Here is a 127,117-nt window from a genome sequence, read left to right on the forward strand (position 1 = left end):
TCTCGCTAGGGAAAGATATTTTCTTCGAACTAGATGAATCATAAATAATAGTCAAACCCCATATATAAATAAGTCTGCTCATGATCCTTCATTTCAAACTATTTACTGAGATAGTGATTAAGCTAGAAAAATAGTCTAAAAAGTCATAAACCTATTGTATGACAGCCAATTTAAACATAAACATTTCAATTGTACTAATTTAATCTGAAACATTTCGACGATTTGCCAATATAGTCTTAAACCTTTTTACGATTTGCCAATTTAGTCCTTCAGGTCAATTTGATCGAAAATTGTTGACGTGGAGGTGTAACAAGTGCCGGCCGTCCTACGTGACATGGTCGAATAATTTTTACAATTTTCTCCAATTTTCTCCAATTTTTATTATTTTTTTTCTTTTTTTTCTTTTTTCTTTCTTTTTTTTCAACTTTGGGCAGCGCGAGGTCGTAGGCCAACCATAGCTGACCATAGGCGAGGGTCGCGGCCTTCGCCGGCCAACAGGCAACCTTGTCAGCCAATAGGCAAGAGTCGATCGGCAACCTTGTCGACCCATAGTCGGAAAAAAAAAAGGAATGAAAATAAAATAAAATAAAAAAACAAAAAAAATCAAAATTGTCCACGTCAGTGCCGGCCATGCCACATAAGACGGTTGACGCTGACTAGACTACCATGTCAGCAATTTCTAGCCAAAATTGGCCGGATGGCAAATCGTTAAAAATTTATGATTAAATTGACACAATTAAAAGGTTCAGGACCGAATTGGCCGCCGTATAATAAGTTTAGAACTTTTTACTCTTCATATCTAATATATTTGTAAGCAAGATCTCATATTTTAATGAGTAAATTAAAACTATTAGGGGACATGACAAAATCAAAAGAACTATGAAAAGATGGCATCAAGCACCAATTACGATAAAGATGGGAGGGCAGTCCATGATCTCTTCCTGTTCCATTTAAAAAAAGAAGAATTCGATGGAGCAAAATCAGATAAGAAAGAAATGGAAAGCATGCGCATACCCCTGTGCATAAAACTATGTGATTGAGAATTGCAAAGGGAAAGGAGAAGGAGAGAGGGAGATGAAAAGTTAAAAGCAGGGTTGGAATTTCGTAATTTTATGCACTGTTTTAGATTGATGAAGGATATGCTCCAGAAGCACTTTTAGACTTCTTTGGACTGTCCAAACATACAACGATGTTGTCAATTACTTTGGACTGTACTCGAGTTAATGAACTCATTAGGAGAAGTCTTCTGGACTTCCGTTCATGCAAGCGAGACTCCCCAAAGTCGAGAACAACCATGACCCAAACCAGAAGTATCCAGCGAAGGCACATATTATCAGTTTCGCCATCTACAACATCGGACGGCAAAAATGAGAGAGTCATCACAAATGGTCAGGAAAGTCACGAAAGGAACTACACCAGTCACTGCGTATCGAAAGACTCTGTTATCGATGAAAGAAGAGAAGAATATAGGATTGAAAGTAAACAGTCGCGACGAATTAATCAAGTTTGCCCTTCTCAGATCCCATTGCGCCTCATCACCCCATACAAATTTCAGGTGCTAAGCGCAATCGATCACTTTCACAAAACAGGTCTGTATATTCAACTAATGTCAGGCAAAAGTTTTCCCACTTCTGCTTCTAGGTCCAGCTTCTCCAAAGTTCGTATCTTTCCTCCCGCTCATATACACCCTCCCTATGCTTTCACTGCCATGACAAAAGAGCCGGACCAGGCAAGTCGTGACATATTGCCGATTTAAGACTGCAAGTTGCTCTGCTCGAACTGACTTTCTCACTTACGACGCCAAGCTAGTAGTTTAAGCCTCTCAAAAGTAAACTTGATACCATTCCAGTCATTTAGGGGAAAAACGAAAAAGCATGGCAAGTAAATTGTCTGACGCTGTAAAAACTCTTTTGGCAACTCGTCCTGGCATTCCTTTTGTCTGACATTCCATGACTGCCATTTTGCATTGCAATCCGAGGTTCTCTTTTTTTGCTGCCACAAGAATATTCTAAGTGGTGGAAGCATGGACAGTAGACAAGAGTCACAAAATCGACCCAGAATTGTCTGTCTGAAGCTTGATAGCTTAATGCAGCAACTTGTTTGGGATTCAACACTCAGCTTGTGCATTGTCTGTTTTGATACGGATCATCACTATGCTGAAAGAAGTGTTGTTGGATCTGTCCAAGCAGCAGCTGCGTTTCCAGCAGGCAAGCCTTATCATAAAACCTTCATCCCCACCAGAGAACAAACTTAGATACCAATACTTCGGGCAGCATGATATATGCTAGTGAGAAATTTGTCTGCCATATGCTCCAGTATCAGATTTCTGAAACAATGACACAAAAGTAAAATTACGTTATAAAAAAGGCAGGAAGCTCCACGTGAACTGCTAAACTACAGATGGATGGTGAAAAAGAGAAACCTGACACAATAGTCAGTAAAAACAAAAGTACCAGTTTCGCAAGTTCCAAACAGATTGTAATGCATTACTGGTCAGTACTTCAGAAATGTTATTCTTAGATGACATGCAATCACAATGAACGGAATTTTTTGCAAAGGAATTGGCAATAACCAATCATTATAGTCAACTAATTAATTTACGGAAACTTAAAAATTGTAATCATGGGAACCTCAAAAGGATGCTATGCCTACAAATCAAAGAGATATTTTAAATAAATAAAAACGCATTGCTAATGGTAATATCAGATCTTACTCTTGTATGAGAGAGAAAAAATGCCAACAGATTGAATTGCAAGCCAAAGTCCCTCAGTTTGGCTTCACCAAGTAGGAAGCCCATACTTCATCTGCCGGAGGTGGCGGTTGAACCCAGTGCCCAGGTATGCGGCTACAGTATATACAATAATTCTGTGAGGAAATGACAGAATTTCCGAAACCACTACCGACGCACTTAACTTCTCTTGAGCTCAGTGATTGAGAAGAAAAATCTATATATGGTGCTTGAACTTTGAAGCTGATGGAGAAATAACAATTGAGGTAGAGACTCTAGCGGTAATAAATGCATGCCACCAATGTACATTCCTATGGAAGCATCATGATGGAAGTAGCAAAGACGATGACCAAACTAGAGAGATCAGCAGGACACAGAAATTATTGACTAAACAAACAGGCAAACATCTCACTATCACACCATTGAAACCAGAGATTCTTGCCCCAGGCTCTCTAATCTCTTTACATACTAGTTGTGGATTTAGTTTACTGTTCTCATTTCCTTTTCTTCATAGAGGGGGAAGATAGAAATCAATCCCAAGGCCTCTTGGATCTTCCTAAGGGTGGCCCATCATTAGGCCAAACCTCCTGGATCTTGCTCTCACTTACCCTGATTATTCCTCTCATTTTAGTTGGTTGGTCTCACATGTACGCTGATAACAATATATAAAAAATGCACCTAGCCAATTAACAGGCAGGATACATAACCTTGTAAAATGAAGGTAGCAAAAATAATGTGTGTCCTCACCTTCCTCCCCTTCTTAGATATGCATCCCATGTTCTTCTGACCTGCGTGATATATAAGAACACATCAACTTTCCCTCGCTAATTCACATAAAGCAGATAATTATCACTTAATTATGCTGCTATACAAGGATGGCCTCAACAAATTATGATACGTGATGCAGAGGGGCTATTAAGGAAACTCGGAACACCAACAGTGGTTTGTTATTTAGATCTGCAGTGATGTAAGGCCAACCAGACTCTCATTGTTAGGTCAGAAAACTCAGCCCTGATACTGATCTAATTTAGGAGCAAGGAATAAACCAAAACCACATGCAATCTAACCTCTATAAGAGTCCCCATATCAGTGTTACTGCCATGATAGTAATGATAGAACTCAATCGGAAGATTTGCCAAGGCCTCATAAGATCCAATATGAGCTTTCCCTTCTGGTGCTTCTTTCTTGGATTCATTATGACCGCCCGTTAAAGAGCTAATGTTGCCTTCCTCATCAGTAATTTCATCTTTGTTTTCAAGCTTTTGATGTGTGACATCATTTTGATCTTTCGGGTCAGACTCAGCAGTATCAGCTGTTTTGCGAGATTCTTCGGCAGTCGCAATGGCATCTCTTGCAGCATCTGCATCAGCCGCAATGCGAGCCTGGATCTCCTCTTCCTCAACAGCAACTCGAACTCTCTCAAGAAACTCATTATCCTCCTCTGGGAGAAAATGTCCTGGCAAAACAGACCAACCATTCATACTTCCAGGTGAGCTAGCACTGAGAAAATTCACCATGAATGTAACAAACGGTTGCCCTTTTCAGCAACTGAACAACATAAAAATTGCAATCTTTGATAAAGCACGCAAATTAAAGGAAATGAGTTTCTAGTACATAGTTACAACACTCACACGATTGGTTCACCTATTCACAAGTAGACACACCAATTACAATCAAGGACATAAATGCCCAATACACGGGTGGGAAAATTCCAAAAGTTCACATGAACGACAGCTCAATCTGACTGACAAATGAAAAAGTAGATGCCTCCGTAGTTGATAACATGTGCAATTCATTTCCACCGAGATAGCAAAAAGCCAGTGGAAAGTTGCACATTACAGAAACACGACACGGAATGTCATAAAAGTCATAAAGCTGGTAGAAACTGCAACAGGTATCACAGGCATCACATGGGTAAGCACTAAGCACGAAAGTTTACCCTGCTTCTTCAGTTTTCTAACCCTCATTGACCGTAGCTCCTGCAATTTCTCCACAATCAAGACAAGCTCTAGCTGGAAAGCAAAAGAAAGAATAAGTTCATTAAACAAGTGCAACAGGAGCCAAAGAAAACACATAATAGGTAGCGGCAATACGATACAAAGAATCAATCTCCAAAAATGTCTTTAGAAGGAAATGTCTTTAAACATAAAAATCGGGTTCTCTGCTCTAAAATATTTGTAATATTCAAGGAAATCGAGTCAATATAAGTAAAATCAATCAATACTGTCAGGCAATTGGATAAACAGAGCATTCATTGGGAAAGAGGCATATTTACTTCATCCCACAAAGCAATTAACAAGAACACGAACGAAAATTTCGAACTGACAACAATTCTGAATTCTTCATGCTAGTTATTAGCACCATTTTCAAAACTTCTTTGAATTACCAGTAGTAAAACTAACGAATATGTACAACAAGAATTGAGCATATTCGTGATCAGTGAGACCTTGGTCATCCACAACAAAAAGTAATAACTGTAGCCCATTGAGCGACTTAGTTTAGAGTCAATGATGTAAAGACAGAGTAAGACAATGCTAAGACGTGTTACATATCCAAAACATCACCATGAAGAATCTAAAGTAGCACATTCAATAAAAGCAAATGAAAGAGCGAATTCAAGACATGACAGAGAATCTTTTCCTCCGAAAATAAAGTGCAAGTATCCAAACAAGTGGAGTGAACAGACTAGTAGCACTCACCTCGGATTCCAACCTCCTCCTTTCCTCCTTTGCTTTAAGCTTTGCTATTTCCTTCATCTTTTCTATCTGAACATCACCAGATGACATTTGTTTCGATTACAAACTCGGAACTACAACTCCAAAATGTGGACAGTAAAGTAACAATCATCACGAACATATTAGTCCAAGTTACACTCCCATTTGCAAGGTTAGTGAATCCAAGGAACTCCATAGAGACTGCACATCAATGTTTTAAAGAGCATCTATTTAAGCTTCTTCAACTTACGAGCATACTCAAAATACTTCCTCCCATTCCTCCAATTGTGCCATGCTGTATATACATATCTACGACTTTTAAGCAGTCAAAGCTTTTCCCCTATTGGGAACCGATATTTCTGCTTGGGACACAAATGAAGTTAATCAGGCCAATGCTCCCCTTCAAAGATCACGCGACAAGCAACGAGAAGACTCAGGACACGATCGATGCTGAGCAAACAAATGACAAATCCACGACCTTCCCGCATCTCATAACACATACGCCACAATACCTTGCGTCTCGCAATATCCTTGGCGATCTCCCTTGCTCTCCACTCATCAGCATCCTGATCAGCTTGGTCAAACCGTTCGCGCTCCTAAATTATTCACAGAACAGCAAGTATCAGACGAAACGAGCACTCCAGCCCAACACTAACCAATTACCGAAAGACAACTCAAGAGCCAAACGGCCATTTAAACAAACAGCTTGCCTTCATCTGCTGCTCCGCCACGCGCCGCCTCTTCCTCTTCCTCCAGAGCTTATTCCGCCTCGACTTGGACATCTTGCTCGACAATCTGAACACCGCCGATTTCTCCTCCCAGGGACCCGCCTCATCCGCGACGACTCTGAACGGCTCGAGCTGGGCTCTCAATTTCGAAATCACAGAGCTCGCAGCTTCCAGCGACCGCATCTCTTGCAACTCCAGACCAATGCCCTCGTCCTCGACGTGCTTCAAGAACTCGCGCGCCCGACCACCGCAAGCCCCGCTTCTCACGCCTTCACCGCACGCTTCGGATTCTTTGATCGTCCCCAGCAACTCGAGCTCCCTCCGCCTGTCGATGCGCTCATGTGCTTAACAACCCGGTGCTAAGAAACAACAATTCAAAATCGAAGCGAGATCGAAAGGGGTGGAGGATCAAGTGGCGACGACCATACATTGCTTTCGCTTGCGCGAGCGTCTCCTGCAACTCTCGAACTCGATCGCGGACGTTCGCGCCGCTCCAGAACGCGCTCGACGGCGGCGGGTGGGGCGGTAACATCGGGTACCAGGTCGGCGGCATCGCCGGCGGCGGCGGCGGCGCAAGATTCATGGTCGGCGAGAGTTAGCGAAACCAATCAAACTTGCGACGGTGCTGAGCACGCGGCTTCGGGTTTTACGGCGGTCGGACGTTCATGAGAATTGAAAAAGCTCTCTGGATGATTAAAATAAAAATCATAAATTAGGGATCGAAATGAAATTCTCCAAAAAACTTGGGCTAAATATAAATTCTTCCCGCTTTTTATACGTGGGAAAAAAACACAAATGGCACATGAACTTTGGCTCAATGTGTAAAGTCATCTCTAGATTTTTAATTTGTTCAATATGATCCTTTGATTTTAGTCCAATGTGTAATGTGGTCTTTAAACTTTTAATTTATTCAATATGATCCCTAATTTTTTTTTATATACATCAAATATTATCCTTCTATTATTCAAGTTAACTGAATTTACTGATTTGGCTTTTAATCTGATAAGTTTGAACGGTGAAAAAAAAAAATGATGCGTGCAGCCACGTAAGATGTTCGATCCAAATTAGAATCTAATAAATAATTCGTTTAATTTGTTTGTTTGTTTAATTTGGAAAATCAGCAAATTCCATGAACTTGAATGAATAAAATGATATTTTCATATAGTATAGGACATTTATTGAACATCTACCAAAAGTTCGAGGACAACATTAAATAAATTAAAATTTCAGGGATGACATTGTACATCGAGCCAAAATTCAGGCACCATATTGAGCAATATCAAAGTTCAGAGAGGACATTGTCTATCGGGCCAAAGTTTTAAAAAAATCATTTATATAATTATCCCTTTTTACATATTAATCAGTGATCTTAATTAACTTAGCTAAATTGAATTTGTTATGTCGGGTGACCTATGTTCGCGAACATCACCATAGCGACGGCCATGTAGGATGAGAAAATTGATTTTAATAAAATAAAAAAAAGTGAACTTTCTATCCAAAGAAAACTAACATAACTAGCATATGCTTGCAATTTTTGTGCAAATTTTAGAAATTGAACGAAAAAAATGAAAGTTTCATCACTCAAATGCAACATCGGCACGAGTTTTAAAACTTCTAAAAAAATGTGTTACTATTTCCAGCAATATATGTAAAGTACAATGACTACTAGTCTACTATTGCCCGACAAAAAAATATAGGTGGTAACTCCCAAAATACGAGAGGTGTTGACATAAGCATAGTTGCCTTGACGAATTCTATTTAGATGTGAATGCTAAGTTGTCGTCTCTGCGTGAACCTTGGCTCCACTTCCTCAAGGACGAAATAGGCAGCCGTACAAATGCATGATTATCACTTCCGATTTCACATTTTGTTTGTCCTCCTAGTCTTTTCCCCCTTTTTATTGCTAAATTGGATGGTTAATTTGGAAGCATCAATTACCCGATATAATACTTCATATTTTAAAAAAACATTGAACCGTCAAAACACTATCTTGTTCAACCAAATTCATGTCCAACGGCATGGGATTGCGTTCAAGTGGCAAGCATGTTCGTCCTTCTCACTCGGCACCACAGTTGGAATTACCATATTCTCTAAAGTCACTTTCAAAAAACATAGACCTCTATATTTACGATAATTTTCCGATATATATGAGACATGGGGATTGTTATATGGTTAGGGATTAGCTAGATACTTCAAGAGGTTAGGACACCCCACTGATACAAAAAAAAGTTCAGGTCCATGAGAATAAGAAATCACTATATTTTTTATGACAGAGAGGAATACCATCTTACCTATCTTATGGATTAGGTCAAACGCAAATAAAATAAGACGTTATGTCCCTTGCCTCACCTTCGAAACAAGAATACAAATTTAAAATTACCCAAAAGACAAACTACATCTCACTCGTAGTTATGGCAACGTCTTTAGCAAATGAATGGAACGATCCAACAATGCAAAACAACTTCCACATGCAGACAGATAGCAAGACATCAACGTAGGAGACAACAACATAAGGAAGAGGAAAACTAAACCAGAAAGGAGCTAGATGAGTGTAAGATGTTCATCTTTCTTTTCTTTCTTTTTATTAACCAAAGCACCTACGTGAGTCCGCAGCCATCGCAGTGAAATAGATTATGGGACTCCATTGCATTGCAAGGTACGTGACCTCATGTGAAAGCACAAAAAACGTCGGTCGTACTGGGATCTGTTCTTGATATAAAACCCTAATGTCCTCAATCCCTTGAGCAAACAAACTGGAAACAGCTCGAAAGATCGTTTCGAGTGAAGAAACTACACATTTTAGCATCTGGGTTTGCAGCAAGATGAAGCAGGAATCTGCAGTAGATTTAGCAATCCTCTGCTCATGCATTCTTACGTTGATTGTCGGCAGCAATGCCGGAGGAATTGCAGTGTACTGGGGCCAGAATGGAAATGAAGGTACCTTGCTAGAGACTTGCGCCACGGGCAGCTATGACTTCGTCAACATAGCTTTTCTCCCGACCTTCGGCGATGGCCAGCAGGCCATGATCAATCTCGCCGGTCACTGCGATCCGACCGTCAATGGTTGCATGGGTTTGAGCTCCGATATCCAGTCCTGCCAGGCCAGAGGCATAAAGGTGATGCTTTCTCTCCGAGGAGACAAAGGCAGTCCCCCGATGACCTCCAAACAGGACGCCGCGCAAGTCGCGGCTTATCTCTGGAACAGCTTCCTGGGTGGCCATTCGTCGTCCCGCCCTCTTGGCGATGCGGTCCTTGATGGCATCGACTTTGACATCGAAGGAGGGTCCAATGCGCACTTCGACGATCTCGCGACCTACTTATCTGAATACGGTAAAAGAGGTAACAAGGTCTATCTAACCGCAGCTCCTCAGTGCCCTTACCCCGATGCTTGGCTCGGAGGCGCGCTCGAGACCGGCCTGTTCGATTACGTCTGGGTCCAGTTTTACAACAACCCTCCCTGCCAATTCAATTCCTCCGCCATTGACAATCTTGAAGATGCTTGGAAGCAGTGGATCACCATTCCTGCAAAGCAAATCTTCCTGGGGCTGCCTGCGTCCCCCGATGCTGCCGGCAGTGGCTTCATCACCGTCAACGATCTTTTGTCGGAAGTTCTTCCGAGCATTGAACGATATCCTGAATACGGAGGCGTGATGCTGTGGTCGAGGTACTACGATGATCAATCTGGATACGGTCATGCTATCAGGAAATATGTTTGACTTTCAAACATCCCGCCCTTGACCTGTAATAAACGAATTTGTCTATTTTATGATATATGCTGGTATAATCATTATTATCTAGTCGCCTACTTCTTCTATCATTAGATTTTATTTCCTTCTTTGGTAACTCCAAGATTACACATCATGCGAACGCCACAACATATGTTCGTGCAAGTTCCGTCTTATAATTTGTCCGAGGTCAAAATTTGTACCGATGACTTTTCTTGATAGAAGCACTCAGATATCGAGTGAGACCCCGCCGTCAATACTTGAAAATCATGTTCGGGAGACGGGATACATCTCCAAAGGACTTTCGCCCGAAGGAGGTCCCCGGTTGCTTTGGAATGCTGCATTCTTGGAATGCAAATACAATTTTTACTCTTCCAATTTTGCCCTCACTCAATTTTCAAGATATCGGAAATGTCTCCACCTCACGCGATCTCACTGACGAGGGTTTAGGCTGCTGGCAAGGCTATATTTGGCTGCCAGCAAGCCACTCTGGTGCCGGCCAGCCACGCCTAAGATTGCGGGAACCCAGGTGATGTCGCCTTAGGTCGTGCGACAGCGGCTGAGTTTCGCCGGCAAATAATTTGAGAGTTTTTTTTAAAAATAAAACGAGCAAAAGTCTTTACAAAGTGTAGGTTTTTGCAAATGGCATTTAAATCAGAATTGCTTCCTAATGAATTTTTCAAATGCACTTTACCAAATAATATTTGCATTTCGAAAAAATCCTTTTAACCCAAAGGGTTTTGCATTTTCTCAAAAACTTTCCCCCAAAACAGAACCAAAAGCACTCACGGTGAATATTGATTGCTTTTAGTAGTTAGGATTTGAGTCTGGATAGGATAACAAGTTGTCATATCCAATATTTGGGAACGTCCTCCAGACCGGACAAATCCGGATACGTCCAGATAAAACGTCGGATAAAAAATCCGGAGTGGGATAAACCCAAATTGGATAAGAAATCTTTTAATAAAAAAAAAACTTAACAAAAGAGGAAGAAATTGTAGGCATGATGCAACTGGTCTTTGAAGTTGCTCACAGGCGTTTGCATCATCGGGTCTTTGAGATGCCCTCTGGTTGTTCCAAAGAAAGTTCTCTTGCTCTTGTTCTCTTGTTGAACTCATTGAAGCAGTGCTTGCACCACCTCAAACATTGGTGGCTGGAAATCGGGCTCCGCCTGCACCACCTCATTGATACGGTGATGAATATCGTAGTGGACAAAAATAGGACTCCGCCGCGACGCCAGAATTCTCACGGAGGACACTGAACGTCTCAAGGGAAGAGGGGGAAGATGCTGATGAAGAGACTGTAAATCTTCAGCATGGCCGACAAAGCGGACCTCAATCAATCCGGCGACGCAAAGACAATGCCGGTAGTCGCTTGAAATTCCCCTGCCCACTCTCTTTGCTGAAGTTTTTTTAAATTTTTGATTTGATTATTTTTATTTTTTTGAATAATCTAAACGCTAAGTGAGGATTTTGAAATTTTTATTTTTTATTTTTTCGGCGTAAAAATTTAAATTTATTTCAAGTGGGTGGCGTAGGTATTCTGCGAATTTTGTGAAATTTTGAAATTTTTGATTTTTTGCTTTTTAATTTTTTTATAAAATTTAAATTTGCTCAAATTAGGTGGCGCAGGTATTCTAAGACATTAATGAAGTTTTTAAATTTGATTTGATTATTTTTTTATTTTTTGTGGCATCTAAAAAATTAAATTTATTTGAGTGGGTGGCGTAGGTATTTAGCGTGGCAGTAACAAAAAAATTTAAATTTATTATTAAGATGGTAGCGGGTATTCGAGACATTATATGAAGTTTTAAATTTTTTGATTTTTGATTATTTTTATTTTTTGGCATCTAAAAGAAATTAAATTTCAACTCAAAGTGGGTGGCATAGGTATTCTAAAGAATTTTTGAAATTTTTGATTTTTATTGCTTCAAAAATTTAAATTTTTCTTTGAAAGTGGTGGCGGATTACAAGCCATGAAGTTTTGAAATTTTGATTTTTAACTTTTTCGATTTTCAGGATGAGCGTGTGTTTTGAAGAAGAGTTACTCCTCAGAAATGATTCTCATTTTTGTCTAGGAAATAGAAAACCTACTTTTTTTTTGTTGATTTTACGGATTGAATGGGATTCTGAAACAAGAGTTGTTCTAGAAAATAAAAAAATTTGCTTTTATCGGCGCCCTTTTTTATCGTGGCCACTGTGGGGGCGATGGCCACAGTTCCTAAATCTAAGGTCTTTTATTAACTTTGAATTAATCGAATTTTCTCATTTTTAATTTTAAAATTTAATAAAATGTTTAAAATTTTTAATCTTATCCTGAAATGTACTAAGCACTTGATGCGATTGTAAGTATTTAATATCTCATTTGATCCTATCATATTCCAACCATTATCTCAACGATCAAACACGATTATCTGATTTCAGATTAGTTTCCTTCTTAACCTCGCCCGCCCCCATCGAAAGCTCAAAAACAAGCATCTTCGCCGCGTGACGTGACGTGACGTGACGTGACGTGACCGATCAATCGCATCGCCCGTCGCGGGGGGTGCGGCTCACGTGCGATACAACTTAGCCGTCGCTAAACGATGGGAAAAGGCCGTCTTATTGATGGGCTTGATTGCACCAAAAAGCTTCGTCGTCCGTGCATCCCGCGACCTGACGTGTCGGGCGAGAGCAACGTCGGTTCCGATTTGTGGGGATCCACGTCGTACCAGCCGACACGACTGTGTACCTCGTTGTCTGTCCCAAAAGCAGTCACCTTTTTCAAATTTTCAAACCCGAAAAAAACCAAATGAACTAATAAATGCCGCAACGCCATGATCGATCGGTCGGTCGTCGTCGTCGCTGAAACTCCATACAAAAATCCTGCCGTCCCTCCACGCGCACAGCGACAACCTCTCTCTCTCTCTCTCTCTCTCTCTCTCTCTCTCTGTCGTCGTGCCGGCCTCAATCTCTCTGCGACCGGTTCAAATCGTTGAAGAGAGCTTCGACAGCACTGTCGCGCACTAACCCAGTCTTCGCCTCCGTCTCCGTCCTCGGCATTTCGCATTCCGCGAGATGAGCGTGTGCTGAAGGGAAGGCGTCCGGGCGATCACGGAAGCGATGGCCACGAGCTTCGGTTCGAGGGCGCCCCACAATCAGAGGGCGAGCAACGGCGCTCATGGCTCTTCTTCTTCGTCGGCGTCGGCGCCGGCGGCGAGAAGTAACGGCAATGCAAGCCAGGGACAGAGCAATCGCCCCAAGGCACCGGGCTCCAGGCGCTCCGTCACCCCTAACTCCCGAGCGCACACCAATGCCGGCGCCGACGGAGGTTAGTTTTCCTCCCTCTGAGATTTGAGCAAAATGCATTTTCGGCTCCTGGGTTGACTTGGGTGGGACGGGTCGGTTCTCTGACCTCGGTGGGAACTGAGTTTCGCTTGAGCTCGACTTGATCAAGCGTTTCGTGACTCGAGTTCGGCTTCGGGTCAACTCCGAAGAAATTTTTGATTTGAAGCTGGAGCTCGAAGTCGAAGCTGAAATGCCGTTTCCGCAGTAGAAAGAAAGAATGAAGCTGGTCCTATGCTACCATGTAACTGTAGTTGAGATATGGAAAAGAATAAAGCTGACAACTTGAGTGATTTCATGGCTATTTAGTACTGCTCTTTAAACTCAGCTTCAAAAAGAGTGCATACACATCGAGTCATGTTGTCTATTGACTTTACTTCTTTAGGTTGGCATCACATTCTTTTATCAGCCGTGAAGTTGTTTCCAAATGTTTTCAAATCTAAATTTGAAAGTAGGAATTGCGACCGCAAAATGATTTTGCTGATTAAAGCTCGCTTTTTTATCGTAATTTCCATGATTAAGTGATTATTCAGGTGCTCATGGCAATAATCCATTAATTAAATAACTTTGTGCAACAAATAGTTTGTGATGCTTGGAACATCAGTTTTTATGATTTGGGGCACCGATTCAAGCTGGAGATCCCTTAGCCACCACGTATTCTCTCCCGCTACATTTTTTGCCTTACTTGGACCATGAAGCTGCTGAAAATAATATCGAGGTCATCAAACATTTGCATTTCAATTAGTCCGTGCACATATTATCAATGAGTTTGATTTCGTTTCATTCGATTATGAAGTTTGACGAACAATATAATCTCCTGCAGTTGAGAGATTGATGCATTTTGTCTGTTGCCTTTATCTTCTCAAGTTCTCAAGTTAAAGCTTGTTGGAATTACAGATTCAGGCAGGGTTAGAGTCGCTGTCAGACTTAGACCAAGAAACTCAGAGGATCTACTCTTGGACGCTGACTATGCTGATTGCGTCGAATTGCAGCCTGAGGTTGGTTATCTCTATTTAAAACCCAGACATATGGCTTTTCTGAGTTGGCACTGAATATCTGTACTGCAGTCTTACCACATGAACATAATGTTTTGCAAGGAACATCGGTACAGCCTTTGAGCTAAGTTAAATTTTTGTGCTTTCATGTAGATGAAGCGGTTAAAGTTGAGAAAAAACAATTGGAATTCTGAATCATATAGATTTGATGAAGTCTTCACGGATACTGCCTCCCAAAGACGTGTTTATGAAGTGGTAGCAAAACCTGTTGTTGAGGTAAGTAACTTAAGTGTATGAGCATCTTCACTGTTATGTATATGCAAATTGAAAGTGTGTACCTGGCACTAGCCTTCTGTCACAGGAACTCTATTATGGGATAACTTTATTTGTTGTTTCATTTTATAACGTCGGTGTAGAGCAATTTTGGTGGAGGGGTTTGTCTCAGAATTTGTCAGTGACCAAGTTAATATGGCCCACTATTTGAGTCTCCAATAAATATTTCATCATATGCATATCCAACTTATATATATAAACTATGTAATCTATAGGTGAGGGGTTGATAATCTCTGTTTACATAGGAAAAAGAGTGATGGACGTATTAACTCATAATTAACTTGCCAATAACATGATCCCCCAATCCTTTGGAATCATCTTCAAGAAAGACTCACAGAAAACTCTAAATAGACTTGGACCCTATGCTTCATAAAAAGCATAGTTTTATCGCTAGAGCAGAGCAGAACCAGCACAAGTATATAACCGGGTGTCATTTACTAAGTTTGAATTAAATCTAAGATGTTCTTACACTTTCCATGCTGGATTACTATGCCATTCAAAAAATTGAGTATCAGATTTTGAAATTTTGGATGACAAGAGTGCGCTTGGAAGTTATAACTTTTTGGGACTATATAGTGGTCTAAGTGTGCTATCGGAATTTTTTCTCTCTCTTCTTTTCTTTTCTTTTTTTTTTTGTGTGGGGGGGGGGGGGGGATAATGGAAGGCTTAGATCTGTCAGTGATTTTTGCTTTTCCTGCAGAGTGTTTTGAGTGGCTACAACGGGACTATCATGGCTTATGGTCAAACTGGCACTGGCAAGACGTACACAGTTGGGCGACTAGGCAAAGATGATGCATCAGAGCGTGGTATAGTGGTTAGAGCTTTAGAGGACATCATTTCTAATATTTCTCATGCTTCCGGTAGCGTGGAAGTATCCTATCTGCAGGTAATTAAGTTGACATGTGATGCAGTAACTGTCATGTTTTTTTTGGCTAGAACAGAGCTTACTGCCTAGCAAGAAAAACTGATTTATCAGCAATGTGCCATCTTATTTAAGTTTATAAGCTAGATGGATTTTGGAAGTTTTTTTTTTTTGGTAAGGCGGATTTTGGAAGTTTTTAGTCTACTTAATCAAATAACTATTCTACTCTTGATTGACCAAGGTCAGCCTTATGAGGCTTAATGGCTTATGTCTTGGAACTCTATTTCTTGTGATTATTTAAAGCACAAACTTGTGATATGAACTGCTTTAAATGCCAGCCACATTAATATGCTTTGTACTGAAACTAAGGTCCTGTCACCCAGTATATCATACACGAATAGCTTCTGTCTGTTTCTTGTCTTTCTGCATGCGTCTCTGGTTGATTACGCAATACTTGGTCAGGGCTTATTCTTGATGAAATAGACACAGAGGTTTTAATTGTAAAGTACCTCCACTAATTTCTTTTTTTTTTACTATTGCTTCTCAGTTATATATGGAATCCATACAAGATTTGCTTTCCCCAGAAAAGATTAACATTCCCATTACCGAGGACCCCAAAACTGGGGAATTGGCACTGCCTGGAGCCACAGTAGTTAATGTTCATGGTGTCGATCATTTTCAAGAGTTGTTGCAAGTTGGTGAGGCAAATCGTCATGCAGCTAATACAAAGCTAAATACTGAATCTTCACGCAGTCATTCGATTCTCATGGTGGGCATTTTCTATCGGTTTTATAGAATCATTGTACCTTAATTTCTAGAGGACCTTTTTGGTTCTTTTAATTGACGTGATGTTAACACTGAAGGAATGATTTTTAATCCTAGGTCAATGTTCGAAGATATGTTGATGGTCAAGATAAAGATGAGACCAATCTCCAGGACAGGGATCAGACTAATTTACCTCGTAGCAAGCCCATTCCTATAGTTCGCAAAAGCAAATTGCTAATCGTGGATCTTGCTGGATCAGAAAGACTAGATAAATCTGGTTTGTGACTATCCTATAATATGTTCTTGGAAGCCACTATTTCCTGATCCTTTGGCGACACTCACATTTGATACTGAACATATCTTTTATTCATTGTTATAGAGTTGTTTCCTGAAGTTTCCATGGCAAATCCACTGTGTTGCAAGTTCTACACTTTTCCTACTTTTTATGTTTGTCCTTAGGAATTTGGGTGTCCTGAAAAAGTACTTTATGTATTTTATTGTTATTGATGCAGGCAGTGAGGGCCATTTGCTTGAAGAGGCTAAGTTTATTAATCTTTCTCTCACTTCTCTCGGCAAATGCATAAATGCCTTGGCTGAGAACAGTGCACATATACCTTTCAGGGACTCTAAGCTGACAAGATTGCTTCGTGATTCATTTGGAGGTGCATGAATACAACTTTCAGCTATCCATTCTTAACTTAATACTAGCTTCCTAGAGATTGAAAAGAACTTTGAAAACTTTGTTTGTGACACTGACCTTCTAGTTACTAAATCAATATTCAAATCATTTAATTTAGTGCATTGTCTTACTTCAATCTTCAAATATTAAATATGCATTTACTGCCAGACTTAGTTGCGAGACATACCATATCCTTCAATCTTCAAATATGTACGTACATATTTTTTACATTTATCTCTATACATCACTGGTTGTGAATGTAACAACAGCTTCTCGGTGCTTTTCTATGTGCAAAATAATAGCTTCATCCGATTACATGCTATCATTCTTTCATTACTGTTTTTTTTTTTATTTTTTTAAGATTCGAGTGTGCTATGAACATCCTAGATGAATGATTCAGTTAAGAATTGGTTATTCAAGAATATCTCTGCAAACCTTCTTTCTCAGCTTGTCGATAGTTTTTATGTGATAGGTTCAGCAAGGACCTCGCTTATCATAACAATTGGGCCATCTGCACGACATTATGCTGAGACCACTAGCACGATTATGTTTGGGCAGCGGGTGAGATAGATAAGAGTTCATTATGCAAAAATACTGCAAATCATTGTGCACACATTGGTAGTAGACAATCAATAGCTTCTGAAGTTGAATTCCGATATTTATTACGATAATGAGTTCATCGTCACACCTGTATCGCAATGAGTTCCTCTATTGGACGGAGAACAATCAGAACCGCATTACTTAAAGTTTAAGGTTTTCTTTTCCTATTTGTGAATCCTGGTTTCATTTCAGATGAGAAGATGTTCATTGTGTCAACTTTAAGTTTGGTTGAATTAATTAGAAGATACAAATATCACTCTGTATACGTCTAAGAAGATGATGATTATGGTCTAACTACTCTTATCCGCCAAACAGAGCTGATTTCTGAGAATATTTCTTTTGGTTTTTACCTTTGTTGAGAAGATCATGACAGCAGCTGTAAAACAACATAACTACAAGTGACTTATATAAAATGATAAGAATGGTCCACTGATGGTTGTCGAAGATGTGCTGAAGGAATGCTGCTCTAGAAAGTCAAGCTGAAACTGGAAAGTGCTGAAGAAAAGAGGGAAAGAAAAGAATCCACTAGAGAATAACATAAACACATGGATATCCTTTTTGTGTGTGTGTGAGTGCAGGTGGGCATATTCATGCACATGGTGTTGAGTATATGCATGCCGACTGCACGTATGTCTCTGTATTAATGCAAGTGGATTTGTGTATGTGTGTATACATACATCATCTGCCAATCTTTTTTATTATAATGCCATGGAAGCTTGATTATGAGTTGCTTTTGCAGGCAATGAAAATTGTTAATATGATGAAACTCAAAGAAGAATTTGATTATGAAAGTTTAAGCCGTAAGTTGGAGAGTCAGGTAGACCACCTTACTGCAGAAGTGGAGAGGCTCGAAAAGTTGAGAGAGAATGATAAGGGCAAACTGGAGAGACAGCTTAAGGAGTGTGAAGACTCTTTTTCCAGGGCAGAAAAAAGTCTAATGAAAAGGTCCGAGGTAGTTGACTCTAATGCTAGTGTTACAGCTTCATTTAATATAATGACACCTTTTTATCACTGGTTCAGATTAGTTTCCTATCTCCTTGTCCGGTTTGTCTGGTGGAATAAATACAGTTTTCTTATACTTTCTTGAAATGTTTTTTCGGTGATGCTTCTTCATTTTCTTCCAGTTCTTAGAAAAGGAAAATGATCGTCTGGAGTCAGAGATGAAAGACATTTTATTTGAATTAAACCGCCAAAAAGATGAGAACGGTCTGATGCATAACAAGATTTCAGAGCACCAAGCAAATATAAATTACATCCAGGTACCTCCTTCATTCAAATGCTTTACTTCTCTGAAGACATTTCCTCTTTCCTTACTATGTTGTTGGTGCCTTCTTACTGAACATTCCATATCATGGTAGTTCTCTTTAATAAAATACGGGACAATGTGGCAGCATGATAGGGACTTGCTATCAGTTTTTCTAAATTGACTGGCGTTATGCTCTGAGAAGTTAGTGTAATTTTCCTGCAAAATTAGTGTTAAGGCCATTAACTTTTGTTCTACCTGCAGTAAAACTCATAGGTTGAAAATGCTCAACTAACTTGTCTATGAAAGGCACAATTTCTCAATTTTTTATCATATTGAAACCAATTCAAGTTCTTATGTAACCTGCAGACCTACTTTCCTAAAGCAAACTTGCATGCAGCCAGAGCAGGTGCACCTGGTCACTGTTGGGAAAACTACTTGATTGGATGCTAAGGAGTTGGCTTTTGAATCACCATCTCAAGTGTTAATTTAAATGTCTCATGACTAAGACCTAGTGACCTATGCCTCCATATGTTCAAGAGAGGACCAACACAACCTGAACTTCTTTCCCCAGTAGGCATAGGCAATCTCTTTACCGGTGTAGTTACAACTAGTCTCCTTATGAGATTTTAAAGCTTAAAACTCACCATTATTCTCTTCTTGAAAGCTTGCACATTTCATCTATTCTTAATTGACAATATCAGCTCAGCGGGTTATGTTCGACCCCAGAGCATAGGCTTGATGTCAGGCCGCGCTCTTCCACATCTATACCCATACACTTTTGCCATTTAAAGCCCACCCAATCAACTGAAAAGTGACGCTTGGTGCAAAAGATAACAAAAAGGAAAAAAATGGATCTGGGCAGGCTAGGTAAGCTGAATTTTTGAAGGCCCAGGCCAGGCTTGTCCATCCCAAACTCTGTATCCTGGATTTGGCTATGCTCAATACTAAAGGCAAAAGCGCTAGACCAAGCTTAATAAGGTGATTGGCAGGTGTGTCAAACCTCGAGGTAGCCAACCCTACGGTGGAAGTGGATAGATTGGGCGAGCCCCATTTAACCTGATTTGACTGTTCAATCCAGCTCCAGTAGCCAGCTTGTGTGTTTTCCCATTAATTTATGTCTTTTTATGGTTTGCCGTGGGCATAGTGCTGAAAATATTGTCAATGATATGTGATAGAGGCTGGGTCTTGAAAATAACCCTTGTAATCCTGCTAATTATCGTAGTGAAGTCTGTATATTGAGAATCAGCGACCTATGTTTTTCTCCTCATGGAATGCCTTGTAGGTTGTAATACTTCTATAGGTAATGGTTTCGGTTGCTGAGATAAAAAATGAATAATGTGGTCACAATGCTAATTCCTCATCCTGAAACCCATTCTTTCAAGGGTTAGTGTCCTAATGTTTAAGTAAGTGTGGAAGTAGGAAAAGATATAACACGAAAAGAGCAAACCCCGACATGAAATTTTAGAATGTTTGCTTTTCTTGATTTTATAGAATTATACAAAGGCATATGCAAACCATTAACTCTTCCGTATAAAAGTGAGACTAACCAATGAAGTCACTTGTGTTGTTACCTTTGTTTGGGTTATCTTGCTAGACCATCGTATGGCTTGGCCAGCACAACAGTAAGTTAAACCATATGGATGTCCAGAAGGAAGCTTGACAGCTGTCTTTCCCATTTTACATGCATGTGCATCATGATATTTTGTTCTATTACATTTATTAGACATCCTTGGACTTGGTATCAAACATAAACGGTTACATGCAACTTACTGTAATTCAGCCCGTTACTATAAACAAATTCTTTGTGGCTCTTAGGAGCAGCAGCGTCTAGAAGCATCTACTTATCAGAGCATACTAGCAGATACCACACAGATGTATGAGAAGAAAATAGCAGAGTTGATTAGGCAATCAGAAGAGGACCGTTCCTGTGCCATGAATGCCGAGGAACAATTAGACCGTATGAAGGAGCTTTTGAGTGATCATCAGACAACTATTCAGGTTGGTGAAGAAAAAAACGTACTATTGGCAGTATCTTTAATTAGGCATGCCCTGTCATGATTTTTAGAATGCATAGAAGCAACGCGATGAATTGAGATATTAGGATCTCCTGTATGATACTAGAACGTATACTATAATTTCACATCCAGTTATCTCAGAAACTAATATTGCGAAATTTGCTTTTTTTTTTTTTTTGAAATTTGCTAATTTGCTATGCTTATTTTGGATAGTCTTTTTTTATTTTTAATTATTTGTAACTTTTGCAACATTCTGAAGGCAGTTTTTTTCCCCAATATTAGCAACATGAGATGGAACATTGTTCTTATCAGAAGACACTTGATGAAACTACTCAGATGTATGAGAAGAAAATTGCTGACCTAATGAAGCAATTAGAGGACAAACATGGCCGTTTTGAAGCCGTTGAAGAGCAACTCAATTTGGCGAAGAAGCTTTTAAGTGATTCTCAGAGCTCCATGCAGGTTTATTTCTTGACTAGCCTTTTCCTTTATAGCGGCACTTAAATGAGTCGAGTGGAAATAGAGGAGCACTACTTCAATAATTTGCGCTTAATGTAACAATTTTGAGTAATGTCCCTTTAGTTAGTAATTTGCCTTGGGATGTCCAAAATACAAAGTTCTGCAGATTACACTCTCCAATAAATAAAAATTCTAAAGATTTAATATTCTAAGTTTTTGTTAAATAGTATATGGTGTTTTGTTATAAGATACTCTCTCTCTCTCTCTCTCTCTCTCTATAAGATTTACATTTTCAAGTTATTGAAAAATATTTAAAAGAGTACAGGATAATAATTTGGCACCCGACAAGGCTTTAAAACATGCACAATAGACCTTGTTGTTATTTTGAAGGCATCTTATATGTAGCTGAACCAGTTCCTGAAGAGAACTCATTAGCATATCTTCAGTCATAAATATTCTGTTGGTTCTCCATATTGGCATCTTCAAGTATTCTGTCATGCCTGAACTAGGAGGGAAAGTATTGAGAGGGGATTTGCTACTTGAGTCTTGACAAGTACCTGGAAAAATATGTATTTTTCAACTTTATTTAATAGATCGGTTTATATTTGAACTAGGATATCTCTGTGAAGTTTCATAATTGCATTTTCCTTTACAGTCTACTGTTACTTCATCATCAGATATGCATAATGATTCTATCTTAGCTTGATGTTGTATATCAAATTGATTCTCTTGGAAATGATGTTGCTGATATTTAAGTCTTGTTAATTAAGGGGGAAATTTTTAATCTTTCATGGACCATTTTCATTATAGCTCTGTTGTTATTTTCATGTTTAGGGGCAAAAAGAGATCAACGAACTCAACATGAAGTTAGAAGAGATGCACAAGCTTCATGAGGAAGGTGCAGATGAACTTCAATTCAGAAAAGCGGGATACGAAGCTCTTTTACATGAGAAGGTGTGGTGGACAAATTTCCTAACAAAATTTCCCTATTCAAGTATTACTTTAGTGCAATTTGAGCCAACCCATGACGGCACAAATAATCACATGCAAGATAATTCCCAGTGGAGTTAAAGACTTAAACTGATTTGTTACATGCTTATTGCAATGAAAGGTAAAGTTAACGGAAGACCTTCATACGATGAGGGAAAGACTTCTACAAGAAGAAAAGCAGAGGAAGAATATTGAGGATGAGCTAATTAAGGTAAAGAAGCTTGTAGCTGATAACGAGAAAGATCAAAAGGTAAGTTGAGTTGGAATTCATAGAGAAAGGACACTCTTTCGGTTCTGGACTAATATGGGCAACGATTATACAGGAGAAGCAACTAGACATGAAAGAAAATGTTGGTAAAGGGTCTTCACCAAATTGTTCTATGGGGGTTCTCCATAAATCAAACCCATTTAAGGAGACACAATCAAGTCAGAGGACCACGATTGCGAAAATATGTGAAGAAGGCAAGATAGATCCCAATATATCTCACAGCTTAGACCTGTAATTTTCTGTTAATCTCAAGGATGACCGCAACTTACAATTTGTTTCTTTGATGAAGTTGGTATGGAAAAAATATTAGCATTATTAGCATCTGAAGATATCGATGTCCAAATTCATGCCGTGAAAGTGGTGGCTAATCTTGCTGCTGAAGGTATGTAAAGTATTGCCAATAGTTTCTAACTTTCAGTGATTGCATGCGTCAGTCCTACCTGTCTAGCACTAGTGGCACCCTCACTTGGGATTGCGCAAGTTCTTTTTGAAGATTGGGCAACATTTTATTTTCTCAATAGGGCTTGTAATGATAATTGCTGAGGAAAGAAGGCATTATAATGACTGAAACATTCTTCTTTTGTTGACTTTCCTAAGTGAATACGAAGATAGTGCTGTGGTTGAGTGGTAACTGGTAAGTCAAGGATGAGAGTAAAGGAGAGGAAGTGGTCTAACAATCACTTAATGATGTTTGGGACTTGTCTATCTTAATGACTTGTTAAGTTAAATGTGGTTAAAAGAATGTGAAAATATGGAGGCTGTCCATCCTATTGTAAGTAGAAACTGAATACTTGGGAGATTTGCTACATGAAGATATTTGTATTTGCTAGGAACATGAAGATTTATGTTGGTCAGTTATTAACGTTGGAATTTCATTTTTCTTTTTTATTGTTGAATGGGATTACATATCCTATAAATATATTGTTACGTCATTAGGGAACCATTTCATGCAAAGCTTTTCTTAATATGATAAGGAAAAAATATTAAGGAGTAGCAATGGGACACTTGATAAATGTTTTATTAAATGTTCTTTGGAAACTTAAATTTGACTGTATGAAGTGACTTTATTAAATTGTGTAAGTCTTCCATTTTGGAAGTGTCTTGGATAGTGTTATTTTCATTTTACTCAACTAGTGCCCTAGGGTATTTGTTAACAAGATCCATATGATAAATCTAAATAGTTTGCAAAGTCTAAATCTTTCAAAAAAGTTATGCAGGATAACAACATTTAGGAGGTAACCTGACTAATAAATTTTATCAACATGGAGATACGTACATGGGGATTGTCAGTGGCTCAACTAATCATAATACTATCAATATGACAGCACAGTTATGACCAGATTTCTTTCCTCGTCAAAATTCTTGATCACTGCACGAGTTGTTTCATGGTTTCTGCATGATTTTATAGTTAAAGTAATGCTCAATATTAAGAAACTCCTCATATTTCTAGATCTATAAGTAAATTTTGCCGGGTTCCTTTGTCAGTTGGTTTTGTCTTTTCTCGTTTGTATTTCTTGAGAATTTTCCTTTTCTTATGTGATTTTCAACAGCATGGCCAAGTCTGTCCTTCCAGTAAGTCTTCATGTCCACTAAACTGACATGGTGGTGGATCTAAAATTCCAGAGCATATGAATTTGGTTATGAGGGAAAGGAGTCTAACCTATATTCTTAGAAATTCCCAAGAATTGCATCCATCGCTATCGTTTTCCAAATTGGGAGTACACAAATTTTTACTATCTAATCTGCTAGACCATCTAGCATGCTAGGTGATGTACCTGATTTGATGCTCTGACCTCAATGTTATTTGTACTTCCAGACATTCATCAAGAAAAAATTGTGGAAGAAGGAGGCTTGGATGCACTGCTTATGTTGTTGCAGTCATCACGAAATGCAACTGTGCTTAGAGTGGCCTCTGGTGCCATTGCCAATTTGGCAATGAACGGTATTTCAAGTCCTTCACATATTTTTATTTTAACATTGTGGCTTCTACTTAACATGTTGCTAATTGAGTCTTTTTTTTTAACAAGTATCAAGTCTTATGCAGTTTCTTTGATTGAAATGGTGCTTTATCATTGCTGGTAAAAGCTTGCAGAAGACAATGTAGTGATCTACTGTTATTGACTCTATGCAGTAAAAGTTTTACACAAAAAGTTTGATTGAAATGGTGCTTTATCATTTTCCTGAACTTGCTACGGATTTTCTGTGAGATAACTGGTTAAAAAAATTCAGAACACCTTACTCAGTGAAGTAGAACTAGCTTATACACGATGAAGATTTTAAGAGCAAAGAACTAACGATAGCTGATATTAACATTCGCTTTGAATTTCGGTAGAGCTAAAAGTTTGTACTTTGCTTCCCGAAGCAGTATTCAAAGGGTAACAGACAGAAATGTCTTTGACTTATGACATCAAAGTGCCATGTACATTCCATTCTATGCTCTATCGGGGTTCTCACTTATCACGTTCTCACTGGGTACAGCCACTTACTAGTCAAAAGATAGGAAAATACTTTTTAGAAGCTTGAAAGCCATCGTGTAGACTTTCTGACACATCATGCTTTGACCTGTGTATTTTGCATTTTGAGAGTAACAATGATAATCATGACCATCTTAGTCGAGAAAATTGGGGAATAATCTTTACATTGTACTATGTATTTTTTCTAATTTCTTTCTGATTTTTTTTGAATTTTTTTTATCACTTCTGAGATATAGTTGAATTTGGAATCAGATAGTGTTAGCAGTTTTAACTGAAGCCATCGAACCGGTTTGTTCAACCTTTCCAGATTTGAAAGATTGGTGCAAATTGTCCATCCCACTGGAGTAGTGTTCCAATGGCATTTCATTATTCAACTCATTATCTCACTAACTCCAACTCATGTGCTTGTCCATGTTAGAGTTGAACCAAGGCTTGATAATGAGCAAAGGAGGCGCTCGGTTACTTGCAAATGTAGCATCTACAACAGACGATCCGCAGACTCAAAGAATGGTGGCTGGTGCAATTGCTAACTTATGTGGAAATGGTGAGCTGAAGTTATCTTTGACACTAGTCCAATGCTTTAGTCTATCATGTGCTCTCCACTACACCACATCGGTAGAGAGTGTCGTGCCAAAACATATTTCTTTTTTCGTAGTCACTCTCTGGTGCTATTTCTTGCCCCTTTCTTTCAAATAAAACAAGAAACTTTTTGGATCAAGTAATTTTTAACATATATGCCAGAAACTAGAAAAGAGTTTTTAATTTAGTTTTCTGAAAGCTCCAACATAGTCTTTGTAATTCAATTATGTTGGCTTCTTCATCCTCTCTAGTTTATCTTCCTGTGGTGAGAAACCCAGTTATTTGGTCTAACCTGTACAACCTCGTTTGAGGGACATGAATTGAGTAGAACCGGGTTTTTAATCACACGTATATATGATTTTTATATATGATATAGGAACTACATGTTGCTTCTGCTTTCTCTGTGCTGATGTTTATTTAGTGGACTGATGCCCTGAAGTTTGCATGTGACAGAAAAATTGCATGTGATGTTGAAGGAAGATGGAGGCCTGGAAGCACTTCTGGGAATGGTTAGATCAGGGATTAATGATGTCACGGCACAGATTGCTAGAGGATTCGCTAATTTTGCCAAATGTGAATCCCGAGCGGTTATTCAAGGTTAGTCATTTCTTCTCTTCAGGATGTCACTTGATAACACTTGGTAAACCAATGGCCTTTTATTCTTTCAAAATCTGAGTCGACTTCCTGTAGGACATCGGAAAGGCCGTTCACTTCTCATGGAAGATGGTGCCCTTGAGTGGTTGCTTGCAAACTCCGACTGCGCTTCTACTTCAATCAAGCGCCATATCGAGCTCGCTCTGTGCCACTTGGCGCAAAACAGTAATCTATTCATCTTTCACGTGGACATTCAATGTCGCTTGAATAAATGATACGACAGACATTACTTTACTGGAACGAGTGTTTGGCAGGCATCATACTATTCTTGTTTTTTATATGTTTTTAATGGAGTCACGTTGCTTTTTTCAGAGGATAATTGGAGGGATTTCATGTCCAGTGGGGCAGTGAAACGAATACAAAGAATTTCAGTTGAATCCAGTAGAGAAGACATCCGGAACCTAGCGAAGAAAACTTTGAAGCTCTTCCCTACGCATCAAACCGACCTGTACCCTACCCATCAAACCGACTTGTACTGAGAGTAGCCACTTCCCAAATATATTACAGTGCGTATACTGTATATTGAGATGTACCTCCTGTTTATGTTCTTAGTAGAATTGTATTAAACTAGAAACCTCTTTCTCATTATATTGACAATGCATTTTCATAAGCTAAGATTACACGAGCCATGTTGTAGACTTCCAGTGCGTTTGCCTTACATGCTCGCGCTGTAAAGGACTTCAGATTTGAGAGGAAAGATCAAATTAGCGATTGTCGTCACACTCGGTACATACACATTTTTTATAAACGCATCTACTAAGAATAATCCTCTCAGGCTGCCAATTGTACTCTATTTGAGTAAAAATAGTTATTTCTCTCCTGGAGAAAACTCAATTCGTCTGAAGTTTCTTGTCTTCCTTTTGAATTTAGACCATTTAGCCTAGATATCTGATTTTGCAAAACAGCCTGCATATGACGAACTCGGTTCGCTGATTGATGCTTAACTTAATGGGATCTGATCCTGTAGAAATTGCAGAAACTTCTTTGCACAGATCTTTAATGCCGAAGAAATCTCCCAATTTTCATTGGTCATAAGTTTCAGAGTGTTATTTCAAGCATATGTGGACTCGTGCGTAGCATGAGTGAGCTGCTAGTACTCACAATTATGCTTTGTAGGAAGTGTATGGTTGTGGTGCTTGCAGCCAACCACCTGCTAGAGTGGTCACCCGCCTCATTAGAGCCGGTGTCCACCTCTAGCCGCCATCGCGCCAGCCTCGGCTCCTTGTCTCTGGCCGACACCACGAGCTGCATAGATGCTCTCTACCCCTAGTCATCTCTCTCTCTCTCTCTCTCTCTCTTAATACTTCTTCTGTTTGGTGGTATTGGAGGTCCATGACTTCATAACCAAGGTCGGTGATGGTGATCCAAATAGCGACTCCCATGATTCTTGTGAAGAGGGTGGTAGGTGATGGCAGTGGTGGATGTGGCCGGGGTCGGCAACGGTGACAACGACGGTATAGTGAAAGACGGGGGCAAGTACATTTCAGGACAATGAATTTGAGATGCCTACTGTCATCTTCTTCGCAAGATGAATTAAGAATGACCACTTTGCGTAGCAATAGGATTACATCTTCCTCGACAACACTTCATCACGATATATAAGTCTGACAAAGCTTATAAAGTATTCAAACATGGGTTTAAGCATCTCTAGGAGGACTAGCCTTGCATATCGGTCTCTCTGTGAACAGCATACCATATGACACCGTGAAGAAATATATCATCAGAGCCACTCCGACTGCTCCCACCAGCACGGTCACCGTGCGGACCGCGTAATCGCTCCCGCACGAGAGCTTCCCGAGCTTGATCTGAGCGACATTGACCATCGCCAGGAGCAAGAACAGGCACCCAATCACCGTCCCGTAGATCGCCAGATAGAACGCCACAAGGCTGGGCACCTTCCTGTGAGGGTCCGTGTACTTCTTCCTCTCGTAGATGTAGAGCACAATATTCGCGGTCTTCCCGAGGAAGCCCGAGAAGATGAAGAAGCTGAAGGACGCAATCTCGTAGAAGATGAGCTGCTTGCGGAGCTTCAAGTCAGGGTCGCACTCGGGGCGGTCCTCCTCGAGGCTGTGGACCTGGCCAGGGTTCGCCAGCGAGAGGCCCACGAACATGGCTACCGTGAACCACGAGTTGAGCCCCACGATGCCCTCCAGCACTTTCTGGAAGTACTTCCTCTCGTCCACCGTGTCCCCTTCTTCTACTTTCACGCCATTCCTAGAGAATGAAGAGGAGAAGGTCAGAAACAAAAGCATAACGATTTACGTATGCAGCGAGAAAACAAGAGATGCATCGAAAAATCATAGTAAAAGTTCGGGATAGAAAGAGAGATGCCCGTTTCTGGGAGTCGCCATGGGAGAGATATCCTTTCTATTTGCTCTTCTGTATCTTTTCTTGTTAAGCCTTTTAGACTTGACGATGCAACCATGCGCCGAGGCTTAGTGTGGGAGACAATTCCTAGTTTTTCTTCCTTTAAATTGAACCTCGGCGCAATTCTGACCGCACACGAATAATGTAAACGTGTCGCACGACCATTTGGTTGTACGAACCGATTCGTGTGCGCCTGAACTCGTTCTATTACACCGAGCCGACCGAATCACGAGAATCTGTCGGATTCGAAGATTTATTATATCGACGTGATTTGAGTGTCTATCCATCACATCTTTACAAAACGGGTCTACCTAATGAATGCTCGTGGAGTCTGCTGGACGTTAGATGGAGTCCGTAATGAGCTAGAATTACCAAATATTAACCTCGGTCCATGATTGCAGAATGTCATGAAGATGGAGATAGCAACCCGCAGATGCACCGAAGCCACCGTTTTTTACACAGTAAGCTTGGACAGCGAGTGAAGTTGATGTGCATCTTCCGTTCAATATCCTCGGACCTGAAGTTTGTTAGTTGTTGCTACCCTCACCTGCCACTACATTGGCAGGTTCTGTGTGGAGTGTGTACAAAATATCGCGCGGACCATAGGGATGACAATTTTATCCGTCCAAGTGACTATAGCGCCGTCCCGCTGGGGCGAGGCTCGTTGGAAAGGGGGAAACTTTCATGCCCTGCCATGGTCCACCCCGCAATCTTCACTTTACAAACTTTGTAGACCTAATATCTTCAGATGATTGGTATACATCTTGGATTTCTCTCATCATATGTCTGTTGTAAAAAAAATGGCTTCGAATCAAAAGAGCAATCAAGTCAGACTTTGAGGCGTAATATCATTTTTCTTAAGGATTTATTTGCCCCACAATGTTGCTAATGGTCACCGGCAAAATCCTCCAGGATACAACAAAGTCTCAAGATGAGAATACTAGATAGCATTTCTAGTATTTCTCCAAGGTCTCTCTAGGAAACAATTGAAAATGATGGCCGTAGTTTTCGAAAGAAGACTTGAAAAATTGATTTTTTCTCTCCTTCTTGCCAAAAACTGACATATATAGAAATCGGTCTTAAAGAACATATGCAACTCTTCACGAAAGGTTGCAAAGCTAACAAAGATATTCATTCGGAAGAAGTTGCAAACTGAACAAATGCAACCCTTCGGGAAATATTGAAAACTGAACAAGAATAATCTCCAAAAGTTATCTTGAAAAGACACATGTAAAATTCGGAATAAAATAAAATAAAATATATATAAATAAAATTCCGAATTTTCATAATTTCGAAAATTATTTAATAAACAAAAAACAACCTTTCAACTAATAAAGATTAATGAGATAACCTTACGAAATAAAATAAAAAATAAAGGGATTAGTGCTAAGTGCGCCTAATAATCGCGCACCTGCACGCGGGTATTGTGTGGACTAGCACACACCCCATTGTCTTCTTTACTCTAAGGAGCAAGAAGATATTCACAGTTATAAAGTGGCCCACTTTCTCAAAACTTTCCTATGTGGGACAAAGGAAAAAGCATTATTTTGTTTGTTTTACAAACAAACATCCAACAATGTCATGCATCCCGAGCTGGATTTCTTAGCGGTGAACATTTTTGCGATTGCATTTGTGTTATCTTTTAAAGACTCCGACCTCTCTGACGTGAAATCAATAAATTAATTGATGTAACATACTGCTAGTGGACACTTGTATAAGTAAAGAATTTTTCAAATGTCAAGAAGGGTGGGCCACATTATTTACTTTACCTCTTTCAATCATAAGAAAACATCTTGGTCATTTTGCTTCTCTTTGGAATGAGGTTGCGGGGAGAGAGGAGGGGGTCGTACTATTTGTTAGATGCTAAAGAACTACACTATAAATAGTGTTGAAAGTGTTAAGATCAGTTCATAAATGCTGTTACATTTGAGATGCTCGAATATGAGATACTAACAATATGTGCATTCTTAAAGTTGAAATATTTTGAAAAATCTGTTTAATATTTTTAACGTTACTTCATAGCGTAAACCAGATATATCTTCTTTTTTTTCCCAATGTCAGGGATGATCATAGAGAAGGCGTTTTATATGACGAAAACATCACGTGGCAATGAAATGAGGAGTAACCAATCAATCAATAGCGAGATACATAAACACATGGTGCCAAGTAGAACGAGATTCATAATAAGTGGGCAATCGTGATTTATCAATCACACCATGTTTCACTGCCACGAAGTTTAAAATACATTTTCACTATCATGACACGTATATATTTTCACAGTAAGTAACTACTCAAATGACCGTCACATGCCAACATTCGAAATCCATCTGTTGAAGGTTTTTACTTTTTTGTGTTGGCAGTGTTTCTTTTGAAAACTCGACATTGAAAAAAAGCCAATCACTTTCATACGGTTCTTGCTTGTTTGATAACACATTTGGATCTTTCTTATTAAGAAGTCAAATATGATAATCTACTCGTGTAATTAATTTTGCTCTTGTTAATCTAGCCACTAATAACTAGTCAGACACTTAAATTTATTTTGGGACTTTGGCCTAATGTGCAATGTGATTCTTGAATTTTTAATTTGTTCAATGTGGTGCCTCAACTTTTAGCCCAATGTTCAATATGGTCTTTGAGCTTTTAATTTATTCAATGTGTTACATAAACTTTGAGCCCAATGTGTAACGTGATCCCTGAAATGAAAATGTTCAATATTGTCTCTTTATTGCATATTGGGCAAAAAATTCATAAATTATATTGTACATTAAGCATAAATTTAAGGATTATTTTGTGTCATTATTCCATTTATTTTTTATTGATTGCCAAAGTATTGCCGATCCGTAAAAGAATGAAAGAGACGTAAGTGGCCAGCTCACGGAGAAAAAGCAGTGGCTGCCACATGTCTGTCCCATTCGGTCTTTCGTGGAGACAAGCATTGGCCCCGCAACTTATGTGTTTTCTTTCTTTTTTCTGTTTTTGGCTACTCCTCGTACATGATCAGAAGCAAGAAAGACGGAGTTTTAAGCAATTTTGTGCCTTTTCAAATGGATTAACAGTACCAGTAACTCTGCTAGTAGAAAAAAACTTACACAAACGATCTCATATATCATTGATTTGATAAAAGCAAGAGTCATAATCCTCGAATCAAGAATTGTTTCGAACTTCATATTTTTTGGAATGAATATTTAGGGAATCCCCTTGTATACGATCAAATCTTATTTCACAGTACTTACATAAGATTCATCTTTCTTATTATTAACCAAACCCTTTAGAGGCCCTAGTTGATCCATGATTTACGTTTTGTCTTACGTTTCTTTCCCGTTTGTTTGGAGGAATATATCGATCAATTCTGGTTGTATATAATTTTTGTCACGATGCTCAAATCAAAGTGGATCAGGCCGTTTGCATAAATTTTTTGGCAATGTGTGTACTCTATTTTTTCGATGAACATTTCAAGAAGTAATCAATTCAGCACTTAGCGAGAGTTGTCACATTCAGTTAATGTATGATTTCTGTAAATCAATGTCGACTATTAAATGGAAACTCATTCGAAGGACGTGCAATAAACATGGAATGCACGAGAAGATAGCACCTTCACTTAAGACATACCGTACATACATGGACCTACGATATATCATCTTACTGGATATATGTTATATGATAAGTCCATATTTTAGATTGCCCTACTAATGAACTTCTCGCCTCTCATCGTCACACCTTCCCAACCGCGGCGGGAACACCCTTGCTGGTCTCCGCCGCCTTGCCTTGGGGCGGCGCGTTCTTGGCGGTGAACACCAGGCCGTAGGTCACTGTAGTGAAGTAGATCAGCAGGCTGAGGCCAATGGTGCCGACCATGACGGAGACAGTGCTGACTGCAAACTCGCTGTCGCACGAGAGCCGGCCGAGCTTGATCTGGACGACGTCGACCATGGCCAGGAGCAGCAGTAGGCACCCGACCATGGTCATGTAGATCGAAAAATAGAACCCGACAAGGCTCTTCCACTGGCGGTGTGGGTTCTTCACGACGCCGCCGGGCAAGCCATCCCGCTTCTTGTAGATATAGAGGAAGATCTTGACGGTCTTGGCGAGGAAGCCGGAGAAGACAAAGCAGCTGAAGGAGGCAATCTCAAAGGCTACAAGCCGCTTGCGTATCTTGATGTCCGGGTGGCAAGTGTCGTCGTCCTCGAGGCTATGGACTTGGCCCGGCTGGGCGAGGGAGAGACCGACGAAGACGGCGACGGTGAAGAGGGAGTTGAGGCTCACGACGTCGTCGAGCACCTTCTCGAAGTACTTCCTCTCGTCAACTCGCTCCTCTTCATTTTCTTCTGCGGTGGGTTTGCTGTTCTTGCTGTAGACAAGCAATAGAAGAAAGAATGAGTGGAGAGAACGAGCTCCCAAAGAGAGAGAGAGAGAGAGAGAGAGAGAGAGGTAGGTTTTTACCTGTCAGCCATGAATGAGAGCTAGCTTGAGGTTGGAGAGGAATTTCTCGTTGGTCTGTGATCTTATCGGAGGATCCCATGACATTGTTGGTTGCTTATAAGGGAAAGTGATGATAATAGGGAAATGTTGACTTACACGTTGACCATTTAAATTCATCACTAAAATCAACTCTGCAAAAATGTTGGTACGAGAATAGACATTTGAGAATTGGAAGGTGAACTCAGGTAGTCCAATTCAGTCGTTCCAACGACCAACTCAGCCTTTCGGTGAAGCAGTTTTTTTGTTTTTGGGTATGATAAAAGAGGAGTGAATTCCAAAAAAAAACCCAACTTAGGTCAAATCCTAAATCTATCCCGAACTTTTTTTTGTCTAAAAAAAAAACCTCAAACTTTAGGTTAGATCCCAAATCTACCCCAATCTTTTTTTTGTTTCAGAAAAAAACCCAAAACTTTAACTTCAGTCTTAAATCTAACCCGAATTTTGTTTTGTGTAAAAAAATCAGCAAATTTTATTTATTTTCAAAAATATACTCCCGTTAGCCAGTCCCAACTTCACGTGGCACTTCGATGTCGATAACAAATCTACATCAGCAAAGTAATGGAGTGATAGGTACAGGCCGATGTCGCATTTCCACTTCGATAACAAATCCAACCCAATAAAAATTGTTGACCGATCTAGAATATGAAAGTTAGGGATGATAACAAATCCACCCCCAAAAAAAATTTTAATATAAAAAAAAACCCAATTTTTAGGTTGAGTCAAAATTTGCCTCGAACTTTTCTTTATCTAAAAAAAAGCCTCATTACTTTGTTAATGTGGATTTGTTATCGACATGGAAGTACCACGTCAAGTTGAGACTTGATCACGGGGGTATATTTTTGAAAATAAATTGAATTTTGATGATTTTTTTTACACAAAACAAAATTTGCAGCAAATTTGGGACTAAACTTAAAGTTTGAGGTTTTTTCTGAGACAAAGAAAAAGTTCGGAGTATATTTGGGACTGGACTTAAATTTTGGGGTTTTTTTTAGACAAAAAAATATTCGAGACATATTTGGGACTGGACCTAAAGTTTGGGGTTTTTTTTTAGACAAAAAAAAGTTCGAGATAAATTTGGGACTTGACCTAAAATTGGGATTTTTTTTAGGGAATTAGGCCGATAAAAGAGTGCCCAAATCTGGCAAATTACAAATCACTCTCAGGAGAGAGTTCAATTTAAGAATATTCAACATTTTTCATACAATTCAAAAACTAAATTGAACATGTACGTAAAGTCTAGAGACCATATTGAACAAATTTAAAGTTAGGGACAACATTGAGTATTGGGCTAAACTTTAAGGATCACATTAAACAAATTTAAAGTTCAAGGACCACATTGCATATTTAACCAAAGTTTAGGGATTATTTGTGTCATTTTCCCAAACCCTAAGCACTTGGAACCAAGTCTTTAGGGATTTGGCGCTTGGGCTTGGTTCCCCCAAGGTTGAACCAAGGACCCTAGCAGCCGTGTGTGAGTCCTCGTTGCTTGTGCCAAGGGCCCCAGTGGCTAGCTTGGGTACCTCACGGCACGAGCCTAGGTTCCGCTGAGGCTAGGCCTTAGACCCTAGCAATTGGGCCTGGTTCCCTTAAGGCCAGGCCTTGGATCCTCGTGCTAGGGCCACGATCCCTCAAGGTCGGGCTCGAAATCCCTGAGATGGGACTTAGGTCCCTTGAGGCCTGGCCCAAGACCTTGGTGCCTGGCTCGGGACTTTGACATCTGAGTCTAGGACATTGGCACTCAGGCCTAAGTCCCTCGAGGCATATCTCAAGATTTCGACGGTCGAGCTCGGTTCCACCAAGGCTTAATACATGTCCACATGCATGGTATATCCAAACTTTTCTAACTCGACATCATGCATTCGTAAGGCTCCACTCACAAAGCGACAGTTGTAGCCTTAGAAAGTATCCTGAGCTGAACATGTAGTGGTTTGATCGCTAAATCTGCATAAACATAACCCTGAGAGTTTTCAAAAACATTTTATAACAAAATTCGTCTAGTACTATCTTAATCAAAGGTCATCGACGTGGTTCACGAGATAAATAGTGCTCATATGAAAAAGTCGCTCATACCTATTGGATGTCAGTGTTCATAATAGACAACACTTCATCGATAAGAGACTGGTCGAGTGGTTAAACGCTTGGTTAAGACGCAACAAATAATATGTTCATACCTAAGCATTCCATTCAGATCAACCTTGGGAACCATACACATTACTCTATGGTTTACACGTAGTCATGGAGATTCATAGATTCAAGTAAAAAAATAGCAGACCGAGACCACAAAAGTCTAGGTCATACCCAACGTGAATAATGTGGATAGGAACTCCCGGTGTTCTTGGGCCCCCCTGTAGCAAATTAGAAAATGACAGTTCGTCTCTTTTATACAAAAGAAAGACAACGACGTTATTTTTGTTGGTCGTGCAAAGTCATTCTAAGGAAGCGAATTCACTTACATCCATAAACTACTTTTGATTACAGCCTAAGCGAATTGTTGTCTCACAAAGCAAAATTACTTGCTTCCTACTAAGGAAAATTGCTATTTTAAAAAAAAAATTACAGCCTCGTCCAGTTACTACTTTTGATTACAGATACCTCCTATAAACTTTTACTCCATTCACTCACTTAGAAGTTATATCAGGAAAATTAATTATCTAAAAAGTCGTAAAATTATTGTACAACAGCCAATTTAGTTCTGAACTTTTAATTTGGCCAATTTAGTTATAAACATTTTGATAATTTTCCAATGTAATGCATCTAACCAATTTTGACCGGAAACCCTTAACGTGGTAGTTTAGTCAGTTGGCCGTCCTTCATGACATGGCCGGCTGCTAACCCCTACTAACATGGACAATTTTTGTAATTTATTTAAATTTTCTGAATTTTTCCCGTGTTTTCTTTGTTCAACTTGACTAATTCTAGGGATTCATACATATTTTTTTGTTGGGAAAATTGCCAAAAAAAAGTCTTAAAAACCCATTGCAATTGTGTCAATTTATTCTTAAACCTTTTTTTTTCCAATTGAGTCCTCAATCATTTTTATTTATGCTAATTTAGTCCATCCGGTCAATTTTGACCGGCCGGCGCTGACATGGACGTCGGCTATCCTACGTGCTATGGCAGGCGCTAACGTGGACAATTTTTAATAATATTTTAATAATTTTCTTATTTTTTTATTCCTTTTTTTCTTTCTCTTTCTTTTTTTTCTTCCCTTCTTCCTTTAGGAGGTCACCCTTGCCGGCCCTCGCCTCTAGCCGGTCGCATCCGGCGACCTCCCAAAGGAAGAAGGGAAGAAAATAAAGAAAAAAAGGGAAAAGAAATAAAAAAAATTACAAAAATATTAAAATATTATTTAAATTGTCCATGTCAACGTCGATTGCGCCATGTAGGACGCCGGCATTTACATCAGCAATTTCTAGCTAAAATTGATTGGATGGGAGAAAATATTAAGTGGTTTCAAAGCATCACACCCATTGCTAATGTAGAGCTCGCCATCAAAACTCACAGCCATGGATAATCCGCAATTGCCATGTCTGTGGATAAGGCTCCTTGCGAGCCATGGACAAGCAAAGCTTGCAGCCATGGATGATGGAGGACCCCTACCGACGTCACTCACGGTTGGCCCTCCCCTCCGGCTCCGTCTTTTTCTATTTTTTTCCAACCTCCGGATCTGGCATCGCATCCCTCGTCCATGGCCATCGTCACCTTCTCGACATCACTGTCCAAAACTCCAGATCTGGCCATCAATGGCCAAACCCGTTCAAGCATCGTGTCACTTATTCATGGCCGTCGTCAGCGCCAAGCAACGTCGGAAGGGGCAGCTCGATCTGGAAGTTCGGCCAGATCTGGAGCCATGACCACGAGTGATGACAGCTCATTAGGCCATGGACGAGGGACACCGATGAAGGTGACGAGGGTCATCAAGGAGGGACGCCAACGAAGGTGACGACGGCCATGGCCGTAGAAGGTCACCTTCCCACTGCTGCTAATCAACTCACGAAGGATGGAGGAGAAAGAAGGGAGAAGTTGGTCTTTTATTTATTTTTTATTCTAACTCAGCGGACACATATCAATTTATTCTAGGACGCCATTTCAGTAATTGACGTGGCGCTTTGAAATCACTAAAAATTTTCTTGTCGAATGAACTAAATTGCACAAATGTAAAAGGTTTACAACTCAATTGGCTTAAGAAAGATTTAATATTAAATTGGCACAATTTCAATAAGTTTAGGACTGTTTTGATAATTTTTCCTTATTTTGTTAATGTGCATCTATAAGGCTCCACTCACAAAATGACATGTGTAGCCTTAGAAATTATCCTGAGCAAAACACATAATGATTTGGTCACCAAATCTGCCACATACAAACTAATTGCTTGATTATTCAATTAACCCCTTGAGAGTTTTTAAAAACACTTTGAGTTGCATATTATGTCTAGAAATAACTTAATCAAAGTTGATTAACATAGTTCACGAGATGAATCGTGCTCGTTTGAAAATGTCACTCTTAACTATTTGATGGGGAAAAGTGCCAAAAAAGTCATAAACCTTTTGCATTAGTGCCAATTTAGTCCTAAACATTTTTTTGGTGCCAATTCAGTCCTAAACCTTTTGCATTAGTGCCAATTTAGTCCTAAACCTTTTAAATTGGTGCCAATTCAGTCCTAAACCTTTTGCATTAGTGCCAATTTAGTCCTAAACCTTTTAAATTGGTGCCAATTCAGTCCTAAACCTTTTGTTTTTGTGCCAATTTGGTCCTTCCGGTCAATGTTGACCGGAATTTGCCGACGTGGACGCCGGCCGGTCACCGGTACCGAAGTGGCGCCGACGTGGACAACTTTAATAATATTTTAATATTTTTTTGAATTTTTATTTTTTTTCCTTTTTTTTCTTTTTTTTTCCATTTTTGTTTTTTGGTCTTTCCCTCCTTCCTCTGGCCGGTCGCCGGTCCGGCGACCGGCCAGAGGCCAGAGGCCGGCGAGCTTGACCTCACCGGCCACTAGAGAGGGCGAGCCTCGCCTTGGTTAGTCGAGGCTCGACCTCGCCGATCCGGCGAGGTTGGGCCTCGATCGACCATGGCGAGGCTCGCCCTCGCCGCGGCCTCCGGCGAGGGCTCGAGCCTCGCCATGGTCGGGCGAGGCCCGACCTCACCGGACTCGCCCGACCATGGTGAGGCTCGAGCCCTTGCCGGAGCCCGCGGCGAGGGCGAGCCTCGCCATGGTCGGTCGAGGCCCGACCTCGCCGGATCCGGCGAGGTCGGCCGGGCGAGGCTCGACCTCGCCGGATCCGGCGAGGTCGGGCCTCGCCCGACCATGGCGAGGCTTGAACCCTCGCCGGAGGCCGCGGCGAGGGCGAGTCTCGCCATGGTCGGGCGAGGCCCGACCTCGCCGGATCTGACGAGGTCGAGCCTCGCCTGACCAAGGCGAGGCTCGAGCCCTCGCCGGAGGCCGCGGCGAGGGCGAGCCTTGCCATGGTCGGGCAAGTGCCATGGTCGGGCGAGGTCGGGCCTCGACCGACCATGGCGAGGCTCGCCCTCGCCGGGCGAGGCCACCCTCGACAGTGGCCGGCGAGGTCGAGCTCGCCGGCCTCTGGCCTCTGGCCGGTCACCGAACCGGCAACCGGCCAGAGGAAGGAGGGAAAGACCAAAAAAAAAAAGTGGAAAAAAAAGAAAAAAAGGAAAAAAAATAAAAATTCAAAAAAATATTAAAATATTATTAAAGTTGTCCACGTCGGCGCCGGTGACCGGCCGGCGTCCACGTCGTCAAATTCCGGTAAAAATTGGCCGAAGGACTAAATTGGCACCAAAACAAAAGGTTTAGGACTGAATTGGCACCAATTTAAAAAGTTTAGGACTGAATTGGCATCAAAAAAAGGTTTATGACTAAATTGGCACTAATGCAAACGGTTTAAGACTTTTTTGGCACTTTTCCCCTATTTGATGTGATCGTTTAATAATAGACCAACACTTCATCCGTGAGGGATTGAAGAAAAAAATAGAGTAGACCAAGACCATAAAAGTATGGGTCATATCAAACGTGAATAATGTTGGTAGATACTTCCAGTGCTCTGTGGCCACATGTAGTAATTACAAAATGACATCGATGTTGGTATCTTTTCCAAAGATGAAAGACGACAACGCTATTTTTCTCAGTCGTGCAAAGACGACAATGTTATTCTTTGGGGTCAACGTTTTTTATCCAAAAAGAAAAAGGTTCAAGAAAGGTTTTCACTAGGTGTTTTTTTTTATGGGGGAGGGGGTTTGGTGGCCTGCCAACATAGAAAAGCACTCGACGAGCTTCTAATCGGCACACCAATGTTTTTGACTCAGAGAGAGAATATAAACAGTTCAAAAGCATTTGATGATTGCAGAGCAGAATTCAATCCTAAATTATGCTAATTTAGGATTGAATTAGCATAATTTCAATAGGTTTAGAACTGTTATGGTAATTTTTCCTTGTTTTGTTAACGTGCATATGTAAGGCTCCACTCACATGACGACATGTATAGCCTTTGAAATTATTCTGAGCCGAACACATTATGATTTGGTCACCAAATCTACCACATACAAACTAATTGCTTAATTATTCAATTAACCCCTTGAAAGTTTTTAAAAACACTTTGTGTTGCATATTATGTCTATAAATAACTTAATCAAAGAAGACTAATATAGTTCATGAGATGAATCGTGCTCGTATGAAATTGTCTCTCTTAACTATTTGATGTGATCGTTTAATAATAGACCAATACTTCATCCGTGAGGGATTGAAAAAAAAAAAAAGAGTAGACCAAGACCATAAAAGTATGGATCATATCAAACGTGAATAATGTTGGTAGATACTTCCAGTGCTCTTAGGCCACATGTAGTAATTACAAAATGACATCGATGTTGGTATCTTTTCCAAAGATGAAAGATGACAACGCTATTTTTCTCAGTCGTGCAAAGACGACAACGTTATCCTTTGGGGTCAGCGTTTTTTATCCAAAAAGAAAAAAGTTCAAGAAATGTTTTTGCTACTCGGTTCCTATAGTTTTACCTTCGATAGAAGAACTATGAACGCTTTTTAAAAGGTGAACTCATGGAGACTTCTTCATAAAAAGATAGTGTAATGACTCCTACTCCTAAGCACTCCACAAAATGAGAAAAAGTAGCAAGAGGTACCATACTTAAATTTAAAAGAGGGTTGATGGGCATGAGATAGATGCACATTCACGAGTTTAAAAGGTCCTGAGAATTGTTAGCCATTATCAATTAAACCCAAGAATAGACTTTCATAGCTGTTGTCGTGGGATTCTTGGATTACACTGCATCGGTTAATGTTAGGGTTGTGATTTGCAATTATAAGGAATTTCCAGGAGCGTGATCCTGGAGAATGTAAATCGCTTTGAATTTCAAACTGCCGTAATTTGCTTTAGTGGAAGCAGAGCTGACAGCAAATTTAAAGGCCTGGACTGTGTTTGGTTGAGAAGATTTAGTCTAAGAAGTCTTACAGGTACATGACTGTCTTACTGGTGTAAAACAAACCAAACATATCGAGAAGTGACTACATGCATATATGTATGCAAGTAATGCACGTCTATGCATGATTACCTTGGCACTTGAGTTGTGTTCAGAGATAAGACATTTATTTTTAAGCATTATAGTCTAACTCATGTGGCTGATTACAGCTTTTTACTAGGTTTTTTGTATTGGGGGGGGTGTGGGGGTGTTGTTGGTGGGGGGTGTCAACATAGAAAAGCACTCGACGAGATTCTATTCGGGACTGTATGATTGGTATCTTCTTTTTCCACAATTGTGTCACCCTTGGTTTTCACCTATCGACACATCATTGTTTTTTACCCAGAGAGAGAAAACAATTCAAAAACATTTGATGATTGCAGAGCAGAACTAAGAAGAAAGAGGAGCAAGACTTCTATGCTCTCTCGGTGCATGCGAGCCCAAATCACTTGCACTATTAGATGAGGTGGGTTCTCACCTCATCCAATGACGTAAATTGATGAGCCGGACTCACGTATACCGAGAGCACTCAAGAATCTTTCAAAAGGTGGTCCCTCTTAATCAACTTTATTTCTTAAAGATGATCACAACGCGACGGCACTCAAATAGCTCATTTATAATTTTCCACCAGATGAGGAAATGTTTGCACTAGAAAAAACTTCAGCACCATAATTGATCAGATTTCCGCATCATATCACTAGAACCATGCCAGCAAAGTCGTCCGTCCAAAAGCTATATAGCAGAAGGTTTGTGGTTTTCCGAATCAGGATGAGAATAGGGGCCCAATATTACGGATAGTTTTGTTTATATTTCTTTCAATCAAAACATGTTTAGGTTTCCTAAGTTGGTTCTATTTTCTCATTGCAAATCAATGCTCTAAAGTAAATAATCCAATAGTGAATATATATCTATTATATGAACATGATTAGTTGGGATCCTAAGTTGGGATAATGTTATTATTAGAATTAGGGTCCAGTTGCCGATGACGTTTTAAATGCTGTCTTTTCAACTTTTGTAATTAGCATCTTGTCTTGATTGGATATTAATCAAATATAGAGTTTCATTTCTTCTATCTATCCTTTGGAAATTTCTCCCCAACTCTCCCCTCTTTTCTCAATTGCCAATCTTCCAATTCTACTTTGTTTTGATATCTAAAGCTGGATTCATTTTCCATAAATTTGTGATCAAAGCTATGTGCTTCCATTATGCATTATTAAGGGGATAACTACCAAAAAAATCATAAATCCAAATGCCAAGTTAGTCCTCAAATACATGTTTTAGGGTTCGCAGATCCACTAAAAAGGGAGCTGCTGTGGTCATAATAGGTCTCAAGAAGATGGTTATAAGGCCTGTAATGGTGAAGGGGATAACTAAAGGATAGCCTGTGCTGTTGTCGAGGACATGCTGTAGATTACTACTATCCAGTATCCACTGTTTTAGAGTGGATTCCGCACATATTGCATGGGAATATAGCTATGAGTTGTTAGAATTTTGGTATCCAAATCCCATAGAAGGTGAATGAGAAGTGTGGTTCAAACTGTTTTGTTTTTCACCGAACATACATGTCTGTTCGGAAATTTATTTATTTATTTATTTTTTTGACAGATATGTCTGTTTGTGATTGTTCGCCCATTTATTTTCGGACAGATATGTCTGTTCGTGAACCGAATAAAACTTTTCGGTTCTTCGTGACTCTTCATTGTTTTTAAATTTAAAAAAAAATTGTGTTTTCGCGCAGCATTTTTCTACTACTCTCTTATTTTTCATCATTGTCATTCAAGCGATTAATCTACAAAGTTGCATTTAAAGGTTTCCTTTGAAGAAGTACCACTTCATAGGAAAGGCGATCCGTTCTATTCTGGGAGGCAATTGTTCAAGAACTTAGGGTACCGGTGGAAGGGACAAATTGTCTTAAGGACGCAACGTGAACTCGTTGGGCTCGGATCATTCGTCAGCATTCGGATTACTCATTTGCGCTTTAAGGTTTGTCGAACAACTTTGTTTTTGCACATACGAACACTTAGGAATCAACAATCTTAAGACAATTTTCTGTGTTTGTATAGTTGCCTTTTCAATAATTTCTGTCTTCGTAACAGAAATGGCTACAATATCGATGACGCCTATTGCGTCTGTTCCGACTCATGGAGAGAAGCCAGAAAAGTTTAATGGGGCTGATTTCAAGAGATGGCAACAGAAGATGTTGCTCTACCTCACCACTTTGAATTTGGCAAGGTTCCTCATTGAGGATGCTCCTAAGTTGGATGAAGGAGAGACAAGCAATGAAAAGGTTGCTGCTGTAGATGCATGGAAGCATTCTGACTTCCTGTGTCGAAACTATATCCTCAATGGTCTAGACAATTCCCTCTACAACATTTATAGTCCGCTGAAAACGGCTAAGGAGTTGTGGGAAAGTTTGGACAAGAAATACAAAACAGAATATGCTGGGTTGAAGAAATTCATTGTCAGCAAATTTCTAGATTTCTAGATGGTAGATTCTAAAACCGTCTTAAGTCAAGTTCAAAAACTTGAAGTGATCATGCATGACATTCATGCTGAAAGTATGATGATTAGTGAATCATTTCAAGTGGCTACTTTCATTGAAAAGTTACCACCGTCTTGAAAAGATTTCAAGAATTATCTCAAACACAAGAGAAATGAGTTATCACTTGAAGACTTAATTGTTCGATTGAGGATAGAGGAAGACAATAGGCTTTCTCAGAAGAAAGTTGGCAGCAATCTATAAGTCTCAAGGGCCAACGTTGTTGAAGAAGGATCGAAAACCAACAAGAAGAGGAAAAAGTATCGAGAGAGATCCACCCAAGGCCTGAAAAGTTCATTGGCAAATGCTACAATTGTGAAAATTCTGGACATCATGCCAAAGACTATAGAGCCAAGAAAAGAAAGAAGACTAAGGCGAATGTAGTGGAACAGATTTCCAATGGTGTTGATGATATCAATCTTACTGCTATAATATCCGAGAGCAACAGGTGGGAAACCTCAAAGAATGGTGGATTGATACTTAAGCAACTCGTCATATATGCGCCAATAAATCGATGTTCTCATCTTACACGCCTTTGAAAGGTGATGAAATACTCTACATGGGTAATTTATCGACCTCTAAGGTTGAAGGTGTTGGAAAGGTTGCTCTGAAGATGACATCTGGGATAATTGTGACACTAAACAATGTGCCACATGTGCCAGACATACGCAAGAATTTAGTGTCCGAATCTCTCTTTAGCAAGAATGGTTTCAAGTTAGTGTTTGTATCTGATAAGTTTGTACTCTCCAAAAATGAGATGTATGTAGGAAAGGATTATCTTAGTGATGGTCTGTTCAAGTTAAATGTAATGACTATTGCACCCAATGATGTCATGAATAAAATTGTTTTTGCTTATGTGCTTGAGTCTCCTGATATATGGCATGCTAGACTAGGACATGTTAATTATAAGTAAATAAAGAAATTAATGAACATGGGGTTATTGCCAAAATTTGACTGTCGGAGTGAAAAATGCCAAGTGTATGTTGAATCTAAGTTTTCTAAACCTCCTTTTTATTCTATAGATAATAGAATCACAGAACCTTTAGATTTAATACACATAGATATATGTGATATGAAAGCAATACCGTCAAGGGGTGGTAAGAAGTATTTTATCACTTTTATAGATGAATGTTCGAGGTATTGTTATGTTTATTTGCTTAGTAGCAAAGATAAGGCTGTGAATGCTTTTAGAACTTATAAGTCTGAAGTTAAAACTCAGTTAAATAAAAAAATTAAAACGATAAGAAGTGATAGAGGAGGTGAATATGAATTTCCTTTTAAAGAAATTTGTTTTGAATTTGGTATTATTCACCAAATTACTCCTCCTTATGCGCCACAAGCTAACGGAGTGGCGGAAAGGAAAAACCGGTCTTTAAAGGAAACAATGAATGCATTGTTGATTAATTCTGGTTTACCACAGAATTTGTAGGGGGAAGCTGTTTTGACGGCGAATTTTATCTTAAATAGAGTACCCCACAAAAAGGCACAATAAACTCCCTATGAGAAGTAGAAAGGTAGAACGCCTAATTTGAAATATCTCAAGGTGTGGGGGTGCTTGGCTAAGGTTGCGATTTATAAACCTAAAAAGGTTAAAATATGACCGAAAACCGTTGATTGTGTCTTCATTAGATATGCTATTAATAGTAATGCATATCAATTTCTTATTCATAAGTCTGAGGTCCTAGATATACATGTTAATATGATCATTGAGTCAAGGAACGCTTCGTTCTTCGAGAATATATTTCCGTATAACATAGTATATGAGCCAATTAACATTGATAAGAGACCTCGGGATATTACACCTAGAAGCGATCCTATGGAGGATGAACCTAGACGTAGTAAAAGACAAAGAACTTTTAAGTCTTTTGGACATGATTTTCTAACATATTTGTTAGAGAATGAGCCCCGGACCTTTAAAGAGGCTGTGACATCCCCAGAAGCCCCGTTCTGAAAAAAAGCTATTAATAGTGAAGTTGAATCCATCTTGTCAAACCATACTTGGGAATTGGTTAACCTTCCTCCTAGTAATAAACCACTACAATGTAAATGGATTTTCAAGAAGAAAATGAAAGCGGATGGTACTATTGATAAATATAAGGCTAGGCTTATGGTAAAAGCATACAAACAACGAGAAGGTCTTGATTATTTTGACACTTATTTACCCGTTACTAGAATTACATCTATAAGGATGCTAATTGCCATAGCAACGGTGTACAGGCTTGAAATCCATCAAATGGATGTGAAAACGGCTTTCTTAAACGGGGATTTGGAAGAAGAAATATATTTGGAACAACCTGAAGCGTTCATTGTTCCAGGATAAGAGAAGAAAGTATGTTGGCTGATCAAATCACTCTATGGCTTGAAACAAGCACCGAAATAATGGCATGCTAAATTTGACCAAGTCATGTTGTCGAATGGTTTTAAGATTAATGAGTGTGATAAATGTGTATATGTTAAGAACACTCACAATGGTTTTGCCATTTGTGCTTGTATGTAGACGACATGCTTATAATGAGCAGCGATAGTGAGATTGTCAAGGCAACCAAACGCATGCTCACAAGTAAATTTGATGTGAAAGATATGTGGGTTGCAAATGTTATTTTAGGGATTAAAATCCATAAGACATCTGGAGGATTAGCTCTATCACAGTCTTATTACATTGAGAAGATTCTTGGAAAGTGCAAGAATCTAGATATTGTACCAGTAAAGACCCCGGTAGATGTTAATTTACATCTTTCAAAGAATACTGGTGAAAGCAAAGCTCAAAATAAGTATGCTAGTATACTAGGCAGTCTAATGTATGTCATGAACTGTACTAGGCCGAATATAGCTTGTGTTGTGAGCAAGCTAAGTCGATTTACTGTTAATCCAAATGAAAATCATTGGAGAGCTATGAAACGTGTATTGGGTTATTTGAAGCATACTTAAAATTATGCTTTGCACTACACAGAGTATCCAGCGGTACTTGAAGGATACTGTGATGCAAATTGGATAACCGGCACAAGAGACACAAAATCCACAAGTGGGTATGTGTTTATACTTGGTAGGGGAGCAGTGTCTTGGAAATCATCCAAACAAACCTGTATTGCGAGGTCTACTATGGAAGCAGAATTTATTGCTTTGGATAAGGCCAGTGAAGAAATTGAATGGTTTCGAAATTTCTTAGAAGACATTCCTAATTGGCCTAAACCAGTGCCAGTTGTGTGTGTTCATTGTGATAGTCAAGCGGCAATAGGCAGGGCAAGGAATGTCATGTATAACGGGAAGTCCCAACATATATGTCGAAGACACAATACTGTAAGACAACTACTCTCTAGTGGAATTATCACTATTGACTTTATGAAGTCAAAAGATAATGTTGCGAATTCATTAACAAAAGGCCTAACTGGAGAGATAGTTGTGAAAACATTAAGAGGAATGGGTTTAAGGCCTATAAAATAAGTCATCATAGCGGAAACCCTACTTAGTTAACTAGAAATCTCAAGATCTAGGTTCAAAGGGACAACCAAGTTATGCAGGCGTTGTAGAGTACTGTCAACTTCTACTCATTCCAGTATGGAGACAGTATTAACATGTAAAGGTTAAGTGTAAGCTTTTAATGATTCTGTTTCGGGTATGTGTTATACCACACATTCAGAAATCACCTATGTGAATGTGAAGTGAGGGCCGCTTTTATGAAGAATTTGAAAGGCCGAATTCTCAAAAGCACTTATGAAACCAGGCGGTGTTCATGGCCAAAACGAACACAACAGTGAGAACCAACTTTATTTGAGAGATAGTTGTGTGATTCCTATTGTCTTGACTTACACCAAAGGTCGACAGTTCAAAGACATCAAGTCTACTGATTGACCGAGTAAGTCCGATAGGTCTCACTAGGGAAAGTTCAAAGTCTCCGACTACTTATCCCAATGCAGTGTTCTCTCATGGAATAATCGCACATTGCATCTCATGCATGCATGAAGAGTCATGATATTTGAACGTCTCATTCATGTGGGGGATTGTTGGGATTTTGGTATCCAAATCCCATAGAAGGTGAATGAGAAGTGTGGTTCAGACAGTTTTGTTTTTCACCGAACATACATGTGTGTTCAGAATTTTATTTATTTTATTTATTTTTTTGACAGATATGTCTGTTCGTGATTGTTCGCCCATTTATTTTCGGACAGATATGTCTGTTCGTGAATCGAACAAAACTTTTCGGTTCTTCATGACTCTTCATTGTTTTTAAATTAAAAAAAATTGTGTTTTCGCACAGCATTTTTCTACTACTCTCTTATTTTTCATCATTGTCATTCAAGCGATTAATCCGCAAAGTTGCATTCAAAGGTTTCCTTTGAAGAAGTACCGCTTCATAAGAAAGGCGATCCGTTCTATCCTGAGAGGCAATTGTTCAAAAACCTTAGGTACCGGTGGAAGGGATAAATTGTCTTAAGGACACAACGTGAATTCGTTGGGCTCGGATCATTCGTCAATATTCGAATTACTCATCTGCGCTTTAAGGTTTGTCGAACAACTTTGTTTTTGCACATTCAAACACTTAGGAATCAACATGAGTTTGGGAGGATGATGCGGTTGAAACATGTAAAAGAGAATCTTCTGCTTCCAGAAAATGAGAAACGAAAGAATCCTTTCATTTGTCATGCAATTAGTGACCCATCTTAAAATCTCATCCCACTACTACTCGGTACATCTGTAATGCACCATGAGAGAGTTATTGTTGCTGAATCGGGATGAGACTAGGGATCAAGCCAGCAACAGCAAAGTCGTTGGTCCAAAAGCTATGGAGTTGAAGGTTCGTGGTTTTCCGAATCGCGATGGGACTAGGGACCCGATGTTGCGGATAATCTTGTTTTGATTTCTTTCGATCAAAACTTGTTTAAAGTTCCTAAGTTGGTTCTAGTTTCTCATTTCTAATCAATGTTCTAAAGTAAATAACCGAGTGGTAGATGTTTCGGTATATATTAACATGACTAGTTAAATTTCATAACCACGCTGCGATATGTAGATGATACAAAAATGTTACTTCCGGTTAATTTAGGAAAATGTTATTGGAATTAGAGTTTACTTGCCCATAGGAAAATGTTCTTATGCGCAACCTCTCGATAAGTGATATCAGAGCTAGATCCGTTATCCTTGCAAAGATCAGAAGAACAGCGTGCCATCAATTGATGTAAAAATTATTCAGGACAGAAAACACCTGAGATTTGCTTTCCCCTTCTCACATTACATGACCTGCGAATCTTCCATATTGTTAGGGATACCGCGCATCTCAATCGTCATTAACCCGTAATCTATATGATTATACAACAAAGGAGATACTTAAGAAGTGTAGAAAGAGAAAGATAAAGCTCAGCCCGATGCTTGAGTCACAACAGCCGAAACCATGGTGTTCATTCCACACATGCCGTGCCCACGGCAGAGCCGGTAGTAACCGTGCTCTCCCCAGCGCTTCCCCCACGAGTTCTTTACGATCCAATACGGCCTGTTGCCGAGCCTGATGATGGAGAACCCCTTTGCTCCGTAGCCGACGAGGAGCACCCCGTGATTGACCCATCTCTTGCCGCAAATGATCGGGCACGAGACTCCCCCGATGTAAGTTTGCATGAAGACCGCGTTTAGCCCCACTGCGATCGGAAACCAAGAGCTCATCAGTGAAGCTGTTTATACGCCGGTTCGATAAGGCACTTAGCGGGTTAGTAGCGGGCTTTTCACGTAATCGTCGTAAGAGCATACATACTAAACAAGTCAGAAGCCTAGCTGAGTTTATTCATTAAGTTAACAATTGAAATAATTCAAAACAGACATAGCATATAGACAATTCCTAGCCCATACCAGAAAGATTATCCTAGGAAATTTGAAGACCTTCCCAGAAATTCTAATCATATTGTGATCGACATGAACCTTGTTAGTCATGGAAGAACCTACCAATACCACCAAACAGCATGGCCCATGCGCGATGTTTGCCTTAGATTAAGCTATGAGATCGTAAGGCCTTGTATCTTTCACCGGACAGGGCCAGATGTTTTATGTTTTGAGCGCAAACGTGAATGAATAATGAATAAAGGAAGGAAAAGGAGGATAGACGGATTCTTAAATCGGAATTCCGAACCTGCAAGGGGACCGTGCTTGACCAAATGTGCTGCTATCTGGTCCTCGTCGACGGGGATGGTGGTAAAATTCACCACCCGGACAGCTATCTTATCCGATTTGAACTTGCACTCCCCGCGTTTCCCGGTGTAAGGATACGAGCTCTCCTCTTCCAACCCGCCCGCCTCAATCAAGTACCTGTACGCATTCGTCATAAGGCCTCCGTGGCAGCCGCTGTCACATGCTGTCTTTTCTGACAAATCGCACTTCGAAAAAAAAATCCCAACAAAAATACGAGTCGAAGTAAGGATTTCAGCAATAATTCCGAGTACAATTAACAACACCAATCGATTGATTTCACTGAATTTCTCTTTAACGTTATTTGGCTGTGTTAATTGGAGTTAGGAGCTAACCGTGCTATCACAGTCGACGAGCTGCTGCTCGCTGAGATTGAGAAGCTTCCCGGTGGCGATGAAGTTGGCTCCTTCAACGGCTCCTGTAGTGCTGAAGGCCCAGCATGAACCACACAAGCCCTGCAATTACCACATTACATATGTTTATGATCATTACGCAACATAAAATGGACAAAAAACATGGAAAGAGTGAACACCGAAAAGACATGGCGAGAGAAATTTGTGCAAATTGATGTTGCTGCCCAGGATCGAACTGGGGACCTTTAGTGTGTAAGACTAACGTGATAACCACTACACCACAGCAACTCTTGCTTACAAATTTTCATCTATCAAATAAGTTTTTCCTCCAAGATCACACCGTATAAATGGTCACCCTGAACAAAGTCACCATAATCATACAAATTGTATATAATGTAGGTGGTGGGACTAAAAAGAATGGTTCAACTCCATATAACTCAGGATGATAGAAACGGAAAGATGTACATGAAATTTAATAGATTTGACATATTCTTGCAAAAGATTGCAGCAGAATCAATTGTCTACAATACCAATCAAGTTCTGTATCTACAATACCATGAATCTGAAATTGCCTTTTAATCCCACACTCTGATGGGCCAGCGTCTTCATAGACAACCGAATTAAAGGGCAACATTTGACAATTATTTTCTATCTTACTACTACATAGAAGACCTAATCACCACTTTTTTAAATCTACTTTAGCAAAGCTTTCTCCAGCTCAGTCTGTTAATCAATTATAAATGAGGGGATATATAACAAGTGTATATATCCCAAAAGGAAACACACTCACTTGCGTCTTGACCTCAGTGACAGCTCCCATCTCTCGCCAGTCGAAGCTCTCCGGCAACCCATTCACCTCCTCCTCCTCTGCCGGTGGGGCCACGCCGTTCGAGGAGCCCAGGCCGCCTCCGCCACCCCTGACGCCGGTGTAGAGGCTCTCGAACTCCTCAGGGGAGAGGTCGGAGAAGGGGGTGACGCCGTGGACGGCGGTCGGGTCGAGGGCCTGGTGCTCCGCGGCCCGTGCCAGGTTGGCCGCGAAGATCCCAAGGCGGCGCGAGTACTCCTCCCGGGTGGAGTAGCTCCTGTCGTACTTGCGCATGAAGATTTGGAACCTGCCCTCGGCGGTGAGGAGAGGGTTGTGCTCCGTGACTCGGAGGATTGCCAGCGACGACGAGCAGAGGGTGAATGTGAGCGCCAGCGCGATGATGGCGATGGTGCGAGATGGGGGCTGGCTGGGCTTGAGCAGTGACATGGTTGTCGATCGTTTTCCCGGCTTTCTGTTTGCAGGGTCGAGAGAGAAGAGGCCAAGAAGAAGGAAGGAGCGAGAGAGAGCGAGAGTCACCAGAAAGGTCGGGGTGAGGCCAAGTTCATTGCTGGTTGCTCTCAGCCTTTGATCTTTGAGCAATATGAAAGAAAATAAGAGATCTTGCTGCAACACTATGTGTTTACACTCAACCTAAACACCTTTCATCACTTTGTAAGATCCTCAGCTGCGTTCTCCGGGATGGGAGGACACGTGGCATCCATGCACGAGGCGGGGTGGCTTCAGAAAAATCTACGTGGTTGAGCTGCTGTTGCTCCACGAATCTAGCTGGAAGATGGGGCGTTTCAGGCTTTGACTTTTTCTTTAAGGAGTAAAGCGAGTCACCGTGGACGTGGCTAGTCCAGTGACGCACGATTTAATCTCAACTTCCGCAATCTTCCCTCGATCTTAGGTATCTAAGATAATCCCAACTCTACTTCTTACTGATACCGTAACGAAGCGGCGATGACAAGGTTGTTCGAACCTAAGATAATTCCAATTCTACTGCTACCGATATCATAAGGGAGCGGCGATGACAGAATTGTTTGAAGTGAAAAGTGATTACTATTCGAACAAACATTTCCTCGCAGGTTGGGACAATCATAATTTCATGATTAGTTAGAAAATATCTTATGGTAATCACTCAATGAAACGGGGATTTCATATTGAATTCCGCAAGCTCATTCATCTTAATTGAAACTGTTCATATCATTAAGTAATAAGTACTTTTAAGGGCCTTGAAATAAGCAAGTTCTTTAGTACTTCAAGCACTTGGTGCACCTACTTCGCCTTTTTTCTTGAAGTTGGGCGGTTTATCTATCTTTGAGTAAACCTGTTGGCTCCCCTACAACCAAGATACAACGCCATTTTCTCTCTTTTCGTACGACCGCGAGTCCATCCAAGGCAGTGAACTTCCAGTACCCCACTAGTCACCAATGAACAACAGTAAGTGACTCTTGGAGCGCGCATGATAACCATTCGATTTCTCTGTTTTTTTATTTTTCTATTTTCGGAAACAGGTTTGGAACAGACATCCGTTTGATAACGCAATTTCATTTTTCTATTTATGAAACAAAATTCTACTCCAGAAATAGTTTTGGAATAGAAATCAAAAGTAAAAATTTTTACTTTTCTAAATCTAGAACTGAAATGAGAAATAAAATTTCTACTCATCGCTCACCCTCGCTACTAGCCAGCCGCCCATTCAATGCCCGCCATCGCCTCCGGTCGCCGTTTGCCATCCTCCACTGTCACTTGACGCTGGCTGCCTCCCACCATTGGTCGCCGCCATCCACTGCCACCCGTTGGCAACCTCTTGCCGTCCTCTGCTGCCGCCTGATGCCAGTCGCCTCCCGTCGTCGACCGCTGTCCTCTGATATCAGCCACAACCTAATGCCGACCGCCGTCCTCAACTGTCTGCCATCGCCCGACGCTAGCCGCCTCCTGCCATGGTCCTTCGATGTCTACTGCCACCCGCTGCCTCCTGCCACCCACCCCCGTCCGCCTCCCGCCGGCCGCCATCCTCCGTCGTCTGCCACCGCCCGCTCGCCGACCGCTTGGGAGAGAGAAATTTTGTGCCGTTATCAAACGAATTTCTATTTTAGAAACAGAAATTCGGTGTCGTTATCAAACGTGTATTTTGGCTCAGAAACTCGTCCATGAAATAGAAATAGAAAAATCTATTTTTGACAAGAAATTGAATTCTGAAATAAAATGGTTATCATTCGCGTCCTTAGTAACTTGCGAAGCAAAATTCCGAATGACCATGTCCGCACTGTGTACTAAGACGAGAATCGGGTTACCCGAGACCTCCTGCTTCCGAGCTCAGCTCTTATGCAGAGCAACGCGAATCGGAGATAGACCAATCAGCAATGCCGCAGTCCACTCTTAACCAATATCGTGGATCAGAAACGACTGGGACGGACCTTGAAATATCCTTAACATGAAAGTGGATCAGGACACCAAAAGAAATTCACTGACGCTGCTGTGGTAAAAAACATACATCAATGATATGCGAATGCTGGTATTCTGATGGAAATAGCCTCAGTTGGGGGTAAGCGCCTAGTCATGATCTGTCTCCTAGCTTCTCGTGATATACAGTGATTGCCTCGTTATATGATCTAGATGTGATTTGTATGCTAAAACTGAAAGCAATTTGCTGTACACTAATGCGATGAGAGACTAATAAACTGACTCACATCAACATCTCAACCTACTCCCACCCCATCAATTTGTTTCTCACGCCTTCCACAATCTTCTTTCTGGGCACGCACAAGCTATCGGCTTCGTCGATCAAGATTCTGTACACTTCCCACTCCCGGTTGCGTACCATGTGCCTCCCGATTTCTACCTGGAAAAGGAAATGGCGATGGGTGATGGGTAAGCGTACGGTTATATGGATTATACCTTGAGTCGTTCCTCAAGAGTGCTAGAAAGGGAATTGGAAAGTACCGAAAAGATCCGAGTATTGAGAGTCTCTAGAGCAAGCGTAATGTCGTGAAACACGAGCGGTCGACCTCTTCCAGAAAATTCGACGGGATTAGCGACTAGCAGCTCGGTGTCTGGACCCCGGTTCACGACGGCCACTCTAAGAGGGCGCCAGAGCTCCATTCTAAGACGAGAACATAATGCATTCTTTTTGTTTGGATCGACTATCTTATTGCCATCCACTTGCATGAACAACTCCACCTCGCAGTTCCCTTTCGCTTTCTCACAGAACCGTCCGTAAGATACCTGCGGGAAAAGCATTGAATCGAGTTAATCAAAGCACAAGGACTAGTGTGGAGTTGCATCTACAAACTCTCAAGTAGTTTAAAAAATCGCTTTCAGAATGCTTAGTTCTATCTGGAAACATATATATGTCTACCTGGATGTTATAATCCTTCAACGTTCTCATAATATCATAGATTAGGCCTTTATGGTCCTGACAAAGGACCTGAACCAGCGTGTGCGACCGGCTAAGGGAGTTGTCCATGATAATAGATAGAGGATTAGAGAAAAGAGAGCCGGTTGGGCTTTCGCTCACTAGTTCTAAGCTGAACATGTCTTCAATAACTGCAGATGGCAGAAACAACGATCCCTGTGAACAGGCAGCAACTTCAGGGCCAGCCATTTCAATCTCACAACTAAGAATGAAGTCCCCTAGTACATCTCTGAGACGACATATCGTTTCCTCCCGTCTCTGCTGAGTATGAAGAAGTGCTCTGCCCAAGTAAGTAGACAAGCTATTCATAAGTATAGAAAGGACAAGGCAAATTGATCTTGCATCAGATTACTACTGTCAAATTAAGGTCATCCCATTTGAAGCCCACCCAGCACATAATGATAGGGAAAGCATTTCAAAGCTTAGAACATAATCTCGGACAAGAGAGAGACACAAACTGAATCAACCAAGCTCAGTGGTTCAGCGTCCTTGATTTAGTTATTAAAGTGTATTTAATTTGTAGTGTTCCATATCGCAAGTGGTCTCGCCATTATTGATTATATCCAGATCATAGAGCACCCAAAAGAAGAGCTCTACCAATGAATCTATATGCTTTCAAGTTGAATTGCATACAGTACTAAGTATAAACCCAATAATAAGTGAACCCTTCGCTAAATGGAGTGTTATGACCCCACATAGTTGACAATGACTACTTACCTTATAAGTGATGCGACAGCAAACTTGGACAATGGTAATGGCCAGAACTTAGAAGTAGGAAGTCGCTTATATTTGGCAATGTAGCTGATTGTTTACATCAATTTGATAAAATTAAGAGGACCATTTTACTACATTAGGTTCCTAATATCTGGCTCTTTAGTTAAACATTTGAACCTCCAATTCTACTGGCAGGGTGGCTAATCCATCCACTCATCAAAGACAGCCAAACTTAATCAACCAACCATTTAGTTTAAAATGCCTAAACTTAGGTCATTTATAGGATTCTTGAGTATTATCAGAAGTAGTTCGATTGGCTCAAGCTCTTGTAGTATGGGAATTCTCCACATCCCATTAATAGAATCAAATTTCTTCGGATGTTCATATATTAATAGGCTTATCCATCCACTCATCAAAGACCGCCAAACTTAATCAACCAACCATTAGGTTAAACCGCCTAAACTTAGGTCAGGTATGAGATTTTTAAGCATTTTCAGCAATTAGTTCGGTTGGCTCAAGCTCACATAGTATGGGAATTCTCCACTTCCCATTAATAGAATCAAATTTCTTCAGATGTTCTTCAAATATTAATAGGCTTATCCATCCACTCATCAAAGACAGCCAAACTTAATCAACCAACCATTTAGGTTAAAAAGCCTAAACTCAGGTCAGATATAGGATTCTTGAGTATTTTCAGCAAGTAGTTTGATTGTCTCAAGCTCTTATGGTATAGGAATTCTCCACTTCCCATTAATAGAGTCAAATTTCTTCAAATATTGAGGGGCGATTGAGGTCTTTCAGAAAGCAAATAAGCAAAAACAAGCAACACTGGAAACAAAAGATCAAAGATATAAAAAAAAGGGGGGGCGGCGCATCAAACCTGGAGTCTGTCACAAAGAAGAGGTCCATTACCCTCCCATCAGGAGCAGTGGACACCTTCACTCTCTTTATCGTTAGCTCCAACTCACAAAGGACCCTTGTTACATCTAATATCGGAAACAGAAAATGCAGAAACAGAATCATTTGTCAGCGAATATGGGAAGAAAAGGGAAGTTGACATTTTTTGAGGAGACTAATTAATGATGTTTTTAAGAGGAAACATCAGTTCAGAATGCTAATTTTGTCACGTAAAAGTTGACATGGCAATTTCTCCAGGAGGTTGAAATGGAGAAGTAAATTATAAAATCTACGAATTTGAATCTATCATAAATTAGCATGTAAATATGCTAACCCGCTAGCGAAAGGAATGTGAAGATGGCAAGAACAAGGAGCATTTGCTTCATTGTAGCATAGGAGCCAAATGCTGGACAGGAACAGTATCATGACTGCATATGTTTGCGAAACAATTTCAACAGACTGAATGTTACACTACTGTGCATTTAGTTTCCCGTTCAGACTCGCATCTTAATAAACATTTCAGGCCCGATTTATTGTCAGATATATACTAAGCTTCTTACTATGCACATCATATACAGACATAGATCATACTATAATCTGCTTTGTTGAACTAATGGAGAGAAACCCTCAATTAAAAATGCGAATTAAAAGTACCCATGTGGAAACAGGAGTGCACTTTAATACCTATCATACTTTCCAGTGGAAACAAAATCTGATGATTAATTAGAAAAGTGTGTGACTGATTAGATCCGATATATAATCTATATCAAGCAAAAAGGGACCTAGGGGACGAGAAATCTCACCATGTAATAGACCTTTACGGTCACAAGAGCACCAGAATTTCAAAAGGAAGACATCATGGAGCTGGGGCTGATCCATCTCTGGTCTGTAATACTCAATTCCTGACATAGAAAAATATGAAGGGCACACCTCCAACAGTCTCTTCTTCAACAAGCTCCAACTTCTTGTTGGTTTCCCCACCACCCAAAGCACAATGTAGCACCACTTCCCGTCCGTTGACATGTCTGAATATGCAACAGAAAAAGAAATTAGAAAGCAACAGAATCGCTCTTGGTGCTGCAAAATCAGATCTTGTTCACACAGTGACACATACTCCATTTGCCTATGCATCTCAGTCCTACAAATGGAAATCCGAAAATCATACAAAAGTAAGAGATTTTATCCTCATCGTCCTTGGTTTACTGGAGGTCTCCAGAAAAGTTTGAAACAAAACTCACAATGGCATGCATTCATTCTACTCCAGCCCTCAAATCCAATTTTTCCAGAAAACCAAAACTTCGAGAGCGGATCGTGAATTCTTTGAATGACCCATTTCATCCTTTTCCAATGAATAACAAAACCCAGATAAATATACCAAATTAAACGGGAGAAACGCAAGTAACGAACAACCACGGACTCATGAGCACAGATCTGTTTCCCATCAAAACAGCATTGCAGAGAACACAGAAACCCCAAGAACCCAAAACAGAGAGCTCACCTCCTCTGGTAATGCTCAACCCAAAGAGCAAGATGACCCTGCACAAATCACACCCCAGCCCAGTCTTGTCGGGACAACTCACAGTGATCTCAGTCGTGTCCTTCGCCTTCTCCGACTCGCTGATCTGAACCGCATCCTCGTACGCATGCAAGATCCCCATCAACTCCCTCTGTGTTCAATTCTGTCAAATCTCTTTGCTCTGTTCCTTCCAATGTCCCCAGCTCAAAGGGGTAAAAACAAGAACATTATAAAAAAGAAGCAAGTGGGCAATGAAGGATTACCCTTGGTCTTATTTTAAGAAATTGTATATGGGAGATAGCGGATTCGATTGGGCAAGCAAGAGAAGAAAGGAAGAGGGATGAAACGAAATACATTGGAGATTCCGCAAGGGAAAGAGATCGGACACGAACGAAGGCCTCTGCTTTCCTTATCTCTCTGTCTCTCACACTTGCTATTTTCAAGTTCTCGTCGTTGATGTTTAGTGCTTGATTTGGAGAGTTTAACGAGATTATTATCTCGTGGAGCCGAGATTTAATGTTAATTAATCATCGATGCGATGACAAGTCTTGAGGCAGTCTAGAAAGTTTTTCTCGTTTTCTCCTTTTATGCTTTTACGACAAGGTTGATTCTTGGGCTGTCTTTTGTTGACATGAATATGCAGGGATCCTTCGAAAATTGTGTTCGGAATATTTGATTTATGTACAGCATCTTATAAGCAAAAGGGATCATTCCATTTTGGTATTCATCGGCACTCGAAACCTTCGTCTTTTGAGTTGTTCAATTGAGTCTTATGATTTGTGCAGTCGAGTTTTTTCATTATTAACATATTTAATCAAATTAACTACTGCAGCTGACATGGCAAGTTTAATCATTTAAAAAAAGAGATAATGAATAGAGAAGTTTAAAAATAACGATAAAATTTAGAAAATTAGAGAAAATAAAAAACATCAAAGGAAGTGAAGGAGGTGGCGGTGCCAAGCCCCACCGACGATGGTTCACACCGCCACCCCTGCTCAACCTTAGTAAGCTTTCGCGAGGCCACGCGATCCAAATCAATGAGGGTCTCGTACAACCAAATCTCACAAGACCTTGATTGAAGAAGAAATTGTCCTTCAAGTTTCTAAGGTCTATGACTACAATGAAATTTAAAGAGTCACCAAATTTGTGTAGCTTGAGGTGGCCGTTGTACAAATAAGAATGTAGTGAAAACGACATGCTAGAGAGATTTACAAATATGAGACTCAAAATCTCAACTTTTGTTGGGGGAATGAGTGACGGTCCTAAGTTTGATTGAAACTCGTGTAGCCCCTCTATCTCTACCACAATTCATCCGAGTAGAGATTTCGCCAACACAAAGACGCTTGTTTGGGTCATGTGAATTTGGCCAGAGTTAAACCAATTACTTGACCCATATTTGGTTAGCTGAATTGTTATATGGGTTACTTATATTCAATTCATAAATTGGTTTAAAATGATAAAATTTAAAATTATATGGATGTTAAATGGGTTCATAACTTACTTAGATCTATCCCACCTCTATTGTCTCTCTTCACTGTCTCTCACTTTCACTTAATCTCGCGCTTGCTTGCTTCGCAATCTTACTTCAGTTTGGGTATGATTTTTCCTAGATTAGGTTTAATATGGAAGTATTTTAGCGATATGAATCGGATTAGATATGGGTCACTGGATTTGCATTGTATGAAAATGGATTAAAGCCGGGTCGGTGGTTCATACCACTACCAATGGTGGTCGGCCACCTCTTCCCTCCCTCAAACTTTTTATCTCTTTCTCTTTCGAATTCCTTTTCCTTGACTTGTTAGAATTGTATTTTGATTGTAAAACATCTGTATTCATTTTCTCCTTTTTAATGTTTAAACATGCCATGTTAACTAGTGCGTTGGTACCATAAGCATGTTAATAATGAGAAGGCTCAATTGCACAAATCAAAAGATTCCATTAAACGCATCAAAAGTCAAAGGACTTGATTGCACAATCGGCATAAGTTATGAGACCAAAAACAGAATTATCCCAAAACAAATCAAAAGCGAGAATTTTCAAATTAGACTACTATTAGTAATTAAAATTCATAAATGATGTTGGGGGGCATCCATCTTTGACTTGTACCCACTACTTTTTTGGGTCAGAAGTGGCAAGGAATCTTTCCTTCTCTTTTTTCTCCTTTTTTCCCTCCTTTTTCCACTTTCTTACCAATGACAAACTGTACTCAGTTTGATCTTTGATCGCTTGATGCTTTTGAATTTTTGCCGACTAAAGAAAAGTTAAAGTTGGTCAATGGCTCTGAATCCCTCCTTAATCCTTGTCACTTGGCTTCTTGTGGAGGAGAAAAGCTGCTTGTCCATTAAGACGTGTCGGTTTGAAGCCACCCTTTTTCTTTGTCTCTTTCTTTCCTGTTAAGGAAATTATATCAAATTTACAGGATAATTGTCTAAAAAGTCTTAAAATTATTGTACGGTAGACAATTCAGTCATAAAGTTTTCAATTATGCTAATTTAGTCTTAAACCTTTCGACAATTAGCCAATTTAGTCCTAAACCTTTCTCTGTGTCAATTTAGTCCTAAAACTTTTGAAATTTTGTCAATTTAGTTATAAATCTATTATTTAGATATTTGGTCGAAAGGACTACATTGCAAATCGTAAAAAGGTTTATGACTAAATTATCAAATCGTCAAAAGATTTAGGACACAATTGGCAAATCATCAAAATGTTTAGAACCAAATTGGCAAATCATCAAAATGTTTAGGACTAAATTGGCACGATTAAAAGATTTAGGAGTAAATTGGCCTCCGGAAAATAGGTTTAAGACTTTTGGGGCAATTTTTCCTATAATTTTTTAAAATGCTTCAGCAAGAAAAAAAAAAGAAATTCAAATTCCACTTTATTACTTCTTGGCAATAGATACATCTTAATTTCTTGGCTGTCATAATAAATTTGACGATTCTTCACATGCCCTTCTAGATGTGCCACGTGTCTTGATACCCTTCGAGGAATTAAATCCTGCCGTGGTTCGAAGAACAGCTTGATAAGGTTAGGCTTAGCCTATATATGGTAACAATATAAATCTACATTTAATTACCAAAAATAGGGTATTGTGTTTTTTAAGGTTATTGTCATCGAATTGATTGATCAATCATGCGCAAAACGTGGGATTATTGCCTTTATTATATCATTTATATGGTTTTGCTTTGATAAATCGGATAAAGCGATAATTAATGATGATTATTAATGGATTGGCTTATATAATTGGATGACAGTCTTCACTTCTTTTTCCTCGGTATTGGGATAATTAACTATGGTAATGTTTTGTACCATCTTACATTTTCGAATCATTGTGCACCACAACTTGTTGCACGTGGCAGAACAGTAGATGAAAGAGTTTAACGAAAAAAAGAAAACTGTTCGACCATTTAGCTTATATAAAAGTTATACGTTAAAAATTGAAAATTGGTTCGAATTTAAGAAGTCGCCTTATTACTGCCCTTGATCATAAGCGAATCGAGGTTTCGTCCTTCATTTAGTACTTTGCAAATCGGGATTTATTTTACCAATATATGTTGATTTTCCGGGCGTTTACCAATATATATAAGTTCCGAATTCACAATAGAAAGAAATAACCCACAACCCACGTGTACAAAATTTCCGAGTGATTCTAATACTTTATATTAAATCGGGATAGACCTCTATTAATGTAATCTCTAAAAACTTAAAGATGTCTTCGTGTATGCTTCTATCGATATTGTATTAATTAATTATTTCAAGTAATACAATTGATTATTTAAAAAAAATATTTATTTTTCGCGAGATAAGACTATGCTAAAATATAATTCTCTCACTTATGGGTTTCATATGACATGCCGTCCTAACACAAGCTTTGCTCCTCTCGTTGCGATGTCCGTCCCCAACGTGCCCGTCCCTCTCCGCCCGGGACACCTCGGAACGAAGAGATTTCGCAACGTCTCAATCTCTCGCGATAAATTGGAGGCGGATGAGAAATTCGGCGGTGCGACGCGCGCCCGACACCACATCGACAGCCCTCCTCGCCCTCTGCCTCCACCAATCAGGTGTCGCCACCTGTGATTTGTCAGGCGTCGTGTCGCTGCCCTTTTGAATTTTGGGTTAATTCCAAAAAAAAAAGCACCAACTTTAGGTCGAGGGACAATTTTGGCCCGAACTTTTTTTTATCCTGTAAAAAAGCACTAACTTTAGGTCGAGGGATAATTCTGGCCAGAACTTTTTTTTTGTCTCGTAAAAAAGCACAAACTTTCACTTAAATCCCAAATCTGGCCCTTATTGACTTAAAACCATTGATTTTTCAATTTGATTATTCCACCTTAGCAATAAATCCACGTGACTTGCTGACTGGATTTAAAGCATTATTTATTGTCTTATTCTCTGAACCACAGTTTGAAGAATAACGGTGAAACTGTTCGTCTCCTTCACTTCACCGGCAAGTCAAAAATATCTCCAGATTGAATCTTTCTGGCCAAACTTCATCGTTTTGTCGTAATCTGAAGCTGTAGACCACCGCCCGTCGACAGACACCATGGAAGAGATTCGCCAGGCTCACCACCATAACTTTTTTTCTCAAACAAGGGTAACTTCAGACAGAAAGTCAATGGGGGGCCAAATTTGAGATTTAAATGAAAGTTGGTGCTTTTTTATACGACAAAAAAAAGTTCGGGCCAGAATTATCCCTCGACCTAAAGTTGGTGTTTTTTTATGGGACAAAAAAAAGTTCGGGCCAGAATTGTCCCTCGACCTAAAGTTGGTGCTTTTTTATGGAACAAAAAGAAGTTCGGGCCAGAATTGTCTCTCGACCTAAAGTTGGTGTTTTTTTTTTTGAATTAACCCTTGAATTTTATGGAGCTTCTCTGACTTATATTAAAAAGGTCGGAATAAAAATAAAAAAAGAAAGGAAAAAGAAAAAAATTGGAGTGGCTGGAAGCGCAGCCCGGCCAATGAACGACGCCGACTTTTTTCGGACTCTCCGATGTTGGACTGGCCCACACGCTGAGCTGTGTTGGGATTTTCCTTAAATTCGTGAAATTATTTCTTCGGAAATTCTCCCGCGGCAAAATATTTTCCACAAAGATCGTTTTGTAGTGATATTCCGGATAAGAAATATCACATATAGATAAGAAACAACGGTAACTTTACTTTAGATGGAACCTTACAAACACAATCTGTGCTAAGAATTTAATCGACCACATGGTCTGAGAAAATACGGCCACTTTAACAAAATCAAATGTTAAAAAATTATGCCGAAATTTAATTGACGACAAAATTTAAGAAGGTCGAGATATAGCATCGGAATTTCATAACTGACGCAACACCCGAAATAGAGATGCACGCCGGAATTTAATCGACGTAGCGTACCTGGAAATAATAATTAAGAAACACGCCGGAGTTTAATCGACGACGCAGGTCTGGAAACTACGAGTACAGTACAGGAAAGTAAAAAATGACTGAATAATGGTAGATTTATTTGTTTGTGCAGAGGTGTCTACTAATAGACGAACGATGGTATTTATAGTGATCGTGCCATAACCATCTCTGAGCGGTTCTCTTGCGACTGTAATCATGTTCCCCTATCTCCGAAAGTTTTGTGCCCATACTCTCACAACATGATCTTGTCTTCAAACAGTTGTTCCTTTTAGGATCGCGGGTTAGTTGCTCCACAATTTCCCTTACTCTATTCCCAAGTTATTTCAAGCCTATAATTGCATCTTCGAGGCCCTCCATGCGTTTCAAGTTTCTCTCGATGCCTTAATCGATGATATGTAGACCTTATTAACCGATATTGTTGTCGCCCATCGTTAACCATCAATTGTCACACGTCACAACTAATCAGGAATGGTCGTTGATATGCGTTAATATCGATAATAATCCTTAGAGGTGAGCATGGGTTCATGGTAGAACCGGGAATAGAATCGAACTGACATGATTACCGGTCCGATTTCCAATTCCCCAAAATGTGGAACCGGTAATTTGCGGTTCGGTTTCCCGTTCCTGGATAAGAACCGAACCGGGAACTGGGAACCGAACCGGTAGTGTGGGTTTGCTGTCTGGCTTACCATTCTCCACTTGTGTCGATGGCACCTGTATTTTGAGTGGAGCACAGCCCATGAATCCAAAAGGCATATCCTTTTCTGAACGTTCTTTCTCTAAGCAGGCCTCGGAAAGTTCACCGAGTTTAGCTGGAATTCAAAGAGCCCGTGGAGATTGGAACTCTTGAGTTTGCTTGGATTTTTCCAAAGTTTTTGAAGACTAGCAAAAACTTTTCTTAACCTTTGCTCGAGTAGTCTCCTTTGTTTTTTTTTTCTGTGGGAAATTATATTGTTCCATTCTAAAAACGACACATCATCCTGATAAATTTCTGGAAAAAAATTTAGCGAGTGTCAAACAATTATTGATAAAAAAAAAGTTACACGCCCCCTAATTTTCCAACCACTTGTTGATGGCTTACCGTCACTAGTAAGAAATTTACTAATCTTTTTTCAGATTTGCAAATTATTAACTTTCTTATCTTCTCTAATTTTTTTTTTATATTTTTCTCATCAACACCTTAAATTTACCTTGTCATATAATGATCTAGCAATCTCTATTTGGGTGACTCAATGACTCCTTCCGATTAAATGACCAACTAGTTTTTTTGTGTTTGAGTTTCGGAGGGGGTGATCTAGTTGATTGATTTTGCAAAACTACAAGGTTTTGTTGCTTTAAACTCATTTAAATTAAAAGCTATTATTAAAGTATCCACTATGTTTGTTGTTTCTCTTAATTTCAGGTGGTTAGAATTCGAAATACATTTTCCTAAATGATTGAGAACTGAAGTTTTAGCTTTTGTGTTAAATGGGGATTTTTGTTGTTGTGTTTACTTTCATTTTTTAGGGTCATAAATTCACTTTCATTTTGCTTAACTAAAAATGAAACAAAAAAAAAATAAAGAAATTGACCGGTTTCGGGTAAACCCTAGAGCCGATTGACAGGGTAGATTCCAGGGTATGCATGCTAAGTTTTAGGTTCCAAAAATTGAGAAATCGATTTCGACAAGGTAGGTTCCAGGTTCCAAGTGGAAAGACTGACCCTAAGATTGCTCACCTCTAAAATTTCTTGGGGTTGTCGACAATAGGGCACGTGCTTGGTGATATTCTATATACTAGTCACGTGCTTTTATCTATATCGACAACCTAGCCATTTTTTTGGTGTAAACATAAATCAAATGTTCTTATTAATTCATAATAGGGCATTGCTTATGTGATAAAAAATGACTCACGATACTAATTTGGTGCCGAATGGTCAGAAACAGATGGGAAAAGATAAGAGAAAAAGAAATTGTAATTCGATAGCATTGATCGCAATTGGTAAACAAATCACTCGATTGCACAAATCAAGAAAGGTTCGAGGATTCGATTGCACGAAGTAAAAGCTACAGGACTAAACTGCGGAAACACCGAAACCCAAGAAAACTAAGTTTCGGATCGATATACAACATCGTCTCTCTTAGACTTTCCCGTTAAAGTTCGCTTATGTTGTCGGGATGCGATCGGGCCGTTTGCCGGACGTCTTTGATTTATTTATTCTTAACCGTGTCGTTAACCCTCTGCTTAATCCTTTGTATAACTCTGTTTAAGAGTTGAGCTACTTTCATGACAGCCAACACAACATCACTTGGCCTGGCCCGGCAGTTTGAGCTGGCCCAAAACGCCCGCTGAGACCGTCCTTGGCGAGCACGGCGAAGGGGAGGTCAGGGTCGTGCATGGCGGCGGAGAGACAGGTGAACAGAGCCAAAATCCTTTATCGTGGCCGTCACGCTCGACTGCGTTTGACCTTTTGACTATCAGAGAACTCGGGACGGCTACAAAAGAACAGTCTCCCCGTTTCTCTCTTCATGTCACTCCTCGCAGCAAAGCAAACATGGCCGGTCATCAGCCGAACCCTGATCCAGTTCCGGCCGTCGATGCGCACGATTACCTCAAACTCTTCTTCAACCCAGACGGCACGGTCACGCGCGGCCTCGACTTTGCAACTACCCCCGCCGAGCCCGATCCCGACCAGCCCTCCGCCGTCCGCACCAAGGACGTCCCGCTCGACCCGACCCACAACACATGGGCCCGGATCTACGTGCCTCCCCCGTCACCAGCGCCCGACCAAAAGCTACCGCTCATCGTGTATTACCACGGCGGCGGTTTCGTATTCGTGACCCCGTCCGCAACGGTAAACCACGATTTCTGCTCCCTCATGGCGGCGAAGCTCACTGCCGTCGTCGTCTCCCCCAGCTACCGCCTCGCTCCGGAGCACCGCCTCCCCGCGGCCTACGACGACGCCGTGGAGGCCCTCCGCTGGGTCAGGACCGCCGAGGATGAGTGGCTTCGCGAGCGGGTTGACTTCTCGCGGTGCTTCCTGATGGGCACGAGCGCGGGCGGGAACATCGCATATAACGTGGGCCTGCGCGCGTGCGCCGCCACGGAGGCCGATCTGGAGCCTTTGGTGATCAGAGGCCTGATCTTGCACCACCCCTTCTTCGGTAGGTCCAAGAGGACTGAGTCGGAAGTGAGGTTTTTCAACAACCCAACCCTGCCGGTGAACGGGGCAGATCTGGTGTGGGAGCTGGCACTGCCGGCCGGCGCCGACCGGGACCATGAGTATTGCAATCCGACGTCTGTGGACAGATCGGAGGAGTAGGAGAGGATGAAAGTAAAAGGGTGGCGAGTGGTGGTGGCGGCTGGTGGCGGAGATCCGATGATAGATCAGCAGAGGGAGTTGGCGGCGGAGCTGGAGGCGAAGGGCTTAGACGTGGTGGGCATTTTTGGCGGTGAAGGCGATTATCATGGAGTGGAGGTGATGGAACCGGCTAAGGCAGAGTTGTTAGTTGAGAAACTGAAAGGTATCGTTTAAGCCGTCTGGCGGCGCGGCTATGCCGGCAGTCACGGGACGGGAAGATAAACGGCGGTCGAAGACGGATGCCATCCATCGAATAAAAACAACCTTATATCTCGTGAGAAAGTGAGGATGAGTAGCATAAATGTGTTCATACATCATATCCTTATCTCAGCCATATGAAAAAAGGCATTATTTCCAATCGCAATAGACCTGATGTGATACTTTTCTTTGCACTCTTTCTCTATTCCAATCATTGATGGGAGTCGAGCTTTGGTTGGCAAGACGGTCCCTTAAGTTTAGCATTAACAGATTTCTGAATCAATATGAGTCGCGTGAACCATATTGTAGTTGAGTTATGGTGGATTGCTCACGACATGCCACTTCGATTCTTTTACATCGTTGTTCGGTTGAACTCACACATATTGGAGCTTCAGCTCCCGTGATAGGAAGGTAAAGCTTTAGCGTATTGAAAAATGAAAAATACAACCATGCAATGATTTCTGACCAAAATTAATTTGATGGACTAAATTGGCAAAATGTGAAAATATTTACAACTCAATTGACATAATTAAAATATTTAGTATTAAATTGACAAAAATGCAATAGATTTAATGCTTTTTTGTTAATTTTCTCGGCTTCCAAGTGGTGGGCCTTTTCGAAGGCGAATGCGATTATCATGTGATGGAGATGATGGAGCCGGCTAAGGCAAAGTAGTTTCTTGAGAAACCAAAAGGCATCGTTCGAGCTGCCAGCTCGGCTAGGCCGGAGGCCGGGGACGGGGAGATAAACGGCGATCGAAGACGGGAGTGCATGGTGTGAGTGATGGTTTGTCATTTGCCTTCGGTTTCTTTCGCGTTGTCTTTATGTCTTGTGTCTTTATGAGATTTATATTCTCACCAAGTAACCCTCTATCTTGCAAGAAAGTGAAGACGATAGCATAAACGTGTTCATCCATCATCTTGTTCTCCACCGTATGAAAAGGCATAACTTTTGGAGCAATGCTAATTGCTAAGCACAACGGTGCCGTCATTGCTCCAAACAAATGGCGCATTTTGAGCCATTTGCACCACTTCAAAAACCACAGGCAACTGGACATTTGAGTAAATGAATAAAAAAAAATTGGTACTCGAAAATTAGGAATAATGAGCCAAACAATCTCTGAATTTTGACTCAATGTTCAACGTGGTCCCTGGACATTTAATTTGTTCAATATAGTCCTTAAACTTTAACTTAATGTTCAATGTGGTCTTTGAACTTTTAACGTGTTCAATCTGGTTTTTGAACTTTTAGTACATCTTCAATATAGTCCCTGAACTTGAATTAATGGAAGGACCACATTGAACATTTTTATATAATTCAGAACATGTATCAAAATTTCAGGGACCATATTGAACAAATTAAAAGTTCATGGACCATATTGTACATTGGGTTAAAATTCAGAGACTACATTGAGTAAATTAAAAGTTAATGGACCACATTCAGGAATTGTTTGTGCAATTTTCTCCAAAAATTATTCTCAAGGGAATAAAACAATTCCCTGAGAACAAAATTATTCATGCCATCTTTCCTCTATAACAATTTTGTAGTATAATCCTTTTTTCAGTCTTCTACTCAATTTTGCCCTTTGTTATAGAGAAACGTCATAATGTTCATAAAAAAAAAATATTCATACTCTATGACGTTGTACCCTTAGTAAATGTCAAAATGTCTATACCTCACAAAATGAAAAAAAAAAAATTATGGCATTCGCTTGGTTACGACAAACCGTGACAATGAACTAAATAAAATATTCATATATTAAAATGTTTGCACTTATAACATAACGTCGTAAATCCTTTGTATACTATTGTAATTGTGATACAAAAGAATTTACATTTCCTGATATTTTATAATGTGTTGCAATTGATAACAATAAAACATAGTTAATGGTGGTGCAACGTTGCAAAATTGAAAAAAAAAATGCATTTTATTATATTATGTGTACTCGATCACGATCAAACATTATAATGTTAGGATTAGGAGCATAGACATAACGAAATAAAAAGTAAATGCGAGAAAGAGAAATCGAGACAACATTTTATTCTGATTTACCCTTAAACTAAGGCTACAGTGGAGGATTCTACAATAATTAGCACCTCTCACCTCTCTATATAACTCTCAATTACAACAGAAATAGATTATAAGTAGGCGGCACAAGAAAAAAAACCTAGGGGCCGAGAAAGCCCTAGGCCACTTACTAGCTATTTATAGACCTAAACCCAAACTACTAATAAAATACGAGCCCAAGCTATGAAAACCATTTGACGGCTCGGGACGTTACCCCCTACGACCCCTGCTGGAGCGGGATCTTCATGTCTTCCTGTTGATGGGGACTATGAATCACACCCCAACATATAGTCTTTATACAATATCGTACAACGAAGAAAAATATATTTTACGATATATGGTGTCAAGTGGATCACCTAATGACATGCCCCCGACAGTCTTCCTCGCCCTCCTCCTCCTCCTCCTCCTCCTATAAGACATCGCCACCTATGATTTGTTAAGAGTCGTCACTTCTTTCTGGATTTCATGGAGTTTTTCTGACTTAATTTAAGGGCCGTGCTTTTTTTATTCCTTCTTTGGCTTAAACATTCTTCTTTTTATTTTTGTGGTTTGACCATGCTATCACTTATGAGGTCCACTATTTCTGTTGCAATTGTACAAAAGTGGTCACTTTTTTTTATTTGGTCAATGTTTCTTCTTTTTTTGACCTTACGGGTCTCACTTTCCTCCTTCTTCTTTCTTTACACACCTTTGACGTCTCAGTTCTCGGCTCTTGCAAATCGTCTCTCTGTTTTATCTCTTGTAGGCCATTCTCTTCTTTCTACACCTCCCTACTCCTGAAGTTGCAAGACATTAAGAAGTTGAATATATATGATGCCAACCCCATAATCCACTACACTTTCTCTGGCTCCGACATTGGGCTCAACGTTGACCTCCCCAACAAGCTAGTTTTCTCCGCCGCACATAGCCTCTTCTTGCACTATGGAAGCTAAGAACACTTGATGGTACCTTGATCTTTCGAGTGAGAGGCTTCCAAGGTTTGCCTATGAAATCCTCCATGTTCATTCCACCATTATAAGCATCCTCCCGGTCTTCTTGCCAATATGCATTCCTAAATCCATACCTCCTTTGTTTTCGAATTGCCACCACGTGGGGTTGAAGTCCCTACTTTGGCTCCTAAAGAGTTTCATTAGGGACAAGCCATGGTCCATCTTCATCCCACCATTCCCATGGCGACCCCTGTCGCCCGACCACCCCGTTTCGGAGCCGAACCAGGTCGATTTGCACCCCCCTTGAAGCGTTTGAAGTTCGAAAATGTGTTTGGCACTCAACTTCGCCATTGGCTAGTTGTCTAGCGTGGCTGAGCATGAGGAATGTGTAGTTGATGTAATCGTTTTGGCCTGAGAACTCGCCAGACATGTCCTACTCATTGTCTCGGGACAAGCTGACGATGCGGCGGTGGGACGTCCATATGGAGAACTTGACAACCCAATGAGGTGGGTCCGCAACCGGCGAAGATATGGATGATGATCTTTTTGTGGGACTTGTTGGGGTTGCCAATGTATGCTTACCTTGTTTTTGTGAATTCGATCTTTATTAGTGTGAATGCAAGCAAACCTTGTCTCAATGCCCTGTGACTTGAGAAGTAGGGAGACATAGAAAGAAAAGAACGGTATACAAGAGAGAATATAGAGAGACGATTTGCATGAGCTAAGAAATGAGACGTCAAGAGCGTGGAAAGAAAGAAAAGGAAAGTGGACTTGCATAAATGAAAAGAGTTAGACCAGATAAAAAAAAAGAACCATTTTTACAAAGTTATAATAAAAGTAGTGGACCCCACAAGGGATAGTATAGTCATAAAATAAAAGAAGGGAGTATGTAAGCTAAAAAAAAAAGAGTGGAAAAAGCCCAACTCATATTAAAATAAGAAAAAAGAAAGAAATAGAAATTGGAGTGATCAGAAGCCCGGCCAATGAAGAACGCCAACTTTTATCGGAGTCTCCATTGTTGGATTGGAAAACACACACACCTGCGTTCGGATTACTCAATTTAAGTAATCAAAATACTCTTATTAAATGGTCGGATAAATTCATAACGAGGCATTGCTTATGTGACAAAAAATGGCACGTGATGCTAATTCGGTACCAAATGAACAGAAACTAAATGAAAAAAAACAAGAGGAAAGGAAATTGTAATTCGACAGTATCAATTGCAATAAGTGAACAATGCACTTGATTGCACCAGTCGAGAAAGGTTAGGGGATTCGATTACACGGAAGTAAAATTCAAAGAACTCAATTGCAGAAACATCGAAACCCAAAGGACCAAGTTTCAGATTGATACACAACATTGTCTCTCTCGAATTCTCGTTAAAGTTAGCTTATATTGCAGGTGATGCAATGGGGTCGGGGCAAAGAGCAAACCATGTATATTGCCAGAGTTCGGTCGTCCGACAGATTAGCATCCGTGGAATGTCGCCATCGAACTTGTTTGAGTACCTTATGCTTAATCCTTTATATAAGTTTCTTTGTTTTAAGAGTTGAGCTAATTTCATGACGGCCCATACACAACGTCACTAGGTCAGGCCAATGCTCATCATGGCTGTCACGCTCGACTGCATTTTGAGTTTTTGACTCTCAGAGAACTCGGACGGCAACAAAGAACAGTTTCCCATTTCTTTCTTCAGTCCCTCCTCGAGCAAAGCAACCATGGCCGGTCAACATCCGGATCTTGATCTAGCTCCGGTCGTCGATGCCTACGGCTACCTCAAAATCGTCCTCAACCCGGATGGCACGGTCACGCGCGGCCTCGATGACCCAACTACCCCCGCCGTGCCCGATCCCGACCACCCCTTCGCCGTCCGCACCAAGGCCGTGCCCCTCAACCCGACCCACAACACTTGGGCCCGGATCTACGTGCCTCCCTCATCACCAACGCCCGACCAAAAGCTACCGCTCATCGTGTACTACCACGGCGGCGGTTTCGTACTCATGTCCCCGTCCTCCGCGATAAACCACAATTTCTGCTCCCTCATGGCGGCGAGCCTCTCTGCCGTCTTCGTCTCCCCCGGCTACTGCCTCGCTCCGGAGCACCGCCTCCCCGTGGCCTACGACGATGCCGTGTAGGCCCTCCGCTGGGTCAGGACCGCCGAGGACGAGTGGCTTAGCGAACGGGTTGACTTCTCGCGGTGCTTCCTGATGGGCACGAGCGCGGGACGGAACATCGCATATCACGTGGGGCTGCGCGCGTGCGCCGCCACCGCCGCGGCCGATCTGGAGCCTTTGGTGATCAGAGGCCTGATCTTGCACCACCCCTTCTTTGGTAGGTCCCGGAGGACCGAGTCGGAAGTGAGGCTGTTCAACAACTCAATCCCACCGGTGAACGTGGCGGATCTGCTGTGGGAGCTGGCGCTGCCGGTTGGTGCCGACCGGGACCACGAGTATTGCAATCCGACGTCTGTGGACAGATCAGAGGAGTGGGAGAGGATGAGAGCGAAGGGGTGGCGAGCGGTGGTGGCGGGCAGTGGCGGAAATCCGCTGATAGATCAGTAGAGGGAGTTGACGGTGGAGCTGGAGGCGAAGGGCGTGGACGTGATGGGCATTTTCAGCGGCGAAGGCGATTATCATGGAGTGGAGTTGGTGGAACCGGCTAAGGGAGAGTTGTTTGTGGAGAAACTGAAAGGTATCGTTTGAGCTGGTGGCTCGGCTACGCCGGCAGCCCGGGACGGGAAGATAAACGTCAATCGAAGACGGATGCCATCCATTGAATACAAACAACCTTATTTTTTGTAAGAAAGTGAAGATGAGTAGCATAAATGTGTTCATACATCATCCTTATCTCCACCATACGAAAAGGTATAACTTCCAACCGCAATAGACATGATGTGATGCACATATGCTTTGCACTCTTTCACTCTTCCTTTCCGATCATTGATGTGAGGGCCGATCCGGGTCCTAAACCAGGAGGCTTTAACACGGATTTTGCATTGCTGATTAATTCTCGGAGCCGAGCTTTGGTTGGCAAGATGGTCCCTTAAGTTTAGCATTAACAGGCTCTACGTCTTGGGAGATTTCTGAATCGATATGTGTTGCACAAACTGTTTTGTAGTCGAATTATGGTGGATTGCTCACGACGTGCCACTTTGATTCGATTGCACTGTTGTGTTGAATGTGATGAAAGGTAAAGCTTCAGCGTGTATCAAGAGTACAAAATACAACCTTTCAATAGCCTGCCTTTTTCCGGTCTCTCGGTGCTCCATTGGCACCGGCAAAGCCCCCCGTTCATGCACATGAGCGTCGTTTCCGTCAATGTCTTCGACTTGGTCGAGCCCGGATCGAAATGGCTGTCTCTCGGACTTGGGAAACCTTTTTTTGGAGCGTGTACGCAGACACACTGTTAACGTGAACACACCTCTTACCCCTCTTCTTCGGAACCAAGAAATAGAGAAGACATCCTCCTTATCAGCCGTGTCACTAACAGGTCAATTATATATTGACAAAATGGCTTCCCATTCCCAAGATCCAATCTACGCAACTCTTGCAACGATCTTTCTCCAGTAACAGCCAGTAGAGCTTCTGTTTAGTGTTTCAAATTTCCATCTCAAGAACTCAATTCAGAAAAACCATGAAAAGTTCTAACCAAGCATCGCCAAATGATCGGGTTGGAGGCAAAAAGTTACTGGAGATGGAGCAAGCAAGATTTCTTCCCCTAGTTCGTCGTGTCCTTTTTTCTTTTTCTTTTTATAGTTTTGACTATTTTTTCGATTTAAAAAAAATTGACCTATTTTCTGATTCGGGGTCATAATCTACCGTCATCAATTTTGATGGAGTTCACGGAGGAATTTGTTTGCATCAACTTGACAAGTTCTAAGACTTGACTTTCATATGACACTTACTTTAGTGCCAAAACTTTTCGAACGATTACTTGAGTGCCATTTTGATAAATAAAAAAAAATCACTTCAGTGCCATCGGCGATTTGTGAGACCGAAAATCCGACGCGGTGATATTTTAATATAAACCGTCCCATGTGACTCTCTGGCAATGTGAAGTCAGCATGATTGGATCTAAACAATGTTGGCTAACAGGGAAAATTGTCCAAAAAGTCCTAAACCTATTGCACTTTTGCCAATTCATTCATAAATCTTTCAATTTTGCTAATTGAGTCCTAAACCTTTTCACGTTTTGCCAATTGAGTCCATCCGGCCAATTTTGGCCAACACGGAAGCCAGTTGTGCCACGTAGGGCGGTCGGCGCTGACGTGGATAATTTTTAATAATTTTTCTTTTTTTTTTTCCTCCTTCTTCCTCCTGTAGCCCTAGCCGGTCTCTGGTGGAGCTCACCCCCGTCGGCCACCGGCGAGGGTGAGTCTTGCCTAACTATGGCGAGGCTCGACCTTGCCGTCGCTGGGCAAGGCGAGCCTCACAAGATCTGGCGAGGTTGGGCCTCGCCATGGCTATGCGAGAGCGAGCTCCGCTAGAGGCCGGCGACCGGCTAGGGCTAGAGGAGGAAGAAGGAGAAAAGAAAAAAAAAAGAAAAAAACATTTAAAAAATATTAAAAATTGTTCACGTTAGCGCCGACCGTCTTATCAACGATTTCCGGTCAAAATTGGCGGGATGGACTCAATTAGCAAAAAGTTTAGGACTGAATTAGTAAAAGTGCAATAGGTTTAGGACTTTTTGGATAATTTTCCCTGTCTAATACATTATTTGTCCCAAAATAACAGTGATGGTACTAACGAGACCTGTGACCTCCCCAAATCTTGTCTTGTTTCGCATAGTGATGAAAGTGAAGAAGACACAGACTAGCTGACAAAAACAAAGGAAGTGAAGAAAAGATTCAGTTTCATCTCTTATGGTTCTAACGAGCAGTTGGTCTCACTTGTGTTGACTTTCCTTTTTGGATGATATGACAAGATCTCTGGAGTAGAGCTGTGTCCGAACATGTTCATCTGATTCCAGCTAAGACTGAACGACTATCTCAACCATTGTGGATTGAACATGGTAACTCTAAAATGCCAAGCCAAGGGGTTCCATTATGGCAAATTTCCATGCTAAATCAAAATTGCAAGGACCAACTATGGTTCGGCCTCGTCATCGAGCTCCATTTGAGATCGCATTATTACTTGCCATTTGGACCATAAAACCGAAGCGAAAAGAATGAGAAAGAAGACGTGAGGGTTTGGTAGCTGACTAGCTGGCAAGGCGTTTCTATGGGAACACCGGTCAAGACAAAGGTGCTATGTTATGAAGATTATGATGCTGATTTTTACCATGCTAATCCAGGTCAGAAATCAAAGTTTTAAAATTGTTCTCTCGTATATTTGTCTTCCCATCTCCCTGTCTGCTTCCGAAGTTTCTTCTTGGTGGTTGCGCTGGTCCTTTCATTGACCGAGGAACCATCTCAACCTTAACGAGCAAGATGAGCAAATACGAAAGGTCGACGTCATTTTGTCGAAAGCCTGAACCTTTGACATTCTCCCCATAAGGGACAGTGAACCCAAACCATGAATTGTCAACTCTAGGTGTCGCCTGGCTTTTTGCTCAACACTAATGTCCACTCACTTGAAAAAAAAGAGCTGTGCAGCTTTGAGTGCAAGGCATTTCCATTTCTGACATCAAATTGTATAAGAGTTTCAACAAACTCAAGACTAATGAGCTACGTGGGACTGCTACCGGTGTGTAGGGCAACTAAGGATGCATAGAGACCATCCTTAATGTTGATCAAAGTTTCGTGCCTTCCTTTCTCGACGATGACTCCGTCTTTAATTACCGCGATCACGTCCGCGTTCTTGATTGTGGACAACCTATGAGCCACCACGAGTGTAGTTTGGTTCACCATGACGCGGTCCAACGCGTCTTGAACCACCTTCTCAGATTCTGCATCCAGTGCACTCGTAGCCTCGTCAAGCAGAAAATTTTTAGGACTTTTAACTAAAGCGCGAGCAATAGCCACTCGTTGCTTCTGACCGCCTGACAACTGGACCCCTCTTTCACCAACCATAGTAGCATATCCCTGAACATTGAATTCGTACAGAAAAAATCAGATAAGCCCATTTGAAAGCAAATGTAAGTCAAGTACACGGAATAAGCAACGACTGTCTAACCTGTTGCAGTCCACTAACGAACTTGTGGGCGTTTGCCAGTTCTGATGCGGCGAGTATTTCTTGCTCGGTCGCATCTCCATCCTTTCCATAAGCTATGTTGGCACGAATTGTCTCGTTGAATAAAACCGGTTCTTGGCTGACCAGACCCATTTGCTGCCTCAACCACTTGAGTTGCAGCTGCTGAATATCCACTCTGTCGAGCATAATGTGACCGGAATCAGGATCATAAAAGCGCTGCAGCAACGCTATCACTGTCGATTTTCCACTCCCGCTTTCTCCGACCAAAGCAACAGTCTGAGAGGAACAATCGTGTAATTGTCAAACTTTTATTCCTTATGTTCAAGTGATCAAAACACTAGTGTTGTTCTCGTAATTCAATGCTCAGTTGAGGAAGTCATATATAAAGTTTGGCATCAGATAAAAAGTCCAAACTGTTAACCTTTCCAGAGTGAATGGCCAGGCTGAGATCACGGAATATTTGAATGTCTGGCCTAGAGGGATATTTGAAGCTGACATGGCGAAGCTCAATCTCTCCCTTCACATTGTCTAATTTTGTCCCCGACTCATCACTTGGGTCTATCTTGGATTTGCGGTCTATTATTGCGAAAATGGAAGCAACAGCCCCTTTCGCTTTGGTGGAATCGGAAGTGAAGGAACTTGATTGTGAAATTGCACTGGCTGCCATGGTCAGAGCGAAAAAAACCTGCCAGCGTTAACAGAAACCAGTTTCAACAGCAATCCTCCGGCCAAATAAGGGAAAGGCAATCATAATTCTGAGAAATTCCTAAGAAAACACTATGTAGCATTCAAAGAAAATCTGTCATACCCTGAAGACATCCGAAAACGTTGTTTTGCCGTTCTGAACTAGTCGAGCTCCTGCATAGAAACTTGTTGCATACACACAGAACAGCAGGAAGATGGACATGCCGAACCCAATTCCGCTGATCAGTCCTTGTCGAATCCCTGTCCTCCTGGGGCCTTCACATTTCTTCTTGTAAAGAAGCATCATCTTCTCTTCGGCACAGAAAGAAGCAACGGTCCTTATACTTCCAACCGCGTCAATAGCTACTTGGCTTGCTTCCTCGTACATCATCTGCAAACATATAGATTAATACGGTCACGGATAATCGAGATTATTTGCAAGATAACAGAAACCGTGGCGGAACCTTTTTATGTCATTGAAGATTACAAGGAATGTAAATCAGAAATTTTGAAGACGGCCTTTCTGTTTTCAATTCTTTGAACCTAGGACTCAAAATTATGAATTGGGAATATATACAGACCTCTCAAGCTATTTTATTTAGTGAGCAGTAAAAGAAAACAACACTGTAATAATGATTACCTTTGCATCTGCACTGAATCCTCTCATGAACTTCACTTGAACATATCCATTGACACCAACTAGAGGGATTAAGATGAGGATGATCAGCGCTAGTTGCCAGCTTGCAGCAAAAGCAATGACCAAACCAGCAACTGCCGACGCAATGTTCTGAACAATCTGAACTAACGCATCTCCAACGAGGGCTCGCACTAATGCAGCATCTGCCGAGAGCCTTGCCCCAATGGCACCGCTTGAGTGATCAGGTTCATCAAACCAGCCAACCTCCATGTGGACCAACTTTTCGAAACACATTAGTCTGATTCTCTCGATTAACTTACAGCCAGCGACAGAGAATAAGTATGCTGGAGCCGAATATGCCACGAATGATGCAATGCCAAGGACCAGAAACATCAATGCCCAAAACTCAGAATCCTTTCTAAGTTCATGCGGTGGTTCATAGAATGTCTTGATAACACTGGATATAAGTATGCCGAAAATCGGAAATATCAAGCCATTAGCAACTGCAGCGACAGTTCCAAATAGCAAGACAGGAACTTCTGGTTTGTTGAGACGAGCAAGCCGGCATAGTGAGACCTTTGGCGGTTTTTCTGTGCTCCCAGGAGGAGCAGGGGATTGTGGTCCAGCCACGGTCCCAAAGGAGACTGAGAGCGAGTGGCTGCTGCTATTTCCCCGCCTAATGGATTGTTTGTAGAACATCCTTTGACTGGACTGTCTGTTATATTCAGTGATCTCTGACCTGTTTTGGTCATTGCTGCTATTTCCTATAGGTGATCCCTGACTAATGGATTGTTCGTACGACATCCTCTGACTGGATTGTCTGTTATATTCAGTGATCTCTGACCTGTTTTGGGCATCTAGCGCTTGTTCAGATTCTCTGCTCACTTCCTGCAAGCGTGTTAGTTGAGCATATGCACCATCTGGATCTTTGAGCAGTTCAGAGTGTGAACCTAGACAGTTTTAGAGAGACATCAATAGTCACGATATACTTGTACATACTAGGAATAATAGTTGCTTCGCTAGAATTCACAGTTTCATTGTTTAATTCAAGTTAGATTGCGACCTACCTTTCTCCACCATTTTTCCGCGATGAATAACAGCGATCATATCTGCATTCCTAACAGTGCTCATACGGTGGGCAACAATGACAGTTGTCCGGTTGCCCATAATCCTGTCCAAGGCCTCTTGGACTATCCTCTCAGATTCCACGTCAAGTGCACTTGTGGCTTCATCCAGGAGCAAAATACGAGGATCTTTAAGAATCGCTCTTGCTATGGCTACTCTTTGCTTCTGCCCACCAGAAAACTGAGTCCCATGTTCACCAATCATAGTGTCCAAGCCCTAAATGTCAAAAGTCCAAAAATCATGAAGTAGTAAGATCGAGAAGGCGAGAAAAGACGATTATAGTATGGCCAGAGAAAAGAAAAAAGCTGATTCATCGATCTTGGAGTAGCATAATCTTTATACCTGCGGCAACTTGTCTATGAACTTGGCAGCATTCGCAAGTTCTGCAGCAGCTTTGATCCCTTCAAGTGTGGCGCCTTCCTTTCCATATTCAATATTGTCCTTGATGCTGCACATGAATAGCACGGGCTCCTGGCTGACAAGCCCGATTTTGCTCCTGATCCATTTGAGCTGAAACTCTTTAAGGTTGATCCCATCAATAAGTACTTCACCGGCTTGTGGATCGTAGAACCTCTCTATCAGACTGATCACTGTGGACTTCCCGCTTCCACTTTGACCCACCAAAGCGGCAGTTGTACCCCTCGGGATGCTAAGAGAGAACCCATTGAATATTTGTTCATTGGGCCTGGCTGGGTAACTGAAATAAACATCCCTCAACTCTATATCTCCATGAATGTCGTCTAGTTTCTTTCCCTTGGTATCAAAAGAATCAATCTCCGGCTTCCTGTGGATGATCTCGAACATCTTATATGCAGCAGCTTGACCATCAGCAAATGCACTCACGCATGGAGAAGCTTGCCCAAGAGACCTAATGAACAACCGCACCATGCCCCAAAAAATGAGGGGAAAAAGAAAGAAAATCCATGATTAGGCTTTCGAAATTTCTCTAGGGTTTAACAAGGAATTGAACCAAGAGAACTGAGACCAAAAAGAAAAAGGAGAGTTGGGGTGCAACTCACATAGAACCAGTCAAGACTGCCATGATCACATTAATCACTGTGCCCCCATTATATCCCTTGTCTAATATCAACTTCGCGCCGTACCATATTGCCAAAGCATAACCGCCAAAGGTGATTAGCATGACTGATCCAAGACCTAATCCAGTCGCCAGACCTTCATGGACACCTGATCTGTATGCATCCACAAGGGATTTGCTGTAATTTGCAATGGCTCGCTTCTCTCCGGTAAACGATGCAACCTGCACCAAAATGTGATAATAGTCGGACTCTGCAGTAAATGATTAGAGTTATGGCTGAAAATGAGTTTTAGAGCAAAAGACATCAAGACATCTGTTCTGTTCTTGGAATATGTCTATTTAGTTGGCACACATGCACAATTCTGTGAATTCAGCTACGTCAATGCAACATACCATTCCGATTGAACCAATAGTCCGTTCAACAACATTTGCTGCCTTCGCATACGCACTTTGCCCGCGAGATGCCTCCTTTGAAATGATGAGGGACCTAACTCCACCCGCAATCACTAGCAGAGGAATCATGATTAGCATGACCAGGGTCAATAGCCACCCCTTGGTAAATGCTATCACGAAACCTCCGACAAATGTCGACGCAAGCTGTATGAACTTCCCCACCTGCACGAATCTAGCAATCCGTCAAAAACCAGGATGGAAAAGTGTATACTAAGTACACCAGACAAAATACTCAATTCTTGACACAATTGTTATGCCAGTAAAAGGAAAGTATGACCTTTTCACCCATGGCATTCTGGATGAGGATTGTGTCGCCCGACATTCTCCCGACGACCTCTCCGGTGTTAGTCTCTTTGTCAAAGAAGGCGACATCTTGTCTCAATATAGTTTGCAAATACAGGCCCCTTATTCTCGCAGCCTGTCGCTCGCCGGTGACCATCCAGCAAGACACCACTGACCAAATGAAAGGAAGAACGAAGATTAAATTTTCTCATTTCCTAAGATGAAGAGTTCGACTCTGAACTAAAAGTAAGTCAAGACTCAAGATGCACTCACGAAGAAAGGCTGCTGCTCCACACCCGAGTGCCAGGTAGACAAACTTCAGAGCTATCTGAAGGTTTCACAAACAATCTAATCAGTTAATTCACAATCACAACACAAGCACTCCAAAAGAAATTTCCTTTTCAAGAAAAGAGTTTCTCTGTGACAATCCACCAAGTCCATATTTGCAAAGCTTTTACCTTGGACACAAGATCTGCAACATCGCTGTCACCCTGGTTGTTGCCGAACGTATCGATCAGCTCTCCGAACAATTGGGTCATAAGGGGCAGAGAAAGGCCATTCCCGACTGCGCCTATCGACCCAACAACCATCAATAGTATATCAGTAGAATCCGCAAATGAGAACAGCTTGTGGAATGGAACCGTGTTCACTTTCTCATCTCCCTTGCTCTTGTTGGAGTCCTGCTTCTCATTTACGGCGGGGCTCCCTGCCGCCACCACCTCGAGACTCCTTGATGTGGCGGCTTCATTGGTTCTTGAATCTTCAGTTGTTCCATTTTTTATGGCCATGCTACCGTACCCGGGACACAGATCTCTTATGCAACTTATTAATTCTGTATATAAGTAAACAGAATTGTCTGGGGGGCTGCAACAGTGAACATCTAGAATCAGCAATTTATATTTCAAGCCAAAGGAGTCCAATTATCGGGCAAGCTGTGAAAGACATAGTTGAAAGACGGTTGAGCACAAATTGATCAATTAAAAAGAAACTGTACTGCAGTCAATTTTCTCAAATCTATAAGCAACTAAAGACAAAGCTACTCTGAACAATCATCCGAGAAATATACCATGAGCATCTTCTCGTGGGATTTGAATGGATTAGCTATTAAGCAATCAAGATACGAGACATTCTTTCAACCATAAAAGTCAAAGTTACAGAGATCAAAGATCAAAGACCGCTGATCGAGGGGACTGTACTTCGAAGAGTTTTATCTCATCGGTTGAGCACCCTTAGAAAAATTAATTAGAATAATGACTTGTGTAAATTTATTGTGCGCGCGTGTGCGAACGCAAATGGACACACAAGAAACTGAAGGGTGCACAAGAAGCCTCACAAAGCAGAATTTGTCAAAAAACCCGTACGAGAAATCAGCAAATGGACCAGCATTTCCAAAGACCGTTCACAAGACATAGACATGAAGAAAGGTTAACATGATGAATTCATCAGATTTGTGCCAAAACCACCTTTGATCTGAACCAGCACAAAAGAACAAAATTTACTCTTTTTTCATTTTTTCGCTCTGCCTCCTCTTTTGCAAGAATCTTGATCATGCAAAAGGAGGCGAAAAAATAAAACTTTTGCTCTGCCTCCGCCTCCGACACTGTTCCTCCATATAGGCCCACCATAAAGACGTAAGCAGCTAAAGGCAGAATGGCACAGAGATGCGTGCGCGTGATCGAGAGAGTGAGAGAGATCGAGAGAGAGAGAGAGAGAGAGGCATGAGAGGCATTATCTCACTTGAAGCTTCTCAAAAAAGTCAGCTGACAAGTGAGTACTACTGTCCTTCCTTGATCTCGAGAGAAGTGTAAGTGCAGACACTTTGGTGCAAGAGTCGTCTTTACTCTCTGCGATCCTGATCCGCAGTGTCTTACCAACAACTCCTCCACTCCCAAATTGCTTGTCCAACCAGCAGAATATGGCACACAGGTTGCTCTCTCTCGGTTAAAGACTCGCGGCCCAACGTCTCCTGTCAACCCCGCTACGATTTTCTCTTTGGGATACTGACTCAAACGATTCTTAAACTTTGACCTAATATACAATGTGGTTCCTAAAATTTTAATTTATTCAATATGGTCCCTGAACTTTTGTCCAATGTGTAATGTGGTCCTTGAACTTTTAATATGTTCAATATCGTCCCTGAACTTTTAGATACATGTTCAATTTAGTCCATGAACTCTATGAAAAATGTTCAATATAGTCCATAAACTTGAATTTAGTGGAAGGACTACATTGAACATTTTCATATAGTTCAAAGACTAAATTGAACATGTATCTAAAAGTTCAGGGACGATATTGAACATATTAAAAGTTCAAGGACCACATTGCATATTGGACCAAAATTCAGGACTACATTGACAAATTAAAAGTTCATGGACTGTTTGTATCATTTTCCCTTTCTCTTTTTAGTTTTTTCCTTGGTTGTCAAACCCAGTTTTATTTTTCCATGATCTCTTTTATTTTCCGAGAAAATCAGAATTTGAAAACTTTCCAGAACCAAAAGAATCTTTCCTTTTTTGGCACGTCACTTCCTTTTGTCGGAGAGGTCAATGAAATAATTCGGCAGCTTCATGTGTTCGGGACAAAGAGGGCACGGAGAAGCAAGAGTACAAAAGAATTGGTGCAGAGTGAGTCGTCATGATTGCGTCACTTCCGGTTGTCTCGATCGTGTTCCCACTTTTCATCTTCCTCTTCTTCTTCTTCTTATTTTTTAAATTTTTGTTTCTCGCTTCTGGAACATGTTCAAAGTGACTTTTCTTTTTTACTTCGTTTTATTTAATTTTAGAATTCGTGATTCACAGACTTTATTACCTTTTTAAATTTGAAACTTCTGAAAATTTTCATCACACTTAAATATTGAAACGTTAATTCACATTTTAGTAGAACATTTTGTATGTTCAACCATTCTCTACCATTTTCAATAGCCTTGATTATGAACATGCTTCATGGGAGCTAAAGATTGCTTCCGTGTCTCTCTCCTTTGAAGCTCGGAGCCTTGTCAAATAGCATGAGAACCGACTTAAGAGAGTAACAAGAGCTCGTAATGTCGAAATGGTTGCTCAGAGAAACCCCAGAAGATTAGTAGTCCATTAAATTTCAAGCCTTCCAATGTAATTCCGAGTTTTGGAAATCTTTGCTTTTATGGAGAGAGTGGTTGGAACATGCTCAAATTATCCTCTCTCTTTTTCCTTTTGTAGCATTTGTTTGAGGAAGCTAGCACTAGGAAGATAATGAAGCGATTTGGTTGACATAAATGCATTGGTAACAATGGATTTCACTTTCCTAATAAACGGTAATTACATGATCACCATATGTTTTTATAGTAAAATGGTGCAATTTTTACATTTTATCATAAAAAGTTGGTATTTTACACAGAATAATAGTTGGGTCTACCCAAACCGACCAATTCTGCTCCCAATTTCGTAATTGGAATCGAGAACCACAAGGTCGGATCTCAATTCTAGGTCGAGAACCGATCACCTCTGATCCTGACCAAGTTTAGCATTCCTCTTTTGCCCGAAGTGGATTGGAATTATATATTCCCCGAATAAAAAATGACATCTCATTCGTGCTCCACAATGGGCTTGGAATTTAAATTACCAGGTGTGTATATTAAACTGTGACTAAAAAAGTGAAATAAATTGTTTAGAAGATTCTTGAGATTCCTTAGCACCTCTGTAGCTGTAATTGTACTCAAATTCACATCGTGTTACTTTTTTTAGCAGGTTCAACTTCGGAGGGGTGGATTCATAAGCTTTTCACAGCTGTGAAAAGTTCACACTTCCAAACATAACATTATGCAATGCCAAATTTACAAAGAAAAAGAAAAACTCCCCAATTAGCAAATCAATTTTTAAGAAGGAAATTTACTCGGAGCAAGTGCCAGCTAGCCCTTTGCTCAATCCTTTGGAAAATGACCCAAACTTTATGCTACATTAAATGCCTCGTTGAAAATGACATCCTTTTTTCTATGCGCACGAGGGATATCACTTTGATTTGCATTAGTGTGTAATAGAGCAAGGCAGCCAAATTTGGTACATAAAATATATTTTTTTTGGTCGAATTTCATTCATTTCTAGGATATATATACTTTATGAGGTGCACAGACACAGCGGCCACAAGAATCTGAATTTTCTAAAGAGGGAGATATTTAATGACTTTTTCGAATTTCTTTATTCTTTTTTTTTTGGGGGGCGCCTGGCTAGTAGAGGTGTCAATGGGTCGGGCTTTCTTGATACCCGACCCGACCCGAAACCTATAGGGTCATGCTTGACCCGCCTAGACCCACCCGAGACCCTGTTCACCGTACACCCCAAGACCCGGGTCGGGTCGGGTTTCATTTTTATTTTTTTTCGCTTTCGCGCAGATAGATTGGAATTGTGAACTTGCCGCAAATACAGAACCGAATCATCAGATGAATTTTTTCTTTTCATATGCACAAGACAGAAAAATGATAATAAAGACGATTTCCAACACTACGCCAAAATCTCTTTTCTTCCCACTCTCACTGCGTGAGTACCATCGCAGAACAAGTTTTGTAGTACAAAGTAACTAAAAAAGAAAGAAAGAACTAAAATAATACCATCGCAAAACAAGTTCTGTAGTACAAAGTAACTAAAAAAGAAAGAAACTAAAACAACATTAATGAACAGCAATGACTAGAATTTTTTCGCTCCTAAGCAAAACTAGCTTGCTTCCAATTACTAATACATCATCATGGGTCGACATTCCAAAGATAAAGCTAGTGCAAAAGGGTTGGACTCCTAATTTCTTTTCCCCGTCGATGCAGTGTTGCCTGAAAGTGAATAGACGCAGCGCATTAGTATGACACGAGCTTGATCAATTCAAAGCGTGAGAGACAATTCTCATTATATAAAGGGAGAAATTGTTGAAAAATCACTTACCACTAACGAGAAGTCAAAGACAGTGCTCATTAATCATAATACAAAATGGGAGCACTGAATCTGAAAAGAACAATATCATGTAAATGTTACTGAGAAATTTCATCATAAAAGGTAGCATTATGTTAAGCAAATTTAACTTGCTATCATCAGTTGGTGAATAATCATACATGTTTCGAGTGACTATACCCAATATTCGGTGTATCCAGTTGGCTGTTTATAGAGTAAGGGACTTATGTAGATCATTTTGTTCTCATAAATGTTATGTAAGTTAAATATTATTTAGGCATTGCCTATTAGATCTCCTAATGTGATATTTAGACTTCAATTGTGCTAGACTTTTCCAACAAATTGTACCAAAGCTGGATTGTTCCAGAAGATTCAAAAGCAAGATTGATTCTAAGATTAGTTCATAAGAAAAGGGTTAACAAAGATCTGGCACCAGACGTTGCTGAACTAGAAGTGGTAGGTGAGATATCATTAAGTTTGTTGCTAGTAAGGACTAAAATTGGCTTTTGTTCACCCTGAGTCTGTCAGAAGTCGATGTTCTCAAGAGGTCACAAGGGAAACAAGAAGATAAGTGCAGTAAGAAAGACAAGAAAATTGAAGATTCCATTGAGAAGCTATTTGTTGGTTGAACATAAACCAGCTTGCTGAAGCAGAGTATATTATTAACATGTATGGTAACCATGTGCAAAGCTTCGATTGGGGAATTAAACAAAGCAAACAACCTTGTGTTGAATGCCATAGTTTACCAGCTATTTAAATAGTTTTACCATACTTCTGTTAAAACTGTAATAGTCCAAACACTATATAGTAAAAATAGGTCCCAAGTCATTTAGAGTCTCGAGTAAAAACTGACAAGTTACCTAAAATGACAATCTCCAACTTCATCAATCATCTAGAGAAATTGATATCGAGTTTGGCTCCATGGTTGTAGTTGGCAACTCTGCATTAAATTCACGATGAAAATGAGAATTAACGTATCCATTGAAACATAGAAGGGTATTAATATTCTACAACCATATTTTTGTCGAAAGTCGAGAAAATGCCAAAATATATACTCATTTTTTACCCGATGATTATTTTACTCCAAGATCAGGGGAGGCACATCACATCGCGTATTCCCCAACAGTTCAACACATGCTGGCTCGAGCTTCGTGCTGGTGGGGTCTAATGACCGCAGCAATTGGTTCAAAGGCCCACGTACAATGCAAGTGGCCGTGGTCTTATTGATGTCTAACGCCCCAAATTCAAGCACCGACGCTAGAAGACCCACCAAGCTCCGGTTAACAACCAGCCAACCACAATCGTCATAGGTTGCGTCCATCGACAACAGTCCTAGTTGGGCAAAAAAAAAACTTATAATGCGCCTGGACCGTGCGAGCCCAATTCGTCTCGGCCGTCAAATGCCGGGGGCCTCGCGTGGAATTCTCACGATCGAACGGCAATAGCTAGAGTGGGTTCGCACACACCGGCTGGCATGTGAGATTTGCCCGTGCACTGGCCGGCGGTTGGTGCGTGTATTTGCACTACCCGCATCGCAAATTCAACAATCCTTTTCTTCATCTTGATAAATTCATCACTCCTTACGACAACATTCTAACTAAAACAGACAGCAATTTAGGGAGTCAGAGGACCCCCCCGATCGAGTACACGACAACATTAAACCATTTTGCACTGCATTTTAAATGAAATTTTTTTGCGGCATTTGTACAGTTTCTCAAATTCTGCAATTTTTTACCACAATTTAATGAGAGTTTCCATGATCGCAATTAATCTCTCGTGCTCGACGCAACCATGGTCTCTCTCTCTCTCTCCCTGAACACAACCAGCCACCAACACAATCGGCGATCGCGAATCTCATTCCGGTCCATTCTCTCCGAGAAAATCGGTGAATCGCTTCATCGTCGAACTGAACTGCTTCGTTCGGAGAACAGAGGGGTGTCTTAGGAGGAGATGGTGGGACCAGGGAGGCCTCAGTTCGTCCTGTGCGGCTCTTCCATAGTGCAGCAGCTCAGCTACAGCAACGGCGGTTGGGCTGCCATCCTCTCCGACGTCTACGCTCGTTAGGTAAAAAGATGCTGTTTCGATCCTTAACCTCTTCGTTTCGTTTGAGAGGTTGTTCGTGTTCGATTCCGGAGAGTTTCGTCGTGTGAATATATACGTTTGTTTTGGCGCTTTGATAGCGTTCTGTGTCGGTAATTTGTTCGTGCACCAACCCATGATCTGACGAGCTACGCATGTCGAATTCATAGTATTTGCTCGTAGATGAATACTTAACTGATCGTCACAGGCTGACATAGTGTTGCGAGGATACTATGGTTGGAACTTGCGGCGCGCCGCCCTGGTTCTAGATCAAGTTTCCCCAAAGGCAATGTACAAGCATTTATTTCTTGGAGATTGTCTATAAACTAAGCCTGTGGCGATCTAGCACCTCCTTCTCATCAGATGCGGTTTGTCTGTTTACTTGTGCATTTTGTACTGACGGCGTCTTTGCGTCAGTTACGATGTGTCTAGCTTGGCAGGGGAAGCGGAATGTTTTCATTGGAATGGATTATTTTAGGGAAATTCTGCGTCTTTGCAAAGGAGTGATACTCGACGGATAATGCACCATGTACCTTGACTGTTCTTCTGCACATTAGCAGTAGCACCTTTCAAATTGTTCTCATCTGTGCTATGATCTTGTCTCCAAAGCGATTGAGAATGGTTGTCTTTATAAAGGAACGCACGTGCTTCGAGCATAGTTATGTTTGGAACTCGAAAGGGGCATGAGTCTGCTTGAGTGCATCTCTTCTCAAAGGCACAGTTACTGAGCTTGCTTATGTAACATTAGACTGCTGGTCGGTAGTTTTCACTTCTTTGGCTGTAGTGTACTCTGTGTTAGTCCTAGAGAATCTCAGCTGCATAGTTTAGGTACTTGCTAAAGGCGTCTTCTATATCGCACTTGGCTTCTCGAAAATCTGTTATGTGTTCCCTAAATCCTGGTATTTGAACAGAAGGGTAAGCACAAAGAAGTGCAGTGCTCTGGGGTGATCTTATGGACTTTCTCACGTCGTAGTTCTAACTGGTGTGTTCTTCATTTTTTTCTAGGATGCAGCAGTACAGCCTTCCCTCATAATAGTTTATTTTGGTGGTAATGATTCACTGGGGCCTCACTCATCTGGGTTTGGCCCACATGTACCTCTTCATGAATATGTTGAAAACATGAGAACGATTGGAGAGCATCTTAAGGTACGTAATTTGCATCCTGAGATGAAATTGTCATCGTCGAAATTTATTTTGCCCTTGCATTTGGTGGGGACTTGTGGTGACCTCGACAGTGTGGTAGTGCTTTGATGCCAGAACATGCTCTTTCTTTTCTTTGTAGTGCAACAGTGAATATAATAGATGACAAGCTCTTTGGGGATGTATACGTGTTTACTATCTTTGTAAGATTTCGAGAATCACAAACTTGACAGTCCTATCTGTGAGAAGGCTTGCCAAGCTTCTCCGCTTTCATCAACGAGATGTCCATGAAGAGAGAAATTCCGGCGTCATTTGATGTGCAGGAAGAAATAATACTTTCACAAACATTTGATCTGAATTCTAGGACTAGCTCTTTGAGGATGCATGCGTTTATATTGTCTCAGCAAGATCTCAAGAATCATAAATCTGACAATCCTATCTCTGAGAAAGGTCACCAAACTTCTCCACTTTCATAATTGAGAGGTTGATCAAGAAAGAAATTTTAGCTTTTTTTTGCTCTGCTGAAGGAAAGAATTCTTTCATAAGCATTTGATCCTAGAATTTTTAGTCTATTCAATATTCACTGCATTTTAAGAAGCATTATGCTATTCTATCAGGTGAATGATATTCTAATGGCTATTAATATACAGAGTCTTTCAGATACAACACGAATTATATTTCTTAGCTGCCCTCCTGTCAACGAAGACAAAGTTCGTCATAGCTCAAGGTACTCCAATGCATGGACAAATCTCCGTTTTTCTTACCAGATGTCAATCATCTAATAGCATCTTTATCTTGAAATACAGTGCATTTTTCAGTGAGCTAGTACGCACAAATGAGTTGTGTCAAATGAATTCGGAAGCATGTTTGAATCTGTGCAAGGAGATAGGGGTGCCAGCTGTTGATCTATTCAATGCAATACGGAGAAGACCTGATTGGTTCAACACAGGCTTTACGTATGTTCCGTGGGCATACTCACAGTTCTTCATGCAGTGAAGTGTATTTTCCCATCATGTTTACACTGCATGCTATTATTGGCATTAAGCTAAAGTTGCAGTCAGCTCATACCGCTGAAAACACAACATGAGATTTGGACCATCTTGGTAAATCATGAGTCGTGATTGTACAGATCATTGGTTTGCGAAGCACGACAGTGTGTCAAATTCAGGAACAATCATCTGTGAACTTCCACCGCTTTCTTGTCCAGATTGAAGATTACATCACATCAGTGCGTTGAAAGTGAACGAGTTCTCTATTCTTCTTCACAGGGACGATGTCCATTTAGCTGCTGAGGGCAGCAAGTGGTAGTGGAGGAGATACCAAAGGTGCTTAACGAAGCAGAATGGAAGCCGTCTCTGCACTGGAAGTCCATGCCCACCGAATTCGCAGAGGACTCGCCATACGATCTCGTCGCTGCCGATGGAAAAACAACATTGAATCCATCGGAATGGACATTCCACGGGGTGATCCAGTGGGATTAGGTCGCTGAACAGTCTCATGCATGCTTTGCGAGATCCATGTTGGCGGGAGAGGTGCGATGGCACTAGAAGGAGGAATTGAGAATGGTATGTCCAACAGATATTGTAGGGTACTGCACAGATGAAGTATGTTCCTGATTCTTGCCAGATTTTCTTCTTTTCAATTATACGTCGTCGTGTCATGACTCGACGGCCTAAGATCAGATTTTTTTTTATCGATTGACCTGAGGTTAGCGATTACACTACTGACAAAATGCTTGTCACATTTTATGTATTGTGCAAGCAGTCTCGACTGCTGAAGATAGCATGCCCAAAGATCCCGGATGTCGCAATCGGCGTCCCTTAGGTTGTCTTGAAACTTGCCAATCCTTCAAAAGAAACTGAAGAGTGGCAAACCCGGGTTTCCATCTCCCTAGGCTGATTGAAACATGGGCATCGAGTGACCTCCATTCAATAAGCTCGACTTGATCTCCATCCTTTCTGTATATAAAATCGCCTATGAAAGAAAATCTGTTCTGGCGTGTTCTTGAAGTGGTATAGTCCGCTCCCGTCGTCGTCGTGAATACTGAAATGACTTAGATAGATTGAAGTGAATGATATGATAAATAAACAGCTTTATGTAAGAGGATGACCGCAAAATGATATGATCCGTCGCTAATTAAACTTTTTCTAGACAAGGCAGACTTTTAAATAGCCCTCATTTATACATGGAAATATTGTACTTGATTGATATGACAATGATTTTGATTAGAGAAACCTGAAAAATGCTATTGTCCAACTGACTTAAACAAGTCACGATCATTTAGGTTAATAATTAGGTGAAGTCAACCCCTTGTCGCCTTATGGCTTATACCATATCAATCTTACATGATTTAATGAATATAATCCATACATAAATCACGACCAAACTATTCGACATCCTAATTTCCTTTTTTTTCTATATTAAAAAAAATTAGGACCCTATTTCTTCTTCACACTGTTGGAAAATCATTACCGAGGAATACAAATTTTGTTAGCCGGGAGACGCAGTTAAAAGACATGTCGTTTTTGCTATAGTGTGTTGGGAACTTGGGTTGCGGAGGGGGGGGGATTGAAGATATGTTTAGGGCCCGTTTGGCAACGTGTCAAACAGTGAAAATTTCTGTTCTTTTGTTCCCAGAAATAGTTTGGGAACAGAAATGCGTTTGGTAAACTTTTTGTTCCCGGGCACATTTTTGCAAAAATTTGTGCCGAGAAACAGTTTTGGAAGAGAAATAAGAAGTAAAAAAAAGTTGCTTATTGTTTCTCGGCACAATTTTGAGAATCAGTTTTTTTTCTTCTTTTTCTTTTTTTTCTTTTCTTATTTTTGTGTTGTTCTTCCTTGGGGTGGGTCGGCGGCCGGCCACGATCCGAGGCCGGCGGAGGCGAGGGTCGCCCTCGCCCAGATCGGGCGAGGCCGAGCCTCGCCGTCGGTCGCGACGGTGAGGTCGGCCTCGCCCAGGCGGCGAGGGTCCAACCCTTGCCCTCACCGGCGAGGGCGACCCTTGCCTCCGCCGGCGGCCGACGAGGGCCGTGACGCCCTCGCCGGCCCTAGGCTGTGGCCGGTCGCATGGCCAAAGAAGAAAATGGTAGAAAGAAAAAAAAATTAAACAATTCAAAATATTATTAAAATATTATTTGGAAACAGAAATTTTGTGTAGTTACCAAACGCATTTCTATTCTTTTCTACTCTAGGAATAGAAATTTTGGACAGTTTATCAAACGCCTTCAAATACTCAGAAATTATTTCCGGGCACAGAATAAAAAAAATCATTTCTGTTCAGAAATAGTTTCCGGGCACAGAATGGTATTCATGCGCACCCTTAGTGAGAGGAGAGAGAGAGAGAGAGAGAGAGGGGGAGAGGTGGAGCACTTTTTGTCGCCATGGCACATTTGTCCTATAAAACGCTCCCGTAAGATATGTCAAGAGGGATTCTCGAGACATTACCAATGTCAAGAATTCTTTTTCTTATAAAACCAGCGCCAAGATTTCAACTCAATTTCAAGTTCTAGTCTTCAAGATGAGTTTGCCTCGCCTTTAGGAAAAGGCAAAGTAAGTATTATTGCTCATACTATATACCTGGCAGCATCACCTTATCATTACCATCTCGAATGATCTCTTCTTTAAATGGATTTTTTAATCCTCACAGCTAAAGAAGAGAGAGCAAGTGATTTGTGTCCACGAGAATTTAATTTGGCTTTCGACTTTTACCTTTTATCTTTTTCTTTTTTAGCTGTAACGATAAAGAAGTGATTTTATTTACGCACCATGTTTGAAATATACTTAAATAAATAGATATCGGCTTGTCAACTTAATTTTCTCATAGATTTTTTAATAAATATATTATCTTTATTTTATGGGGAAATTCATATGTGGCTATTTAAAAGAACTCTAGCCCAACAAATGACGTGGTGAGACCAAACCACTGAATGTTTAGGCCTTTCCAAGTGTAGCTAGCTACACTACAAAAAAAATGAATTTTTGCCACGAAAATTTGCGACGAAAAAATTTTCGTTGCAAATTTGCGACAAATTTTCCAACGAAAAGTAAAATTCGTTGGAAATTTCCAACGAAAAATTTTTCGACGCAAATTTCGTTGGAAATCTCCAACGAAAAAATTTCCGTCGCAAAATTAGTTGGAAATTTCCAACGAAAAAAAATTCGTTGGAAATTTTCAACGAATTTTGCGACGAATTAAAAAAAACCCGTTATTGTTCGGCATTTTTTATATTTGTTGGAAAATTCGTTGGAAATTTCCAACGAATTTTCCAACGAATTTCAATTTTCCGGGCAATTATTTCAGTGTGTACAATTTTCGTTGGAAAATTCGTTGGAAATTTCCAACGAATTTTTTTTTCGTTGGAAATTTCCAACGAATTTTTTTTCGTTGGAAATTTCCAACGAATTTTCCAACGAATTACAAAAAAACCCGTTACTGTTCGGCATTTTTGATATTCGTTGGAAAATTCGTTGGAAATTTCCAATGAATTTTCCAACGAATTTCAATTTTCCGGACAATTATTTCAGTGTATACAATTTTCGTTGGAAAATTCGTTGGAAATTTCCAACGAATTTTTTTTCGTTGGAAATTTCCAACAAATTTTCCAACGAATTACAAAAAAACCCGTTACTATTCGGCATTTTTTATATTCGTTGGAAAATTCGTTGGAAATTTCCAACGAATTTTCCAACGAATTTCAATTTTCCGGACAATTATTTCAGTGTATACAATTTTCGTTGGAAAATTCGTTAGAAATTTCCAACGAATTTTCCAACGAATTACAAAAAAAACCCGATAATGTTCGGCATTTTTTATATTCGTTGGAAAATTCGTTGGAAATTTCCAACGAATTTTCCAACGAATTTTAATTTTCCGGGCAATTATTTTAATGTGTACAATTTTCGTTGCAAAATTCGTGAGAAATTTCCCACGAATTTTGCAACGAAAACCCTACTTCTTCCTTATTCAAAATTTTCGCGCTCGTTATTCCCACAACTTTCAATTTCCACGTTCTCTCTCTCTCTCTCTCTCTCTCTCTCTCTCTCTCCTTCGCCTTCACCTTCTCCCTGCGTCTCCCCCTCCGCCTCCTCCTCCGCCGCCCCCCCTCCTCCTCCGGCTCCGGCTCCGGCTCCGGCGCCATGGACACCTAGCCTACAAGCCTCCGCGCCCCGACGGCCCGACGCCCGACGCCACCAAGCCTCGTCGCCGGCGAGGCTAGGAGCGGCGACGGACTTGACGGGCGGCGGCCCTGGCTCCGCTCCCGCCCTGCTGCCGCTGTTCTTTGCTTCTTCTTCATCTTCGGCCATGGCGAGAGCCGAGCTCGCCATGGCAGGCGAGCTCTGCCCTCGCTGGCGACGAGCTCGGCCCTCGCCGACGACGAGGCTTGCCCTCGCCGGCGACGAGGCTGGCCCTCGCCGGCCATGGCGAGGGCCGAGCTCGCCATGGCCGGCGAGCTCGAGCTCACCCAGATCTGGGCAAGCTCGGCCCTCGCCGGCGACGAGGCTGGCCCTCGCCAGCGGCGAGGGCTATTTTTCGATAAAAAAAAAAATTTCGACCAAAATTTTTTTTTTCAATGGAAAAAAAATTTCCACGATTTTTAATTCGACCAAAAAAAAATTTGTAGTTTCCAACAAAAAAAAATTTGTCGGAAAAAAAAATTCATTTCCAACGAATTTAGCCACGAGTTTTCCAACAAATTTTCCAACGAAAAAAAATTTGTCGCAAATTTCCAACGAAAATTGAAATTTTTCGTTGGAAAAATTTGCGACGACTTATTACCAACGAATTTTTTTTTTCGTTGGAAAATTCGTTGGAAATTCGTTTTCCAACGAATTTTTTCAAATTTTTCGTTGGAAATTTCGTCGGAAAAAATATGTTTTTTTGTAGTGCTAGCTTCTTTCTTGATTTAAAATAATGTCAACCAACTAAGACATACTTGTTACCATGGCGTCAGTACTTGTCAGCAAATTCTTTACTTTATCCTTTCACTAATTGAAGGACAATTAACTAATTAAAGGCAGAAGAAGGAAACCCAGAAACTTCAACAATTGCAGGCAGAGGACGAAGAAGAGAGAGAGAGAAAGAAAAAGTTTAAGATTTTGTTATTTTTTTATTTATTTCCACGTCAGTGACACGTGTCGGTTCGTGATTGGTGAACAGTACATATGTGCTTGCAACGTCAACATAAGACGCGTTGCTATGCATGCACTGAATATTTTCTCTTTGACTTGACATTGCTCTCTTGTTCTTGAATGGGATTCTTGACGTTGCAACATTTCTTTTTATATCTCTCTTGCTTTTGAATGGGATGGCTCGTCTCTTCCCTTTTCTCTCTCTCAATAATGCTCGTACCGTAATGAATACCTTTCGTTCTGACCTGGTTTTCCCTGGCTCTCAGCATAGATCCCCTCATTGGTATCAGAGCGTGGTTTTATGCCTAGCTTGGTTCGTTCCATGCGCTTAGTTGGTGATTGTTCAGTGCTGCGAAGAATCCTTTCTCTTCATCATGACCGATCCAGATACAACTCCAATCGCTCTTACTGCTTCTCTCACTCCATCGTCTTCTTCTTCATCTTTAACTGAGTTTCGTACTTCACATGCTTCTAAGATAGACTATCTTTATGAAGTCTCTCTTAGTGATGAGACCAAGATTTCTGAAACACAACTTCCTCTCATGAATCCATACTCAGCCTTTGCTAAACCCGCTACATCTTTTTCCCCCATCAGGTCAATACGACATATCATCCGTCAAATCCCGAAAGAGGTCAAGGAATACGTCCAGTCTTCCAAATTTGACCAGCACCCTATTCCTGCCTCTGAAAAGGAGTACTTTGTTACTCTTCAAATTCCTCCTGAATTTCCCAAACAGTGGATCCAACAAGGGTATTCACATATTCACTATGGCGCAGTCCGTCTTGCTCTTACCTTTCATGGGAGAAAAGGTTTGCCTGTCGTAGCAAGAATGGCTCTTTTGGATACCAGGTTCCTAGAATACCAGCATGCTTGTATTGGTACTGTCCAAACTACTTTAAATGCTGGAACAGTCTTTGTAACCCTTTATCCAAATTTTAATATTGCCCTTTCCGATCCCCAGCTACTTTCTTTCTTGAAAGTGCAACTTCAGCTTACTGGAGCTCCTCAAACTGCCGATTCTATTGCTGCAACTCTTCGTTACCAAATGGTGTATAGAGTCCAAAATCATGCTCTAGATCTGAATTTCCAACATGGAAATGAAGATGCATTGTTCATCTCCATGCAAAATGATCAGGCCTCTTGCATTCATGTTCCTCGGCAGATCCCAAAAGAAAAGTTAGCCAAGCTTCTTCCTGAATCTTGGATAACAAATTATGAAAAGCTCCACCAAATTAGCCAACCTCTCCAGTCTTCAGACAAAGAGATGGTACTGTAACCATCAAATTCCGCAAAGAGAAGGAAGAAACTCCTTCCATCTTTCCTACTATCTTTATGATAGAACCCTGTGTTCCTAATCCAGTTCCTGAGGAACCAGACCCAAAAAAGCTGGTCCAATACTTCAAAAGTGACGGACATCCTGTCCATCACTACAAAGACCCTTATGGACATTGCTTCTGGGATCCTTTTTGCTAGTGTTCTTCATGCACAAACTCCCCAGATGAAGTAGATCCAGCTACCAGGCCTAAGCGAAAAGCTAGGAAGGCCAATGACAGCTTCTACCAAAGATATTTGGATGGAGACCCTACCATTGATACTCTTGGAGAAGATAGTGGATACCAGTTTATGGTATCATACGGACCACCATCACCTTCATCAACTTTATCACCTCCATCATTTTCATCATCCCCACTATCACCTCCAGCTTCACCCCCATATAAAAAATCTGTCGTTTCCCCTTTCTACAAACCCATCTATAAGTGGGTAAAGAAAAATTCTTATCCACTTAAAATTCCAGTCTTTCCTGAAAACCCAACTACCGGGCAACTTCCATCTATCTCCATGTTCAATGAAGCTAATTTCCCTCCTCTAAATCCTGCTGAAAGTTCTCAGCTTTCTTTTCCTGCTACTGAAGAATTTACCGATCCACAACGACGATACCTTCATGCTCCAAAAATTCCTTCTCCCACCGATGTTGATGAACGTGGAAGGCCAAAAAGAACGCTCTTCTTGAGGCCGTTCTAAGCGCGATCGGAAACTCTCCGGCACAAAATCAGGCTTTCAAAACACTTGACTCCAAAATTATTGATGTGCAACAAGACATCCGAAGGTACGACGAGTCCATCAAAAAAATGCTTGTGGATTTCCAAAAAAGACTTCATGCTCTGGAATCAGGCCAGCATCTTGGCTACCATTATCTTGAAAGTCCGAAGAATGAAATAGAGAAACTCAGAAGGCAAATCAGTCTCCTTGAAGAAGGAAAATTTAAGCCTCTTGATTTTTTCTCTATTCCAAGAATCGGATACTCTCTTCCACCACCGCAAAGCTCTCCGAGTTTTCTTTGCATTGCTCTTGCAGCAAAACTTCTACCCAACGAGACAGAAGTGATATGACAGAAATGCGCAATCGCATTCGGGAAATGGAGAAGCTCCGAAAGGAAAGAATGAAAGAAAAACCTGTTGCTGAGCCCTCTGGAGAACCTGAAAAGAGTTCTGATCAGCAGATGATGATCTCAAACCCCTTGGAATCTTTTCTGAGGGATTTAAGCAAAGATCAACAACAGAATCCAAAAGCTGATTCAAACCAACATCTACCAGAGTGCACTTCTCAAGTAGCAAAGGTATCAAATTTGCTAAATTCAGATTCAGAATCTGACTCCTTATCCTCTTCCTCTTCGTCTACTTTCCCCATTCATTCCATTGAATCTTTCCAAGTACCACAAACTCCTCCTCCGATTTTCATGGCTGATCCACCAGAACAAGAAATGGAACCAAATCCATCCGAACCAGAGGTTATCCAAATCAATAACCCATCTCATATTTCTGTTTCCCCATCTAAACAGTTTTTCACTCTTGAGGACATTTCTTATTCCAAATGGCCAGAAAGATTGGATGAATTCCATGCTTGGTTAAACACCAGAGCTCTTACTGTTGAAAGCAAATATGATGTTCTTCTAGAATTTGCTACAAGGTTTACTGGAAGCCTTAAACACTGGTGGCAATCAACTTCTGAAACAGATCAGATGACTTTTCTTCTTCTGCAAGACTTTTCCCAAGCCATTGGAATCATTTACCTATATTTCATAGGAAAACCTACTGATCTTCTTGATCAAAAGAAGAGAATATTTCGAAAAAAAATGTTGTTCTCTTCAAAAAAGGCACCTAGATCGCCATTACAGAGAGATGCTTAAACTCTTTTATGGCCTAAGAGCTGATCCAAATCTAAAACAAGTCTTCTTAGCCTCCATACCTAAAGAACTCTCCCAACAGGTTGAGAGATCTTTTCTCAACAAGCAAAGAAGAATTGTTGATATTCCCTTTGGAGAACTGCAACAAGAAATTCATCTTTGTCTTGATGAACTTTGCCTCCGAAGACAGATGATGAAAAACTACATCAGAGACAATCGTGAACTCGATGGTGCTTGCTCCAAACAATATTTGAAGATCAAATGTTCAAAGAAAGATTGTGACGGATCCTGTGGAGAATATTCAAAGAAAAACAAGCACTTCCGAAAGTATCGAGTGAAAAGATCCAAGCACTTCAGAAGAAGGAAGAAATGGCGATTCCTACGGAAACGAAGAAACTTCACTGGACGCAAGAAACCAAATCGTTGCTTCATTTGCAACAAGAAGGGCCACTTTGCCAAAAATTGCCCCCAGGCAAAAAAAAGGTCAGAATCATCTCATTCATAATATCGAACTTGAGACAGGAATCTCTCTTGACAATGATGATATCGAATCCCTGTTCTCTGTCGATGAAAATCCCACTGACCAAACACTTTGCATCATTCCTTATTATCTCACCCCCAGTGAAACAGACTCTGACTCAGAACCTGAAGAACTTTTCCATCTATCATCCCAACCAGAAAATTTGGACCTCAGTATCCATTCCAGTCAACTTCATTGTCCCAACTTCCCGGTCAAAATCTATCTCTCAAAGTTTGCCAAACCAATTTCGGTCATTGCCCTCATAGAATCTTGGTGCTAGTGCTTCAATCTTAGACACTAAAGTTCTCCCTGAAGAATACTGGACTTCCTGTGTTCGGTATTTCAACTCTGCTTCAGGAGACTTGGATTATCACAAGACTTGATAATCCAAGCTGTGCCTGTGCTTGTACGTGCTCGTATTCTCTGAGTGCTTGTCTTGTTGTAGAAGAAGATCCTTCGTGATCCCATGAGACGGGTGTGAAGTAATCCCATGCTTCTTCTGGAATAATGCGATTTTCTTGGCATAGGATCCTTTGGAGTTCCCTCGAGTGTAATCCAGAAGAGTCAAGAATAGATCCTCCATGGTGGCGAAAAAGGTCTGTGTGGCATTGCCACATGAGATTGTCAAGATTTTCAATGAGCTTATCCTTTTGAATTTGCTCAATTATTTCTTGAGGATATTCCAGGCTTAGCCAATCTCGGAACCGTTTAATCTTGTACTTGTCTGCCCGGAATGGGAAGGAATGTCTGAGAATATACATGTTGATTTCTGCCGATGCTTTTGGTCTGGAGAGAAAGTCTGCAAGCACATTTTTCTTTCCCTGCAATGTGTTTGGTTTCGAAAGAGTATTTAGAAAACCATTCAGCCCATCTAAGTAGCCGAGGATGAGGGATCTACTTCTGCTTGAATTTGGTCATTTGGGGAAAAGAAGCCATATCCAGTTCTACCAGAAAATGGTGGCCAATAAGATGGAATTCAAACTTTTTTATTCCATTCTTTACTGCCAAAATTTCCTTGAAGGTAGAATGATAATGCATTTCTGCATGAGAAAACTTGCCACTTTTGTAAGCGCAAAGATGTCGCTTACCATGAAGTTCTTTGAACAATATGGCCGCCCAATATTCGTCACTGGCATCAGTCTGCAAGATTCTCTTGCCTGTGGATGGAATTTGTAGAGGGGGAAGATCTTGCATAATTTCTTTGAGTTCCGTAACTGCTTTAGTTTGTGCCTTTCCCCATGGCACTGGATGCTTTTTTAACATCAGCTGCAAAGGAATTAACAACCTTGCAATATTTGGAACAAAATCTCTAAGATAATTGATTATCCCGAGAAATTGTTGAACTTGCTGGGTTGTAAAATTCTTTTCAGGAAATTTAAGTAATTCCCTGGCAATGTGCGGTCCTGGATAATATGTACCTTTGTTAAGGTGCATGCCAAGAAATTCAACTTCTGTCTGGGCGATGGTCATCTTTTTCTGAGAAAGCATGATGCCATGTTTCTTCACAATTTCTGCAAACTGCTCAAGAAGTTGACAGTGAGATTCTTCGTCTGGGCTGTAGAGCAATATGTCGTCAATATAGACAGCTGCACTGGATAGGATCGGCTGGAATATGCGACACATAGCCTTTTGGAATAAGGAAGGAGCAACCTTGAGACCAAATGGAAGAACTCGCCATTGAAAGTGTTGGTTGGGGATACAGAATCCCGTCTTTGGTCTGTCATCAGGATGAATGCCCAATTGCCAGAATCCGGCTTTGAGATCAAACTTTGAATAAATATGGGCTTTAGTGATTCCCGCAAAAAGGGAATTTCGAGAAGGCAAAGGGAATTTGTCATCTTGGAGGAAAAGATTAAGAGGCTGGTAATTGATAACCAATCTCATTTTTCCTCGATTTTGCTCAGCACGTTTATTGACATAAAAAGCTTCACAAGCCCATTGAGAGTTTGAAGCTTCAATAAGGCCTTGTTGTAACAATTCTGAGCATTCTTTTTGAGCAAGAGCCAAATGCTCTGGATTCATTCCCGAATGACTTGCCTTTGTAGGATTTATATCCTCATTTTTCTTGAAGGGAGTCGAACATAGAATTCGGGTTTTTCCACAAAGGATGAGAACATTTCGGGAGAATTCGAAATGATTTTTCGAGCATGATTCCAACAGTTTCTGCATGATTGGATCTAACAGGCTCATTTGAATGGAAAAGAGTCTTTGGATATTGACGAATTCAGAGAATTGGTCTTTATACCTAAGTCCTTTTCCAGGAATGATTCTCAAGTCTGGAAGTTGGGTCATTATATCCCACCCAATAATCAAGTCTTTATTAGGAAGACTAGATCCAAGAATTTTGGTGGTAATGGAACACTGAGGGAAAAACTGAATGGACACAGGTGTGGTGCGAACATTTGTAGAAAAAGTGTCTCCTGAAGCAGAGTTGAAATACCGAACACAGGAAGTCCAGTATTCTTCAGGGAGAACTTTAGTGTCTAAGATTGAAGCACTAGCACCAGTATCTATGAGGGCAATGACTGAAATTGGTTTGGCAAACTTTGAGAGATAGATTTTGACTGGGAAGTGGGGACAATGAAGTTGACTGGAATGGATACTGAGGTCCAGATTTTCTGGTTGGGATGATAGATGGAAAAGTTCTTCAGGTTCTGAGTCAGAGTCTGTTTCACTGGGGGTGAGATAATAAGGAATGATGCAAAGTGTTTGGTCAGTGGGATTTTCATCGACAGAGAACAGGGATTCGATATCATCATTGTCAAGAGAGATTCCTGTCTCAAGTTCGATATTATGAATGAGATAATTCTGACCTTTTTTTGCCTGGGGGCATTTTTTGGCAAAGTGGCCCTTTTTGTTGCAAATGAAGCAACGATTTGGTTTCTTGCGTCCAGTGAAGTTTCTTCGTTTCCGTAGGAATCGCCATTTCTTCCTTCTTCTGAAGTGCTTGGATCTTTTCACTCGATACTTTCGGAAGTGCTTGTTTTTCTTTGAATATTGTCCACAGGATCCGTCACAATCTTTCTTTGAACATTTGATCTTCAAATATTGTTTGGAGCAAGCACCATCGAGTTCACGATTGTCTCTGATGTAGTTTTTCATCATCTGTCTTCGGAGGCAAAGTTCATCAAGACAAAGATGAATTTCTTGTTGCAGTTCTCCAAAGGGAATATCAACAATTCTTCTTTGCTTGTTGAGAAAAGATCTCTCAACCTGTTGGGAGAGTTCTTTAGGTATGGAGGCTAAGAAGACTTGTTTTAGATTTGGATCAGCTCCTAGGCCATAAAAGAGTTTAAGCATCTCTCTGTAATGGCGATCTAGGTGCCTTTTTTGAAGAGAACAACATTTTCTTTCGAAATATTCTCTTCTTTTGAGCTCAAGAAGATCAGTAGGTTTTCCTATGAAATATAGGTAAATGATTCCAATGGCTTGGGAAAAGTCTTGCAGAAGAAGAAAAGTCATCTGATCTGTTTCAGAAGTTGATTGCCACCAGTGTTTAAGGCTTCCAGTAAACCTTGTAGCAAATTCTAGAAGAACATCATATTTGCTTTCAACAGTAAGAGCTCTGGTGTTTAACCAAGCATGGAATTCATCCAATCTTTCTGGCCATTTGGAATAAGGAATGTCATCAAGAGTGAAAAACTGTTTGGATGGGGAAACAGAAATATGAGATGGGTTATTGATTTGGATAACCTCTGGTTCAGATGGATTTGGTTCCATTTCTTGTTCTGGTGGATCAGCCATGAAAATCGGAGGAGTAGTTTGTGGTACTTGGAAAGATTCAATGGAAGGAATGGGGAAAGTAGACGAAGAGGAAGAGGATAAGGAGTCAGATTCTGAATCTGTATTTAGCAAATTTGATACCTTTGCTACTTGAGAAGTGCACTCTGGTAGATGTTGGTCTGAATCAGCTTTTGGATTCTGTTGTTGATCTTTGCTTAAATCCCTCAGAAAAGATTCCAAGGGGTTTGAGATCATCATCTGCTGATCAGAACTCTTTTCAGGGTCTCCAGAGGGCTCAGCAACAGGTTTTTCTTTCATTCTTTCCTTTCGGAGCTTCTCCATTTCCCGAATGCGATTGCGCATTTCTGTCATATCACTTCTGTCTCGTTGAGTAGAAGTTTCGGCTGCAAGAGCAGCTGCAGCAAAAACTGGAGAGCTTTGCGGTGGTGGAAGAGAGTATCCGATTCTTGGAATAGAGAAAAAATCAGTAGGCTTAAATTTTCCTTCTTCAAGGAGACTGATTTGCCTTCTGAGTTTCTCTATTTCATTCTTCGGACTTTCAAGATAATGGTAGCCAAGATGCTGGCCTGATTCCAGAGCATGAAGTCTTTTTTGGAAATCCACAAGCATTTTTTTGATGGACTCGTCGTACCTTCGGATGTCTTGTTGCACATCAATAATTTTGGAGTCAAGTGTTTTGAAAGCCTGATTTTGTGCCAGGAGAGTTTCCGACTGCCAGTTTAGAACAGCCTCAGCAGCAGGCGTTCTTTTTGGCCTTCCACGTTCATCAACATCAGTGGGAGAAGGAATTTTTGGAGCATGAAGGTATCGTCGTTGTGGATCGGTAAATTCTTCAGTAGCAGGAAAAGAAAGCTGAGAACTTTCAGCAGGATTTAGAGGAGGGAAATCAGCTTCATTGAACATGGAGATAGATGGAAGTTGCCCGGTGGTTGGGTTTTCAGGAAAGACTGGAATTTTAAGTGGATAAGAATTTTTCTTTACCCACTTATAGATGGGTTTGTAGAAAGGGGAAACGACAGATTTTTTATATGGGGGTGAAGCTGGAGGTGATGGTGGAGATGATGAAAATGATGGAGGTGATAAAGTTGATGAAGGTGATGGTGGTCCGTATGATACCATAAACTGGTATCCACTATCTTCTCCAAGAGTATCAATGGTAGGGTCTCCATCCAAATATCTTTGGTAGAAGCTGTCATTGGCCTTCCTAGCTTTTCGCTTAGGCCTGGTAGCTGGATCTACTTCATCTGGGGAGTTTGTGCATGAAGAACACTAGCAAAAAGGATCCCAGAAGCAATGTCCATAAGGGTCTTTGTAGTGATGGACAGGATGTCCGTCACTTTTGAAGTATTGGACCAGCTTTTTTGGGTCTGGTTCCTCAGGAACTGGATTAGGAACACAGGGTTCTATCATAAAGATAGTAGGAAAGATGGAAGGAGTTTCTTCCTTCTCTTTGCGGAATTTGATGGTTACAGTACCATCTCTTTGTCTGACAAATTCAGAGTCTGAAGGCTGGAGAGGTTGGCTAATTTGGTGGAGCTTTTCATAATTTGTTATCCAAGATTCAGGAAGAAGCTTGGCTAACTTTTCTTTTGGGATCTGCCGAGGAACATGAATGCAAGACGCCTGATCATTTTGCATGGAGATGAACAATGCATCTTCATTTCCATGTTGGAAATTCAGATCTAGAGCATGATTTTGGACTCTATACACCATTTGGTAACGAAGAGTTGCAGCAATAGAATCGGCAGTTTGAGGAGCTCCAGTAAGCTGAAGTTGCACTTTCAAGAAAGAAAGTAGCTGGGGATCGGAAAGGGCAATATTAAAATTTGGATAAAGGGTTACAAAGACTGTTCCAGCATTTAAAGTAGTTTGGACAGTACCAATACAAGCATGCTAGTATTCTAGGAACCTGGTATCCAAAAGAGCCATTCTTGCTACGACAGGCAAACCTTTTCTCCCATGAAAGGTAAGAGCAAGACGGACTGCGCCATAGTGAATATGTGAATACCCTTGTTGGATCCACTGTTTGGGAAATTCAGGAGGAATTTGAAGAGTAACAAAGTACTCCTTTTCAGAGGCAGGAATAGGGTGCTGGTCAAATTTGGAAGACTGGACGTATTCCTTGACCTCTTTCGGGGTTTGACGGATGAGATGTCGTATTGACCTGATGGGGGAAAAAGATGTAGCGGGTTTAGCAAAGGCTGAGTATGGATTCATGAGAGGAAGTTGTGTTTCAGAAATCTTGGTCTCATCACTAAGAGAGACTTCATAAAGATAATCTATCTTAGAAGCATGTGAAGTACGAAACTCAGTTAAAGATGAAGAAGAAGACGATGGAGTGAGAGAAGCAGTACGAGCGATTGGAGTTGTATCTGGATCGGTCATGATGAAGAGAAAGGATTCTTCGCAGCACTGAACAATCACCAACTAAGCGCATGGAACGAACCAAGCTAGGCATAAAACCACGCTCTGATACCAATGAGGGGATCTAACCGGTCAAAAGCTCTTTCTACTTTTTGAGAACCAAAGAGGCACTAAGTGCTAACTGCTGAGTGATCATTGCTGCTTGTGGACATCATCTTTCATCCAAATGAAAGATAAAGAAATTATATGATATTATCTTTCGAAATTATTTATTACAATAGATAAAGGAAAAAGTGAGCTCGAATTGAAAAGATTGTGAGGGCCTACCGTGTTACGAGCACATGTATGTCCGAGCTTTTACGGTCCCTCAACATCCATGCATGCATCATTTTCCTAATGTATAAGAAAAAGCATATTAGAAGGTCCTTTTATTTATTCTAATAAAAAAACCAAAAAGTTCATCTAATGATTACAGCACAAAATATTCTCGTCCCGACACGTGGATAATAAAACAAGTTGAATATCAACATGCTTATTGACATATAGATTGAAAAATGTTCTTGCTCTAATGCCATTTCGTGGACAGGCACAATTATGGCCCATTGATTTTATTTTATTTTTGTCAATAGCCCATTGATTTTGACGAGAGAGAGAGAGAGAAAAAGGAAGGGATTAATTAAGTGGATACGAGTAGTCATGGTCACTGGCCGGTTTTGGCCTGGAACCGGTCCGATCAAACCCGGACTTGGCCCGTTGACCGAGCCTGCGGTTCGGAACAGGAACCGGCCCGTGGCCTACGGGCCCGGTTCCGATTCCAACAATTTTGGAACCGGCCCGGAACCCGGTTCCAAATTATTTTAAAAAAATAATAATAATGAAATTTAAAAACAAAATTCATTATTTAATTTTTTTTTATAAAACAATTTGAACTCTAATTGCCATGCATTGTAAGTGCATTGATCTCTAATTACAATGCTTGGCTTGGGTGTATTGAACTTTAATTACAAGGCTTGGCCCCTTGAATACCTTAATGTGAGACTTTTGGCTTGCCTTGAATACCTTCAATGTGAGACTCTTGGCTTATCTTCATACAAAGGCCAAGAGTCCCACATCGAATGAGAATGAAGAGACCATCAAAGGGGTTGTGTATAAAACCCAAGCCAAGCCATGAGCATGTGAAGTTGTATGCCTTTTGTGGCTATGATCCTTTGCTAGTTAAGAGCAAAGGGTTCCATTGGACCGCCTAGAACCGGACCGGGCCAATGATCCGGTTCGCGGTTCTATGATTTGCCGGTCCGGTTCCTAGTTCTAAAATTAAGGGACCGGTCTTACCGGTTCGGTTCCCGGTTCCGAGCGGAACCGGACCGAACCGGGAACCAATCACCCTTACAATTTACATTTTGATTACAATTTATAGTGAATAATTCATTATTTCATAATTTTATAATTCATAATTTTTTTATTTCATAATTTATTTTTAAAATTTTTAAATTACGAACCGGAACCGGCCGGTTTCGAACCGGAACCGCCCGGAACCGGCCGGTTCCGGTTCGCGGCCATGCCTAGATACGAGGCATCCCATTCGAGAGAGAGAGAGAGAGAGAGAGAGAGAGAGAGAGAGAGAGAGAGAGAGAGAGAGAGAGAGAGAGAGAGAAGAATGTTATTCTTAACTTGACATTGCTCTCTGGCTCTCCAATGGGATTCTTGATGTTGCAACGTTCCTTTTTGTATCTCTCTTTCTCTTGAATGGGATGACTCGTCCCTTCTCTTTTCTCTCCCTCAGTAATGCTCGTGCCGTAATGAATACCTTTCATTCTTGTGCTCAAACCAATTAAAAGCTCCTTCTATTTTTTTAGAACCAAAAAAGGCACTAGGTGCTAACTGCTGAGTGATCATTGCTGCGTGTGGACAACATCTTTCATCCAAATGGCGCAAATGATGAATCAGCACCCCTGGCCAGCCAGCTCAGTTTCCTTAAGAACTTTCTGATGGTACTCCCATAATTTCACCCGAAGCCGGTCCCCTAAATATCTCGGAGTTGACACCATCTTTCATCCAAATGGCGCAAATGACAACTCAGCACCCCTGGCCAGCCAGCTCAGTTTCCTTCAAAACTTTTTGATGGTACTCCCTTAATTTCACCCGAAGTCGGTCCCCTAAATATCTCAGAGTTGGCACACTTGTCGTTATCGATATTTTGTACTATAAATTTCTGCTCAAAAACGAAATCCTCATCACCATCCATCAAGCGCTCCTCCCAGCACAGACCAAAATTCCTTTGCCTTTCAGCACAATGAATCCCACCTCTCTCTTCCACCTCCTCCTCCTTCTCTTGCTTTCCACCGCTACAGCCTTCACCCCTAAGGCCAACACTTCCGGATCAGTTTTAGACTACTGGAACCAGAAAATAAATAATACCCTCCCGAAGCCGCTGGTGCTTTTCTCACAAGCATCACCCATGTCCTCCGATACGACGGCCATCTTTGCCCAGTTCATGAGAGAAGGTAGCATCTCCGACCACCTCCTTTCATTTTGCAAGGAGGCGCAAATGGCATGCTTCTTAAGCTTATCGTCGGATGCGACGGACTCCTTCATGATCAACTATGCCGATATTGCAACGGACTCTTTCATTATCAATTATGCCAATATTGCAACGGACTCCTTCATGATCAGTTATGCCGATAGTGCGACAGGCACCCATTTGGATTCTGGCAAGGAGCCTGGCAAATTCTTCCGAGAGTCAACGTTGAAAAGTGAGAATGTGATGCCGATGCCTGACGTCACCAATAAAATGCCTAAAAGATCATTTTTACCTCGGAGAATCTCCTTGAAATTACAATTTTCGACCCTGAAGCTCCCTCAACTAAATCAAATCTTCCGTGCGAAAGAGAATTCCCCTATGGGGAAGATCTTGGCACGCACAATAGCCCAGTGCGAGAGCGCCGCAATATATGGTGAAAAGAAGAGTTGTGTGTCCTCCATCAAGGACACGATTGACTTTGCCACCGCGATTTTGGGTCATGATGTCATGGTCCTGTCCACGACAAGTACTGGAGGATCGAAGCAGCAGGTCATGGTGGGGCAAGTGAAGAGGATGGAGTCCAGCGATACGAGAAAATCGGTAGTGTGTCACCAAATTCTGTTTCCCTCGGTAATCTATTACTGTCACTCGTTTTTGGATGTAGAGATTTATGAGATAAACATGCTCGATCGCAACTCAGAGGTGCAAATCAATCGGGATGTGGTAATTTGCCACTTCAACACGTCCGCATGGAGTCCAAATCATCCTGCATTTCTGGATCTGAGGTCGAGTCCTGGCCAGACCGAAGCATGCCACTGGGCTTACGAGAACAATCTGGTTTCGATAGCGATTTAGTACGTATCCAATCTGGTGTACAAATCTATATATTTGGATTTGACGTGTGAAAGTATTTTTTTTTCTCAAGTTGACGTGTGAAAGTTGTTAAAGGTCAGTTGCACTAACTTTCTGCCATTTGACAACTGCAAGGTGGATGGGGACAGCTGCCGAAGGTGTTGGAGATCTAAGTGTTGAAGGAGTTTGAGTTCTGAGTGTTGAAGGCGTTTGAGTTCTTTATGTGGATGTTAGCTACTAGTGGGAATCTTGTCCCATAAGATGCTGTTGAGAAATCAGCCGTTGAAGTGTATTATGAGTTCGCATGTGTGAGGTTTTTACTCTTTTTCTTAGTATTTGATGGGCGAGATATTTTGTTTCGTGTAACCTAATCGTGGGTGTGACCGTCGGATTTAATAAAAAAGTATGTTCGACTCTAGAATTAGTTAATGTTGTGGGCAACTCTACAAAGTGCCAAAGGGAGAATCGGAACCTTAATCCTTGGAATGATGGAGCACTGATGCTATTTGGTTGATCAAGAGCTTAAACAAAAGTGCTTCACCATCGCCGACCTTGACAAGGATTGGATGGGATTAGTTAAATCCCATTCGGCAAAGACCCTATGATATTTATTGTCCCCATAAGCTATTGAGAGGCATGGACAAGTCCAGATGCAAGCGCTGAGAAAAACGAAGCTATGCGCGTCCTCTCGAGTTCTGAGATACAAAGAGTAGCATAACAGATCTTTAATCAAAGCCAGATTCAATGAATCATAGATTAACAAGTCTTATGACTCTCCTCCAAGTGGCTAAAATGCAATATCATAGCAAATTTCTCCAAACAACATAACAATAATTTGAAAATAGCAATCAACCAAGACTGATAAATATCAGAGGGTCTTTGCCGAATGGGATTTAACTAATCCCATCCAATCCTTGTCAAGGTCGGCGATGGTGAAGCACTTTTGTTTAAGCTCTTGATCAACCAAATAGCATCAGTGCTCCATCATTTCAAGGATTAAGGTTCCGATTCTCCCTTTGGCACTTTGTAGAGTTGCCCACAACATTAACTAATTCTAGAGTCGAACATGCTTTTTTATTAAATCTGACGGTCACACCCACGATTAGGTTACACGAAACAAAATGTCTCGCCCATCAAATACTAAGAAAAAGAGTAAAAACCTCACACATGCGAACTCATAACACACTTCAATGGCTGATTTCTCAACAGCATCTTATGGGACAGGATTCCTACTAGTAGCTAACATCCACATAAAGAAGTCAAACGCCTTCAACACTCAGAACTCAAACTCCTTCAACACTCAGATCTCCAACACCTTCGGCAGCTGTCCCCATCCACCTTGCAGTTGTCAAATGGTAGAAAGTTAGTGCAACTGACCTTTAACAACTTTCACACGTCAAACCCAAATATATAGATTTGTACACCAGATTGGATACATACTAAATCGCTATCCAAACCAGATTGTTCTCGTAAGCCCAGTGGCATGCTTCGGTCTGGCCAGGACTCGACTTCAGATCCAGAAATGCAGGATGATTTGGGCTCCATGCGAACGTGTTGAAGTGGCAAATTGCCACAGCCCGATTGATTTGCACCTCTGAGTTGCAATCGAGTATGTTTACCTCATAAATCTTTACATCAAAAAACGAGTGACAGTAATAGATTACCGAGGGAAATAGAATTTGGTGACACACTACCGATTTTCTCGTATCGCTGGACTCCATCCTCTTCACTTGCCCCACCATGACCTGCTGCTTCGATCCTCCAATACTTGTCATGGACAGAACCATGACATCATGACCCAAAATCGCGGTGGCAAAGTCAATCGTGTCCTCGATGGAGGACACGCAACTCTTCTTTTCACCATATATTGCGGCGCTCTCGCACTGGGCTACAGTGCGTGCCAAGATCTTCCCCATAGGGGAATTCTCTTTGGCACGGACGATTTGATTTAGTTAAGGGAGCTTCAGGGTCGAAAATGGTAATTTCAAGGAGATTCTCCGAGGTAAAAATGATCTTTTAGGAATTTTATTGGTGACGTCAGGCATCAGCATCACATTCTCACTTTTCAGCGTTGACTCTCGGAAGAATTTGCCAGGCTCCTTGCCAGAATCCAAATGGGTGCATGTCGCACTATCGGCATAACTGATCATGAAAGAGTCCGTCGCACTATCGACATAATAATTGATCATGAAAGAGTCCGTTGCAATATCGGCATAATTGATCATGAAAGAGTCCGTTGAAATATCAGCATAGTTGATCGTGAAGGAGTCCGTCGCATCCGACGATGAGCTTAAGAAGCATGCCATTTGCGCCTCCTTGCAAAATGAAAGGAGGTGGTTGGAGATGCTACCTTCTCCCATGAACTGGGCAAAGATGGCCGTCGTATCGGAGGACATGGGTGATGCTTGCGAGAAAAGTACCAACGGCTTCGAGAGGGTATTATTTATTTTCTGGTTCCAGTAGTCTAAAACTGATCCGGAAGTGTTGGCCTTAGGGGTGAAGGCTGTAGCGGTGGAAAGTAAGAGAAGGAGGAGGAGGTGGAAGAGAGAGGTGGGATTCATTGTGCTGAAAGGCAAAGGAATTTTGGTCTGTGCTGGGAGGAGGGCTTGATGGATGGTGATGAGGATTTGGTTTTTGAGCAGAAATTTATAGTACAAAATATCGATAACGACAAGTGTGCCAACTTTGAGATATTTAGGGGACCGACTACTGGTGAAATTAAGGGAGTACCATCAGAAAATTTTTAAGGAAACTGAGCTGGCTGGCCAGGGGTGCTGAGTCGTCATTTGCGCCATTTGGATGAAAGATGGTATCAACTCCGAGATATTTAGGGGACCGGCCGGGTGAAATTAGGGGAGTACCATCGAAAGTTCTTAAGGAAGCGAGCATTTGGGCTAGGGGTGCTGATTCATCATTTGCGCCATTTGGATGAAAGATGTTGTCCACACGCAGCAATGATCACTCAGCAGTTAGCACCCTAGTGCCTTTTTTTGTTCTCAAAAAGTAGAAGGAGCTTTTGATTGGTTTGAGCACAAGAATGAAAGGTATTCATTACGGCATGAGCATTACTGAGAGAGAGAAAAGGGAAGGGACGAGCCATCCATTCAAGAGCAAGAGAGATACAAAAAGGAATGTTGCAACATCAAGAATCCCATTGGAGAGCCAGAGAGCAATGTCAAGTCAAGAATAACATTCCTCTCTCTCTCTCTCTCTCTCTCTCTCTCTCTCTCTCTCTCTCTCTCTCTCTCTCTCTAATGGGATGCCTCGTATCTAGGCATGGCCACGAATCGGAATCGGCCGGTTCCGGTTCGTAATTTAAATTTTTTTAAAATAAATTATGAAATAAAAAAATAATGAATTATAAAATTATGAAATAATGAATTCTTCAATATAAATTGTAATTAAAATGTAAATTGTAGGGGTGATTGGTTCCCGGTTCGGTCCGGTTCCGCTCGGAACCGGGAACCGAACCGGTAAGACCGGTCCCTTAATTTTAGAACTAGGAACCGGACAGGCAAATCATAGAACCGGGAACCAGACCATTGGCTCGGTCCGATTCTAGGCAATGTCAAGATTTTGTATTTTTTTATTTATTTCCACGTCAGTGACAAGTGTCGGTTCGTGATTGGTGAACAGTACATATGTGCTTGCAACGTCAACATCTGACGCGTTGCTATGCATGCACTGAATATTTTCTCCTTGACTTGACATTGCTCTCTCGTTCTTGAATGGGATTCTTGATGTTGCAACATTCCTTTTTGTATCTCTCTTGCTCTTGAATGAGATAGCTCGTCCCTTCCCTTTTCTCTCTCTCAATAATGCTCGTACCGTAATGAATACCTTTCGTTCCTGTGCTCAAACCGGTCAAAAGCTCTTTCTAGTTTTTGAGAACCAAAAAAGGCACTACGTGCTAACTACTGAGTGATCATTGCTACTTGTGGACAACATCTTTCATCCAAATGAAAGATAAAGAAATTATATTATATTATCTTTCGAAATTATTTATTACAATAGATAAAGGAAAAAGTGAGCTCGAATTGAAAAGATTGTGAGGGCCTACCGTGTTACGCGCACATATATGTCCGGGCTTTTACGGTCCCTCAACATCCATGCATGCATCATTTTCCTAATGTATAAGAAAAAGCATATTAGAAGGTCCTTTTATTTATTCTAATAAAAAAACCAAAAAGTTCATCTAATAATTACAACACAAAATATTCTCGTCCCGACACGTGGATAATAAAACAAGTTGAATATCAACATGCTTATTGACATATAGATTGAAAAATGTTCTTGCTCTAATGCCATTTCGTGGACAGGCACAATTACGGCCCATTGATTTTATTTTATTTTTGTCGATAGCCCATTGATTTTGACTTGAGAGAGAGAAAAGGGAAGGGATTAATTATGGTGGATACGAGGCATCCCATTCGAGAGAGAGAGAGAGAGAAAGGAATGTTATTCTTGACTTGACATTGCTCTCTGGCTCTCCAATGGGATTCTTGATGTTGCAACATTCCTTTTTGTATCTCTCTTGCTCTTGAATGGGATGGCTCATCCCTTCCCTTTTCTCTCTCTCAATAATACTCGTGCCGTAATGAATACCTTTCATTCCTGTGCTCAAACCAATCAAAAGCTCCTTCTACTTTTTTAGAACCAAAAAAGGCACTAGGTGCTAACTGCTGAGTGATCATTGCTGCGTGTGGACAACATCTTTCATCCAAATGGCGCAAATGATGAATCAACACCCCTGGCCAGCCAGCTCAGTTCCTTAAGAACTTTCTGATGGTACTCCCCTAATTTCACCCGAAGCCGGTCCCCTAAATATCTCGGAGTTGACACCATCTTTCATCCAAATGGCACAAATGACGACTCAGCACCCCTGGCTAGCCAGCTTAGTTTTCTTAAAAACTTTCTGATGGTACTCCCTTAATTTCACCCGAAGTCGATCCCCTAAATATCTCAGAGTTGGCACACTTGTCGTTATCGATATTTTGTATTATAAATTTCTGCTCAAAGACCAAATCCTCATCACCATCCATCAAGCCCTTCTCCCAGCACAGACCAAAATTTCTTTGCCTTTCAGCACAATGAATCCCACCTCTCTCTTCCACCTCCTCCTCCTTCTCTTACTTTCCACCGCTACAGCCTTCACCCCTAAGGCCAACACTTCCGGATCAGTTTTAGACTACCGGAACCAGAAAATAAATAATACCCTCCCGAAGCCGCTGGTGCTTTTCTCGCAAGCATCACCCATGTCCTCCGATACGGTGGCCATCTTTGCCCAGTTCATGGGAGAAGGTAGCATCTCCGACCACCTCCTTTCATTTTGCAAGGAGGCGCAAATGGCATGCTTCTTAAGCTCATCGTCGGATGCGACGAACTCCTTCATGATCAATTATACCGATATTGCAACGGACTCTTTCATGATCAATTATGTCGATATTGCAACGGACTCTTTCATGATCAATTATCATGTCGATAGTGCGACGGACTCCTTCATGATCGGTTATGCCAATAGTGCAACAGGCTCCCATTTGGATTCTGGCAAGGAGCCTAGCAAATTCTTACGAGAGCCAACGCTGAAAAGTGAGAATGTGATGCCGATACCTGACATCACCAATAAAATGCCTAAAAGATCATTTTTACCTCGGAGAATCTCCTCGAAATTACCATTTTCGACCCTGAAGCTCCCTCAACTAAATCAAATCTTCCGTGCGAAAGAGAATTCCCCTATGGGGAAGATCTTGGCACGCACAATAGCCCTGTGCGAAAGCGCCGTAATATATGGTGAAAAGAAGAGTTGCGTGTCCTCCATCGAAGACACGATTGACTTTGCCACCGCGATTTTGGGTCATGATGTCATGGTCCTGTCCACGACAAGTACTGGAGGATCGAAGCAACAGGTCATGGTGGGGCATGTGAAGAGGATGGAGTCCAGCGATACGAGAAAATCGGTAGTGTGTCACCAAATTCTGTTTCCCTCGCAACTCAGAGGTGCAAATCAATCGGTTTTCTCGTAATAGATTACCGAGGGAAACAGAATTTGGTGACACGCTACCGATTTTCTCGTATCGCTGGACTCCATCCTCTTCGCTTGCCCCATCATGACCTGCTGCTTCGATCCTCCAGTACTTGTCGTGGACAGGACCATGACATCATGACCCAAAATCGCGGTGGCAAAGTCAATCGTGTCCTCGATGGAGGACACACAACTCTTCTTTTCACCATACATTGCGGCGCTCTCGCACTGGGCTATTGTGCGTGCCAAGATCTTCCCCATAGGGGAATTCTCTTTCGCACGGAAGATTTGATTTAGTTGAGGGAGCTTCAGGGTCGAAAATTGTAATTTCAAGGAGATTCTCCGAGGTAAAAATGATCTTTTAGGCATTTTATTGGTGATGTCAGGCATTGGCATCACATTCTCACTTTTTAGAGCTGACTCTCGAAAGAATTTGCCAGGCTCCTTGCCATAATCCAAATGGAAGCCTATCGCACTATCGGCAGAACTGATCATGAAAGAGTCCGTCACACTATCGACATGATAATTGATCATGAAAGAGTCCGTTGCAATATCGGCATAATTGATCATGAAAGAGTCCGTTGCAATATCGGCATAATTGATCATGAAGGAGTCCGTCGCATCCGACGATGAGCTTAGGAAGCATCCCATTTGCGCCTCCTTGCAAAATGAAAGGAGGTGGTCAGAGATGCTACCTTCTCCAATGAACTGGGCAAAGATGGCCGCCGTATCAAAGGACATGGGTGATGCTTGCGAGAAAAGCACCAGCGGCTTCGGGAGGGTATTATTTATTTTCTAGTTCCGGTAATCTAAAACTGATCATGAAGTGTTGGCCTTATGGGTGAAGGCTGTAGCGGTGGAAAGCAAGAGAAGGAGGAGGAGGTGGAAGAGAGAGGTGGGATTCATTGTGCTGAAAGGCAAAGGAATTTTGGTCTGTGCTGGGAGGAGGGCTTGATGGATGGTGATGAGTATTTGGTTTTTGAGCAGAAATTTATAGTACAAAATATCAATAACGACAAGTGTGCCAACTCTGAGATATTTAGGGGACCGACTTCGGGTGAAATTAAGGGAGTACCATCAGAAAGTTTTTAAGAAAACTAAGCTGGCTGGCCAGGGGTACTGAGTCGTCATTTGCGCCATTTGGATGAAAGATGGTGTCAACTCCGAGATATTTAGGGGACCGGCTTCGGGTGAAATTATGGAAGTACCATCAGAAAGTTCTTAAGGAAATTGAGCTGGCTGGCCAGGGGTGCTGATTCATCATTTGCGCCATTTGGATGAAAGATGTTGTCCACACGCAGCAATGATCACTCAGCAGTTAGCACCTAGTGCCTTTTTTGGTTCTCAAAAAGTAGAAGGAGCTTTTGATTGGTTTGAGCACAAGAATGAAAGGTATTGATTACGGCACGAGCATTATTGAGAGAGAGAAAAGGGAAGGGACGAGCCATCCCATTCAAGAGCAAGATAGATACAAAAAGGAATATTGCAACATCAAGAATCCCATTGGAGAGCCAGAGAGCAATGTCAAGTCAAGAATAATATTCCTCTCTCTCTCTCTCTCTCTCTCTCTCTCTCTCTCTCTCTCTCTCTCTCTCTCTCTCTCTCTCTCTCGAATGGGATGCCTCGTATCCACCGTAATTAATCCCTTCCTTTTTTTCTCTCTCTCAAGTCAAAATCAATGGGCTATCGACAAAAATAAAATAAAATCAATGGGCCGTAATTGTGCCTGTCCATGAAATGGCATTAGAGCAAGAACATTTTTCAATCTATATGTCAATAAGCATGTTGATATTCAACTTGTTTTATTATCCACGTGTCGGGACGAGAATATTTTGTGCTGTAATCATTAGAGGGACTTTTTGGTTTTTTTATTAGAATAAATAAAAGGACCTTCTAATATGCTTTTTCTTATACATTAGGAAAATGATGCATGCATGGATGTTGAGGGACCGTAAAAGCCCGGACATACATGTGCTCGTAACACGGTAGGCCCTCACAATATTTTCAATTCGAGCTCACTTTTTCCTTTATTTATTGTAATAAATAATTTCGAAAGATAATATAATATAATTTCTTTTTCTTTCATTTGGATGAAAGATGTTGTCCACAAGCAGCAATGATCACTCAGCAGTTAGCACCTAGTGCCTTTTTTGGTTCTCAAAAAGTAGAAAGAGCTTTTGACCGGTTTGAGCACAAGAACGAAAGGTATTCATTACGGTACGAGCATTATTGAGAGAGAGAAAAGGGAAGGGACGAGCCATCCCATTCAAGAGCAAGAGAGATACAAAAAAGAATGTTGCAACGTCAAGAATCCCATTCAAGAACGAGAGAGCAATGTCAAGTCAAGGAGTGCATGCATAGCAACGCGTCATATGTTGACGTTGCAAGCACATATGTACTGTTTACCAATCACGAACCGACACGTGTCACTGACGTGGAATTAAATAAAAAATAACAAAATCTTAAACTTTTTCTTTCTCTCTCTCTCTTCTTCGTCCTCTCTTCAGGCGGAGGTCATAAAAAAAGATTCGAGATTTCATTTATCCTACTTGATAGCAGCAAACAAATTAACAGGAAGACATTCTATATACTCGCTAAATGATGAATGTAGACATCTCAATTTTTGCCTCCTATTGTCACGAATCATTATGTTGACCAAGAGTCAATCAAGATTTGATCAAAGATGTACAAGACTCAAAGTACATTTCAAACCTCAAAAATTGGTTTTGCTAGGCAAAACTAGTCTTTTGATGCTCATATTTCCACCCGAATTCGACATTCAATTTGGATCTCTTGAAATCGATCGCTCGTTTTTCATGGTGATCAAAAAAATTTCTAATTTTCCGATTTCGATTGCCGAAACTAGGAATCATAAGTATTCCAACGTTGCAAAAACTCTAGTTGAATGTGGGAATAATCATTGGTCCAATTTCTCTCATTCCTTTTGATGCCTGAAAATAAGGTCCCAAAGCCCAAAACCATACTTAGATGTCTTGAAATCAAACAAAACTTTACAACTTTACAAGTTATGGTTAGACCTGTTAAACTGATGGGTCGAGTCGGGTTTGGGTCGGGTCATAAATGGTCCGACCCAAATTGACCCATTAATTTGTTTATGATTCATTTATTTGTAATGTAAACATTCCGACCCATACCGACCCGACCCGACCCGACCCATACCCAACCCCTATCCAACCTGACCCATATTACTAAAACACTTCTATATTTAACTCAATATAAGGAAACTTGTTTTTTATGATTTTTTTTTAAATTATACTACTAAAACATTTTCATACAATACAAAGCTAGTAAACAATTTTTATAATTTTTTTTTAAAATTGAGGTTCTGTTTGTTTTGTGAAAAATGCAACATTTTTATATAATATTTTCCATGAAGTCATTTTCCAAGAAAATAAAAAAATTTCCGGTGTTTGGCTGAAATCTGAAAACAAACTAGAAAATATTTTCCAACGTTTGGTATATAAAATCTGATTTGATTTTACTTCATGCAATCATTTTAATGATTTCAATATTTTTTTATCTTTTTTAAAATCAAATTTTTAATTATTTTCCTTTTTCTTTTTCTTTTTTTCTTTTATTTTTTTCTCTTTCTCTTTTCAGCCGGTGGCCGGCCACAGCGACGGCCAGCGACCGGCCACAGGCAAGGACGACCTTGCCGAAATCGGGCGAGCTCGGCCTCACCGACCTCGGGCGAGCTCTAGGTCGCCAGATCCGGCGAGGCCGAGCTTGCTCGATTCCAGCAAGCCTGAGGCCTCGCCGGCCTCCTGCGAGGTCATCCTTGCCTGTGGCCGATGGCCGGTCGTTGGCCGTCGCCGTGGCCTGCCACCGGCTGAAAAGAGAAAGAGAAAAAAATAAAAATAATTTCGATTTTTAAAAAAAAGGGAGAAAGTGTGTTTGGGCTTAATGGATGGATTGGAAATGGTTCCACACTCAACCCATTAAGACCCATTTATGATAGGCTTAAAACTTTATGACCCATTTAAGATGGCTCTTCAAAGTTGTATTGATCCATTTATAACCTATTTATTTTTTTAATGGGTCATATATGGGTTTTAAGACCCATTTAACAGGTCTAGTTGTGGTAGATCGTGATTATAAAAAAAAAAAGTCATCGAAATATTGTACGATTTATAAACTCGAGCTTTAGGCTCCAGTATGACGTTGTCTCTAAATTATATGTTTTTCTTTGTTCAAACACTTTTGTTTAAAAAGTATAATGTGGTCGTTAAGTTGCCGTTAAATGTTGACATGGTTCTAATGTGACATCCCATGTGTCTTTCACTTTTTTTTTAAAAATAAAACAGAACGCATGTATTTAGAATAAGAAAAAAAATTTAAAAAAAGGGCACTGTCGCGACCTACCCCCGCCAAAGATCGGGTTTAGGCCAAGAGGTATTTGTCTATGATGTGAACAACGATTGATTCATTTGAAAGACAAACCAAATGGTTCATTAATCCAAAGATCGAGGCACTCCCAGGCCTCATACCTCATGCGACGAGAATTTTTTTTTAAAAAAAAAAACATTTGATTGGAGTCGCCACTAGCCATGATCAAGGGTTGGCTAAAAACCCTGATCGAGACGCGGGAGTGTCGTCTCGATACCCGCGAAAATCAGATATTCTAAAATTCGGGGACTTGATTACACTAGCAATTTAACTAGTGCCCTTTCGGTACCTAAACTTGAATGCTCGCAAACTAACGTACCGGACAGCTTATAGAAAAAGCTACGATTCCGCCTAACCATTCTAAAAATAGAAAACATCAATCAATATATTAAAAGTGTGCAACAAGATAATCATAAAGAAAATAAACAACCAGCGACCTAGCATCGTCTCTAGAAAGAAAAAAGGCAATCAAAAACCCTAAAGTAAAGCCCTAATGGCTTATCTGAATTTTGGGAATTTTTTAGAGGATTTTTCTCATTTTTCATTCATTTTTTTTTGAGTTTTTAACCTAAAATCTAGTGAAATTAAGCCCAAAACTGATTTCTGAACATTTCCTAATTTTCTGATTTTTTTGGAAATTTTCCGAATTTTTCTGAATTTTTTAATTTTTTTGAATTTTTTAATATTTTTTAATATTTTTATTTAATTAATTCTTTTTGGGATTTTTAAACATTTTCGAATTTTTTTGGAATTTTTAATTTTTTTAAAATTTTTTAAAATTTTTTTTGAATTTTGAAAATTTTGAAAATTTTTATTAATAAAATAAAGATTCCGGACCGGGTCCCCTGACCCGATCCGCCCGACCCGGGTTTCCGACCCGCCCGAACTTTCAAAATTTGATTTTTTTTTATTCTATTTTTTCTTTTCTTTTCTTTTTCCTTTCTTTTTTGTTTCTTTTTCTTTTCTTATTATTCTATTACTCTTCGTCCCCTTCATGCCCATGCACGTGATCCTCTCTGCCCAGAAGACTTTCCCCTGCTTCTTGCTATTCTTCACCGAATCTTCTTCTTCTTCAACTGAGACCACGCCGTGGCCACCCACCACCGGCCGTCGGCTCGGGCCGCCAGCGCTGACGGCAGACGTCGGCCTTATGCCGTCATAGCCGGCAAGACATTCCGGGGACCATTCCGACGACCCCAAAAACACACCCCTTCGCCGGCGACCAAAACTTACTTTCCGATTGTTCTACTTTCGGCCCTCGTCGCAAACGTTTAACCCAGACAAAACGAGCACAAACAAACAGAGAATGAGGATAAACGACTAACGATTGCGGCCTTGAACCGCTGGCTGCTCCGGTTTAAGGAACGGCATCCCGACGACGGAAAACACATGCGGTCGACTCGGACATCGTTAACACGCCGCCAAAATCACATGAAAGGCAACCAAAATCGGGGTCAGTAATGGCGTTAGTACAAACCACGCACACAACAAAGTTTTAGAAATTGGTTTCACAAGAACAGAATCGAAAGTTCATTCGGGCATTTCATCGAGCATGTGGGGTGTGACTAAAAAAGAGATACAGATTCCCTTTTGACATGGTTTGGGGCACCAACTCAGCATATAACATCTAAAAGAATGTCTTTGAGTGTCAAACGAGCATTATCCTCCATGGACGGAGCCCGACAAGCACTGAACAGATTCGGTATGTCTGGTGTCCGAGAGGCAGGGGAAGAAGGGGGAAAACAGGGGAGGACAAGGATGAAAACCCACCTGGTTCGGGTCTGTCCGAGACGAAGCGCGGCGGCTGGACAGCTCGATGAAGGTTCGGGTGGCACTCCGGTGAGCGGGTAAGACTCGAGACTCTCCGATTTCGCTCTACTCTCTCGCTCGGCCTCCTCTTTCTCCTCTCTAACTCCCTCTGTTCTTGACTCGCCAACACCAAACGCGGTGGCCGGGGCGATGGACGTCCGGTGACGGAGGCTAGCTCACTGGGAGGGGGAAGAGATTTGCCGGCGACCCTCCTGAGGAGGAACCGGAGCGCTCTCCTCTTAGACCCCTCCCTTTCTCTCTTCTCAAACTCTCTCCGATGATGCCTCTTCTTCCCTCTTTCCGACCCCCTCTCTTCTGTTCTCCCTGTTCTTAACCCCTACCGAGAGGCAGCAGAAGAGCTTTTCCCTATTTTGTCTCTTCTGGTTAGCTTTACCTTTTTTTTTTCTTCATGAAAACAGGCCGAGCCCTTTCTTCTGTGTCCTTTCGTCCTTTTTGCTTCTTTTGTGAAAGTGTGGGTAGAGTGCCCAGAGGGAGAGGGAAGAGGTCACGTTTTTGTCTTTCTCTCTTTTCTTTTTTCCTTTTTTTAATAATTTTTATAATGATGATTTCCTTTTTCATAAAATAAAAATAAAATAAAATAAAAGGAAAATATGTTTAGCTAAATTCTACTAATGCAAATGCGCCTAACATCCATATGCCATGTAATTTAATGAAGATATTTTTGTTTAGGGGTTAAAAATCAATCCCTAATTTTCGTGCAATTAAATCCTAAATGATTGAACAAAATTTAGGTGTCAACAGACACCAATGCCACTTGTAGGGCCAATGAACATAGTTTGGTGGTGTCTAGGGTTGTAGCGGCCGACCAAAGTCTCGTGACAACAATGACTGCTAGCTTGGATTAAACTCTAGCGAGGCAAGGCCGAGTTCGCTAGACTCCGCTTTAGGGCTTAAAAATAATCACCAATTCTCTCTCCAAAGTTGTCTCCCCCTCTATTTTTTATGGGTGTGCTTCTCTTAGAGGCAACAACGGCCGTGCCATGATCAATCGGAGGCCGACGAGAACTCGATGGCCATCACAAGGGCTTGGGTGGAGTCGTCACTGCCACCACTCCCCCTCGTTCTTCTCTGTCTTTCTCTCTTAGGATTTTTGGGATCTTATTAATTTTCTAATATTTTAATCCAATCGAGACAAATTAATTTAGTTAATGCTAACATGACAGCATATATCAGCATTTTCATTAGCATTTTTAATAGAATTAAGGACTAAGTTAAAAGAAAAACATAGCAAAAAAAAATATTAAACAAATTAAAAATTCACAAGATTAACAGTTTCATTATTCGACAAAAATAAAATAAACTAATTGGGGTCGAAAACCATGTAAAAGAACCAAAGAAAAAAAGGGAACTACGGCTCCGTTCGTTTCGCGAAAAATGTTACGTTTCTGAAAAATGGCACAATTTTCTAGTGTTCGGCTGAAATCTGAAAAAGTCTTGGAAAATATTTTCCGTCGTTTGGTATGGAAAATCTAATTTGATTTTCCTCCATGCACTACTTTTAATAATTTTTATTTTTAAAAATTTCTTTTTTCTTTTCTTTCTTTGTTTTTTTCCCTTCTTCTTCAGCCGGTCGCCGACCACGACGACCGGACACTGGCGAGCTCGAGCCTCGCTGAATCTAGCGAGCTAGGCAAGGCCAGAGGTCGGCAAACCTCTAGCGACCTCAGGCGAGGCAGCCTTGTGCCTCGCCAGATCTAGCGGGGCTCAAGCTCGCTTGTGGCCGGTCACTGGCCACCGCCATGGCCGATGACCGGCCAAGGAAGAAGAAAAAGGAAAATGAAAAAAAAAATTAATTAATTAAAAACTCGCTTTTTTTAATAAAAAATAAAAATAAAATGTGTTTGGTGAAAGAAAGTGAGGAGAAAGAAGATATGGAAAATGATTTTCTCTTTTAAAAAAGGAAATCATTTTTGCTTCTTTTGAAAGTATTTTTTCCATTGAGGGAAAATGTTTTCCTTAAGTAGATTATTTGTCATGAACCGAACACCTAAAAACATTTTCCTGAAAGTTGTTTTTGTAAAATGGACGGAGCCTTGCATCAAAACAGTTATGATTCGAGTGTGTATACCGTGATGGTATGATTTTTACGAAACGATAATTGTAAGATTGCTATTTAGTAAGAAAATTATCTTAAGATAATTATAGAAAAGTATAAAAAATCATTGAATTACTTTCTCAGTGATAAAAAGAAAATGCAACAATATTGTCGATCACATTCTTTTTGTGGAAAAAATTAACTTATCAACCTTTCTATGGCTAATAAATTAGTAATTAACCAAAATAGATAGATATGAATCTCAATTAATCAACATAAGATGAAAGCCTCTCCGCCGTCTCCTCCACCAGCTCCACCGCCAGCACTACCACCACATATAAACCATCCGCTTGCTCCTCCACCGACCCCACCACCCTTGCTGAACCCACCTCCATAGCCTCCGCTAGCCCCACCTCCTTTCCTAAAGCCACTTCTGAACCCTCCTCCCTTTGTACCATCCTCTTCGATGCTCACAGTTTCTTCTGAACTCACTTTGACCGGTTCCTCTCACTTCTTCTCCTCTAATTAGTTTTTCTCGGCCTCCATTGTTCCTCGTTCTCTCTCTTGATCGATTCTGGACAAGGCGCCCACCAAATGTTTGTTAAAACGCCTGTTTGTGCTTCTCCTCACCTTCTGTCTAGATTTTGCTTACCGAAAGAGGCGTGACAGGGCTTGGCTAGTCGTTGATTTTGGAGCATCTGTGATCCTCTAGATGTCTCCCATGGTCCAAGTTTTCGAAACAATCAACCCGGACCCTTCCCCTCGTACACATCGTTGAGATCCTCCGCTTCGAAATACTTCAGATCAACGATTATGGTTCAGACTCGGGAGTGGGAAATCTATTGCTCCAAAACCAGCATCATTAATGAACTTGAAGAACAAGGCCATTTCAGATGAAAAAAAAAATCAGCCTCTTCAACTCGAAGGTTGAAAAGGCAGCTGCTGAGAACATGATATCTACCAATCCCGGAAACAATAGTATCGCTGCCGTTCATAACTGTGGCTTTCATTCTGAAATTGGTATAATAACTCAAATTGTGAAATTGGAATTGACATTGGGGATGTTAGTTGTGTTGGGTTAAATTTCAAATGTGTTGTGGAAACTGAATATGGGGATACCATTTGTGCTGATGTTGATGTTGGGGGTAGGAACAATATGACAGGGAAACTTTGTAATATTACCAAACCCTCTCTTTATCCCCTTCCCTCCTCCAATATTAGCTCTACTCCTACTGGCCCAGGCTTGTCTTGGAAAAGCATTATCATGGAAAAGCTTGACGAGACCGCAAAACTAGATTTCCTCCCGCCTAGTCGGGACGGAAATAAGCTTGTAGTTGCTCCCCCACTTGAGGCTATTGAAGATGGAAAGACTCATTTTGAGCATTGTCCTGTTGGGTACTTTCTGTTGACACCTGATTTTTAGCCTATTTTTGAATTTTTTCAAAAATCACAAAATTAGGGTTAGGAACCTTGGCCAAGCTTAGGAACCTATTTCTAAACCAAAAATAAAATTTTTAGAATTTTCTTGAATTTTTTCTTAATTTCTTTTAGCCAAAATAATAGAGAAAATCAAGAAAAATAGCAAATGAAATCCAAAAATTCCATAAAAATAGTCATTAGTCTTCTTTTAAATCCAATTTCATCAATACAGTGTCAATTTTGATAAATTTCAATTGGGAATGTTCTTTCACCAAAATTGGGTAAAATCAAGCCCAAATTGAATAAAAAATTCAATTGAGTCATTTCTAGTCATTTTTAGGCCATAGTGTCTTCACAACAAATGATTCTGGAACCTTGAATTGCATATTGGTCGGTCCAATTGCATAATTTATCAAAGAAATCGAAAAGCTCCAAAATTCAATTGAAAATTAGGAATTTTAAGCTCAAATTTGGGATCATGATCAATTTGAAATTGTCGAACCTTGAAACCATCATTTCTAGGGTTAATCAGTCATGGGTAATTCAATTTTGTCATCAATTTTTCCCAATCAGGTCATCTAGATATCGAATTGAACAGAACGCTAGTGACACGAATTTTAAAATTTGGGAATTTTTGGTTTAATTGTGACAAAAATTAGGGCAAATCTCATGTTTTGATGCTAAATGTGCCAAGGAATTCAATTTTGGGGTTAAATTTGAAAAATTGGGTCAAAATCAGGCTTAATTTGCAATTTTAGAGCAACCTGGGTCGGTCTCCTTCTTCGCCCGACTCGCCTAAAATGTTCTAAACCCAGAAAAAATATCTTCGGACCCGCCACTTTACCGACTTAATCCGGTCAAATGAGCACGTGTTAAACTCCGATTCAAGCTGGAGAATCTCCAGCTAGCGTCGGAGATTCGATCTAACTAATTTGAAGTCAGTGATAACCAACTTTGGGCAGGAAATCAAGCTACAAAAAAGGGAGAAAAACATTATCAAAGGCAGAGAAGGTGTTCGTGAAAATTCCGGAGAGAAGAGAGGGAGAGAAAGAGAGAGAAAGAGTGTGAAATGTAGAGAGAGAAAGAGGAGTATAGATCCCCAGATCGAGTGATCGGCGCCGGCGAATCGATCATCCAAGGAGGATCTCCTCCTCGAGTGACCAGTGAAAATCTGATCACAAAGCTCTGAAGATCGACTCCGGCCGGCGTGTCCAGAGCTTCCCTGGTGAAGCTAAAGCTATTGTCTTGAAGTCCAAGTTTCGAAGAACAGCTCCACAAGCGCCGATTAGCCCCAAAACATCATTTCAATCCCCAACGAAGTAGATAAAGTTGGATACCTTTCACTATTTTTTCAGAATTCCAGAAAAACGAGTTTGACTTTAAAATGAATGTTCATGCAATTTTCTTTGAAATTTTAAGTTTCTGGAACTTTAGAATACGTTTCTGATCATATTCGTGTTGATTGATTGCATTTTGGGCTATGGAATCAACAAAATCGAGTCGGTCAACCATTGAAACCTCCTCGTCAGAACTCGAAGACCTTCGCCAGAGCGTCCTTGTGGCCATATTCAAGTTAGCTTTCTTTGACTTTGTTTGATGCTCTGAAAGTTGTCTTGATCGGCGTAGACGGCTAGGGCGATCAGTGAGGTTGATTTAATGATTGGAAAAGTTAGACAAGTTATCTTCACAAGTTAGGGTTTTCAAGCTTGAAGTTCATCGGTCGTCGGCGCTCAGATGATGAACTAGTTAGGCAAGATTGATAGAGGATAACACAGACTATACACTAAACCAATCAAAATGGTAGAAAAGTCGCTGGAAGCTCGTCGGAGCTTGGTTCAAACAAGCGGCCTCGAAAATGTTATATCTAGTTCATGCCCACCAACTGTTTGATATAATGCCACAAAGAAAAACAACAGAAATGGCGCCGTTTTGGCGCTATGCTCGCCGGGGCAGTGGCCGGCTCTGGTGCGGGGCGTCTGACTTGGTTGGATCGGTCTGAACTCGATTTGACCCGGTTTACTTTCTCGGCGGGAAATTTTTTAAAAAAAATATAATATATAAATAAAAAATAAAAAAATACAGAAAAAATAAATAAATGATCTAATAAAGAAAAAATTAAAATTAGAAATTTAGAAAAATCAAATAAAAATTTCAGAAAAATCATAAAAAATTGTAGAAATTCGGACAATTAGGGAATTTATAGAAATTCCATAAAGACCATAAAAATTCTAAAAATTCCATAAAAAAATTCAGAAAATTTAGAAAATCCCATAAATCTAAAAAATCCATAAAAAACTTTCAAATTTCAGAAATTTCAGAAGAAAATTTTCAAAACAAACAAAAAATGAGTTCTCGGTAAGTGAAAATTCTCAGAAAAACATTTTTCGAAAAAAAAATAAAAAATTTTAAAAATTCACAGAATGACCCAAAAATATTGTGGCCAATCTTTGCAAGTGAAATTAGAATTTTTGGAAGTGCCCAAGTGACATTTTTAGAAAATCCTTAGTTTAAGGGTTTTTACCCCCTAAAAAAAATAAGATGGTGAGCGTAAGATGTTCATCTTTCTTTTCTTTCTTTTTATTAACCAAAGCATCTACGTGAGTCCACAGCCCTAATGTCCATTGCATGACAAGGTACGTAGCCTCATGAGAAAGCACAAGACATTGGTCGTATTGGGATCTGTTCTTGATATTAAAACCCTAATGTCCTCGATCCCTCGAACAAACAAACTGGAAACAGCTCGAAAGATCGTTTCAAGTGAAGAAACAACACATTTAGCATCTGGGTTTGCAGCAAGATGAAGCAGGAATCTGCAATAGATTTAGCAATCCTCTGCTCATGTATTCTTATGTTGGTCGTTGGCAGCAATGCCGGAGGAATCGCGGTGTACTGGGGCCAGAATGGAAATGAAGGTACCTTGCAAGAGACTTGCGCCACGGGCAACTACGACTTCGTCAACATAGCTTTTCTCCCGACCTTCGGCGATGGCCAGCAGCCCATGATCAATCTTGCCTGTCACTGCGATCCGACCGTCAATGGTTGCATGGGTTTGAGCTCTGATATCCGGTCCTGCCAAGCCAGAGGCATAAAGGTGATGCTTTCTCTCCGAGGAGACAAAGGCAGTCCCCCAATGACCTCCAAACAGGACGCCGCGCAAGTCGCGGCTTATCTCTGGAAAAGCTTCTTGGGTGGCCATTCGTCGTCCCGCTCTCTTGGTAACGCGGTCCTCGACAGCATCGACTTCGACATCGAAGGAGGGTCCAATGCACACTTCGACGATCTTGCGACCTACTTATCCATATACGGTAGAAGAGGTAACAAGGTCTATCTAACCGCAGCTCCTCAGTGCCCTTACCCCGATGCTTGGCTCGGAGGCGCGCTCGAGACCGGCCTGTTCTATTACGTCTGGTCCAGTTTTACAACAACCCTCCATATCAGTACAATTCCTCCGCCATTGACAATCTTGAAGATGCTTGGAAGCAGTGGATCACCATTCCTGCAAAGCAAATCTTCTTGGGGCTGCCTGCGTCCCCCAATGCAGCCGGTAGCGGCTTCATCATCGTCAGCGATCTTTTGTCGGAAGTTCTTCCGAGCATTGAACGATATCCTGAATACGGAGGCGTGATGCTGTGGTCGAGGTACTACGATGATCAATCTGGATACAGTCATGCTATCAGGAAATATGTTTGACTTTCAAACATCCCGCTCTTGACTTGTTATAAACATATTTGTCTATTTTATGATATATGTTGGTATAAGCATTATTATCTAGTCGCCTACTTCTTTTACCCTTAGATTGTATTTCCTTCTTTGGTAACTCGAAGATTACAAATCATGCGACCGCCATAGCATATGTTCGTATAATATCCGTCTTGTAATTTGTGCGAGGTCAAAATTAGTACCGATGGCTCCTCTTGATAGAAGCACTCAAGTGTTGAGAAACACTTCACCCGATTGCACTCAAGTGTTGGAAATGTCTCCACCTCACACGATCTCATCGACGATGGTTGAGGTCGCTGGCGTGGCTAGATTTGGCTACCACCAAGCCACTCTGGTGCCGGCCAGCCACGCTTGAGATCGCGGGAACCCAGGTGATGCCACTTCAGGTCGCGCGACCTCAAGCGAGGTTGGTCGGCAGCTGAGTTTCGCCGGCAAATAATTTGAGAGTTTTTTTTAAATAAAACTAGCGAAAGTCTTTACCAAGTATAGGTTTTTGTAAACAGTATTTAAGTCAAAATTGCTTCCCAATGAGTTTTTCAAATACACTTTACCAAAAAATATTTGCATTTTAGAAAAGCCCTTCAACTCAAGGGCTTTGCATTTTCTCAAAAACTTTCCCCAAAGCCGAACCAAACGCACTCACGGTGCATATTGAGTGCGTTTGGTAGTCAGGATTTGAGTTTGGATAAGATAACAAGTTGTCCTATCCAATGTTTGGGAACGTCCTCCAAACCAGACAAACCCGGATACGTCCAGATAAAACGTCGGATAAAAAATCCGAAGTGCGATAAACCCGAATTAGATAAGAAATCTTTTTGAAAAAAAAAAAAAAACTTCAACAAAAGAAGAAGAGATTGTTGGCATCTACATCAAATGGATGCAACTGGTCTTTGAGGAAGTTGCTCATAGGCGTCTGCATCATCGGGTCTTTGAGATGCCCTTGGTTGTTCCAAGGAAAGTTCTCTTGCTCTTGTTCCCTTGCTGATCTAATCGAAGCAGTGCTTGCCCCACCTCGAACATTGGTGGCTGGAACTCTGGATCCGCCTGCACCACCTCATTGACACAGTGATTGATATCGTAGTGGACAAAAATA

At 41.0% G+C, this 127,117-nt stretch overlaps 13 protein-coding genes, 1 long non-coding RNA gene, 1 other non-coding gene and 4 pseudogenes across 17 annotated transcripts; 9 read left to right on the plus strand and 10 right to left on the minus strand.

Annotated features, from left to right (window-relative positions):
* Positions 1–1,442: 1,442 nt before the first annotated feature.
* Positions 1,443–6,842, minus strand: LOC115690716 (U11/U12 small nuclear ribonucleoprotein 59 kDa protein). Its single transcript, XM_056313443.1, has 9 exons — positions 6,599–6,842; positions 6,153–6,495; positions 5,955–6,038; positions 5,428–5,493; positions 4,668–4,740; positions 3,796–4,184; positions 3,476–3,516; positions 2,714–2,845; positions 1,443–2,326 (listed from the first exon to the last, which is right to left on the minus strand). The coding sequence occupies exons 1-8, from the start codon at positions 6,751–6,753 to the stop codon at positions 2,767–2,769; spliced, it is 1,230 nt and encodes a 409-aa protein (XP_056169418.1). The 5' UTR covers positions 6,754–6,842; the 3' UTR covers positions 1,443–2,326; positions 2,714–2,766.
* Positions 3,947–9,886, plus strand: LOC115690717 (hevamine-A-like). The gene is made up of 2 exons (XM_030617169.2): positions 3,947–3,978; positions 9,061–9,886. The coding sequence occupies exons 1-2, from the start codon at positions 3,947–3,949 to the stop codon at positions 9,884–9,886; spliced, it is 858 nt and encodes a 285-aa protein (XP_030473029.2).
* Positions 9,887–12,792: 2,906 nt separating this feature from the next.
* On the plus strand, positions 12,793–26,752 carry LOC115690730 (kinesin-like protein KIN-UC). Its single transcript, XM_030617194.2, has 21 exons — positions 12,793–13,204; positions 14,116–14,216; positions 14,367–14,489; positions 15,247–15,432; positions 15,956–16,177; positions 16,291–16,450; positions 16,686–16,835; positions 17,325–17,413; positions 18,192–18,404; positions 18,577–18,711; positions 20,514–20,696; positions 20,996–21,175; positions 22,007–22,126; positions 22,284–22,412; positions 22,486–22,624; positions 22,720–22,812; positions 24,247–24,372; positions 25,323–25,448; positions 25,937–26,080; positions 26,174–26,302; positions 26,450–26,752. Exons 1-21 carry the CDS (start codon positions 12,997–12,999, stop codon positions 26,614–26,616), a joined length of 3,123 nt encoding a protein of 1,040 aa, XP_030473054.2. The 5' UTR covers positions 12,793–12,996; the 3' UTR covers positions 26,617–26,752.
* Positions 26,753–27,594: 842 nt separating this feature from the next.
* On the minus strand, positions 27,595–28,664 carry LOC130134365 (uncharacterized). Its single transcript, XM_030617120.2, has 2 exons — positions 28,469–28,664; positions 27,595–28,351 (listed from the first exon to the last, which is right to left on the minus strand). The coding sequence occupies exons 1-2, from the start codon at positions 28,486–28,488 to the stop codon at positions 27,775–27,777; spliced, it is 597 nt and encodes a 198-aa protein (XP_030472980.1). The 5' UTR covers positions 28,489–28,664; the 3' UTR covers positions 27,595–27,774.
* Positions 28,665–32,002: 3,338 nt separating this feature from the next.
* Positions 32,003–33,048, minus strand: LOC115690683 (uncharacterized). 2 transcript variants are annotated; one of them, XM_030617117.2, is made up of 2 exons: positions 32,945–33,048; positions 32,003–32,852 (listed from the first exon to the last, which is right to left on the minus strand). In XM_030617117.2, the coding sequence occupies exons 1-2, from the start codon at positions 32,953–32,955 to the stop codon at positions 32,216–32,218; spliced, it is 648 nt and encodes a 215-aa protein (XP_030472977.1). In that variant the 5' UTR covers positions 32,956–33,048; the 3' UTR covers positions 32,003–32,215. The 2 variants fall into 2 exon arrangements, with proteins under 2 accessions (XP_030472977.1, XP_056169386.1); XM_056313411.1 differs by having other exon boundaries at positions 32,003–32,843; positions 32,945–33,031.
* Positions 33,049–48,235: 15,187 nt separating this feature from the next.
* On the minus strand, positions 48,236–50,962 carry LOC115690722 (probable cysteine protease RD19D). The gene is made up of 4 exons (XM_030617174.2): positions 50,322–50,962; positions 49,514–49,633; positions 49,123–49,366; positions 48,236–48,637 (listed from the first exon to the last, which is right to left on the minus strand). The coding sequence occupies exons 1-4, from the start codon at positions 50,781–50,783 to the stop codon at positions 48,363–48,365; spliced, it is 1,101 nt and encodes a 366-aa protein (XP_030473034.2). The 5' UTR covers positions 50,784–50,962; the 3' UTR covers positions 48,236–48,362.
* On the minus strand, positions 49,747–49,819 carry TRNAV-UAC (transfer RNA valine (anticodon UAC)). The gene has a single exon. It is a non-coding gene; the product is annotated as a tRNA-Val (tRNA).
* Positions 50,963–52,821: 1,859 nt separating the features above from the next.
* Positions 52,822–57,332, minus strand: LOC115664909 (ACT domain-containing protein ACR10-like). Of its 2 annotated transcripts, none has more exons than XM_056312905.1 (6): positions 56,867–57,332; positions 56,172–56,393; positions 55,352–55,457; positions 53,701–54,037; positions 53,286–53,567; positions 52,822–53,184 (listed from the first exon to the last, which is right to left on the minus strand). In XM_056312905.1, the coding sequence occupies exons 1-6, from the start codon at positions 57,024–57,026 to the stop codon at positions 53,047–53,049; spliced, it is 1,245 nt and encodes a 414-aa protein (XP_056168880.1). In that variant the 5' UTR covers positions 57,027–57,332; the 3' UTR covers positions 52,822–53,046. The 2 variants fall into 2 exon arrangements, with proteins under 2 accessions (XP_056168880.1, XP_056168881.1); XM_056312906.1 differs by having other exon boundaries at positions 56,949–57,330.
* A 7,414-nt stretch (positions 57,333–64,746) lies between these two features.
* On the plus strand, positions 64,747–65,998 carry LOC115662352 (probable carboxylesterase 120; annotated as a pseudogene).
* Positions 65,999–70,451: 4,453 nt separating this feature from the next.
* Positions 70,452–72,036, plus strand: LOC130138658 (probable carboxylesterase 120). The gene has a single exon (XM_056313389.1). It carries the CDS (start codon positions 70,521–70,523, stop codon positions 70,935–70,937), a length of 417 nt encoding a protein of 138 aa, XP_056169364.1. The 5' UTR covers positions 70,452–70,520; the 3' UTR covers positions 70,938–72,036.
* On the plus strand, positions 71,010–71,363 carry LOC130138606 (probable carboxylesterase 120). The gene has a single exon (XM_056313095.1). It carries the CDS (start codon positions 71,010–71,012, stop codon positions 71,361–71,363), a length of 354 nt encoding a protein of 117 aa, XP_056169070.1.
* A 2,377-nt stretch (positions 72,037–74,413) lies between the features above and the next one.
* Positions 74,414–79,952, minus strand: LOC115662348 (ABC transporter B family member 21-like). The gene is made up of 12 exons (XM_030584498.2): positions 79,609–79,952; positions 79,424–79,478; positions 79,146–79,321; positions 78,809–79,030; positions 78,399–78,637; positions 77,722–78,247; positions 77,322–77,595; positions 76,258–77,204; positions 75,742–76,008; positions 75,355–75,618; positions 74,916–75,209; positions 74,414–74,824 (listed from the first exon to the last, which is right to left on the minus strand). Exons 1-12 carry the CDS (start codon positions 79,936–79,938, stop codon positions 74,468–74,470), a joined length of 3,951 nt encoding a protein of 1,316 aa, XP_030440358.2. The 5' UTR covers positions 79,939–79,952; the 3' UTR covers positions 74,414–74,467.
* Positions 79,953–86,007: 6,055 nt separating this feature from the next.
* On the plus strand, positions 86,008–88,952 carry LOC115662345 (GDSL esterase/lipase WDL1-like; annotated as a pseudogene).
* Positions 88,953–105,873: 16,921 nt separating this feature from the next.
* LOC115669304 (polygalacturonase non-catalytic subunit AroGP2-like) lies at positions 105,874–107,012 on the plus strand. Its single transcript, XM_056312985.1, has 2 exons — positions 105,874–106,593; positions 106,727–107,012. Coding segments are annotated over exons 1-2 (711 nt in total). The 5' UTR covers positions 105,874–105,883; the 3' UTR covers positions 106,728–107,012.
* Positions 107,013–107,141: 129 nt separating this feature from the next.
* Positions 107,142–109,306, minus strand: LOC130138579 (polygalacturonase 1 beta-like protein 1; annotated as a pseudogene).
* Positions 109,307–111,642: 2,336 nt separating this feature from the next.
* LOC115668761 (polygalacturonase 1 beta-like protein 1) lies at positions 111,643–112,614 on the plus strand. The gene has a single exon (XM_030590159.2). It carries the CDS (start codon positions 111,682–111,684, stop codon positions 112,612–112,614), a length of 933 nt encoding a protein of 310 aa, XP_030446019.2. The 5' UTR covers positions 111,643–111,681.
* A 4-nt stretch (positions 112,615–112,618) lies between these two features.
* Positions 112,619–113,378, minus strand: LOC130138607 (polygalacturonase non-catalytic subunit AroGP2-like). The gene is made up of 2 exons (XM_056313096.1): positions 112,704–113,378; positions 112,619–112,648 (listed from the first exon to the last, which is right to left on the minus strand). The coding sequence occupies exons 1-2, from the start codon at positions 113,352–113,354 to the stop codon at positions 112,619–112,621; spliced, it is 681 nt and encodes a 226-aa protein (XP_056169071.1). The 5' UTR covers positions 113,355–113,378.
* A 4,631-nt stretch (positions 113,379–118,009) lies between these two features.
* Positions 118,010–119,145, minus strand: LOC130138632 (uncharacterized). Its single transcript, XR_008816993.1, has 2 exons — positions 118,791–119,145; positions 118,010–118,419 (listed from the first exon to the last, which is right to left on the minus strand). It is a non-coding gene; the product is annotated as an uncharacterized LOC130138632 (long non-coding RNA).
* Positions 119,146–125,101: 5,956 nt separating this feature from the next.
* On the plus strand, positions 125,102–125,994 carry LOC115664804 (hevamine-A-like; annotated as a pseudogene).
* Positions 125,995–127,117: the final 1,123 nt, after the last annotated feature.

The sequence above is a fragment of the Syzygium oleosum genome, unplaced genomic scaffold (genome assembly GCF_021117445.2).
Source record: "Syzygium oleosum isolate NSW1041296 unplaced genomic scaffold, Sole_v2.1 Sole_v2.07, whole genome shotgun sequence".
Taxonomy (NCBI): Eukaryota; Viridiplantae; Streptophyta; class Magnoliopsida; order Myrtales; family Myrtaceae; genus Syzygium; species Syzygium oleosum.

What these genes read in the sequence shown, in the direction of transcription:
- LOC115690717 (XM_030617169.2), top strand. Translation starts at nt 3,947, where the DNA reads ATGTTGCCTTCCTCATCAGTAATTTCATCTTT. An exon ending in TCATCAGTAATTTCATCTTT is followed by an intron (nt 3,979 to 9,060) that starts GTTTTCAAGCTT and finishes GATTGTCGGCAG; the next exon opens with CAATGCCGGAGGAATTGCAG.
- LOC115690716 (XM_056313443.1), bottom strand. Translation starts at nt 6,753, where the DNA reads ATGAATCTTGCGCCGCCGCCGCCGCCGGCGATGCCGCCGACCTGGTAC. An exon ending in CTCGCGCAAGCGAAAGCAAT is followed by an intron (nt 6,496 to 6,598) that starts GTATGGTCGTCG and finishes GCGCATCGACAG; the next exon opens with GCGGAGGGAGCTCGAGTTGC. An exon ending in TATCTAAGAAGGGGAGGAAG is followed by an intron (nt 2,846 to 3,475) that starts GTGAGGACACAC and finishes TATATACTGTAG; the next exon opens with CCGCATACCTGGGCACTGGG.
- LOC115690730 (XM_030617194.2), top strand. Translation starts at nt 12,997, where the DNA reads ATGGCCACGAGCTTCGGTTCGAGGGCGCCCCACAATCAGAGGGCGAGC. An exon ending in AGAAAGACTAGATAAATCTG is followed by an intron (nt 16,451 to 16,685) that starts GTTTGTGACTAT and finishes TTATTGATGCAG; the next exon opens with GCAGTGAGGGCCATTTGCTT. An exon ending in ATCATCAGACAACTATTCAG is followed by an intron (nt 20,697 to 20,995) that starts GTTGGTGAAGAA and finishes CCCCAATATTAG; the next exon opens with CAACATGAGATGGAACATTG.
- LOC130134365 (XM_030617120.2), bottom strand. Translation starts at nt 28,488, where the DNA reads ATGGCGACTCCCAGAAACGG. An exon ending in ATGGCGACTCCCAGAAACGG is followed by an intron (nt 28,352 to 28,468) that starts GCATCTCTCTTT and finishes TTCATTCTCTAG; the next exon opens with GAATGGCGTGAAAGTAGAAG.
- LOC115690722 (XM_030617174.2), bottom strand. Translation starts at nt 50,783, where the DNA reads ATGTCACTGCTCAAGCCCAGCCAGCCCCCATCTCGCACCATCGCCATC. An exon ending in TCACTGAGGTCAAGACGCAA is followed by an intron (nt 49,634 to 50,321) that starts GTGAGTGTGTTT and finishes TGGTAATTGCAG; the next exon opens with GGCTTGTGTGGTTCATGCTG. An exon ending in TCGTCGACTGTGATAGCACG is followed by an intron (nt 49,367 to 49,513) that starts GTTAGCTCCTAA and finishes TTTTTTTCGAAG; the next exon opens with TGCGATTTGTCAGAAAAGAC.
- LOC115664909 (XM_056312905.1), bottom strand. Translation starts at nt 57,026, where the DNA reads ATGGGGATCTTGCATGCGTACGAGGATGCGGTTCAGATCAGCGAGTCG. An exon ending in CCGTAAAGGTCTATTACATG is followed by an intron (nt 55,458 to 56,171) that starts GTGAGATTTCTC and finishes TTCCGATATTAG; the next exon opens with ATGTAACAAGGGTCCTTTGT. An exon ending in TTCTTTGTGACAGACTCCAG is followed by an intron (nt 54,038 to 55,351) that starts GTTTGATGCGCC and finishes TTACTTGGGCAG; the next exon opens with AGCACTTCTTCATACTCAGC.
- LOC130138658 (XM_056313389.1), top strand. Translation starts at nt 70,521, where the DNA reads ATGGCCGGTCAACATCCGGATCTTGATCTAGCTCCGGTCGTCGATGCC.
- LOC130138606 (XM_056313095.1), top strand. Translation starts at nt 71,010, where the DNA reads ATGGGCACGAGCGCGGGACGGAACATCGCATATCACGTGGGGCTGCGC.
- LOC115662348 (XM_030584498.2), bottom strand. Translation starts at nt 79,938, where the DNA reads ATGGCCATAAAAAATGGAACAACTGAAGATTCAAGAACCAATGAAGCC. An exon ending in TTGCAGATCTTGTGTCCAAG is followed by an intron (nt 79,479 to 79,608) that starts GTAAAAGCTTTG and finishes TGAAACCTTCAG; the next exon opens with ATAGCTCTGAAGTTTGTCTA. An exon ending in CGTTTTCGGATGTCTTCAGG is followed by an intron (nt 75,619 to 75,741) that starts GTATGACAGATT and finishes TAACGCTGGCAG; the next exon opens with GTTTTTTTCGCTCTGACCAT.
- LOC115669304 (XM_056312985.1), top strand. Translation starts at nt 105,884, where the DNA reads ATGATCAGTTATGCCGATAGTGCGACAGGCACCCATTTGGATTCTGGC.
- LOC115668761 (XM_030590159.2), top strand. Translation starts at nt 111,682, where the DNA reads ATGAATCCCACCTCTCTCTTCCACCTCCTCCTCCTTCTCTTACTTTCC.
- LOC130138607 (XM_056313096.1), bottom strand. Translation starts at nt 113,354, where the DNA reads ATGTCCTTTGATACGGCGGCCATCTTTGCCCAGTTCATTGGAGAAGGT. An exon ending in CTGGAGGATCGAAGCAGCAG is followed by an intron (nt 112,649 to 112,703) that starts GTCATGATGGGG and finishes GAAAATCGGTAG; the next exon opens with CGTGTCACCAAATTCTGTTT.